The sequence below is a fragment of the Aquila chrysaetos genome, chromosome 7 (genome assembly GCF_900496995.4).
Source record: "Aquila chrysaetos chrysaetos chromosome 7, bAquChr1.4, whole genome shotgun sequence".
NCBI lineage: Eukaryota > Metazoa > Chordata > Aves > Accipitriformes > Accipitridae > Aquila > Aquila chrysaetos.
In genome coordinates this window covers 39,624,191-39,727,407 of record NC_044010.1, presented here as the reverse complement: position 1 = coordinate 39,727,407, position 103,217 = coordinate 39,624,191, and the positions used below count along the sequence as shown (strand labels likewise).

The 103,217-nt window shown below is 42.1% G+C and overlaps 3 protein-coding genes across 5 annotated transcripts; all 3 read left to right on the top strand.

Moving 5' to 3' along the window:
• Positions 1–8,304: 8,304 nt before the first annotated feature.
• Positions 8,305–47,178, top strand: LANCL3 (LanC like 3). 2 transcript variants are annotated; one of them, XR_003924199.1, is made up of 6 exons: positions 8,305–8,940; positions 35,288–35,411; positions 36,496–36,693; positions 38,703–38,910; positions 40,038–41,250; positions 43,717–47,178. XR_003924199.1 is itself a non-coding variant. In XM_030019714.1 (5 exons), the coding sequence occupies exons 1-5, from the start codon at positions 8,395–8,397 to the stop codon at positions 40,195–40,197; spliced, it is 1,236 nt and encodes a 411-aa protein (XP_029875574.1). In that variant the 5' UTR covers positions 8,305–8,394; the 3' UTR covers positions 40,198–47,178. The 2 variants fall into 2 exon arrangements, 1 of the variants encoding a protein (XP_029875574.1); XM_030019714.1 differs by having other exon boundaries at positions 40,038–47,178.
• A 1,645-nt stretch (positions 47,179–48,823) lies between these two features.
• On the top strand, positions 48,824–67,648 carry XK (X-linked Kx blood group). Its single transcript, XM_030019713.2, has 3 exons — positions 48,824–49,088; positions 57,766–58,028; positions 63,626–67,648. Exons 1-3 carry the CDS (start codon positions 48,844–48,846, stop codon positions 64,447–64,449), a joined length of 1,332 nt encoding a protein of 443 aa, XP_029875573.1. The 5' UTR covers positions 48,824–48,843; the 3' UTR covers positions 64,450–67,648.
• Positions 57,911–101,260, top strand: LOC115343583 (cytochrome b-245 heavy chain). 2 transcript variants are annotated; one of them, XM_030019712.2, is made up of 14 exons: positions 57,911–58,028; positions 78,844–79,521; positions 82,156–82,251; positions 83,701–83,811; positions 87,542–87,626; positions 88,878–89,023; positions 89,818–90,008; positions 93,221–93,350; positions 94,138–94,230; positions 95,663–95,916; positions 96,222–96,384; positions 97,227–97,373; positions 98,608–98,732; positions 99,453–101,260. In XM_030019712.2, the coding sequence occupies exons 2-14, from the start codon at positions 79,477–79,479 to the stop codon at positions 99,577–99,579; spliced, it is 1,713 nt and encodes a 570-aa protein (XP_029875572.1). In that variant the 5' UTR covers positions 57,911–58,028; positions 78,844–79,476; the 3' UTR covers positions 99,580–101,260. The 2 variants fall into 2 exon arrangements, with proteins under 2 accessions (XP_029875572.1, XP_040980699.1); XM_041124765.1 differs by lacking the exons at positions 57,911–58,028; positions 94,138–94,230 and having other exon boundaries at positions 77,841–79,521.
• The last annotated feature ends 1,957 nt before the right edge of the window (positions 101,261–103,217 follow it).

Below are 103,217 nucleotides of genomic sequence, written 5' to 3'. Positions count from 1 at the left end.
CCATGTTTGTGTGGAAAGGCAGTGGGGGTTTTTTCTGTCATTCACTAGTGTCACTTTGCAAAGTCTTAAGTGGTTTAAAATGTCCTTTAAACAGCCTTAATTCTGCCTACTTCAGAGAAATCTCAACTTACAGAAAGCTGGAAGGGGCAAATCCTGTGCCAGAGCAGTATAGGTCTGATCCACTCAAGCACGTGCTTTATATCAAGTATGTGAGCAATTCTTCTGACCCATATGGTTTACTGAATCAGAGCCTAATTTTGTAATATCCCATCCAAATTTATATCTTAGTACCTGAACATTTTGCCTTATCAACAGGGAACTAAAATGTCTCCCTGCATAATTCATGAAGCTGTGCATTATTTTTATACATCCTCCAGCTTTTTTTTTAAAAGGCATCTGCAAACTGAAGACTAGAAAAACAAAAATGCTTAATGGCATTCTGAAACAATCTTAGACCATGATCTTGCAAACAATACTTATTGAGAGCAGTGAGGGACTATTCACACATGTAAGATAAATCCCAGATGTAAACATTTCCTGGATCATGGCTTACACATTTGGGGGTGCAAAAATAACGCAAAATACTTTTGTTCCAAGTCCAATATCAATACTTCATATTATTTTAATCTATAACTTCAAACCACTAATAAAGCTTGCTCCTACTAAAAACCCCCAAACAAACAGAGTATAATGTATTTCACATTTCTGTTGCCTCTCCCTTGGATGGTGAGCATGCAAAATAGCATAAACTGCTACAGATGAATCTTCATCTAGCACAGTATAGCACAGTTTCTATGCATCCCATCAGACTAACATATAGCAATGAAATGAAGACAGACGGTGTACTAAGTGCAAGAGCTGTAAATGAATGTGAACAGAAATTGATTTTGAAATGTTCTTGGCACCTTCCCAAGAAAACATCATCACTGTATTTAAAAAAAAGTGTTCCATGCATTGCTTCAGGATTCCTAAGAATTAAAAACTCTGGCCTCCTTAGTTATTTGCTCTTCTGAGACCTATTTTCAGTTCAGCTGCAACGTCTACATAAAAAACAAACAAACTTTTATGGACTCTTAACATTTAGTAGACCAAGAATAGTACTGGAGCACTGTGTCTAGTTCTGGGCTCCCCAGTACAAGACAGATATGGAGCTACTGGAGAGAGTCCAGCAAAGGGTCTCTAAGATTAGAAAGGGACTAAAGCATCTCTCATATGAGGAAAGGCTGAGAGAACTGGGACTGCTCGGCCTGCAGAAGAGAAGGCTCCAGGAAGGATCTCATCCATGTATAGAAATACCTGAAGGAAAGGTGCAAAGAGAACGGAGCCAGGATCTTCTCAGTGGTGCCCAGTGACAGGGCAAGAGGCAAAGGGCACAAACTGAAACACAGGAGGTTCTGTCTGAAGATCAGGAGACACTTTTTCACTGTGAGGGTGACCAAGCACTGGCACAGGCTGCCCAGGGAGGTTGTGGAGTCTCCATGCTCAGATATTCAAAAGCCACCTGGACATGGTCCTGGGCAACTGGCTCCAGATGACGCTGCTTGAGCAGGGGGGTTGGACCAGATGACCTCCAGAGGTCCCTTCCAACCTCAGCCATTCTGTCATCCTGTGAATATATCGAGAATTGTACTTTAAAATGTGTCAATCAAAAAAATTTCCTGAGGAGACTGCCGTTTTCTTGAGTATCAATCTCATTCATTTTCAATGTCTTAATTTAAGCCATCTGTTTCATTTCTTGAGTGGACAATAACTATACATCCAAAGTCAGGTTATTTTATGTTTTCCTAGGTCTGCAGTTGTAAGGGATAATTCATCAGCATCCCATGGAGAGAAGTCAGTATTTTGCAGATTCATGAAAGCATCTAGACCAGGCTGCTCTCACTCGCACAAAGCTGGACCCGTGCAATTTTACATGACGCAGTGTTCCCTAACCTAGGCTACTTTACTCTTTAGGTTATGCTGAAAATAGCTGGGATAGAAAGTTCTCAGAAAAAGTCTCATATTAAAGTTTTCATTTTTGTAAACCCAGCCTTGTCTTATGGGTTTGTTAGTTTGACCAAAAAAAAAACCCACAAAATAAAACCAAACCAACAAACATCCTGGAAGAGGTTTTGTTTCTGGACAATATTGTATTTTTATGTGTATGACAGTGCATGTGTCCGTATCTTGTAACACGCAGCATATCACCTGGCACTATGAATGTCTCAAATACGTCAAGCTAAGAGATTTAGACCTGCTCAGTACGCATGGCCAAGGTGGAAATTTTAAAAAAGGTCAAATGCTGCACTAGTTTTGGTGATTCAGAACTTGGAAATCTTCCATCCACATTAGCAGGTATCTAACTTCCTAGCATATCATTAAAGTGTAACTTGTTTCTGGAGGTGCTATCTTTCCTCAAGGACATAAAAACATTATTATCATTGTCATCATTAGTTGTATTTAAGACCCCAGGACATTTTCTTATCAGACTTAGTCTTACAGCCCGAAATTCCAACAATGTGCATTATTACTCAGTGCCTGCGACTGTGCCCAGTCCCAGGGCTGCAATGGGCCCAGTCACTGTCCCCAGCTCTCTTCATCGCCTGCAGGTTCTGTGGGATGAGGCCCACTGGGTGAGGTCCTTGCCCTGGCAAGTAGAAGCACGATTCGTTAATAAAAGTCTAGTATTTCCATCACAGCAATTACTGAGACGAACCAGCGCAAAGGCAACAGCAAAATGTACAGAGAAGAAAATTCAAGTAAAACATCACAGATAAAAATGTTAGCTGCTTTCAGGTGAAAACACTACTTGATTTCAGATATTGATTTTTTTTCCTGTACTTTGAAATGCTTCCAAATTCTGGCTCCAAAAAAAAATAAAATGTTACCATTAAAATCTTGGTTATCACACTGGCATCAACTGTAGAAAAGACGCACTTAAGGAAATTTACAATTTACAATATATGTTGTACTGACAGACTAATTAGTAAGACAAAAATAACTATTTTGTTTTAATATTAAGTGGAGTGCACAGTGGGATTTTTTGCTTCCTTATTCCATTAGACAATGTCAGACACATGCAGAGAACGGCAGATGAAGTACTGCTCTCTAGGCATGTAAGAGTACTCGTGGTTCATTAGAAATCACTTTGAACATAAAAAAAATGGACATAATCTGCTGGACGAAGAAACTGTGGATTGTGACAGACATGTCTGCAGAAAAGAGCTCCACCATCCTGTTAGTTTGAGTAGGTTCAAGCCAAGGGAAGGAATGCTAGGAATAACAATGCCTACGGAAAAAGCTCAGGATAGGGTCAAGGTAATGCTATTTTGAAGTTAGATTTTTACCAATTAAGCCAAAACTCAGAATTTCAAACCTCCTGCTCTGCAGAAAGCCCTGGCATTTGTCAACAGCTGAATCACCCATCGCAAATAAGTCTACATAGAGATACTGAAAAATGTATACTCTCTTAAGAGACTTCGTAACAGCTGCGACCTAAGCTGAAACCCTTACCAAAATTAGCCCACCTCTACAAGTGGCAAATGTGATATTCTGTAAGCAGAATCAATTCTGTAAGCAATGAGCACCTCTACCCACACCTTCAGTACCTTGTTACAAGAACCTTTAAATTGTTCACTGTATTTTCTCACAAAAAAAACCCCCAAACCCGAAAACTTTCTAGCCTTGTTTCTTAAGGAAGCAAGGTTTGCATGATCATGCATGACAACCCAAGTACCTATTCAGCAGTTCCCACCATCCCCATAATTTTGCATCTGTTGGCCAATTTCAGCCAAATCTGGTAATAAAGACAGAGTCTCAAAGAAATTAAACTTCTGTTCAATTCCTAAGTTTCATGGAAATTAGCAGTGGACAGAAATTCAGTGTGCCCTTGGAGCAAAAAGTAATTCAGTGCAGCCCCTTAGCATGGGCCAATTGTAACTCAACTCCGCTCACCAGCTGCAGGCACATGCTTCCCACCAAATGGGAAGAGCGTGACTGGGATGCAGTGACCAAGGTGAGAAATGCCAACACGGGGCAGCCCTGGGAATAAGATGGTGGTAATGGAAGGCAGAAAACAAATCAGTCAGACACCAGACCTTATTAGTTCCATTGCTCATGGACCACCTTGATTAACAAAAAATACATGCAAGTCTCAGGGCGTAGGTCTGCTGCATAAAAGCACAAGAGCAGTCATTGTATACCTATTGGAATTCAAAGGAGGTAGGATAATTTAAATATGTGACATAATATTTAACATATCTCTGTGAAATAACATGCTTTATCTTCTGATGTGTAATTTTCCTTGTGATTAAATGGCAATACATGCACTAAAACTTGTATCACTTCTGTCATGCAGAAATTGTGTTTGTATTATCAACTACACACAAGTAACAGAATAAAAGGTTAACTTAGGAAAAGAGATTCCATTATGCAATGCCAAGAAGCACTTCATTTTCAGAACAGGTCCTCATATCACTGTCAATTGATCATCATGGAACAAAAAACAAAAAAGCTTTTGTGTAGCTTTGTAAGTGGAGTCCATACAGAACAGGATAGCCCAACCCGAGAAATGAAACAAATACTTATGGTAAGAAACCAGAATATACTGAGCAACCAGAGACTGCCGGGGCAATGTGGCTACTGAATGACAATGCCGTGAAATCCTTGGGGCTGCCTCCGCTGTGTGACTCCTGGTCAGACTTCTCCATATTTTGGCTATTAGCATGGTCTCTGCAGTGCACAGTGAGAATTTCCTCTTCGAGAACCCATGGCAGGGAAGGTAGAAGAAGGGCATCTGGGGAATACAAGTACTTCTTTTCTAATGCGGACATGAAACAGCTCTGCCTAATTCATTCCCTTCTGCCAAATGCCCAAGGGCCAGCTGCCTACCAAACATGAACTGATTAGAGGGCAGGGATAGAGGTGACCCTGTAAACCCCAGAGCCACTCGTTCAGGAGCGTGGATTCCCAGGACAAAGCCCAAACAGGCAGGGAGACAAGCTAGCTGCAAAGCTGACCTGCAGTGCCAAAGCTCTGTGGGGAGGGACGAGCAGTACTGGGCAGTAAGGGGTATTGATGGCTGATTTTAATAGGTAGGGTGGGAACTCATTTTGAATTTAACAGCCAGTGCACTCAAACCAGCCTGAAGACCCTCTAGCACAACCCTGCTGATGTGTTCACACCACTAAACACACTTCTGTTAACCACTAAATACACTTCTGTTACTGAAGCTCAGCCTGTGTATGGGAGTCCAGTGTTTCACCTTCAGCTCAGGAGAGATGTGGAATACTGGGTAAGAACATAACTGGCAACCATGTGGGTATCCAAAAATCCCAAAGGCACACTATATTGTTCCATCAGTAAAAAGTATAGAAGACAAATGATAGGCTAACGTGTAAGACATGTTAGGAGATGCCCCCAGTCTTTACACTACAACTGAGGACAGACTACTGTGCTCTGTTGGAAATATCAGATGGGTGGATTCCCTGAAGGAATACGTAAATAAAAAGTAGAAATGAACAAGCATACATGAACAAGTACACCAATAAGTAGTTAGCCCTACTTTGAGCGTGGGTTGGACTAGATGACCTCCTAAGGTCCCTCCCAACCTGAATTACTCCATGAGTCTACATTTTATCAATATGCAACAAGCATATGTCCAGAATACGTGTTCCATAATGATGGATTTACTAGAACAGAAGAAACAGCTTTGAGGCTCCAGCTCCCATCTCCACCGTTACCTCCACCCACCACGCCAGTATCATATCCTTTTCTTGTATAATCCGTAATTTGTTTCCTGCTCCTTGGCTTGCTGCATCAGATTTACAGAGCCAAAGAGGAGGCATGGCATGCCCAGGGAGCACAAACCAGGGAGCTGCAGCAGTGCAGAGGGGTGAGAGGGGGAAATTCACATTTTTCTCAAGCTGAAGCCATACACCAGAGGCCCACACTTACTCTGGGACCCAAGAAGAGGGCAAACCTCAAAGGGTGATCTGATGAGAGACACACGATCTACATCTGAGAATCAGCCCTACTTCTCTTCCGTTTGTATCAGGCAGGATACATACACATTGCAGAGGACTGCATCTGTGCTTGGCTGAGTGAAAAAGATACAGAACACATCCTGTCTAAAAGCATGAAACTTTTGTAAATGAAAATATGAGCAGTTTAAGACTTAATTTTTTTTCCAGCTATAAGAAGCATATGTGTCATTTTAATGTAGCTCTCCTTTTGGCTTTGGTGGTTTAATACTCTTACACAAAAGAACTACAGCAGAAACTGTCATCCTCATTTCTTGCTTGATTGCTGTATGACACCTGCTGACCCTACAGTGGCTAAGCACTCTTTACTTTGTCAAAAGACTCTCCAGAGCACGGAAGGTGCACCTCTTCAGCATGTCATTACTGACTCCTTTTTGAAAAATATTGTAGCGGTCTTATTTGACCCTCATCTAGAAAAGTGTTGCTAACCCAAGTGATTTTCTTATAAAGTCCGTATTTTTCTTAAATCCTTTGCTGCTGAAACTGGCTGAGATCCATTTTCCCCTTGACGAGGTTCTCAAAAAGAGGTGCCTGCGCCAAGGTTACTCGCTCGGTTACTTTCAGTGCAGGGAGACAAGCACCTCCAGTGAGAGGATTCCTTCACCTCAACGGGAAGACCATGTACGAGACACCTCCCACCCCAGAAGACTGCAGGAAAATACCAGCCCTTTTAATTTGAAAAAAAAGATTGAAAAGATGAAGCAAGCATCCCCAAAATGTGGAATAAATGGTGTCAGAATGAAAAATCAAACTCCCAAATTTTCATTTAAAAGAGCACTTAGGGAATACACTTCTCTACAACCAACAGAAATTGTGCCGGAAAATCCCTAGCTACACCCCGAAACCTATCAACGGGCCAGCAGAAACCAGTTTATGACAGAAAATAACATATCAATGAGGTGTCCTATCCATTGATAGGGCATTTTCACACTTTCAATGCTCTAGATTGCCAAGACCTGTGTGGTAGAAAGCACATAGGGTACAGTTGTGAGTAAGCCAGAAAATGGGGCTTTAAGGGACGCTGTACAAACAGACTAGCGGGTGGTATCTGGAATGTACATAAACATGGCAAAAAATGCACTGAAGGAAAGTGTAGAAACCAAAGAGGGTGGAAACAAGAGTCTCTGAGCAGATCCTAAACCCCCCAAAAAGGAAGGAAAGAGAAGGAACAGGTGAGTTCAAACAAAAAGTGGGTGTGGAAGTGCAACTAAGGAGCTGCACAGAGTTGAAGGTACTTTGAGGGGGACGCAGGAAGAGGGCTGAAACAAGCAGGCAGCGCGAAGCAGAGAGAAGCCAGCCACAACTCTAGAAAAGTCTTTCAACGTCCAAAGGCCAGTCCTTTGGCTCTTGCTGCTGCTGTGCCAGCTGTTGGCTACTGGCTGGAGCGTCCAGCAAGCTGCTCTTTCCACTTTCCTTGGGGGAGGCCCTCAATTATGGAGGCTGCATCTCCAGAGAAAGTACCAGAGACCACCAGGTGACCGTAAGTCGTGGATCTTTGATGATAAATTCACTTACGCTGCACAAGTTCACATCGTCAGGGGAAGATGTGACAACTGTGCGTTTGTGTCATGTAAGAGTTGCTCTCACTACCTGCTCCGAGATTTTCCTTCTTTGTTTTTTTTTCCTTGCTTTCGACTAGGGATCTACTCAGTGGCCTAAATTTTCTGTTCCTCACAAGCTCTGCCTGGCTCATGCATGAAGGGGCCAAAGATGGCCTCACGCCTTTGCCGGTCTTCACGGCACCTGCTTAGCTTTCCGTGCAAACTGGCCTCGGGCTGCCCTCCTTCCGATTCGGCTACATCCTTCGGCTCTGGCTGCTCCCCAGCCAAGCAGCGCCTTCCATGCGGGAAGGAAGAACACCCCCCCCCCCCCCACGGCAGGACGAGCCGCACACCAGAACCGAGCCGGCCGGCTTCCCGCCCCCGCCCCGGCCCGGCTCAGCGGTCTGGAACCGCGGGTCAGTCACAGCCACCTCTTCCACGGTTCACCGGCCGCTCAGGAAGCGCTCGCTGAGGCGCCGCTGGGGCGGCGGCCGCGCCGAGGGGCGCTGAGGTGGGGGGGGGGGGGGGGCAGCAGCGGCGGCCGCTCCGCCCCGGCGTGGGGCAGACCCCGGCCAGCGGCCGGTCTCGCCGCCCCCCCCCCCCCCCCCCCCCCCGGTCGGCGGTTCGGCAGCGGCCGCCTCGCCCCGCCGCCCCTCAGGGCCCGAGAGCCGCCGGGCGTCTGTGGGGGCGCCCCCTTCCCGCCTCTCCCGCTGCCTCCCGCCTCCGCCGCGCTCCCTCCTCCCCGCTCCCCCGCCTCCTCCCCCGGCAGCTCCCCGCTCGCTCCCTCCTGCCGCTCCCCGCTGCGCAGAGCGGAGCGCCGCGCCGGCGGGGGCATGGAGAGCCAGCGCTGCTTCGCCAACCGCTTCGATGACTACCCGGGCAGCCCGGCGGCGGCGCCGGACAGGGAGGCGGCGGTGCCGCTGGTGACGGCCACCATCGAGCGGATCCTGAGGGAGCTGCCGCCCCTGGGCGGCCCCCGCGGCTGCCAGGGCGGGCTGTACGGCGGCGTGGCCGGCGTGGCCTACATGCTCTACCACGTCGCGCAGTGCCCGCTCTTCGCGCCGTCGCGGGAGGCCTACCTGCGGGCGGCCCGCCGCGTCGTGGACGCCTGCCTGCGCTACCAGGAGGGCGGCGGCGAGGCCGACGCCGACACCCGCGCCGCCTTCCTGCTGGGCGGCGCCGGGGTGTACGCGGTGGCGGCCCTGGTCTACCGCGCCCTGGGGCTGCCCGACTTCGCCCGCCCGCTGGGCAAGTTCCGGGAGCTGAGCGAGGTCTGCGCCCCGCTCTCCTTCCTCGAGTGCGGCTCCGACGAGCTCTTCGTCGGCCGCGCCGGCTACCTGTGCGCCGCCCTGGTGCTGAAGCAGCGGCTGGGCATGGAGGTAAGGGGCGGGAGGCGGCGGGTCACCCCCGGGGAGGGAGGGGGGAGACCGGCCCCGCCGTCGGGGCCGTCGGCGCGTCCCCTGGGAGCTGGCGGCGGTCCCTCGGGCTGGCGCCGAGGCGGGGCAGTGCCCTCGCCTCTGCTCGGGGCTAGAGGGGGATGCGCCGGGGCTCCCACCAAAAACAAACAAACAAACAAACAAAAAAGCGCCTTTTCCAGCTTGCGCTTTGGGGGCACGCTTCGGGAAGAGGCCCCCCCGGTGTTGTGTGTGTGTGTTTTTCTCTGTTTCTCTCGTAGCCGTTTCTCCGCAGCGCTCCTCCCCTCAACTCCGAGATGCGTCTTTTGGAAGAGGGAGCGGGGGGGCACAGGGCGTGCGGGATGCGGTCCCGCCGCCGGGGCAGGGCCCCGGGAACAGGGCGCTGCATCCCGCAGCGCGTCGCTCCCCGGGCACGCCGAGAGCATCAGCTGTTGGCTGCCAGGTGGTGAATTATTTGGCAGGAGCCAGCCCGGGCTTTTCAAGAATATTTCGGTAAAATGAAGCGGGTGGGAAAAAGGAACAGTGTTGGGCAAAACAGAGCAAGGAACCTTGTAAAGATAAGTGGTGCTGTGCTAGAATTTGCAAGCAAGATTTTCAGAGGCGCTTGGTCTTGCTAACCCCAGTATACAGAAGCTGGTGGTCTTTTGGAAATCTGGCCACGAATTTTGGTGGTTTTCATGAACGGGAGCTGTTTTTTTCTGGAAGCTTGAGATGTGATGATGGTTCAGTGTGCTATGGTTTCAGTAGTCGGGACATTACCCCAGGATATTGTCATTGTCAGCGCTGACAATTCAGAGCTTCCACTGACTACAGCGTAAGAATTAATGCAACTGATTCTGTTTGCTGTGGTGTTTGTTACTAAGTGGTCAGTGGAGTGTCTGAGCAGGCATTTGTTAGATTTTTGTTCCTGTCCTCTTGTCAGGTCCAATCTGTGTTTCCTCTGTTAATCACTGATTTGCAAGTTCATATGCTTCTGGCTTTCTTTCCTCCTGCAAGAGGAAGCAACTATTACAAGTAAATAAATGATGTAAAACCAAGTGGCTCTGCCCCATCCAATACCAGTCACTGCAGTCAGAGTCCAAGGAAGTTCATTTAATGGAGGACTCGGGAGGCTCCAGGGTATCCAGAGAAGGCAACAAGAATGTTAAGTCAGTTGAATGTTTTGATTGCCTTGAACAAAAATTCTTACAGCACTAAGCATTTAAAGTAGCATACCATACGTGCTGTTTCTTCGCATAGGATTGTCTGACAATCTTACCCATAGTAATGGTTATGTTATTTGTAACCATAACATAACCAAACTTTTCATTCTGACAGCATTTTCTATGAGAGGAAAGTTTTGTAGACACATCACAGTCCTGTGCAGCAGTGCTAGGCTGAGGGGATGGTTTCTCACTAAGGAATAACCATGCCTATTAATTCAGTTTGCACTGGGCAAGTGTGTCTAGTACCCGTGTCGGTGCCTATGATGGTGTCGTGACATACCAGCTGAATGAGCCGGCACCCTGGACTCTCCTGCTTCATTTAATTCCTTCATCCATTTGTCTGACGTCCTTGAGAGCAATCGCTGAACAGTTTGGAGACTAGGTGCAATCACCTCTGACGAGCAGCGTGAGAAAGGGGAAAGCTCTCCTCTCTGTTTGCTTGCTTGCTGAAAAATTATGCCTTATGTCGCTGTAAAGAGTTAAACATCCCCACAGATGAGCACAGGTATGCAGTTATTGTGGAATCCATTTAGCAGGTGGGTTAAGTACAATCATAGAGGGATTTATTTTGCCAATAAAAGATATTCTGTGTCCCCTTGCTGATGTTTTAATCGGTAGGCTAACATGCTTCCATAGTATTATTTATTCTGTCACCACATTGTAATTTTAAATCTATAGTGCAAGAAATAAATTGAAATAATCTAAACTGTTAAGTATTAATAAAACCAACATTAATTTTAAATTTTAACAAAACCTAAAACTTTTAATTAAAATATTTTGCTCCTTGATGAGGAAAATGATAATGATTTCTAGTCTATGTGTACTCATGCTTGAGCAAAATTTGGGTCTTTTGACAAATGTTCCCATCCTAATACAGAATTACTGTAATTCGTACATTGCCAGACTAGACCCTGCATCTTTTTTACAAGTGAAGAAAGGGATGCCCAGAGAGAGTGTATGTCATCTGTTACCCAAGGTCAAACAAACGGGAAGCCAGGTACATCCCAGAATAGTAGCAATGTCTTGTGATTCGAACCACTGGAAAATGCTACCTCCTGTAATTTGATTGTGCACAGCCTTACATGGCTCATTGCAGCATATTTTCTTGTTTCCCACGTTCTTTTTTTGAGGACGCTGTACAAACATTTCCAGCACAAAGTGAAATCCATTCCTTGCATTGAAATAGAGCCGCTGCTGCCCGTATGGTTGTTTTTTCCTCTGAAGAAGTCAAATGGTGACCTATATACAAGAAGCCTTTGAAGAAAGGCTTTTTGAGCAAATTTTACAATTTATGTTTTGGGTTTGTTTTTTGTCTTTTCCAAGCAGGGAAGGAAGGAGACTGCTTTATTTCAGTAAACACCAGTTTAGCTCAGCTGCTGTGCCCTGATGCTTCAGTTTCTTGCTGAAGAGTCTCGGTGTTTTAAAGCTTCGCATATTCTTCAGAAAGTTAGTGGACAGTCCTGAAGGATCCAGTCGGTTGAACAACATTGACCTCATGTGAAGAAGGCATTTGCATTCAGCTGGTTTTCAGAGTTTTAGGCTATTGCAGCATTTTTCCCTGATGAATTAATTGAGAGTTTTTGCATGAGTAAGGATTACTTCAACAGTCAACGCTTAACAGGGTCTGACTTTCATGATGCACTGTGCATTAGAAAAGATGTTTGTTTTCATCCTTTCTTTAATTTCCATGACATTGTAGTCGCTGCTTCCCAGGCAGAGATGGGTAAAATACTGTTTTGGCAGAAACGATGTGTCATTTGTGTAAGGTACATATAAATAAGGTGTATGTGCTTTAGCTGTCCTTAACTGCTGTGTTTTCACTGTTCGGGAGAAATTTTGTTTCTGTTCTGTCTTCTTTGGCTACCTCTTTTCCTGATGCTTGTAGTGTTCGTTCATTATGTGTTCTTGGAGAAATCTGTCAGTCCTGCTTTTAATTCTCATCACTCAGTCTCTATTTGCTTGTGCAAACAGTAGTAGTAAGACACCATTAAAATGGTGGTCCCATCCCCCTGTTCAGATGGCATTTTATCCTCTCCTCATTTTTTCTCAGTGATGTTTCTGTCTCATTTCGTGGTTGATGGAGCATGGTGTGTCTCGGTAGTTGCACTTCCTTCTGGCAATGTAACCGTCAGATGACAGAGGAAAAGGTACAGAAGTTCAAGCGGCTTCTTGCATCACCATCTGCTAAGATGTTACCGCCTTTTAGCACAGCTCAGGTTTTCTTTTAATAACTGACTGAACTGATGGGCTTGACTGACTTCCACTAGTTCTGGGTTGCAGCAGAAAAGACAGCGATGGGTAGCAGTGTACCACGTAGAAGGCAGGGCAGCATTTTGCATGACTGCCTGATGCTGTGGTTTCATTAGAGGCTGTAGTTTTGAAAGACATTGGGGACACCGTAAGAGACCCTTGCCTGCTGTTGCAGTGGTGACAAGCTGAACCAGCACACTATGCCAGCAACACAGCCAAACCAGTTCCCTTGTGGGCTGAGTCAATGGGGTGAGTCTTGAGAGCCTGCAGAGACCTTAAGCTCTTTCATGCCGCTGTATGGTTAAGCTTTCTGTCTCTGTGGCAGAGGGGCATCTCAGTTTCCCTTTCCAACAAATGCGATGTCATGATTTGGTGTGTTTATGAGGTTGTTGTCCCGTCACAGGGAGGGCACAATTCTGATGTTATTCTGTTATGGGATGCCCAGAAAGGGCAATGGTCTTTCTAGCAGGACTCCGTTAAGTGTAGGGCCCTGCTAAGAACTGTACTTACCCTGGCTGCTTGTCTACCACCAGAGTCTCTTTTCTCATGGACCTCCCAAGACTGCAAATGAAGCTGACCAACTTCACCTCGTGCGTGGAAAACAAAAATAGCGCTACTGTGCGATGTTGGGGATCTGGGTGCCACAGCAAGGGAAGTGTGAGGCAGGACTGTCTTTAAAAGACAGTGGAACAGACTGATGTGCAGTGCATGGGACCCGATAGGTCCAGCCAGTGTATTTCATAATACTCTGGGAGAGAAGATACAAATGAATGAAAACTTTCTTTCAACTCCTCAGACAACTCTAGATGCTATTACTTGTTCCTTAGAGTCTTCCCTCCAGCTGGTGTTTAAAGACTATTATAAGTTACTTTGCTCCACATTTTTTGGTGGTTTTTTTTCAATCTCTTAGAAAAAAATTCAGAAAGTGTGAGAGGAAGGAGCTTCCTGAATGCTGCCTAGAACATGTTAATTTGCAACTCTTTAAAGTGGAGTGGAAATGTATTAATGCTGAACATAGTGTTTATGAAAGACACTCAATGGACTGATCTTAGAAAGGGAGATCTGCAAAATACCCACAGAAGAGATGTACCTCCAAGTGCTGTAGCGCAGAGTCCCCATGTTAAGACTTTTAATCTCACCTGCGCCTGAAAGGGAAGCGTTGTCCTTTGAGGTGAGATTTCATTCCTTCTCTGTGCCCATTGAAGTCCTTTCTCTCTGTGGAAGAATTTGCCAGCTTATCTGAAACGTTACGGTGGTTGAAATGTCAAATAGCGTGGTGCTAGCTGGAGCTGTACTGATTTCATTATTTCATTTTACACAGGCCACTACGCAGCCAGGTTGTCGTTTTTTGCCACAGAGGATTAAAATGAGATAACAGTAAAGATAAAAAGCTTTTGATCCTAGCCTGCCTCTTTTAAATGTACATTCCTCTAGCCATGATTTCCCAAACCACACACAGGGGCTAGATTTTGCATTAATTTGCTTAAATTGATGAATTTAAACCAGGAGTTGAAAATAGGAGTTTTCTGAAGTAAACAGTGAAGCAACGGGAATTATTTGCATCCAGATTTTTTTAGAAAGCATTCTGAAATAGTTTGGGTCTACATTTCAGAATTTCTCTGTTTCCCTTCAGCAGGGCAGCACGAATCTTTTTTTATTTTAAACAGCATTCAAATTCTGAGATGGTGACATCTTGAAAATGGCCACCTGGATTCAGTTCAACATAGTGGACACTGAATATCCAGTTGTAGAGTTAAAGTAGAAAATTTGGGGTTGAAAGTGTTGAATTTCAAGTGTACTATGTAACAGCCAGTAAAAAAGCACTGTGGTACAGAGGGTTTGGTGTGAATCCTGCCAGGACTGGAGCTTTGATTGACACAAGTTTAGCTACATGCATTATATATTCTGTTGCAGAAATACAGATTTCAACCGCTTATAGCTGAAGAGTGGTATTAATCTGCCATCGTCTTCTAAAAAGACAGTTTTGTACAAAAGCAGTGTCATATCTCTGTACTGCTTTGTGCTGTTGGAAGAATGTTTGCCTATGCAGCAGCATCTTTTTGCTGAAAAAGCAGCCCAAGCAGTAATACTGATGTTATAATACCAGTTTTTAACAAAAAAAAAAAAAAAAAAAAAAAAAAGAAATGTATTTATCCAGAGGCGTCTCTTGTATCCAAAATAGATCTCTACTTTCCCATCCTTCTTCTAACTCCTTTACATTTCACATACTGGAAGTTAACTCTTAAACCTTGTCAGTTCAGTCATCTTCCTCATCATCACCACAGAGCCTAGCTAGAAGCAGAGGTCTTTGTACTCTGCAGAGCAGAGTGTGCTGCCCCAGGCTTGAAGATGAGAGCTGCAGAACAAAATGCAGGAATCAGAAGGAGGGCTTTTTGTGGAAAAGGTGCTGAGCAGTTCTTTGGACCTGTGGAGCGTATCTGGTGACTGAATCTCTGCAAGCATCCGGAGCCGTCAGAGCATTTGAAGCAGAGAAGCAGGGAATCTCTCCAGCAGAGAGGCGCAGGGCTTAGATGGAAGCTACTGTTCTTCACAGCATCAGTTACTTGTGGTCAGTTTGGTGGCACAGTACAAGGAGTTTCTTAAATCTATTGCCTTAGGTTTTCAGATTTTTGTGTGTTGTATTTTATACATACATCAAAGAACTTTATTACAGTACCGTGTTTCTACAGGTAGCTATATTTGACATTTATGTTTTCCTCCATGACAAAGGCTAATAGTGATTTTTTGGCACAGTTTTCACAAAGGACCAAAAGCCACAGTTAACCGTGTTAACTCACAGTTAATACTGGTTGACATAGCAGAATGAAAGAGTGCATGTGTAGAACATGCATATATGGTGGAGTGTGTGGAGGCAGAGAAACAGGCAGGCATAGAGAAGAAAGGCATTTGGCGGAGGCTGAACAGAGAGGAGGAAGAAAGAACGAATAAAAAAGGAAAAAGAATAAGTTACCAGCAAAAATATAAAAATGGAACGCTGCAGAGGGGTAGCAGAATTCAAAGATGAAGGGAAAAAGGCAAGAAATAACTTAGACCCTGGAGCAGGGGAGATTTAAAATGAAAATCAGGTTTTCTGGCAAACTGGTGTGGATCTGATGGCTAATATTCAATTTAGAAGAAGATAAAAGTTCAACAGAAGAGTAGAGACAGGGAGAAGATGGGTTAGGGAGCGGGCAGAGGAGTAAACTACCTTTCGTTTAGGAAAATTACTATTTTTGTCTGCTTGTTTTTTGTTTGTCACTCTTCTGTCACTGTATTCTCTTCGCATAGGCTCATACACTTACAAAAATAGCTGTCACCACATTCAGTGCTTGCAAATTCAGAGCACAACATTATGTCTTATATTCCATATTTTCTTTCTCTAAGGAATAACTGAGGTAACTACTTGAGGTCTAGAAGCAAATATGGGCATTTTCATGAACATTGCTGTACTTCTTTTGACACTGATATTTTCCTATTACATGCATATAATACTATAAATTAGTATGTAACCTAAATGGTAATGCTGTTAGTAAACCTTACTTTGGAACAGGCTAAAGAAGCAAAAATGTGAAAGACTGAGCTGCTCCTGACAGGAAGAACAGAGCACGAGGCTAACAACAATTACCAATGAAAGTGTAACATCCTCAGCACTTTACAGCACTGAAATGGAGGGATAAAATTAAGCCTTAAGTTTCTCCATAGTCGTTTAATACACATCGTTAGAACATTAGACTTGGTACGTAAATCATAGCACAGCTATGCACCACAACTAGCAGGGCCCAAATATAGAAATCATCCTCCTCTTTCCTCTCTCCTCCATTAAATCAATAGACCCTACTTCTCTCTGTTAATTCAGCTGAACAGTCTTAAAATCAACCTACCACCCTATTGACAGGCTGTATAAAGACTGCAGAGCAGTTTACTCAGACAGTAAACTGCTGTCTTGAGCCTCGCCTCCAAGCAGTAGAGGTGGCTCTGTAGAGAGGATCAGGGAGGCAATTAAAATGGGTAAAAGTCCCATGGTCCTGCTCTGCTGCTGCAGGAGCATCCCATCACAGCATGGTGCAAGGCATTTGCTATAAATGGGAGTTTTGTTTGTCAGCCAACTTCTCTATTCCACCCCCTTTTTAAAAGATCAGAATTCAATATATGCAATCAGGTCACCATTTTTAATAAGACAGTGTATCAAAATGCCTCTTTGTCTGTGTCTGTCATGCAGTTCTTTGACCACTGACAAGCATGAGATTAAGCACCGAGTGATGTTGCGTAACCTTCTGTCCACTCCATTACAATAGGGCTCAATGAAAATACCCAGTCAAAAACAATTATTTCTTATCTATGTTGTAGGATTATTTTCAAGTGATAGTTAGTGAGCTGATTAATATTTCTAGGAGTAGCAAGGCAAAATAATTGAAATAGTTATTTCATTTTAGGCAAACATGATCAAGAAGTATCTAATAGCAGTCCAAGCTGTTGCTGAGTCATTTGGTGTTTCTCAGCTTGGTATATTTTGATGTCTGAGAGCAGAACCATAAATCTGTTTTTGCAGCAAATCAAATGAATTCCTCATTTTAATGGCTTAATATCTCTTGTTGAAGAACAGTGGATCATGAGTGAGATGGAATGGATGTCAGATAGCACTGAATAACCGGAGGAGGGGGAAATGCGGCAGATAAATACACCTTCTAGCTGTCCAAGGCATTTAGTTATTTTGTGTGGCTAATCTTTTTCTTCACAGAATACTTCTATGCCCTCATTGGTACAATGTTAATGTAATTGACCATTGTAAGCTGGGGATGTACTGGTCAAATGTAGATTTCATTGTCAAGGAAATGGAAGCTGCTCTTAAGTGTGGGCCTGGGGCTAGAAGCTGCACAGGACAAAGCAACTCTCCACTGGTGGGTCAGTGCAGAACTGGAAAATGGTGGGTATTGTATGTTCCATACTGGCAGTGTTCTGCAGTTTGTCCACTCAGTCCTGACAACCAGATGATATCCCTACCAGAATCAAAGAACTGGTAGGGACCTTTAGAGGTAATTCAGGCTACGGTCTAGCCCCCAGGCAGGTGTACCTGTGCCTGTGTCATCCCTGGCAGCCTCTCTCTAACCTGCTCTTCATACCACCCACTGATGGAGGATCTGCCGTCTGCCTTGGCTGTCTGAGACACTTCCCTATTAGAAAGTCTAGCCTAATGACTGATCTGAATCTTGCTGTAATTTAAGCCTGATACTCCTTGCCCTGACCATTGAGAAATAGTGAGAAATTCTGTTCCTCTTTACAGAAGCTCTTCATACGTTTCAAGACTGTTATAGTTTCTACCCTTAATCTTTTCTTGTTGTAAACAAACAATCCTAATCCTTCCAATCTTCCCATGTGTGTCATGTTTTCTACATCTCTAGTTGTTCCCATTACACTCCGCCAGACTCTCTCCAGCCTTTCCTGTACAGTGCCATAAGTTGGACACACGATTCTAGCACAGGCTTTTCTAATTGAGCAGAGAGATAACTTTGTGTTTCTTCCACGTCTTGTTTCTATTTATACAGCTCAGTAAGGTGTTTGCATCTCACACCCGTGTGACACTGACTCACATCAGCTCATGACCTGCTGTTATCCAGCAGTCTTTTAATGGGCCGCTGCTACATGGACAGGTATTCATTAGGAAAAGCCTCTGAACAAGTGAAGTAGGTAGGGGTCATACAAAGACAATCATTGAATCGCAGAAGCTGTGCTGTGGTACGCAAAATGAGAAGCTTCTTCAACTGAAGGAGCTTTGTTTCATTAATGCCAACCAGAGAATCTCCTTTCCTTTGTTCCCTGAATAAAACTGGGAATATGTTATTCTATGTTGTAACACCAGACGTGCCATTGTATATTCAGGGGACATCTGTGAAGTGATAGGGTTCCTTTGTGGAAGTACAGTTGGAACAATAGATTTGAGAGGACCATATTAAGTCAATTATTTTGTCCACATTAGAAATCAAGGAATAAGTGAAATCTGAAGAAGTGTCTGGAGGTTAAACTTAGTCTGTTCTTGTGATTTACTTTTGTTGCTAATGTAAAGATAAAGCTCAGCGTTGTCTCTCTCCCTAGTTCTGTCACCTTCAGTGAGGGCCATTTTATATATTCTTGCATTCACCAGCAGCATGAGTCAATGGAAATCTATCCTTTTATTTTTATAGAAGTTTCTTATAGCTTCATCCACCATCACCAAATGTGGGGTTTTTGGCCTACCAGAACTGTCCTAACAAAAGCAAAGATTGTCTTGCAGTAAATTAATACTACAGGCAGGGGTTGGAAGCATCAGCCTTGCCATAGATGTTCATAGGACTTTGAGCGTGCCATTTTCACTAAGGTTTTTCATCCCTTTGTAAAGCTAACTCCTGATCTCTAGATATTTCTACTTGCCATCTGTGAAATGGCTAATGTTATACTTAATTGTTTCAGTTTTCTAAGGCAAAGCCAGTGATTAATTAGTCAAAATTACGGTTATAATAGCAATGGACCCCAAGATACACATTCCACATGTAGCTGTTTAGATTTGATCAGACAGAAGTTGGTCAAATATGAACTCAGGGAAAACTCTTAGTAGTAGAACAGCAAAACAAACTTCTTCAGCTTCTTTAAATAAATATTGATTTGTTTGTTCTTGGTCTTGCAGAGCTGAATCAATCATGAGCTTTCTTATGCCAGGCTGCCGTTTTCATACATACACATTTTTTATTATGCCAGCAAAAATACCTGGGAATAATGCTTATATAACTGCTGCACATCCAGAAGACAAAATGTAGACAGAGTTATAGTATGAATACATTTGTCCTTGTCGTGGTTTAACCCCAGCCAGCAACTAAGCACCACGCAGCTGCTCACTCACTTCCCCCCCAGCCAGTGCCATGGGGGAGAGAATCAAAAGGAAGAAGGTAAAACTCGAGGGTTGAGATAAGAACAGTTTAATAGAACAGAAAGGAAGAAACTAATAATGATAATAATAACAATAATAAAATGACAATAATAATAAAAGGATTGGAATATACAAAAGAAGTGATGCACAGTGCAATTGCTCACCACTCGCTGCCGGTGCCCAGTTAGTCCCCGAGCGGCGATCCCCCCACCCCCACTCCCCCCAGTTTATATACTGGGCATGACATCCCATGGTATGGAATACTCCTTTGGCCACTTTGGGTCATCTGTCGTGGCTGTGTCCCCTCCCAACTCCTTGTGCCCCTCCAGCTTTCTCGCTGGCTGGGCATGAGAAGCTGAAACATCCTTGAGTTTACACTAAACATTACTTGGCAATAACTGAAAATATCCGTGTGTTATCAACATTCTTCTCATACTGAATCCAAGACATAACACTATACCAGCTACTAGAAAGAAAATTAACTCTATCCCAGCCAAAACTGGGACAGTCCTATTTTGATTTTGTTCTCTAAGCAGTATGGGACTGCTAGCTTATTTTGGTAAAACAAATATTGTGAGGTAAATTTTTAAAAAAACACACAGGTAAGCTGAGTCAAAATCAAGAGTTGAACCTAAAGACCTCTAGAGGAGTAAAATCCACACCATCTGTCTGAACAGTGTATCGACATACGCACTTACATTTGGATTTGGTTCAGTCATACAGTGAAAGCATGGCCACGGCTGGAAGTCACCTCTGGAGAACTTCTGGTCCAGCCCCCTGCTCAGAGCAGGGTCCACAAAAGCAGATTGCTCAGGGCTGTGTCCACTTGGTTTTGAATATCTCCACTCTATGACCTCCCTGGGCATCCTGTTCCTGTTGGGCCACCCTCACAGTAAAAAAGCTTTCTCTTTAAGTAGAATTTTCTGTCATTGGGCACTGCTGAGAAAAGCCTGGCTCCCTCTTCTCTGCTGTCTCCCATCAGGTGTTTATACAGGCTGATAATCTCCCCTGAGCCTTCTCTTCTCCAGACTGAACGATCCCCGAGTTAAGACATGAAAAGCACCCATGGAGGGCCAGAAAAATTAAATGTGACTCCCATAAATTGCAGTCGTTCCTGCTCTGTTTGCCTCTTTCCCCAAAACCGGGCCACTCTTGTAGGGCTGCAGAGAACAGTTGTGTAAAATGACAAATCCAGCAAAAGAGAGGCATGGCATTGAGTGCTCCCAGGGCAGCGACAACACAGTGTAATCTGTAGCGTGAGGTAATAGTAATCCCTGTTAGTTAATTATACAGCACTTTGAGATCTTCAAATGCAAGGTAATGGCTAAGTGTAGTGGATGTTTGTTTACTGGTGGTGGTGGTGGTATGATTTGTCTCATGATTCTTGCTCCTCTTCCTCCTTTCTGTGTGAGGTTTGAACTCTTAGAGTAATCTGAACTGCGCCTTTGGGCACAGCAGTCTCTTTTTCCCAAAGCATGCTTGGTTTATACAGTCACAACTGAGAATAAGTAGCGCAAAGGGAAGATTGATAACACTTTCCTAATTTTATTATAGTACCAAATGGCAATCTTTTCACCAGGAGAAAAGTACAGATGGTGATCCCATTATTTACCAAGTAAGCTACATTTTAAAGAGCACAGTATCCCACACTTCCTCAAATTAATCCCATGACTCTTACTCTGCCCTTGAAATGTGGCAGTATTGAATTATAAGTGACTGTCTGTAACTGAAGTATGACTTGAATTGTATTTGGAATTGTGGGCATATTTCCAGGCAATGCTAACGGCACTGTATGCCACTGGAAACTCTTTTGTTACTGTCTTCTGCTTCAGAACTGTCTTTGTTGATGTGCCTGGGAGGATCTGGGAGCCACGTACAGATGATCAGGATTTTTACTACATCAGACTGCTACCACAGTCTAAGAGTAGGGGAAAATTCAGATGACTCAGAGGACTCGATCACCTTCATCTGGTTTTCCTGCATTACGTTGTCAGCATTCTTCTCGTAGCTTAAGTTGATATTTCTATTCAGTGGCTTATTGGCATGGCACAAATTGCAGATCATCACACAAAGTAAAAGTGGCATGATGCCAGCATGGAGTTCTCCAGAATTACCTTTGCTTGAAAGCAATGCTGGTGCTACTTTAAAGTGACTAATTTATGCTTCTGTTAGCCTGTGAATGCTGCTGTTGTGCCATTTACATCATTTAACTAATTTCGTAGGTAGCCACATTGTTCCTCAGCAGCAAATATTTAGACATACTTCTAGATGTCACATGCCTCATAAATATCTGCATAACAGAACTATGCATATAAAGCAGCATGACTTAGAAGAATAAAGAAGTCTTGCGAGACAAACAAGATCACTTGTTGTAAATAACAGAATTATAAAATTAGTGGCTGATGAAAGAGCAGTAGCCAATACCCTGTTTACATTTGAATAGGGCTTTTGATGCAGTGTCAAAGATAATCTTCCTTGAAAACTTAATTCATGCTGGCTTGGATGGGGACATTGTAAATTTGGAATTGACTGAAAGACCACGAGCAAGCTAATCATAACTACTAATAAAGGACTGATATAGGAACCAGCCATATTTATTATCCTCATTAATGATCCAGAAGAGGCAGCTCACTGGATAAGACTTGCTTTGGCTTTTAAACTGAGACAAGTGCCAGATACCGTACAGAGGCAGAGGAAAAGTATGAAAACAGCTCAAGAGATTCAAAAATGAGCTAAAACAAGGTTTATTTTTAGCAGTACAAGCACATGTATCTGGGGAGAATTATCTAATAAATCTTACCCTGTATGCTGGGAAGAAACTGAGATTCAATTAAGACCAACATGACAGGGCCTGAGTTACTTGTGTACTCAGTTCACGTGAGTGTCAGCATATTGTCTGCACGTGTGCTGCATCACTGCTTGTACATCTGGATGTAACATGATAGCACATCAGAGTTGTATGCTTACTTTAATGAAAATTAAGGTTATGTTTCTTTGCATTTATTCTGCATGGGAATGAACAGCTAATATAAATGAAAAGTCATAACCAGTCCTGACAGAGGTTAACACAACGTGGTATCCAAAAGGTCAATGAAATTTTGGGCTGCCTACACAGCTGTTCCGCCCAACAGAGGTATTATGGATTCACTCTCTATGATTCTTCAGGCCTTTCCATTGCCTAAAACCCACTGTGGATGCCAAGACCCAAAAGTTTTGTCATCAAAACTTTCCCCTGCTGGTGACTAAGGTTGGATATGCCTAAATGTCCAAGGCACCTAGTTTACACCCTTGAAGTCTTCTGGGCATCTTTTGATAGACATGCAAATCCTGGGAGCGGTGTGTTGTGGGACATACAAGCCACGCCAAAATTTATAAGCCAACAGCTGCATCACTCGCCATCCATGGAGCTCTGGTACAGATTTAGAGCGCTCTCTTTTCTCCATGGTGTTTATGCAACTCCTTCCAGTTGCCTTCCCACAGTAGCAGCAGTTTGCACTCCATCTCACCTGCTGTACCTCGTCTCTACCTCCTCCAAAGGAGGCTGCAAAGCTGCAGCTGGGGAGCACGTCCCACCTAGCTCCTCTCTCCCTGTTGCAGCCTCTCCCAGATTGCTGGAGGTGCTTTTCTCGCAGAGCCCCAGGCAGGATCTGGCCTGCTGTGGAGTAAAAGCGAACTAAGCATCATGTCTTTTCCCATTAGCAGGGGCAGAATGTGTTCACCTCTCGTCACTCTTACAGGTTTTAAGACCAAATTGGGCTCTGAGCAAATCACGGTCCAAATGGGGGTCATAGTCTCTTCCTTTCTGTATGCAATAACCTTGAGATTTCATCACTAACCTGGTAATTCAAATTCACATCCCTTCTTTTTCTGGCGCAGTGCAAGAATTTAAGCTGATGCCTCTAAGCTGAGTGTGCTGATGGCTAGAGCAAGTCTCTCTTATTGCAGCTCTGATTGAAATTACTTATATAAAATACTCAAATGTTCTTCAGAGCAGAGCCTGGAGGGTGGTGCCCCAAACTCCAGGCTCCAAAGTCACTCTGTTTCTTTGTCACCCAAAGTGTAAGCACGGAAAGAAACTCTTCCTGCACAGCTGAGGCACACTAACTGCAGAACAGCTCTGAGTAACGATTTTCAAACTGTGTTACACACAGCACAACATGGACGTTGTCCAAAGTGTTGAATGCTTCCACTCTCTTGCAGTGAGGAGCACAGTAGTATACAAACAAATCTTTCTTCTTTAGGATTTGTTTCCAGTGCTCCATCTAACTAAACATCTTGTACCAGTACCAGATGACTCAGAGTAGCTGCACAAATGTCTGTGGAAGGTAATTTTGAAATGTGTTGTCTGTAACATGCCTAACCTGCTTTTTTTAAGGACTGGCTTTATGCTCTGAAGTACAAGGGTTTACCTTTCTTCCAGAATTGGTGGGCTGAGTTCTGGGAGTTGATTGTATGACTTGGCCTTGCAACATCTGTCAGGAGTAAATGTTCTTACAGTGTAATATTTGATGAGTTGAAAGGTGATAAAATATTTATTTAAAAAACACAGGCTCTGAAGAACTGTAATTTAATTCAATTGGATTGGTGGGGCACTTCTGGCAGTTAACCCAAAAATCTTTTTAAAAAATTCTCACCTTAATTATAGAGAGGTTCAGTTGGTTTGTTAAAATTCCACAGCGTGAGTGGACTCAGCTAAATTTTGCAGAAACAAATTCCCTAGCTTACTTGAGTCTTGGGTGAGCAGAGAGATATTTTGTCTTTAAACGTGCTGCTTTTCATAAGCTAGCATTTTGTTCTTACATTACAAAATCAAATAACTTTTTGTGTTCTTTACCACATTAATTACCTCCTGTCCAGAAAAGAAATGTTGCAGTCTTTTTAGCTTCACTTCTTAGGAGAATATCTTACTTGTCTCTAAAATATCTGTTTCTGCTTGATTTTTTTTTTTTTTTATTTTGATATGGGAGAACAGACCTGGAGAATTATCGGAAGAAAGAACAAAGCAATGACTGCTAAAGTAGCTTTTTAATAACCATTTCAGTATTACTCTCATGCATCCTAACACTTTTTGTTTGCTTTCCACAGTGCTCTAATATACTAAGCAGAGATTTTCACTGAGCTGTTCACAGCACTATGCAAATTTTCACATATAGTTTAGGTCCTTCCGTAAGTGTAAGATTTTGAGGTCAAGGACTCCTTTAAGGTACTGAACTGTTACAGCTGTGCATGTGTTATACAGCCACCATCAGGGCATTCCATGCATTCCTACATAGCATCTTAAGTTGTAAAACCAAGCTTTTATTGGTTTTAAATGGGGGAAAAACACACAATATTGAAAGCATTGTGGTTGGGAGCCTCTAACACTGCCAACAACGATGTTCTCTTTCTTGAACCTTAATTTGAAACAGATGAAGAAAAGAATAGTTTTTTGGTTTTCTGTGCTTCTGTAGTTCACCTCTGCAAGTTGAGGACAGTAACAAGCTGTAAAGTCTGTTATGGATAGTCTTCCAAATGCTACTTTCTGTAGCAGAATTCTTTAGCATTTGGTACTACTGATTCTGAGTTGGGAGCGAAATATTCGGCGGTTGTGTAGAAGAGCGCGAAATGGATGCTTTGCCTCAACCTCTCCTCTCAGCCCCTCTCCTCCCCCATCTTTTTTTTTTTTGGTTCTGACACTTCTGCCGTGAGGTTTTGAGGAGGCATATCTATTTTCTTATGTAGTTCATTAAGCCTGTGAATGACGTATGTTCACTTGTAGACAGGGAGGAGGTCTGAACACTCAGAAAACAAGCCTAAAGGCATTTGAAGGTAGACTGGGAATTGTTGCATGGGGAGGATAAGAGGACTGGATGATGATGAAAGATGAGGAATTCAATATCTTTAACATAAAGAGGAAAAAACCATAAGGCTGCTAATAATGTATAGAAGGAAGTCTCTCTCTTCCTGTGTTTCAAATGTACCCGGCATATTTTGTGAGTTGCAGCCATGTGAACAACGCTAAACAAAACACTGAGGGAGCCAAAAAAAGGAGGAACAAATAAGTTATGATACCCAGCAACCCACTTCATATGTATAAGTAAATGGATGTGCAATTGCTTACATTGTAATATTTGATTCATTGAAAAGTGGTGAAATATTTTTGACAGGTGTACTCCAGGGCCAAACCTGTAGTCCTGACAGAAAAAATTTCCCCCTGGAAAACAGTGGAAATTTGGCCTGTCCCCTATAATCACAGCTGCACCTGTGAACCATGACCTAGCATAACAGCTTGAAAGGCAAATGAATTCCTGTTAAACTGAATATCAAGCGAGATCAGGTTGTTCTGTCCAGTACAATTTGATGGTGGGTGTATAAATTACAATCCTTCATTTTATTGCTCTGTTTTTAGTTCCTGAAACAAGGTGTTTGCAGTAGCAAAGAAGCTTTACAGCAAGAGTGTAAAGCTCTGCCTCAACACAAAATATAAACCGTTATTTGGAATTCTAGCTGCAGGGGAGTGGTGACTCATACCTCAACTGAAATTTTTAATCCTCTTTGATTTAGATAAGGAAGATGATATACTGCCCAGCTCGTCACAGGAAACAGTCTCCTTAAGAATATTTGTTGACATGAGGCAAAATTCTTACAGGAGTTCCAGGGAGAGCTACTGCTTATAAATGCAGCTTTATTCAATAGAGGCATAGAGTGTACACAGCCTTGAATTGAAGAAAAAGTGATGAAAAAACCGAAACATTTTTATTTTGTATAAGTCACGCACTCCACATTGGTGTAGAGCAATGAGTGAGAATGCATCTGCTAGTCACTTCCCTCCAAACTGACTAAAATGAGAGTAGGATCAATCCTGGAAGAGTTAGATGTTTGCTCAGCTGTATCTGTTAAGTTTCTCTACGCAGCTTCCACAAGCAAGGTCAGCATTTTACTCTGTCAAGTAAGCCATATTTCTGTGGCTTTAAAGGCTACCACAGACAAAATTATTAGCGGTCTCAACAGACTATGAGCCAGCCCCATGGTGTGATTGGCAAGACATGGAATAACAAGAATTTACAAGAATAATTACATGGCATAGAAACCCGAGTTTGTCAACCTGGTTATTAAGTGAATTATTGGACTCCGTTCCTGGGGGTCATGAAATTACTTTATTTTTATATCTTTGTTAGATATTATGCCAACTGGTAAAACTTCCAGCATTTCTTATATAGTACTTGCCAGGAGTAACACCCCTGAAGTCAAGACCCATTCAGGTCAATGAGGACTTTGATATTAAAAGCAGTATGAATGATCTAATAGGTGAAATGACTTTGACAAATTGAAAAAACTAAATACTGCATGAGACTGAAAAGGCTCTTTTCCATCACTCTGAGTGATTAAGATGACAGTATTACTTAAGAGGAATTGAACTATGAATATCCTTAGAGATATTGTCAAGGAACTAGCAATCAATCTTTTTCTGTCCCCATCCTAGACTTTTTATTTATTGTATTATATAGTTGCTTTCAGTGTAATCTTTTAGTTTTATTCATCTTTTTTGGTGATCTCACATGAACAACATAATTACTGTTGTTGAAGCAACTGAAGCTTTAATGTTATATACAATTGCAGCATGAAAAAGGTACTTACGATAAGCTGGAAATCAATAAAAGGTTGTGCGACCATACAGGTCCTGTGCAGTAATTTGGTCAGAGAGGTGCCTCAGTAAAGGGTGCAGTAGAAAAACATTTAATCATCCAAATGTGCTGTATTCAAACTGCTGACTCTTTTCTCCAGGCCAGTACCACGCTGAATTTGGATGTAGACTGTTCTCTTCAGACACAGCTAGTTAACACAGCCTGCGGGGCCCGGGAGCTCTTTCAGTCTTTTCTCTCTCTCTCCCTCTCTCTTTACACCCTTTCCCTCTCTCCCAGGGCCAGTTACGCCAGCCCGTCTCTGTTTTGTGACACCTTTTGCAATGTAGCACCCAGCTGGCCCTTCCCAGCCCAGACGAGGAATACAAGAGCTTGCCAACCACCAAGCACGTAGCCTTTGCCGGGAGAGAGCACTACAGCAGTGAGGTTTGTTAAGCTGGGTATATGAAGTGGTTCACAGTGCTCTTGTCCCTGTATCTTTCCCAACCAAACATCAGTTTGAAGGAACTTTATCAGTTTCCTGGAGAAAACTAGACTAAGTTTCTCAGAGCTTAAATTTTGAAGATGAACCAGAGGTGTCCTTGTTTCCTCTTACCCCTTGCAACAGTGCTTTCCAGTGCCTGATTTCACTCCTGTATTTAGTGGCACCTTCAAAATTAACTATGTCTTCATGAACTTGGCAGCAGTACAATTCATAATCTTAAGAGGGCCTAGCATGAACATTTCTCTTTGCACATTTATACTCCTCACGAGTAAATACATTACATTTTATTGGATCGGTGCCCTGTCAGATGCTGAGTGCTCTCCTTTCCAGATGAAGTAAAGGAATGATGGTATGGAAGTGTCTAGCTCTTTCTGGAGACCTTCAGGACATCTTAAAATATGGTTTATCAACTTTGGTTTCTAGATACAGTTGCCATTTTCATTTGTAGAACTCTGAGCTTAGGTCAGCTTCCCTGTGAAAAATACTAGCCTTTACTGACTGAGTCAAGGTCAAGTTCTGCCCATCTCATGTTGACCTGCAGATGTGTACAAACACTAATAAATTCATTTTTCCAAGGAGCGGTCTGCCTATGTTCCTGGTAGCAAATGGTGGTGCCCAACTAAACTGGACTTGCATCATTTTTGAGTTCAGACTAAAGGCAGTGCCATGGTTACTGCAATGTTTGGGGAGGCTCTCTCATCCACATTACAAAGTTTTTATCTTTTGCAAAGGCTGTTTCATGAATCCTGTTTCCTGCTGCTCTGGAGCTGGAAGAATGGCTAGTACTTCTTATGCCTCTGCATAGGTTCCATGCATCAACCAGTTCAAACACTGGGGTAGCTTTGCTACAGCAGGAGATGTCTGTGGAACAGATGAAGGCGTGGATTCACTTCGAATGAAATCAGCAGACCCGCTGTTAAGGGGAAGTAAGCTGATCCAAAATACACAGGCAGAGCAGATGTTCCTAGCTTAATAGTGTAAAAAACGGGATGGGATCCCGAGGCAGCACAGCTACAACACACTGGGCTGCCTGTTACTCAAACCAGGGTGCAAGGTGTCCAGCTTGGAAGATGTTTATCATCATAATGCAGAATTGTCAGGGACACGTATCTAGAGTGCAGAAGGATAGATCTCCCATCAGGAAATGACAGCTCTGTGCTGCAGTTTTGGCATAAGCTAACTACAGGACTCGTATACTGATGTACTTTCTGACTGAGCCTAAACAGAGTCAAAGGATTTCCCACTGATGAAGAAGTTTTTACATGAATAATCTTCCTCCTACCTGTGTGGGGAGCACAGATGGAAGGAAAGCAGTATCCGTGCAGCACTCATCTCTGACTCATTTGCAGCTGTCATAAACTGCCCCGATGTCTGGTGGAGTAGTGGATGACACACAGGAGCTCCAAACAAGGATTTGTATCACAGAATGGTGATCACTGATACATCCATTTTGGCCAGTTCCCAGGGTGTGTGCCCCCAGAATGGCCCACCCATGCGTTACGAGGCTGGTGAATAATACAGGAAAAAAGAAGAATTTTACTTGTTTGTTGAAAAAACTTGAGGTAGAATTCTGTAATGTAGAAAAGCCTCTCCAAGCAGCGCCGGATTTGTTTATCAGTTAGTTTGCAAATCTTACATTTTTACTGTTTTTAAACATGCTTTTCAATTCATGCTCTTGAATTTGGGTGCAGTTCGAGGGGGAGATGCTTGAAATTAAATTGTTGGCTCTGTCTGCTCTGTGGTAACTCTAACCCTCTACTAGGCAGAAGAGAACATGGAGCTGGGGTGCAGGTAGCTGCCATTTGAAAGCCATCATTCCCAGGATACCTCACTTCTTCCATGATGGGACTTGTCCTGAACAATTCCCTGCTGTCTTTGCTGTTGACCAGCCACATTCAGCTGAACCGCGTCTAGGCGTTCAAGAGGCAGACTGATACCTCCTAAGTCATGTTGGTTATCTGAATTGCTCTCCTCTTAGATCTGTTCCTTGACATCCTTCCTGCTTCAGTTCTCCAGCAGCAGAGAGTGGGGAGTTGTGCTTCCCGACTTTCTTCAAGTGAAGACGGTGATGGGGACCTCTTGTTTCCTTCCAAAGACGTAGGAGAGCCGCTATGTTAGAACTAGATAGCTGTATCCAGCCAGACCCTGGCACAGCTGTATGAGAGATGTTGGGGCCTGTCATTAATTGGGGGGGAGATAGATAGGAAAGAGGAACAGAGTGTAACCGGAGAAACTCATGTTTTACCTCTCTCTTCATTGACCCAGGATGGGGGGAGCTTGAAGAAAGGCCGATTGCTGTTTTTTCCTTGAAACTCTCCAGTTTAAGTTGAGACACAATAAATAGAGGTGCTCATTGCATTTGACCAACTGTGCAGTAACACCAGCTGCTCTCAACCAGCCTCCTACTACAGTAACAGTTGTGCTCCATCCTTTCCTGCAACACTTCACTTGCAGCCGTGTCTGAAATTTTCCCCTGGAACAAGGGGACAGGTTTAAAGAAAAGGACAGGTTTAACAGCAGAATTTCATGGGTTTAGTGCTACACAGTCCTGGCAAGTGAGACCTGTGGAAATTTTGTACTCTGTTAGCAATAACAAAAGTGCTCTATTGTCTTCTCTACCGGTAATCTGATTCATCAGGAATAAACGCCCTCTGTTTCTGATTGGACTCATGATTAGTGACCCACGACAACAGGATAGGACTGACATTGCTGTTTCCACACTGCTGAGGCAAAGAGCAGGCCTCGAAAACCCCAAAATTTGCATGTTAAAAACAAGCAATACCAGTGGGATCTACAGAGAAGTCTGTTTTACTCAAGATTGCAGTCAAGTACCATTTTCCAATGAACTGACAGAATCATATTAGTAGCTGTGCTGAGTCTACACACACTGTCATGTAGTTGTATTAATATGAGAAACTTGGGAAAGTATACTCTCCAGAAAGTACTATTTATGGTGCTGTTACAGCATGAAACATACTGCATTAGCAACAGTATCAGTAGTACTTCAGGAACTAATCTGATTCCTTGAACAAAGTTTTCAGGAGATACAAAAATTATTTTATTTTTTTTTTAAAGAAGGGTGTACTCAACACTGCTTGTAAGGAAAGCAGACGGATGTGCACTTAGGGCTGGGTTTTCCACTGTGCTGCAGGAGAGGTACATCAGTCAAAGTGGAATAACACTAGGGGAAGGCAGACCCCTCTCTCTTTGTACCTGCTACTCTTCCGTGGCTTCAGGTGTTAGCACCATCTGAAACAAAAAAAAAGTGGCCATGGCATTGCACGGAAAGGTCCCTGAACAATCCCAGCCCTTGTCTTTGGTAGAAAAAGATTAAGCTTAAGGAGTGAATGTAAACATCACGTAGTGCAGTAAGGTATCATTAAATTACCAAGTTGGCTCCAGCATCTTTCTGCTTCAGTCAGCTGTCCTGCTGAACACAGACCTGTATATCTTTTTGTACAGCGTTTTTGAGTATTATAGCTAATTCACAAGCTCCCTCTGCTGGGCTTCCAGCATAGGAGCCTAATGGCAAAGCTCCTGTTAGGTTATTTGTAGACTGATCCATTTTTTTTCAGCTTATTTTGACACTTTCTACAGCATCAGAAAAAGTGTATGATCAAATTCATGTAAATGGCTTTTAGAAGTGTGACAGAGAGAGGTTTGATGTGTTAGATACATATTAAAGTTTTTTTACATGCATAGAAGAAGGCTTTTTCCACAATGATGTAAGTGTACCTGTTACCTCCTAAAAGTACTGATGCATCTATAAAAAGATAATGATACTTGGCATTCAGTAATGCCTTCTGTTACTGACATGCAGGAAAGAGCTCTAAGAAAATAAATACAGATCTTTCAAAAGAATTAAAAGCTTACAGTCCTCAAGTATACTCAATACAGTATGCAGTTTTATGTAGCGGTGGTTTTCAAAAGGCAAATCATGAGCCAAGAGGCTTGTAGCAAACATTCAGAGGAATGATGAAGTGTTGAAAGTGTTATTGTAATCAGAAGCAAAGAAGAGCTAGTCCTGCTTCTTTATGCCTAATCCTCAAGGTCAAGATTTCTGTCTACAGTTTTTGAAACACATGTCTAGGGCCTGGCATTGTCATAACCAATATATTATGAAATCTCTCTTAGTAGATTATAAGGAGTTGTGAAATTATATACTTCCCACTAAACAATCTCAGGTTGAGAAAGACTGCTAACAACAAAAAAGGATGGTGTTCTGGGATTGCTGTAGACATAGCACTTCCTTGCTGACTTTTAACAGGGATTTACTGAATAAAGTACCTGCCTTAAATAATTCACAGATTTGTGGAGTGCCTTAATGGGAGAAGGCGTATTGTCTGCAGTGGCACAGGAGAAAAATGGAGAGACGTTAGAAATAATCACAATAGCTTTTTTTACTATAAGTAGGGCTTTTAGGCACAGGCAGTAGTACAAATACTAATAGTACTGCTTAAGCATTGTGCTTAAAGTAAGAGGTATATGGGAACACAGCGGTCACCAGTGTGAGTGGAACAATTATTTAACAGCACACAGCATTACTGGGCAGTGATTTAAAACAGAAAATAAAGAACTCCACTGACCAATTGATACAGAAATTGCAGCGGAAATGTGGAATGCATGTATTCCAAACTTTGGCCTAGTGAGGAGACCAAAGTGAACACTTCTAATGTGATAGGATGGGTTGTGGTGTCTTTAAAAATACAAAAAGAGTTAGCTGAAATATTAAACCACCAGCAATGTATCTCTTAGTGTCAGTAGTCTTTTGGCTAAGTACTGACGTGATAAAGAATATTTTACCTACTGTGTAGCCAGCTCATATTAAATGACATTCAAGAAGTTTCTCAAAAAATGTAGCTATCTCAAGCATGAAATTTTTTTCTGGGTAGCATATTCTCATATTGGCTTTATTCTTCATCAAAGCGTCTGACAGCTTTCACCAGAGGATGTGATATCAATATGCAATTTATCCTTTCAAAGCCTTTGGGATGATCAGTCTATTTCTTTGCCGTCCCTAATTAAACATATTGCTTCAGTAATTCCCAGGAGCAAGGAGGCATTGCAACTACACTGAAATGAAAATGAACTTTGTAGAACCATGGCTAGACCGTCTGTGATGATGATTAATGTATTCTATGATTGTTGTTTTGGTCATAAGTTTTTATCTGTTTTATTAAAGACACTGTGAGGGAGCATACAGAGACTAGCCACAGATTTTATTTCTTATCAAAGTGAAAGAAATCTGAGGAGGTTTTAACACAGATTTGGTTGAAATAAAATGTAGCAAGCTGATGGAGATCTTAAATGTGATCTCTGATCATTCAACCTTTGGAATGCCACTAATAACAATGATAAGTGAGGGCTCCTGTTCCAGCCAGCCATCTCTTAGAATAAGGAGCAAATACAATCCTTCATATTTAACTGTTTTGGAAAAAAGAGAGGCAGCAGCCCTACAATGACTCTGGATTGAAGCACTTGGTAAGAGATATTTGGAGTCGGCACAAAAATTTTCTTGTTTACCTATTAGTTAGGACACATTTCCTATCTGCCTTAAGCGTACAGGTCAGTCCAAGTGGCCAGAGAGAAGGTTGCTTTCAAGGTATACAGGTTATTTTCTTTTCTGTTTTCTTTGGTAATGTGGAAGTGGGTCAGGATCCATTGATTTCTATCATCCATTCTAATAATGATTTTAAATAGTCATTTTTCATCTGGCTTTTCATGTGGGCTTTTTTCGCATTCTGAAAAAGAGGTGATATTCATTAGCATATTTCATTATGCCAGCCAAAAGGGTATACTATGTATACACTTAAGTAATCGTAGTGCTTTTGACTTTTTACATTTAGTTTATGCTAGAAAATCGTGAACAATGCATTTCTTGCTAGCTGATACTTCTTTATGCAGTGTTGTGCAAGGCTGGATTTGGGTCGAAGTTTAAATCCATTTAAAATACACAATCAGCATTTTAAAATAGTCATAAATTAAATTTAAAAATGAAATGTGCTGAACATAAAAATAAGCTTAGCAAAACATAGTTTGTATTGAAAGCCAGTTGATTTATTAAGTAAAGGAACCATTACTTACAGAAAATGAACAGATTATGATTTTTCTAGCCAGTGTGCCTTCCAGAATTACAACTACGAGATCTTATCCTTCACATTTCTTTTTAACTTTACTAATCCTTTTACAAAATACAGACTTTGGAGGCCTAGGTCTCAAACTGCAAGATGGTAAAATGAGAGCTCTGGAGAGAATGCAGTATGTCTCACCATGTCTCTGATGTCCTCGTTTGCTTAGGATTTAAACCATTTCTTTAAATTCAGTGAAGCTAAACCAATTAATTTAAAAATGACTGGAAATGAGTGAAGTCTCCAGATGTTAATGGCTTATTTACTTCTACTGCAGCAACATTAAAGAACACTAATCAAGATCAGAAGTAGGTTGTTCTCCAGGTCGTACGGTATCATAGTCATTTGGAGCAGCTGTAATAAAATGCCTTGTTATCAGGGAGCAAGGTAAAGTAGACAAACAAGATTTTTCAGCCATTAGTTTTCAGTTAAGTTTTAAGTGACATTAATTATCCATAGCATCTTTTACATGCCAATTGAGAGAATTTAGTTTATAACAGACTTTGCCTACATACTTAATGATAACAGTATTTTTTTAACTTGAAGAAGTAATTGTAAATCCTATGATAATACAAAATAGCAAAACCAAATGTGTTCAGAAACAGTTTAAAGACATTACCTTGATATTCCAGTTAGTTTTAGGATTACTATTTATCTTATCAAGGCTATTTCTGCAGCTCTTTTATTTTTTCTGCCTCATTTTGCCTTTTGTCTTTCTCAGTTCTCTTTTCATAAGTTGCAATATATTTTTGCAAAGTACAGCTGCCATACAGGCTTTCCCCTAAAACACTACTTCAACTAAATTATTTAGATAACCTAGGTATTGGTCAGTAATGTACAGAAGTGGCTGACACAGATGAAATTGCTGACGGTTGCAGTGAATTGCATATAATTAGAGCTGTAGTTAAAACCTGTAAAACCGATTCCTCACTGAATGCTTTAGTTCAGTCACTTGGGAAAAGTTAATGTCTGGTGAAATACATGATTTGTCAATCTTATTTACTTTTGACACCACTGAGAGTAAGGCATTAGTAATTTCTCAGGACTGCATTAAAGGCAGTGTTGACCTGTTCATGATGATAAAGTCCCCTAAACATAGCTAGCTTGTCTTCTTGGAAACCTGTCTTGCACTTCATTTTTCTTAGCATTTGCTTGAAGTAAGAAGGCATGGTTCTTTTACTAAGATGTTTCTGCACCCACATATGTAGTGTTGGTTTTCAGTAAAATTTAGTACCCTCTTCCTTGCTGCTTCTTTTTTATCTTGTCTGCAGAAAAATCTGTGTAGCTTGGTATCTCCCAGTAAAGCCTGTAACATTTACTTCTTCTCTAGGTCTGTTTTCCTCTGTCTTCTCCTAATGTCTCTTCCTCCAGTCTGGAGGCTGTTGTTCTGCAGCTTGCCTGGTGCATTTTGTCAGCTTCCATCAGACTGATGGATGTCTGGGAAGGAAAGGCAGGAGCTCTTAGTGGGCATCTTTTCATCTCATCTGTGCAGCTAAAGATTTGACATTCACTTTCCTGAGAGGGGATGAAACTCTGCTTTTGAGAAACATTATGTAAATTTACTGGTTTATGTAAGGAACTCTTCATAATGATGTACATTACAGCATGCAGATTAAAGGCAGTACTTTGTCTTGTGCACTAGCAAAAAAGCAGAGTCCTGAAAAATGTCTAAAAAATAAAATTATTGTAATAGACTTGATGTTTGGTTTGATGTTTCTGTTTAGGTGCTGACCCCAGCACAAATAAAATCAATTTGCCTGGCCATACTAGAATCAGGAAAGCAGTATGCAGTGAAGAAGAGGAAGCCGTTCCCACTCATGTATTCCTACTATGGAACAGAGTATCTTGGTGAGTAAAACACACCAACTACTTTGAAAGTGATGCTGTGTGTAGATGCTGAGCCAGTGGATGCTTCAGAAATAAAATACATAAAACCTACAGTGTGGGATTTCTCCTGACAGAGTTGGGACCATCCAGTCCCCTAAAACTACGAAGTGGGTCTGAGGAGCTGGAGGGAAGGACTGATGCTGCCTGGCGCTGGGGAACGCCAGAGGTGCCTGTGCTGCACCAGGGGAGCAGCAGGCAGCAGCTTCGTTCCCTCTTCTCCTTTCTGCCCTGGTAAATCTGCCCTTGCCAGATGGAGGCAGCGAGAGGTGTGATGCCCATGCCTGCGTGGCGAAGGTTACCAGAGGGAACTGTCAGGGGATGTTATTCGTAAGCTGCTGCTGCCACGCAGGGAGTTGCAGAGCGTTTTTGGCCATAGCAGTGCAACTCAAGCATGTGGTCAGCTCCTACCCATCGCGAGCAGCTTAGTTGGAGCTCATCTGAACAGGTCATTGAGCAGGTCCCTACTGGAGTCCTCAAGACACGATATCACACTGCAGAAAGCGTGAGATTGTTTTGCAAATGTTAGTGAGTTCTCTGGCAGGGGAGCAGAGGGAGAAGTCGCTGGTGCTATTCCACAGACCCTGGCCGGTACAGACAATTCTTGCACTGAACTTCAGGTTTTAGCTGACTGATGGTGTCAGTCAGGAACTGGGAATACCATTTATGGTCCAGTTTCAATTTGCGTTCAACAAAGACTTCAGAATAATGGTCCAGGTTGAGTAGTGTGTCAAAAAGAATAACGTCTTGAAACAGTATTCAGTTTAGGTTCAGTGTAACTTCACACACTGAGTTTCAGTCACATCAGAGTGAGAGCAGACAAAATTCTTACGTATTTTTGCTTAGCTTGGGGAACTGGAAAAGACAGAAGTAGTAACAAACCATAGCGTCATGCATCTAAAAAGCTTTATTCCAAGCACTATTGTAATATGCATAAAGAAGGTGAAAGAGGACTTGACAAGGAAATCAGTCCCAAGAGAAAGTTGTCATGAGATGGAGGTAGGACCTAAACCTACCCTCTCCTTTTGACTGTTGCTGTTCTTTACAGGTGCAGCACATGGGCTTTCATCAATCCTTCAGATGTTGCTTTCCTATTATGAGTACCTGCAGCCAGCAGATCAGGAGCTTGTGTGGCAGAGCGTTGATTTTCTTATGGACCAAGAGCAGAACAGCAACTGGCCTCCTGAGCTGGGAGAGACAATCGAGCGGGAGAATGAGCTTGTACACTGGTGTCATGGAGCTCCAGGTTCTTTTCCCATTGATGCTATGAATAGCCAGATGCAGATCACATTGCTTTTCCACATTAGGTGATTCCATGTAGAAGATATCTCAGGATAACTTTGACCGATTTTTGACATTTTATGAGAGGCAGGCAAACTATTTAGGCTTTTTCTTCCAGTTAAGAGTGTCTTATTTATTGCTGAAGCAGCTGGAAGGATAGGCGTATTTCCTGCCTTAAAAGCATAGGTGATCACAGCTGAAAGAATTCTGGTGATCCTGAACTGTCTGTTTTCTGCTCTTGCTCCCTTTCATGACAAGACCGTGAAGAATGGTACAGCTGAGTCAAAAGACAGCATATGCTGGACAGATAAATAGTATGCAGAAGAACACAGATACAGACACATCTGTGAGTTTTGGGAAGGCCTTCAGAATAGCTTTTTTCCCCCCTCACCAGAATCAAAGTTTAAGCTGCACTTATTACATGGATAATGCATAAATTTGACCAAATTATTTTCATGTGAAGGGGATTTTGTACTAGCAAGAGGCATTTTTTCTGAAAGTCAGCCATTTAAAACTGCTTTTCAGAGAGAAAGAGAATCAATCTTTAGTTTGGGTTCATAAGATAAGGCTGATGTCTGTCAGTTCAGAATCTAATCCTATACCTTTGCAATTTTGGCAAGTACTGCTGTGTATTGAAATTGCTTTTTTACGCCCAGGCAGAATTTTATTGCTAACTAGTCATATTGGCTTGGTAACATGAACCTAGAAGGTTACAGAAAAACTTACTTTTATTAAAAAATGTCCATGAGCATTGATGCATTGCTTTTAAAGGTGTTCTATTTAAATTACAGAGAGTACATTATAATTAACATCCCTTAAATGTGCTTTCTGCTGATGCATTACCTTTTTGTCGGTATGATTAAGGAACAAGCTTCTTGCTCTCGCACTCTAATGAAGTGAAAACAGCTTTTGCTTACCAGCCTTTTTTATTTTTGAGAGGAAAAAATTACTTCTACAGCATGGCTGGCCTAGTGATGAAACCTGCAGGGAAGATGCCCTCTTTGTTAAAGTATCTTGAGAGTGGCCTTTGACTTGGGTTTAACTGTTAGTGGAGACATATGCAGTGAGACTGGACCAAAGTGACAAAATCCCAAAGGGCATAAAGAAGTTACTTTAGGAGACATTTAGAGACATGCAAATTCATTAATTGCTATTGTTCTTCCCCAGAAAATCCTGTATCCCATCATTGTTCTGGGTAATAACGCACATGTAGCTTACAAGAACACTTTTCAGCTACTTGAGTGTGTATTATATTCAGTCCACAAGCAAGCTATTCTAAACATTTCCTTAGGCCCTTGGCTTAGTTATGTGTCATATGCATTCTTTTAAGGTTACCATGAACTGAGCTGTACAGTGCTCTGTTGAAGATTATGATTAATTTATTTGAATCACCTCCAAAAATAAGCCGAACAGCTGCTGCTTTTTTTTTTTTTTTTTTTGACAGAAGTTAGTATGCATAACTGTTCATAACTAGAATAAAGCAGCATGGGCCACACTGAAAAGAGGGCAAGCTTCTCTTTCTCATTCAGTAAAAAAATTTATCTGTTGCCAGTGTAAGAAATTATCTAGCCTATCCTTGTGTTTCTGTCAGTGTAAATAGGTGAGGTGAATGGGGATTTGAAACCACTAGAAGACAGTGCTAAGCGTTTACTTGTTTAAAGGCAAAAATGTGACTACTGTTTTAAATTGCTGAAGGACTGGGAATTTTAGAGATGTTTGAGTAAACCCTGGCATTCAGTAATGCAGTAAAAAGACTGAAAGTGGTGTTATCACAGGGAGTGGATAAGTACATCTTACCATATGCTTTTTAGCTTACCAGATACTCTTCCCCTCCATATGTAGCATATAGATATGTAACGTTGACATGTGTAGAACATGAGACTGCAGTTCTTTAGCGTATTAATCTTTATTTTGTCTTCTACAAAACCTTTGGCCTACTTATTATAAAAGACAATCTCACTGCTATTTTCCTAGGCATTGCATATCTGTTTGCCAAAGCTTACCTGGTTTCCAAGAAGCCTCAATATCTGGACACTTGTATCCGGTGTGGAGAGCTAACTTGGCAGAAAGGCCTGTTGAAGAAGGGACCTGGAATATGCCATGGAGTGGCTGGTAGTGCTTATGTGTTCCTGCTGCTGTATAGGCTCACTGGAAACTCAAAATACATATACAGGGCACAAAGGTTAGCATTCCTACCTTTCTGGATTCGGGGTAATACCGGAAAGTTTCAAGAACATTTATAAAGCTCCTCAGAGTCTGGGATCACCATCCTTGGATGTAGTCTGAGTGTTTAAGCCTCAGGTGCAATTCTAGCTCTGAGTTGTGGGGCAGGAGCGCTCTGCAGGGAGCCCTCCAGTCCTGCTTCCAGGCTGCTTGCAGCAGGAGAAGCATCGGGTTCTCCCGGGCTCCCTCCCTCCCTCCCTGCCCGAGAGCCTCTGCTCCTTCGGAGAGAATCGGGGTGGATGGGAGGAATGGCGCACGTCCAGGTCTCATCCTGACGTGAGGTCAGAAACCAGCCAAGTTGTGCACCCGAGTCCAGGAGCAGAGTGAAATGTGATTTGCTCTGATTTTCAGAGCATTTAACGCTCTCCCTTACTGCTAGAAGTGGAAAATAAGTATAGGACCTGCTTTGCTGTTACAGTTTTTTAATTTATCGTTCCCAGCTTTAGCCAGTTTGACATTGTGCTGTTCAGCTTAGCTAGTGGGGTCAATTCCATTTTGTCCTCATGCAAGCAGGTATGGTCCACTGAAAATTCTGTCACAGTGCTGCAATTATCTTTAATTCTATTTCCGTAATTTACTGTACATGTTTAAAAACATAGTATTCAATGTTTGTAACTGTTTTCCTTATAGCACAGAATAATGAGGGGATGCGGTGTAGTAATTAGGGTGACTTATTTTCAGCCATTTGAAGTGAGAATATTTTATTTGTGTAATTTCAGCATTACAGAATTTGTTGCATCAATGTGAAACATCGCTTGCATCATGCTGAAATAACACCCAAGATAAAAGTTATTAAAAAGTATTTGTTTAATAGTATGTCTCGTAGAAATCAGAAAAAGTTTATAGCTCTCAGAGAAGCGTAACACATGTACAGTTCGCAAAGGTTCGGCTTTTCTAGATCTCATGGACCTCAGTTTGTCATGGAAATCGGAGTGTAAAATTTCCACATAAGGTTAAATAATGAACATTCTACTTTTTTTAATGATCATTGAATGTTATTAAAATGATGCTTTCAAACAACAAGTAAGTAGACATACATGGACACCAAATAATGACACACTCTCTTTTTTTTTTCCTGTTTCTTAGGTTTGCAGAGTTCTTATTTACAGAAGAATTTAAGGCTGGTTCCCGAGCATTAGAAAGTGTATATAGTCTGTATGAAGGCTTCTCGGGAACTGTGTGTTTCCTGACTGACTTGCTGCAACCCAACCAAGCTGAGTTTCCTCTCTTCAGTGTCTTTGTCTAGAAAGTAACATTCTCCAGGGCCACATCCTAGTGGCGGTGGGAGAGGGCACTGCGGTTTCACTTATTTGTCAAGAGAGGCTATTTACAAAACAAGCCAGTGGTACCACTAATGCTAGCCTTAACTTAGCTGGGAGTCAGGTGAAAAAGAAAATACACTGGGGGTTTGGGAGGGAAGTGTGTGGTCAAAAAAAAAAATGGGTCAGTGAAAAAAAAAAGGGGGGGGGGAAGTGATTGAATCTGATGGGGTAGATATTTAGCTGTAATAAGAAGCAAAATCTAATTATTCAACTGAGAGAGAAAGGGGCATTACCAAACTTTTAATCTGGTGGTTACGCAGGAGAAAAAAAAAGGCAAGCTAGAATTAGAGCAACATGCATAGAAGAAACAGTGATGCATCCAGTAGGTTTTAAAAAGAGACCTGCAAAAACAAGTCTTCGTGCAGCGATGCACATGTCGGGGAGGGTGTTGTAGACATGTCACAACACTGCACATAGGCAAAATCTGGGATTTTCTACCTAAACCACATCTACTAGTTCTACTAACTTGTATTAGAAATACCTGTATCTTGGAGCTCCTTCATCTTCATATGCATATACTGATAGTTATGTAGAAAGCTATATATTCACAGGTTCATTTCAGCTAGTGGGATTTCGTGTGTGTAAATGAGAACTGAATTTGACCCTTCCTTTCAGAGCTCAGTCTGGGGCGAGGAGCTGGTCTCCTTACTGATTTACTGCAACTGTGTCACTTCTTGTCAATACTTTCCCTGTTACAGGGAAGATGAGTGGAGCCATGGAGAAGACTTGGATCAAAAAGTTCTATAGCAAAGATACAGCAGGCAGATGCTTTCTTCATGGTACAGCATTACTAGATAAGCATTGTTCAGTGATACAAAAGCTTCCTTTAAAAATTAATTATCTATAGCAGCATTTCTGAACAATAGCATACATATTTCAGACAACAGAAAATCTGTTTTCCTTGATGAATTGTTCACTACAAACCCTGCAAACTGAATGCAAACCTTGGATGGCATACTGATTTTAAGAAAAACCTGGTAACAAAATTAAAAAATGCTTCTTTTCCTGGTTAGCAAAATAATGTATATGCCCAAATGATTTGTAGCTATAGAAATAAATGGGTTGCTCAACACTAGTTGCACTAGCACTTAAGGTTCCAATTACATGCTGTTTTATATGTATTATATATGAGACATGGTATTTGAAAGCTAAAGAAAATGCTAACGTAGATTTGTACTAAAAAACCTATGAAATCAATATCTGTATTTAAAAGATATTTACTATTTATTTATTTTTATTTATATGGGAATAACATAATGCAATTGCCTTTGAAGACAGATTGGGAAGACCAGTATGTCAAAAATTGCAGTTAGGGTGAAAAAGCTGACCTACATGCACTGCCAAACAATGCAGTCTCTCTTCCTGCATTCTCAGCTGGAGGAGATTACAATTTCTTTATTTTTAATGCCTAACGGATTAAAGTTCCCATTTAATTTCAGTGGGCCTTGATCAGGCTGTAAGTTGGAGCCAGGTCTTGCAACCCTTCTGCATTTTAATATAGTAATCCCGTTCCTACTCTTGCCACTGTTATTTTAATGAGATGGCTTGCATCATTATGAGCTGCAGATTAGGATTTCTGCTATTTTGTCTTGCACTGTGCAGCTCTAATTAATTATTTAATCATAGAAGCCATTGGTGAATAAAGCAATGAAGTTCTGTATCAGCTTGTCAAGAATTTAGGGATTTTTTGGTGAACGGAAATGTTAAAATTCAATATACAGTTGTTACGTGTTTATTATTTGTGGGATAAAAGGTCTTTTAAGAAAGCCATTAATGTCACTTACATTGTTACTCTGAGCAGTGAGATGTGTACACATAGGAGTACGTATTTCACAGGCAGGTATACAAGTGAGGCTAAATCAAAAAGTCAATGGAGATGTGCGCGTGCCCTGCCCAGCCAGGTTGAAATGCTCCTGTTAGATCAGAGCAAAGTCAACTCTCAGTAGTGAAGATCCTAAGTCTATCAGGATTCTTCTCTAGTTGCTTCCTGTAATGCGGGTGTTTAATATATTTCATAACTGGAACCTTTTTAAACAAATGTTTAAGGAAGGTAAAACTTGGCCTATCCACTTTTTCCGTGTGGTCAATAGGTTTTCAGTCTCAATATTCATTGTAGGGTAATGTCACTCAGCTAAAACATGTAAGTAACAACATTTGTGCCATAGCATTTAGATAGCTACTGTAACTGTATTCTGTCTTATTGTAAGAGAGTGAAATAGGTTCTGCCATGATCTAGACTCAAGCTGTTGCAACCATACATTTATTGTCAATCCTTTTATTTAGAGATGCAAACATAAAACAAGAACGCTTAGTGTTTTGATAACTATGTCAAAAAAACCCAAACAACTCCAAACTTAAGCCTTAGTGAAATCTATACATACCAGAATAGTAATCATGACCTTTTGATTTTGTCCCCAGTGCCTACTTTTTAATTATCAGTGGGCCACAACATTTAATTGTTTCCAGTTAGTTATTTCTCAGGAGATGCCTGAAGAAGAAAATCTTTGCCAAAACCTCAGTAAATCTAGAGCACAATAAATGAGTATAGTAACTTAGATCCTGACCAAGTCATGAATGCTGATATTGTAACACATACCACATCTATATTAAAATTTACCATAATAGCAGTAGATAAAATCACTCTATTTTATTATGCTTAACTTCCAACGGTCATGTTTGCATTTATCTTTTAATGTGATTCTTCATAAATGGCAGGAAGTATACATTAAGAATTCAGTGTTAGTTTTCTAGTGGTTTTCCCTCTGTGTCTCTTTGTAGAATTAATTCCTTCTGATTTACATTCAGAGGAGACTCTGATCTGCTCTGTGTCGTGTTCAACAGCACCCGCAAAACAAATCTCTGTCTCTGCAACCATTCTCCGTATATGAAGCCATGTGTTTGGCTTCATTTGATACTAATTCTGTGAGAAAGAAAACAGTTACTTGAGTAGGAGTTAGTCCATTCAACAATGAGAAAACCCATGCAACCACCCAGTTTTCAAAATCTAGGTCCCAAACATCTCTCTGCAAGTCGTGCAAGTTCGGCACTGACTTCAGCCAGGGCAGCACGCAAACTTTGTTTACTGACACTCAAGATCAGTAACAGTAACGTAAACATCCAGTCTCATGGGATACATCTTATAAAATCTCGGAACATAATTATTCATCTGTTTTGTCAGACATGGCAGTTTGAGCTCATTCTTAGAGCTTCGTGGCTTTTCTTACCTGACCTAGCTGGGTTAAGGTGGCTACTAGACGTGCTGTAGTCACAGCTTCTGAACACAGTGTAAATATACCCCAGGGCTCTTCTGAAAATGCCAGTCATTAAATGAGCAGAGTTTTTTCATCTTTTTCCTCCTCTTAATTGTCTAGCTGCTTCTTTTCCTTTGTACTATATATGCTGTTACATACATGCCGTTAAAACCTTTATTTGTTGCTTTTAAGACGTTGACAGGAAAGCAACCTGAGAAGAGCCATCAGCACTTTTCAGTGTAATAAAAAAATAAGTCCTTTGTGTTCCCTTCTTACTGCTTCGAGAAATTGATCATGCAACCTTTGCTAGACATTCTCAGTGGGATGCTGTCTCCTCCTCCTCCTGACTCGGGCCCTAATAGACTGAAAAAGCATTTTCCTGAACAGATTCTGCCATGGTGCTGTGACAAAAGACTGTGTTACCAGAAACTTGAGAAGCCTCTTTCAAAGTGTAAAACATAAGTTACGACGTCATGTTTGCACATTAGTTTCTTGACTGTGTTTAGTTTCTAAAGTGTAGGCAATAGGAATTTAAGTGATATAGTATTTCTGATTATGCTGTTAAAGCAAAGAGGATGCATTGTGTGGGTATTGGTGCTTATTTGTGATGTACCTGTGTTTGTGTGGTGCTGTTTGTGAGTAAAGCTGTAGATTACAAATCTTTAAGGAGCTATATACTATTCATGACTTTTGGTAGGTCATCCATAGATTACTGTCATGGAATAATTTTGAGGGAAACTAGATCTGTAATGTCCAGATTTAGTGATTTCAGGATTCATAGAGCCAGATGCAATAAGTTTCATCAACAGTACAGTTCTAACAAATATATCTTAATTTTTTCCTGCTACTCACAAGTTCTCAGCATGATAACATATTCATTTTGTGCTACTGCTTTCAATATCTGCTTTGTTGGCATCATTGTTTCCTTCAGTTTCCCTGCCTTTCTTTCCCAACCTATGAGTAACTTAAGAAGTCTGAAGCAGCAGCCCAGCTCTTTTGTTCTTGAAAATAAGATTGATTAATTTTGCCTAAGAGGGGTGTTCCACTTATTTGCATTACATTATTTTACACTCCCAGATGGCCTCTTCTCACTGGCTCTGCCATTTCCCACCTGCTAAGGAAAAATCATTATACTGTATAACAACTGTCACTGATGTTTTACACCATTAAATAAAACAAAGAGAGACTTTCTAGGGAGCATGTTCACTTCTCTAGTATCTCAATTCTATTAAGACAATCAAAAACAAGTGAAATGGCTAAACATCCCAAAATACACATTTAAATAGTTCTGGGAAATATGCACAAACAAATGCAAGTAAAGTGGTCACCGTTTTTGCTACTCTGAAATTAAGTAATGCCACTTTGATGTTCTAATAATACTTGTATGGACATATAGAGAATATGATAAGAGTACTGATTAGTTTTTAAAGTACTGTGGAAAAACCGATACGTAGGTGTCTGATGTATTCAGAAACATACAGGTGCAATATGTGCAAATGAAAACTTTCATAAGCAATCAAATTTTTGTACTTATATCATTATCCGCATATACAGTTATAGCATCTGCCAACATATTGCATGTTTTATGCAAACAGGGACCTATTTTAGTGTATGCATGCATTTTGACAATATATCCTTGTTACTTGGACCTATAAGATCCATGGGCAGAGTGTATCTCTGAGGTCTGCCAAGTAAATCTCAGGTGCGGTAATCTTCTCCTACATACCTTGAATATTCACTGGCATGAGTGCATATTCTAATCCGTAGGAAGATCAGTATATCAGGAATAAGAATTGCCCTGTAGATTTTAAAGAGTAACCTTCCTGTGAAGAATTACACCAATGAGCAATTTCTGGCTAACAGCACAGTCTAGATTGCTCTGAGAAGACATTTCATTTTATATAAGTATGTCCTGGACTAAGTAGTAAGCAGCAGAAAGCTAAATTGAAAAGTAGTAAGAAAATGACCAAAAATCACATTGCTGAGGGAACAACATACTTCAAAGCCATAAGACAAAAATGCTCAGGGCCCACAAAACAATACAGCAATTTAGGGATGTGAATAGGTATTTTCCAAGAGAATAGCACAGTTTGCTTCATTGCAGAGACAGTGGTACAGTGTGCAGTGTACAGGTTTTAGCTGCCTTGAACAGCGCTTCATTGCCATTATAGCAAAGTCATCATATGCTGAAAAAAGTCTGCCTGTGAGGGACTTGCCTGTGGCTGAACCTACTGCCCATTCCTGTCATTTAATGGAATAGAAATGACGGACCCTATCGATGCTTAGGCAGTTTAAAAAAATAGATCCAAGAAGCCAACATGCACCAACTTTTCAACCTGCCTTTGAGTTATTAAACCTCCTGACTAATTTGTACTGTCACTGATGTCACCGTTGGTCTGGTACCCTGTATATTTAAAATTTTACATCATGCTCTGAAAGAAGTCAATTTATAAATAGCAGTCTGCTTGAAAATACATAAGGCCATATTTATTTTTAATACTTACAAGGGAGTCGCTTGACTTTGTTCACTGCATGACTCCAAGAGAAGGTGAAGGCATTTAGGTCAAGTACAGCAATGCGAACTAGAATGGCAGAAAATTAATTAAAAACTCATTTTGCCTAGTGGTATAATGATATTTGAATGAAAGATACTTTATAATGCAGTGATATTCAGCAACAGCGCTGCATGACTACACATGCATACTCCCCAGAGAATTTTATGTAGAAGTCCTGAAGTCAGTTGTATCCCACAGTGAACAGAAAACAAATCCTATTCAAACATACATTTCTACTTCATATAGAAGAGAAAGGCTGTCTGACCAGCAACTGAACTCAGCTTCCATCTTCATTACCATGACCGAAGAAAGATTTCCTCTAACAATGGTCTGATTTTGCCACTGATTTGACCTTCTGCGCTCATTTTAAGGGCCTGATACGCCACTGCTGATGTCAGTGGTGAATCTCCACTTGATTTCAGACATGCAAGGTTAGGTTCCTTCCACACATGTGAAACGGGCAAAACTGCATCATTCCGGACCCCAACCCTACAAACTTTCCTTTACACGAGTCCCATGGAATTAGTAAGGCTTGTTCGTATAGTAAGAGGAAAGCACAGGTGTTTGCATATGCAGGGCCCTATTTGATAGCAGTTTTATACCCATTTTCCCTCAATATGTCTGCAATATACATGGATGCCAACACCAGTAAAAAGTACAGGGAACTCAAATAGCATTATTTCATGTCTAGTTTGTGTTGGTTACACTTGAATATTCAATATATTCCAACATACGGTGTTCATTTCTGGAGTACATGCCACACCCTAGATTGGTTTCTCGGTGTAATAGCCATTCGCAGCCATAATATGGTACAGGCCCTTAGAATCAAGATTGATTTGATTCTTTAGAAATGCACCTTATTGTTTAAAAGCAGGACCCCTGCTCTTCTAATGTTTTAAACACTGTGATCTTTAAGAATGTGTTTATTGTATTAGTTTTGTATTGTAGATTATGATAGAAACTAGATTTTATAGCTTTTTAAAAGCAGTGGTAATACTAAGCTTCATAGTGGCAGAACAAACTCTGTATATATCGATATTATGAATATTAAAGCTGTGATTATATTTTGCCTTAAATAAAAGCCCAACGTTGAACAGTATGATTTTGCATTGGATTGCTTATTTCTGTACTTATCTTTCACAGTGCTGGCAACTTTTCCTTCCGGAGCAGTCATGACTCAGGGCTCCAAAAGCTTTTCAGTGGTACTGTGTTATCAAAAGTAAAATCATCCATCTTCCAATGAGAAAACATCCAGGCTGCACGTAGCCATTAGGTATAACTACCTCATGGGAGCTTCCCAAGAGAAGACAGGTTGCTTTTGGCCTGTAGATTAAAGTTTTCCACTTAAGTGTTTATTTTCAGCCTGCTTAAATCTCAGTACACGTGGCCTCTTCTCTTTCCAGAAAGACCCCCTCCATTCTCAGTGAAGGGCACTAGAGAATTAAATTCACTTCAGCCCACCCATAACAAGGTTTCGATCTTTGCTATCATGAGCTGAGCTCAACTAGAGGTGAGCAACAGGACTGCAGATTAGTCAGTGCAGCAGTTCAAGAAATGGCCCAAACAAAGTATTATTGGCATTTTTTGTATAAATCTGGTCACAACCTAAGTTGCATTAAAGAATAGTAGCAGACGTGCAGAAGTAGCCACTAGTGTTACCCCATTAGTAGGCTAATAGCATCTCAAACTCTGCATCTTGCCTTCTTGTGCTCCTGGTAGGTCTCAGGTCTGTAGCTAACCTCCACCTGCAGATCTGTAGTTACCTGGGAACAGGCAAAGAGAAACAAGATCTATCAGGTCAGGCATCAGAGCCAGCTGAGCACGAACAAAGTACCTGCACCAAGAGGAGAAGTGGTGGTGATTGAAGACTCCCCCAGTGCAGGATCCAGGCACCATCTGCCAACCTGGTACCTCAGGAGCTTCGTTTCTTGCCAGGCGGTCGCGTTCACGATGTTGTGGAGAGACTGCAAAGGCTTGTCTTGCCCTTGGGCTAATACCTTTTGCTGCTCGCCCACGGGGGCATCAGTGATACTGCCAGGGTGACCTTACGCATGTCCAGAATGACTCCAGAGCTCTGGCGGCAAGGGAGAGAGGCGCGGGGTGGTCTTCTGGCTGCTGCTGGGGAAGGGCCTGGGGACAGCAGGCAAACGCTGCTGGTGTCGCAGCGGGGCTTTGGGGTTTGTGGTCCTGGGAACCTTTGAAGGGAAAGGCCTGACAAGCAAGGGTAAGATCCACCTGACGAAGCGGTAAAAGGCCATCAGGGGAGGCTTACCAGGACTCACAGCTCCTTTTCTGCATTTTTTTTTTTTTTATCAGCTGCCCCTCAGCCTTTTATTGTTGCACAGGGTTATTTTCCTCCAGGTGCAGGACTTTGCCCTCGCCTCCTCCTTTCAGCCTGTTCCTCCAGCCTGCCCACAGCCCCACCTTTCCACCCACCAATCCCCCACTCCAGTCACGTATCTTACGGCCGCGATGAGGGGGCGCTCCCCACGCACCACCGGGCACCGTTCACTCCATTTACCCCCCCCCACACACCAGCCAGGACGAAGCCCCGGCACACCCTCAGCGGGGCCGCCGCCGGAGGGACCCGACCCGCGGGGCCCCTCCCGGGCCGAGGCCGCGGTGAACGCGGCGGCTGCGCCGGCGGCTCCCCCTAGCGGGCGCCTTGCCGCGCCGCGCCTCGCCTCACCTCAGCGGCGGTTGGGCGGGGGCCGGGGCGCGGCGAGAACGGGCGGGTGGTTTGGCGGTGGTGGTGAAGGAGGAGATGAAATTCCCGGGCTCCGTCCTCGTCTCCCTCGTCCTCTTCGTGGCCGAGACGGCGGCCGCGCTGTGCCTGAGCGGGGCGTACCGCGCGGCGGGGGACCGCATGTGGCAGTGGCTGACGCTGCTCTTCGCCCTCCTGCCCTGCGCGCTGGTGCAGCTCAGCCTGGTCTTCATCCACCGCGACGTGAGCCGCGACCGCCCGCTGGTGCTGCTGCTGCACCTCCTGCAGCTGGGGCCCCTCGTCAGGTCGGTGAGTCCCGCCTCGCCCCGCCGCCCTTTCCCACCTCAGCGGGCCGGGGTAGGGGGGGGGGGATCGCCCCGGCCTTTGTGGCGGGCGGGCGGGCGGCTGCTGCTCTGCCCCGGTGCTAGCCGCCATCAGATCCTTCCCGGTCTTATTTCTGAAGCTGCGGGAGGAATAATTTCCTTTGCAGATGTCCTGAGGCAAAAACGCGGCGAGGGGCGTGGTGGTTTCTGCCCTTCAGTAAGCACCTGCCGGGGGGGGGGGGGGGGGGGGGTCGGGCTGCGGCCCTGCGGAGAGCCGGGCAGGGCCCGCTCCCTCCTTCTGGAGGCGTTTTCTGCCCTTATTTCCCCCCCGCCTGGCTTTTTGCAAACGGCGGTGGCTGTTGGCTGCCGGTTTATCCCTACCGCTTTACCCTGAGGTTGCTTCCCAGGGAGAAAGGAAGACTTACCCCGTTGCTGGCTTAAAACAGTGAGAGTACCCATCCCGTCTGTGCACCTTGGAAATACTAGTTACGCTGTGGGCTGTCTCTTCTTTCCGAAAGTGAGCTGCTTGCCCCAAACTGCTTTGGAGGTTTTTCAACTCCAGTTCAACTTCTGACTGAAAATGTCCTTGGGGGGGGGGGAGAACCCAAGACAACAGATAGGTGAAAAGTTGCAGAGGTGGTGCAATCCCATGGCAAAATGTTTGCTGGAGGCTTTCGTTTTAAATTCACGTTCAAATCCCTTCTTTAAAAAGAAAGGGAATTAAATACGGTACCTCTGTAGTACAGGCTAGAAGTACCCCCAACTTTTTGAAATTCCTGGACAGTGTGGGAAAGGAGGATTTGTTCACACTGATAAGGGTGAACAGTTTGGATGTTACAAAACATCTTGCACGTCAAAAACATTGAATTCCTTTTAACCATTGCTGGATTTTTTGTTTGTTTGTTTGTTTTCTTAATATTTTAAAGAGACTTAAGTTATGGCTTAACAGTTAAGTTCTTGAAGAGCTCTGATTTTCTACAAGCTAAGAACAAAATTCTTTGGAAAGTAAGAGTGGAACCAAAGAGAAAGCAACTATCAAAATAAAAATGATGTTCATTACTTTTGTCATTCTAAATCGATTTCTTGAGGTCAGACAAGGAAAGAATGTCATGTCAAGCTGCAAGATGTAAAGAGGCAAACAAAGGATGAAAGCAACAACAACAAATTAGAGGATTTTCTTTCTAATTATCTGGAAGAGACATAGGCTTCTGCTTTGACCTTAACAACCAAGCATGATTTCACTTTCTCTTTCTTTCTCAGCATCAAGTTTATCTGTTTACAACACGAGTCTCATCTTGTGCAGAACACACTTTCTGCTGTGTTGGCGAGCTCCCAGCTGCAGTCGCAGCTGTAAAACTAGTGGGCATACGGAAGCCCTCCCTCTCCCCTCGATGCTGCAGTGTATGAGTGTGTCGCTAGCTCTGCACTTCTGCCTTTCTCAAAGATTGAAGAACTTGGTGTTTCCAGGTTTGAAGATGTTCTGGAACCGTTGCAGCACGCCTGTGCCACAGTGCCCTTGGCATCATTTAGGCAGTACTAAGTGATGCATGTTAATGTCTCTCTGGGCTCAGGATAACTGGAATTATAATTACTAATAAAAAGAGGGTAGTACATTCGTGCCACCTGAAAAAACTTATGTCCTGCTAAAGGCTGGAGGGACTCTACAAATTAAGAGGGAAAGCTTCATAGATGACAACCTCTTTTTAAATTTGGGGAAATGTGTCTATTTGTAGGACACAGTACAGAAGTGTGGGAAGGCAAAGTGATCAGTCTGAGACAGACATTAAAGGTCTTTTTTTTTCTCTTCCTTGTGTTCCTATCCACTGCCACTAAACATTGTTGTATCTGTCAAGAGGAACCCGATTGCTTCCCATCGGGTGTAGATCTGCGCTGTAAAAGTTGAACTGTTTTCAGCATGTGAAATACCTTACCTTTCCCTACTTTGCACAGGAGGCTTTCTATCCTGTGTGGACTGGAATACATACAAGTCGGAGGTGACAGCTCGAAGGCAAAATATTTTTTGGCTGTATCATCACTTCACTGTGGCTTTAACCATTGTGAGCTGAAAAGGACCATTGTCCCTGGAGCCATTTTGTCCTATCCTTTTAGGCAAACCTCTGCTCCTTTGCACCAGAGAGTCCTGCTGCTGTTAGTCATCTGCTTCCCCAGTATGAAGCTTCACTCCATCCCCTGTATTCGGTCTCTCTTAGATCTCACTGGCACAGCCCAGGGCCTTTTAGGGTGAGCTGGGTCAAATTAGGTCAAATAGGACATATAGACAGTAGAGCCACCCCAGCTTTGTCCACTTGCTGCATCAGAATGAAATGTTAAAGACCCGTTAGGCTGTGTGAGATGGCATGCTTCAACAGAGGGCAGTCTGCTTCGGCTGGCTTTAAAAAAAGCTAACACTAACTTTTTAACCATCTCTACTGGGTTTGTGACATGATACAGGATAGTTAGTATTTCTCTGTTCAGACTCAAATACTCAAATATCAGTGCACTGCTTTACAGACAGCCCATGTATGTTGTGTGAGTCGTCTTCATCATCTTAAAAGCTAGACATTTTTCTCCCCTTCTTTTTTGCCTTAAAAAGTTAAGTTTGAATCTTAGGGAATGGTATGGAAGTATCTTGGCAGGGAAGGAGGGTATTTATCTTTGCAAGCCAAGTGATCCAGCCTATTTTGAATCCTCCGTGTGACAGGGAAAAAAGTACATTCTCTTATAAAACCTTCTTGCATACCACCACCTTCCCCAAACACCCACGCTCCACCTGTTCAGGAGGCACTTGCTGTCCTGCTGCTGCCACTGGAAGCACTAAAATTAGGAAGCATCCCTCTTCCTGGAGAGGACTTTCGCTGTACTGGGAGAGTACTGTTAATGCACCCTTTTTTAATTCCTTCTGCCATTCCCTAAGAGTTTCTCTATAAATTTGGAGCGATTTGTAGGGTAAAATTCCTACACCCCTTGGTGGCCTGGCTCTGATCCTTAGGATGTAGGCATGCTGGAGACTAAGCAGAGAGTTGGCTGGAACAAAGTAACTGCAGGTTTCTGAGCACTGTGGGGGATTCCTGCAGCATTTCAGGTCAGTGCCACTCCTTGTGAGCACATTAATTTGTCTGGATAGTTAGAAAATATATTTGGATACTTCCTCTTTTTTTTTTCTTTTGTAAAAGGAGATTCTTTTACGACATAAGTCAATTTTTGTGGAATAAATTACTTTAAAACAATAGCCAATGTCAATGAGAGATTTAATACATTTTTCTCTTCTTTAGAGAAGACTGTGATGAGCTTTTTGGCTTATTATTGACTGCTCCTAAGCCAAGAACTGTCTCTTTGTTCCCTGTTCATTTGGACAGCACCTGTAGCACCAACAGTGTCTTGAGGTTTTAAGTGCTGCTATAATTCCAATAAATAATAATTGGATGTATTTTTGCAAGTGTACTGCTCTGCACTTAGGGATTTGTTCAAAATGCAACTAGCTCTTCATAAAGAGTGCCAGAGAAACCCCTCTTAACTTGCTTGCCCCTTTTCTATTCTGCAAGCAATGAATAGCTCAGGAGCTGAAGCGAGGAGTGCAGATTTCCAACAAACCAACTTGAACAGTCGGGGCTTACAGTAATGAGCGGGGGGTGTTGGTGGTATTGTACTGTACGTCTGCTGGATGTGGTGGTTCCTTACTATCTGATTTACTGAACACAGTACTGAAGTGGCATATCCAGAAGGGACTGGTGTGAACTTGGCAGTGGTTCCTTCTGATACCAACTTCATGGAGAGGAAAGCTAAGTGACTGCTGGTGTCTTTGAAACTACCGTCCCTAGTGCTCTGTTAGCTGAATGTGGGCCTACAGGTTCTTCCTAATGAGGAACATGCAATCAGGAGATTGCTCTGTCTGCAGGATGATGAACTTCTCTTATGAAAAAAAATTGAAAGCCAGTATAACAGGCCCTGATATAGAACACTAATAAGTGTTTTCCTCAGATTTTAATGGGACAAGAATGTAAACAATAGACTTTTTTTTTTTTTTTAATGGGATCAGGCTTTGTTTCTCAAGGCATAAGGAGAAACAATTACATGTGTCTATGTACCGTGTAGACTGCAGCAAAACAGATGCAGTAGGAAGTTTGCATCAAACTGCCAGAGGATTTGCTGTTACGGCCAAAGTTAGATTCTGTGAGCTGCAGGAAGTAAAAAAAAAAAAAAAAAACCCCCCCCCCCTCCTCCCCCCCCCCCAAACCCAACCAACAACCAAAAAAAACCCCCAAACCCAAAATAAAACTCCTATAGGCTGAAATTATCGGAGTCATTAATGTTTTGGGCACCTAATTCTGCAGTTTGGTATCTAATAAGCTATAACGGTGCAGATAATGTTTCAGTCACATTGTGCAGAAGCATTGTCTCTTGTGGATAGTCTCTCTTTCCTAGTGACCTGCTTCATAGTTCAGAATAGCACAGGTCTAAAAACCTCTCTTACTTGTAGGACTTCCATTGGCAGACCTTACTGTAGGAGATTCTGCGAGCTCTAAACTTTACAACTGTTGATGCATCTCCCTCTCTTCCAGATGGGAAGAATATGCCTAGACTCTCTTCAGGCTTTTCTTTTTTCTTTATTCTTGAGCAGATGTGTTAGGTGTCCAAGGTGCGATGAACAGAAAGTCAGTGCAGATGGAAGGTAGAACAATGAGTGAGGAACAAATCTTTGTCTGACACAGGTAAGTAAATCTGCAGGACTGATAAGTCTTTTGCACACTTCCCTAAAGAAAAGAAATTACTAAAAATTGAGTCATTAGAGAAATCTGCTTTTATGTTTGCACTGAGTGTGTGTGGATAGGTCTCTCAAATAGACGTTTGCTCTTGGAGCGCTTGTTGGCTGTGGGAAGGTCCCTGTTTTCATTGCCTGCTCCCTCTTCACACCACCGTTATTTTGCCTATATTTAAATCCCACACATCCATGATTAAAAGAGGGAATGAGGTGCTTGCTCTCAGCAGGCATATAAGGATAGGATTATTCCTCCTACTGACTGTGTAGAAGACAAATGTGTTGCTGCTGAATCACTCTTTGTAGGCACCATCAGGATCCTTGAAAAAGTATAGCTCTTCTCTCTGCCAAGATTTGGCAGCGGAGGAGAATGCAGCACCATCTTTTTCTTACCCTTTAACTTTCACTGTAGAGAGTAGATCTGACTTTTTTTTTTTCTTCAGAGTAATTTTAGTTCCTTCAGAGCCTGTACTGCAACTGTCGTTGCTTTACATGCAGCAAAACTGGCCGGGTGCATGCTTTCTGCTGTTGATACCATGTGTGGATCTGTTGAAAGGGCCCTAAACATCACTGCATTGCAGGAGATGGATTGTACAGAAGTTGGGATCTCCCATTCCTGTTCCTCCAGAGCAGAGCAGCAACGAGCAGTGAGCAACTGGGCCTTCTGGGGAATTCCTTGTTCTGTAGTGGAGTTTGTAACTGTGGAGGAAAACTGGCTTGAAGCAATTGCCTTCTTGCATTGTCTTTTAGTTGTGTTTCATACTAAAAACGAACAAGCCAGTTCATTTAAGGACAACCTTTCTGAATGGACTTCATAGTCAAAGTGGTAACATGGCACAGGTACGTGATCTGAACTGATTCTTCATCGCTGTTCTGAACCCTTCTCACCTGGATGGTTCTTCAAGTGCGTTTGCCCCTCTTACACTTTATTACTTAAACATTTAGATTGGTGCTATTTCTTTCTAGTGTATCAGCTGCCAGTCTGCTCTTGTTTGAAGCAGTTTCTTGGGCAGTGGCACCAGCTAGAGTCTTGAGTACATTTGTTATTGGCCCCAGAAGGCATGACCTCCAGAGACACTCTGGCATGGGATGGGCAGGGCTCAGAAGCAGATGGGCATCATTACTGATGTAATCTGAGTGCTTGCACATACCATTTTTATTACTCTGTTGTACTGGTAAAAGTCCCCTTTGGCCCTAAGGTTTGCTCATCAGACCATTCATTTCACATTGTGTTTGCTTTTCTATATGGACATAAAATATCCCATCACAAACAATATACTGCTACTTAATACCTAGCTAATAAATAAAAATCAAATGTTTGCTCCAAACCCCAACATTTTGTTGATTATGATATTTGCTATAGTCAGTCATCTTATGAATTTTATCATCTCTTTTATGGGATTACTGTGTACTTGTTAGATGGGTCCCTAGACTATATCTGCTTCCGATCACACATGGCAAGAGTTCAGAGGCTGATGCTGGCTGAGATCTCATTTTTCATAATAACTTCAGACTTGCCCTCAGCTCAGGATGAGTAGATGGCTGTGAATACTAAGCAAGACAAAAATGTTCTGGGATCTTTCTTTTGGAATAAAATCAATTTGTTGGCTTCATAAGCTGTTGTGCTTTATTAATTTTGCACGCTTTATTTTTGGCTGTGTGGATTATTTCACATGGAACAAGATTGGCAGGGACTGAAAAGATTAACAAGGGGAAAATAGGAAGTCACCACCGTGAATGGAGCCTCCAGCGCACGAGGCGCTTCAAATAGCTTTAGCGATAATAGTAGCTGAAGCCCAGTGAATCAAGGATAGTACTACAGGATGCTAAAACTGCTCTCCATCTAGAGCAGGTCAAACTTGCTAGTGGTCCAGTTAGGGGAAAAAATGAAATCAAGTTTATTGAAACAAAAATTAATATGCTTTTATTTGAATTTCTATCAGTGCTGCTTTAGAGTTCAGTCTGTGAGCTTTCCCCTAAAAGGCTGTGTTAGACTCTGACTTGGCAATTGTTGAAAAAAATCAAGCTGAGAAGGAAATGGGAATTCAAAGTCTCAGACAAGTATAGCTCCGTGCTTTGTGTTTGTGAGATACTTTTAAATTGAAGATAAGCCTTATTTGTACATTATAAAAACTCACTGGCCAAATCTGACCTGTCAGAGACTTGGAGATGCTGCATTCCAGCAAGTATTACCTACAGAGGCAACCAGGTGGAGGAGATGCCTTCCCAGCAGGCACTATGGAAGGAAAGAAGACAGCTCAGTCCTCATCAGGATGATGCCTACACAAGAAGATACCATGCGTGTTGGGCCATGGGAGGAGACGCGACCAGAGCTGGTGCCACAAGTTGCCCTCACAGTGGGGGTTTCTCTCCCCTGAGCTTCCCTCTGGGCTGGAAGCCAGCCCTCACCAGTCCTGTTGCTCACATTATGATTGTTTTTCTTCTTGAAGCCCATACCAGTATTAGGCATAAAAGAGAAAACAGGTTGTGTCTGCACTGGGTTTGGGCTTTTGGGAGTTTTATTTTTCAGTAGTCAATGCCATTTATCCTTTATGATCCTGCTGTACATGGACTCCTCCACAGAAGGCCCTATATTTTTAGGACCCTATGCTATGTGACAGAAATAGTGTTTCTTTCCTCTCCCTTTCCCCTCAGCTTGTGACTTCATCTGTACCTCAGTAGATCCTTGCTTGTTATTACTTCCCAGACAAGGTTGACTGTTGCCCTTTGTGTTTTGGGTCCTGCTTGATGCCCAAGCCCACCTTTGACGCCTTCATACCCAAGCAACTCTCTTAGAATAGTTTTTCTAAAGTTTTTGCCAAACTAAAAATAGGCATTGAAAGGAAGTTTCAGAAGCTTTCCTTTCTTAAATGAGTGTGAGGATGTATTATCTTCTTTAATACTCAAGGAGCCAACTTGTCCTCGTTGCTACAGCATTTGCTGCTGCCAACCCCTTTAGCCCTTTTCCATTCCCTCCCAAATGTATGGATTATTCTCTGTGCGTGGGTAGAGGCAGCATGTGTTACAACAATATGTAATTTATGAATAGGAATGTATGTGCTGGCACCACTTTTTTCTTTGGAAGTTAGTCTGTGGTAAGTTAGATCTACATAAATAAGAGGGTTTGGTTCACCTGTGTTTACAGTACAAAGAGCTGTGGCAGCTGAAAACGCTGCGTGTTCTTATTTAGAATACTTTTGCAAGATTGTGTTTAATATTCCTTAAACAGTGCAGTAAATGTAAGCAAATGTAAGGTGTAAAGCTGCTCTTTCTGTGTCTTTAAAAAAAATGTTAATATCCAGAGTTGTGAGGCTCTAAACTGTTTGTTCTTGTTATTGCTGCCATGAATTGTTACTTACGTTTTGGAACCATTGCTTGGTAAAGCAAGGACTAGACTCCAACTGTTTGAGGTGTGTGCACCCACTCATACCCTGAGCTTCTCTCCAATGTCTTGAAATTGTTTAAGGCAAAGGTATGAGAAGCGGGTTTGCTATTTCACGGGTGTATGGATAACACCAAGAGAAAGACATGAGAATCTGAAGAAACACTTCCAACTTGGGTCCTGGGTTGGGAGCCTATGAACGTTGTAGTGGATCAGTAGTTTAAGGACTTAAATAGGACAGTAGAGAACAAGGGCAGCTTATAGGAAACAACTGCCTTCTGTGTCTCAGTACTACAAGCAGCTCAAAGAGCATTGCCAGATTCTTGCCCTCCAGCCACATGTATTTCATGTTTTAAAGGGTGAAATCTGTCATATTCCAAATTTGCCAAGAAGAGAAAACGTACATGCTTTGCTCTGTGAACAAATTACTTGGTATCTGATGGCTTAAAATATTAAAGAGTGGGAAGACCTATGTTTTCTTTCATTTTTTCCTGTTACTCTATTTACTGATTTGCTTGTAGGTGTGTGGAAGTCTTTTACATTTACTTCCATGCTGGCAGAGTTGAAGAGCCCTATGTCAGCATCACGAAGAAGAGGCAGATGCCCAAGGATGGGTACTCGGAAGAAATTGAGAAGGAAGTGGGCCAGGCTGAAGGCAAGCTGTGTACACACAGGTCTGCGTTCAGTAGGGCATCTGTGATCCAGGCGTTCCTCGGCTCGGCGCCCCAGCTCACGCTCCAGCTTTACATCTGTGTCCTGCAGCAGGAGATCACGGCTGCCAGAAGTAGGTAGAACTGCTGTTATCACTTCCATATTTTGGTGGGAGGGAGAGGAGAAGGGTCAGCAGTCAGGTGTAGCTGCCCTGGGCAAGAACCACACATATTGCAATGGGTTTCATCTCCCTGACAGCTTTTGATGGTGATGTTGCTTTCAAGTTTATCTATACCATCATGTTTTAGACTAAATGAAGAACCTACTCCAGTTGGTCGTAGGACAACCAGCTTTTTGGTGTAAGAAAGGGCTTTGGCACCTGTGTGAACTGGAGGTGTGTTTCCACCAAAATACAAAATAGCTCTTGTTATATCTCTGAGGCCCTGAGAGGCCAGGGATCTTTACCAGCTTCACAGCTAGGGAGGCTGAGGCTAGGGTGACACGTTGTGAATCTGATTGCTTTCTTCAGTTCCGGTACCTTGGTTGGCAGTGTACCAAGGTAAGGAACTAAGATTTTTTGGAGAAGCTTTTATAATAACGTCAGGGTTCTCCCCTCAACTTGGGAAATGGAAGACTTTAGTATACCAAAGGGCGAGTCAGCACATAAGGATATTACAACAGGTTAAGGTCTTTATACAAAAGTACTTCTTTAAGGTCGTAGCAGTAGTTACTTGAAAGACATTGCTCCTGATGGTTTCTGAGTACTTCACAGCTAAGGTGGGCTCTTCAAATAACCATGGCATCTGTGACATGGGATGAGAACAAAGCAGCTGAATTCTTTGCTGAGCAGTGCAATTAGCTAAATTTCCAATCACTTCAGTGCAGATGGCATTTGCTTGAGAAAGGTCACCTTTTTATTGTATTTCTTCTGTTACTGGTGTTGCCCTTACTGGTCATGACTGCCAAGGAGAAGTGCTGTTTTCCAGATGATTAGAGAATTGCATATTTAATAATAATTTGTAATGCCCTATTACTTCTGACTTTTATCAGTCACTGCTGAGATAAATTCTGAATCACAGACTGGTAGGTGACCCTCTGTGGGTGAAGTAAAGTTAAACAACCAGAGATAAGCTGGCTCGCCAGGGAGTTCAGCGAACACACCAGCAAATGCAGTAGTCATCTCATGTCTCCCAGAAACCATCTCCATAGCAGGTGTAATTCTAAAATATAGAAATGAAAAGGAAAAAAAAAAGTGTTGTTTTTCCTTAATCAGTGATTTAGGAACAATGGCAATGTCTATTAGACCTCATTCATCAGAAAAACAAGAGTCCTAACCACATTCTTCTTGTGTGTATTTTACCTTCTGAAATATTGAAACTTTCTGCAATCTCTTTAGCCAGCTTATTTCTGCAGTAGTACCTTTTGTCCACCAGTAGTATTCAGCCTCCAGAGCAAATGGGAATGATGCATAGCACAGTTTCAGCTTGTTGTTTGTTATGTGTATACGGGGATTCTCGTGTATAGGGACATGACTTCAACCTTTTGATCTTGCAGCATCATCAAAGTAATGTAACAGCCCGTCCAGCTCTTCTTCCACACTTCAGATGTCTTCAACTTCCCTGTTCTTTGACACTGGTCCTCCAAAGTGCATGCTCTTTTCCATTTGTCTCTGTTATAATTATGACTCTCTTCTTGTTGCATTTTGATTTCCACATTTTTTTGTCTTGTCTCCTCATCAGTCTCTTATTTTTCTGGATTCCTACACTACCCTGACTGTCATTATGTGTAAATTCTGCTTGGTCAGTGGTAATGAGGTCAGTATCACCTGTGAACCTAAAGCTGTTTACCATCATGCTACATAGCATGGTTTGTCCCTTTCAGATCTGTTTAAAACTCATTATTGCTTCCAGTATTAAATTGAACAGTTCTGAAAAGAGCATGCATCCTTGCCTAGCCCTTTGTCAACCAGAGCCATGCTGCATCTTTCTTGTGTATTTCATGGCATTCATTAATTTCTCTGGATGTTTTCTTCTGGATGATCAGATTCTTGCCAGTGTCTGGCATTCTCCAGATTGTCATTTCACTGTCTGCCAGGAATGTAACATCAAGAGAACTAAAGAGAGTTGCAAAAGCAGGACAAAGCCTCTAGGTTAGCGATGAAAGACATAACACTTCGGTGACTGTTTAGCACAAAATGCATAGAAATGTTGTATGAAATGCAACATTGGAAACCCACATGTAATAGCCTAATCTGAGTCCTAGTTCTAGACATTCAGCTCTTTCTTTGGTTACAGCATAAGTGGGAAGAAGTTCCTAACTTGTTACTGTATGAAATGCCCAGTCTGACTTTGTAATTGCCACAGAACAGACGCCAAAGTCTCTCTTGTACATTTGGGCTTCACCCTGTACTAAATGCTTCAACGTCTGTCAGTATCATGCATTGCCTGAGAGCCAGCTATGACCTTGCTTCGAAGAGGTGGCTGACATCAGGCTCAGGTCCACTTACACACTGTTGGGCAGCTATCCAGACCTCTTCACTTAGGTAGTACCACCTGGAGAAGTGCAAGGCCAGGAGGTGCCAGAAAGACCTGAGTTAGCGTTAATTACAAAAATAGCTAGCTTGAGGTGGGGGATGTGTGACTTGGCCTCTTACCCTTGAAAAAGGGCCAGTTCTCAGTCTGCAGTATTGAATGCGGACGATCTGCTTCCGTTAAGAGCAATCTTTTTGTAAGTGTAAAGGGTTTTTTTGCCATTAACACCAGTTATCTTTTTCAAGTGTTGCTTACAGTGATAAAATAATCTCAAAAGACGGATTTCCTACCATTTAAAAATAAAATTATTCTGCTGAAAAAGGTAGGTTGGTTTGTCTGGGTTTTTTTAATGAAAATTTGTAGCATTGACTGCCATCTTCAAGAATAGAAGTTTTGGGTTTATTTTTTTTTCAACTTACTAGTGTTTGCAGTGTCACTTTCCTAATGTTCATGTCTGGGCTTTGTAGGTGGTCTTCCTAGATATCTTAAGATGCTTCTACAGTTGCTTTTTCTCAACTCATTAAGTTCTGACCTCAGAATACTTTCCTCATTGTTTGAACAACATACTTTGGGTATTAATAGTTGTTTCTAAGCGTTGGAATTATATCTTAAGGCAAAAAAAAATAAGTGCCCTTATTTTTCAAGGTTTCTGATTATCGGTTTAGAAAACTATAATATATATAATAGATAATTTATGATTCTTCATCTGAATGTAAGATTTTAGTAATAGGTATTTGTGATGCAGCTCATCTAGAGCAGAATTCACTCTCTTAGCAATTTCTGAAGTGGGAAGGACCAGGTCTTGAAAAGACTTAAGACATAATTAAAAAAACCAACAAAGTAAAACTGTGCCTCCCCGAATGACTCTCTGAGTGTGTACCTCTGATTTGTAAAAGTACAGCCTTCTGGGAGTAGGAAGGAAGAAGACAAATGCCATCCTTATAAGGACTTTTAGGGGATTTGGGACTGTTCCAGGGGAAAATACTTTTCCTTTTAAATTTTCACTTCTTTGCCTGCTCAGGATGAGTAAAAGCAACAATAATGTCACCCTCCCACATTTCCCTTTGTGGTTGCTTCAAACCATCTTTCTCACAGACTTAAAAGTGATGTTTGAACAGAAGGTTTGGTGACAGTACGGAGCTTTTGGGAAAGGAGCAGGACTGGACTACTGTATTAAACCAGAGTCGGCATGACCTGGTTTCTATCAATGGAGAAATGCCTCTTTCGAAGGCTTGAGTTTTTAAGACAAGTTTGAGATTAACATAGAATCCCTATGAAATTGGGTAATAAAATGAATGTCTCAGCTTATCACAGCAGAAAGTAAGCAGAGTTCCAGGACAGCAGCACCCTGTCCCCAGTGCATAGACTTTTTTGTTTCTTGAACTCTGAGAAGATTCTTTTGCTTCCTTAGCTGCTGGAAGTTATTTGTTCTTTCACAGTTCTACAGCCAGCTCAAAACTACAGGAAAGGTTTTGTAAAGAGCCACAGGATATCGAGTGGTATTCTTGACTGCACTTACTTGCTCTTCTGCTTTCAGCCAATGTTTTTCTAAGACTTAATGTTTAAAAATTCTCAGATCAAGTACAGTGCTGTAAGGAAGATGTTTAAAAACACTATTAAAAATTTAAGTGTTAAACAAGCAAATATATAACCATTTTCAGAGAATATATGCACCACCAAACTGGCATGTACAAAATTACCATATAAAATGGCAAATGTTTTTCAGCTTACTGATTGCTCTTGGAACATTAGATATAAAGGATTAATTAATTTTTTTCCAAAATAATTCAGAGGTGTTTGAGGATCAGGGTGGGAGAGAGGTTAGCTAAAATGATAGAGAAAATCCTGTTAGAAAGTTGTTAGAGATCCTAAAATACTTGTTTCTTTCAAAGTCATGCTTAGAAATTAATAACTTTAATTAGAAAAAAAACTGATAGTCATGGCTATATAGCTATAGCAAAGCAGGGAATCCAGTTCATTTGTAGAATATTGACACATAAACTAATTGAAGGCTGCAGAAAGCATTGGTTGCAAAGCATTGCAAAAGTAATTGACATAATCAAGAATTCCCAACTCTGATTATTTTATTTTATCTGATGCAATATAATGCCCTGTAGCATGACCAGTTAGGTTGGTTAGTTTCATTAAAACTCTAAAAGAGACAACTGAATCAATTTTACTGTGCTTAACTCATTTGCATTTGAAGTGTTCCTTGTGTGGACAAAATGCTAAGATTGCCTAAAATTAGTCCTGTAAATCAGCTGTTCAGCATGTGGGTAAAAATTGTGAAGAAATTATGCAAATGCTAACAAAACTGTGGGCAGTTAGCACTTCTGGACATCAAGGTACTTCTCAATGAATGTTCGTTCTATGCATCCAGGGTTCTTGTACATTTGTACCTACTTAATGTGGCAAGAGAAGACTCCCTCCTGCAGTGCCAGAAAGCTTTTCCTCTATTGCATCTGGAAGGGAAGCCAGGTAACAAAACAACTGGCCTCTGCCTTCACTTTCTGCAGAATTTAAATGCTGTGAAACCTTCACTTGAGGGATTCTGGGTAAATGGGAGATACTGAAAGTTGATCTAAATTTAAAGACATTTTTTAAAGGAGTGTTGTTTTTAAATGCATGATACAGATAGGTGTATAAAGAAAACAGATATATAGGAAAACACAGTGTACACAGGTGAGCAAATCTCTGTCTACACAGGCAGAGAAAGTGCAGGTGGTTCTGCGTTTAAATTGCTTTGGCTTTCAATTTTGAGCTCCGTCACAGAGCTTTTCTGTGATCTTAGACAGTTTACTTTGACATAGAACTTCACAAGCACTGAGGTATCTGCATGCTCAAGTTAATCCAAAATTTCGGCTTCTGTTTTGCTGGTTTTCATCTGTACGGAGAGCGCGTAGCGCTCCTGTGCCTTGTGGAGTACTATGAGACTTTGAGAGCAAGTTGGTTATTCTTACAGTTGTGACTGCTAAGTGCCTTTTTTTTCTTTCTAGCTACTTGGAAAAGTAACAAATGGGGACCAAAATAGCAGGTAGGGTTAGAGTAAGAAGTGTATACAAGGAATGGCTGTTTTGGCGTTACACCCTGCTGGGAATCCCCGGGAGTGCTGCAAAGACAACTACATCTGCGCTACTCTGATGCAATGTCTTTAACTTCTGCTAAGCTGAAGGTCCTGATCTGTCTTTTCTCTTTGTAGGTGTTTTTATGGTCCTTTCTCTCCTGTCAATTGTATATGGCGCCTTACGCTGTAACATCCTGGCTATTAAGATTAAGTATGATGATTATGATGTCAGCGTGAAACCAGCCGCCTACCTCTGCATATTCATGTGGAGAAGCTTTGAGATTGCTACACGTGTTACGGTGTTGGTCCTTTTCAGTTCAGTCCTTCAAATCTGGACTCTCCCCGTTGTGCTAGTGAATTTCTTTGGTTTTTTCTTCTACCCATGGATTCTCTTCTGGCAAAGCAAGTCCCCATTTCCCGAGAACATAGAGAAGGCATTGAGCAGGGTCGGCACTACCATCGTCTTGTGCCTTCTCACCTTCCTGTATGCTGGCATTAACATGTTCTGCTGGTCGGCAGTGCAAGTGAAGCTCAATGATCCTGACTTAATTAACAAATCCCAAAATTGGTACCGACTGACTGTGTATTACATGCTGCGATTCATCGAGAATGCATTCCTCCTGCTGATGTGGTACATCTATAAAACCGATATCTACCTGTATGTCTGCGCCCCACTGTTGGTCTTGCAGCTCCTGATAGGTTACTGCATGGCTGTCCTCTTCATGTTGGTGTTCTACCAGTTCTGCCACCCATGCAAAAAGCTTTTCTCATCCAGCATTTCCGAAGGTTTGCTGTCCTGTTTCAAGTTCCTCTGCTTTATTTGCAAGCCTCCCAAATCCACCATACTGACAGACAAGGCAGAGGTGAAATCTGAAAATACTGATGAAGCATGGAGCAGTAGCAAGACAATAGATTCTCAAAAGGGGAATCCTCATCAAAGTGTTTCTTCCAATGCCTAGTACAACTGGAAGCAAGTAGGTGCCTTTGGAAGGTGGCAGATCACCTGCTGGGAATGTTGTGTATCTTGGACATTGTGTCTTGTGGATGGGATTTTTTTCTTGCAGGCGTAGCACTGCATGACAACTGACAAGCCTACCTTTCTGGAAAACTTCGTGTATGAGTATGTGTATCTGTGTGTGTTTGTGTATGGAGAGCAATCATTGTTTGTAGACTTCTGTTTCAGAATTTTTTGCACATAGGTTTATTATCACATGCTTATTTTGAAATCATTATAGGAGACATCCTTCAAAAACTGGCCTGATGCCCACCTTACTCAGGAAATCTGAGGATGGAAGGAAATGCATTTTATTTCAGATAGGATGTCATTATGGCATGCCACCCTAGCATGGAAACAGAGCTTAGGCCTTGACTATATATGGACTGTAGCTGTGGTCTGCTTTGATCAAATTGCAGACTTTTTTACACTCTAATCAGTGTAATAAGATAATACTTCTCTCTGTGGTTTAAGAATTGGACTTCTACAATGCACTGTAGTCTAAGTTGCCAAGAAACAGCCAATTAGCCAGCACTAATACTGAAATGTGACCGTTACTGAGAACGGACAGAGGGGTTATTGGCTTTGCACTGTTTTACCTTTCATATTTGCTGCTTGTTAGTAAGGGAATTAAATTTAACACACTAATTGTGATGTTCTGGAATAGCTTATTTTTCTGACCTTATCATTTATCTAATACTTTGTTTGTGATGTTCTGGTATTAGGGTGGTGTTCACTTTATATAACTTTAAATATCTAGAAGTTGGGCAGATAGTGTGAACTGGTGTCATGTAGGTGCTCTCCAGAGCACATCTCCAGGGAGTAATTTAACCCATCTTAAAATGTCCTTTAAGGCAGGTGATATGGATCATTCTCTGGAGACCTGTTACTCAGTGTTAACCAGATGCCTTGACAATTACTTTTGATTCTCCGTCTCCCTTTTAGATGGCTGAAGTTAAGAGATGAGCACTACCCTGATTGTCAGGGGGTTGGTAGTACAGCAAGCAGGCAACTCAGTGACTTGTTATGTGGCGATAAAAGACACCGAGTCCTTCTTTTTGAGGCTGTAATATGTTATGGTTAGCTAATATCAGCAGTTCAAAACCCTCTGACTTCTTTACCTCAGAAGTATCACAGGCTTGAAATCTGAAAGAGGAAATGAAAGTCATCAACTTTTTCTTCTGTGCACTATATCACCACAAATAAAAGTGTTTCTGTATTTTGCAAGTTGCTGAGAAAGCTTTAGCAGATGAATGGCCAAGAATTTGGTGGGAATACACAAACACAACTGTATGTTCAAAAATTAAGTGAAAGCTTTTTGCACTTTGTTTATTTAGTACCTTGCATTTCTTCTGAGTATTACACATTATGGCTGCTAGTGGAAACAAATAATTCATGACCCAAAGCATCTCCTAGTGTCCTAAGCTTAGCCTCTATCCTATTGTCGTGGAGGATGTGAAGTTCTTCAGTAGGGATGAAATCAGCATCATTGTATTAGAAGTGTCTCAAGTTTGGTGTCTGAGGTCATTTATAATGAAATATGTCACATGCAATGCTGCAAAGAGTGAAGCTGGTTTTATTTTTTTCTTTACTGCACTGTAAATGAATGTCTTCATACTTGAGTTTTATAATGGAGTTATGTTTTTTATTTTGCTTAATATGTGTCTGTGTGTGGTATGTGTATGTAGATCTCATGAAATTATCGGTGGGTGGTAATGGGAATTTTTGGCCTGAGCTTGCTGTGGGAATGTACGTCACATATCTGGGGAAGACACCAAACATCCCAGCTCTAATTTCTTTCTCTGAGAAGCATAGAATAGTGAAGTGACTCCTTGAAGACACTACAGCATTCCTCTGTACTTCTGTATGTCAAAGTACAGTATAGTATTTCTCTGGACTTTTCTAGATGTAGAAGAGTATTTCAGATTTTTTTTGTTCAGTAGCTCGTTAAGGGAGCAAGTGAAAATGTAACCCTTGCTTCCAAACCTGCAGAGTTCAGCACACAGAGCCAAATTTTCAGGTGTTCTTAACTAAAACTGAGTATCTGACTTTATCGTTGGATATCCATCAATAATCAGGGAATTATGGTTGTTGCCTATCTACAGATGTACCTGGGTCTGAAACGTTAGGCTTTGAAAAAAAAAGTGGCTTCATATGTAGAAGTACTTCATCTCTAAAGAGAGAGGTCCCAAACTCTTAAAGCAGACTTTGGACACGGTAAGTGATGGTGCTGTTGTGATTTTGCCATTTGAAAACAGTGGAAGCTCACAAACCTCAGCCAGTGAAATGCTTGTGCTACAGTGAAGTCAACAGTAGGAGAGTTACACAGCCAGGAGTCCAGTATGTATACATAGTGAGTACCATTTCACTTCACATACCAATGATGAAGACTACTGTATATGGATATTTTTAGAGTGTGCCATATTACTTCCTATTTTTGTACCAAGTTCCTGAAGTGCATGCATAGGGAACGGAATATTTAAATCACTGTTACAAGTGGGGGAAAAAAAAATTGTATGGGTTATATTACTGTCATATGACTTTGCCTTAGTTGTGCAGGCTAACCAAATACAGTTTAAACACTCCATGAACGTGAGGGCCGTTGCTTTTGCCATCCCTCATATCACCACAGCATGGAGTGCAGATTAACTAACAGTATTGCTGCTCTGTTTATGTTTGGATCTAGCTGTGCTGCCATTGCTGGTGGAAAGAGGGTATGGGAGGGAGTCACAGAGACAAAGATACTTTGCTAAGACCAGTGTTTTGAAGGACAAGCTTATTTTTCTAAAGTATGCTATAATGCTAGGAGAGGCAATCTTTCTCAGGCTAATGACAGTCCTAGACAGCGTTGTTATCAGTACACCCCATGGCTGCGCTGAGAGGATAGTATTAGCTACGAAGGATGTATGTGTATGAATGAGTGATCTCTTGCTGCAAGTTTACTGCACTTTTACTCTCCTCTATGAATGTTAGAGGCGTATGTGTTCAGTGGAAGGGTATAGGGCTACTGTTAAAAACTGTACTCACTTGAGTACTCCTGAGTCGCACAAAGGATTGCTCAGTAAGGATTATTCATGTGTATAAGAGTATGCAAGATCTGATAAATAGGTTTTCTTTTATACTTGTAAAACAACACAAATTAAAATGTTGAAACACTCCCTTAAGTTGTGTTGGTATCAGTTCTTAGTCCGCTCCTTTAAGAAATCCAAGGTAAAGGTTATATAGCACACTGTCATTTGTTACCATGCAGTACAAGAAATGTTTTCAAGCAGACCTGACAGAAGAATAATCTGTGATTGATCTGGGAGTTCCTTACCTCCAACCAGCGGTGCTTCCAGTGCTGTTTAGCTGGTTGGGGTCTCAGCAGAAAATTTTGTAGGAGGCAGGCAGTTCAAGAGACCAGTGTTACACAAAACAAGATGAGAATAGGTTATTTATTGTTGGGATGAGAATATTTAGTTGGCTTACATTGGGAATCAGAAAGAAATCATTACCTTATAAAGGATCTTGTAACTTTTTCCGGCACGCTTGTTTCATGCTCATCTGGATTTACCATGTGCTTGTCTGTGACCTCAGGAATAGCCAGCAAAATCCACGCTGAGGAAGGACTGCTGTGGAGGCACACAAATGCATAAAGAACTTTGTAACATGTTTAAGTGTTTGTAAATTTATATATATAATATGTATGTATTTAAAAATACAGATGTAAATAGCTACATTGTAACAAGTTGTAATGCATGCACATCACTTAAAAGAGGAACAGCCAGAAAGGATTTTAGAAGTCCTGGTGGCGATGGACACAGCTATCGGCTAGTGAGAGCTGTGCTCCCTGAAACATAGAAAGTAATTAATCCTTTCTTACAGACATCATTTTTAGTCTCAAGGGATGATTTTTAAATGAGTATCCAGCATATATTTTTTAATCAAATGTAGATTAAAACTTCAATGAAAAATTTCAGATTTAGGCACAATGTTGATAACTTCTGTTTTCAACATGGTTTCTTAAAGAAAAGCTTGTGTGACCACACTCTTTCTCTGTCAGCCCTGTTCTCCCCAGTACATATCAAGCTTATTGGACACATTAAAACTAAATTTTTCTGAGGGCAGATATCTGAGAAAATAAACCAGGTTTATACAAGCTTTGTGAAGACTATCATCTTCCAGGAGGAAAAGATGGGAACTGATAAAATGATCCTACTGGTAAAAAAGGTTTCAGCATGACCTTCTTGCTTAACAAGCCAGGCAAACGGCATGCTTTAGGTGTTATAAACCTGTGTATCACTCAGCAATCCACGTACCTGCTCCTTCTTCTCCTGAGCGTGACAGGGAACTAGAAGTTGTGGGGATGAAGAGATACAGAGGGAAAGAGGAGGACATCGTAAAGTCATGGGAGGTAATGGGAGTCACTTCAGTTTAAATGTTGCAGTACAGGCTCTACAGGACATTATACTTTCTGTACTGTTGCATTGATTGCAGGACAACTTATTTCAAGTAAGTTCCTAACTATTTAATAAAAGACAGGGGTTTGTTAGACTTGAAAAGTGCATGACAACTAAAATGAACCCCTTTTTTAAAATGATTGATTATTTGCAAGCCAATCTGGTGACATTTGCAGGCTGGCTCAGACATGGTGAATACTTGGGGTTGGTAAACTGTAATCTAATTTAATAAAAAAAAAAAAAATAAAGATCAGGGGATTTTTTTTTGTTTCCCCAGTATTTCTGTATGTTTTCCCACAGCAGCTGATAATATCTCTTCTAAAACAATAAACCATTTTCTGTTACTTCCTGCCTATTTGAAGGGCTTATGTACCAAAGAAAACGTGATTTTGAACTGAGATATTTGCAAGCCAAACATCATAGTGGGTATTTTTAATCCTGTATTTTAAAATGCAATTGAGGTGACTGCCTCTAGTCACTCGGGAATCATGACAGAAGCATGAATATATTTAGTAATTTGGCAGAGATGGTGAGTTTGATTCACCAGAGACAGAAGAGTTGAAAAGTAAGAGGTGTTAAGGCTTATGTAATTTCTTACTGACCAAGAAAAATAAGTATAATAAAACTGTTACATCTCGGGTTCACCCCAAAACTAAAGTCAAAATGAAAGGTAAGTGCTTCAAAATGACAACATGAAAGTTTACTGAATCTCTCCCTTGAATGAACAACAACTTCATATCCTGGAAAAAAGGAACAGTTTTATCCTTTTTTGCATTTCTCACAGTCATAAGGAAAATCTCTTGCCACTGAAATTAAGTTTTACAGAGGTGATGAGTGTCTGTATTCAGGTACAAAAATTTCACCTTTCAGGTGTGAAATTCAGATGTGAATGCTTGTGTGTACAGGCTTCTAATCACAGACTGGCATTAATGGTTAAATGCATCTAAGCAGGGGATGGATGCTAATTAGTTGGAAGGTGCTTACTGCGACCCTTCTGGAACAATGTCACAGCTGTAACTTTTTGGCCCTGAAGGTGAGACCTGATTTAATGAAATAGAAACAGCCTGTCTTAAACACATGTTCTGTACCTTCGTGTTCATAACTGCTTAAGTTTGACAGAGCAAACAAAGTGGCAGGGAATAAATGTTACATATTTTAACTTCTGAAATTTCTTTCATCAGTTAGTCTTTTCATCTGATTAATGTGCCCTGTCGGTACAGAGCTTTAATCAGCCACAGATACTTTCAGGAAAACGATCCGGGATGGATTCAGATGGAAAACGATGCCAGCGGTAGTCAAGGTGAAGATTAATTCATATCTAGCTTCTAGAGTGGGAACTAAATATCAAAACAGTAGCACAGCACCTTAAAGATGAGGCACCAGTGTTGCATTTGTTGTCTTTATGCATGGATTTGCAGTCTTGTAAGTCTGTGTTGTAGTAAGATGTGTGCTAAACTCAGCAGCTAACAGAAAAGAGAAGTGCTTGCCATTGCTTTAGTTTTGCAGCTGATGGCCCTCATAACACCAGTTATGTTCTCTAGAATATGTGTCCTATATATTCCTCCTTCCTCTCTGCTGCTTCATGGTGGTCATTTTAAATAAAAATGGAGAAACAAGGCACAGTGAAACACTCAGCTGCATTTGTCAGTAGGGCTGCTCTTCAGAGCCAAAGTTGCACAGCTGTTAAAAGGCCTGAACTCATGGAGTGCGTCAATTCTTTATTGCCACACTGAGAAATTTAATTATAGTGGGCAGTACAGTAACTCAAAAGCATGCAGGTGTCATTTCAAAAAAAATTAGAATGGAAAGGAAATTTTCAAAAAGGAGTAGCATCAACTTTGGAACTACAAGGAAAGCAAGGGAGCCTTACAACTGCAGAGTAATTAGGTGTTCCTTAAATATTTTTCTTCATTGTGTTTGTGGATTCCTCCCCCCCACCCCGCCTTTCATATTCTTTAAGCAACAAGGAGGAAAAAAGACCAAACATGAGAAAAAGGAATACTTCATGAAAAAAATAAAATGTTACTGCAAACCTACAGAAACATGTGAGGCTGTGAGAGACTGAAAGAGTGAATGTCTCAAACATTGTGGCGGGGTAAGTTCTGCTTAAGGACGAACTCTGCATAACGAGGAACGCCGCAGAGCGAGGAACGCCAGGAGAGAAGCAGCCGGCGAGCCGGCGGGGAGGCCGAGCCGCACGCAGCACATCTCCCTGCTCTGGTGACGCCGCCCTGATGCGCTGAGCAGGGCAGCTCACCCTGCGCGGCCAGAGATCACGGCCGCTGGGAAGGGGAAGTTACTCCCCAAAAGACCCCCCAAGCCCACCGACCCATTTCCCAAAGGCTCACGAACCGCTCAGGGCACCTAATTAGTCTCATGGGTTCGAGTGCTCACCCGAAGGAGGGGCACGGATGATAAAAGGGCGCGAACCGAAGCCCCACGCGTGCACGCCCACTGGAACGGGACCCCCCGGCTGACTGGAGCAACGCTGGACCCCGGACCGGTGACATCTTTCTCTTTTCCTTTCTCTCTGTCTTGTTCTCTCTTTTTCCCTTTTCCGTAATCCCCACACCTCATCCCTTTAGACACGAACCGCTGACTAAGTCTGGGACTCGGAGCGGATCCAGCCGCCCCCGGGCTCCTCTCTGAGGAGGAGTCCGGAAAGCAAGGGGGTCCGCTCTGAACCCCCTGACCCAACGGGAGGGATCTCCCCATTCCCTGAACCGATGTAGGTGGTCACGGCGGGTTCCACGGGTCGCTGAGGTAACTCCATGCCAATTCCTGTTGTGAGAAACCCCGCTACCTGCTGTCGTGCCTCCCAAGTTCAGTTTGTTTCTGCCGCGAATAAAATGTTTAACTGATCGTTTGGTGTCGTTTCACCTTCATTTAGCCTGAGGGAATTCTGAACTCAACTCCCTGGTCTGTCCAGCCCAGGTCGTGACAGGGGCAACTCAGAAACACCTTGCATCGAGGGTGAGCCCAGACTGATCCACTGCTGCTCTCCCAGTTGTACGCCCCAGTACAGAGTCCAGGTACAGGCAGGCAGCGTACCCGGCCTCAGAAACTAAGAAGGTCTACCTGACCTAGACAGAGCCTCAATTTTTTTAAAAAAATTATCTTTCTCTGTTCTTTGTCTGGTTGAATACCAGCATAGTCTTAATTATATACATTGTGTTGCAGTACACACGTTAGTTTTGATTCTGCATCTCGGCACAAATAGGTAATTTCCATGCTAATGGTCAGAACAGAAATATTACCACTGACATAATACGTGCAGTTTGCTTAGCTGATTCCACCTTCCATATGCATGTAAAGAAAAACAATGACCTGTGCAATATATTGGAGAGTTTTTAACACCATGTGGTAGCTGGCTGGTTCCTGCTTGGATCATGTTTTCTTCAGCAGCTTACAAGATGTGATGCCCTGAAAAATCAGTGTCTGTTGTTTACAGAAAGATCAAATGTAATCGAATGGAGAAGCCTAAGACATGGCACATGCTAAGTCTTATTTATGGTGATTTGGCTGTGTACATCAGAAACGAACCAAACTACTTCAGAGTAAGAGGAAAGTGAAAACATTGCAGGGGAGACAGGTTATCAGGTGGGAGCAGGCAAGGAATGTAAGAAGGAGTGAAAAATTACATCTGCCTTGCCATGAAATATGGACCTCAGTAGCGATGCTGATGATGTGCCAAAAAGATTGATAGTGAGGCAAATTCAGGGAAAGGTGAAGAGTGCTGTACCACTAGCTTATCAAATGACTCAACTGTCAATTACACCTGACTCTTCAGCATAATTCACCGTTGGTACAAAATGAAGTGGAAGCCCCCAAGGGCCCCAAGCAGGAATCCATTAGGAAACAACTATAAATCACCTGTCCTATAGCAATCAAGGGCTTATGTGTTTGAGCTGCTATCTTAATAAACCATACATCACTGTTCTTTCGAGGGTACAACAGCAAATGAGCAGTTGTCTCTTCAAGTAAGAAAAGAAAAAAAATTGGCAAGGGCAAGGGAAAATTTACTAATGGGAGATCTAAAATTAAAATACACAAACTGCCTGTGGTCTTAAGCTTATCAGTCATTCACAGGAAGTTCCAGTGTACTAGAAAACTAAATGCAATTTTAATGTGTGTAAGAGCATACTTGTATGGAAAAAAATATTGGCAAAGGATTGGAGTATGATTTGGCAGACCCTCCCTGCCAGGTAACAAAGGTCTCAGCGAGGTGGGGTTGTGTCCCAGAGTACAAAAGAAAGTGTTGTAGGTCACTGTAATTAGCAGTCAAAAGCTCTGATTTTGATTCCAGGTGGACACAGCTCCCTTAGCTTTGACAGAAAACTACCCAAGAGCAGGATCTGTAAATCCAACTGAGAAACAACTGAGGCATCTCCCGCCTATTGCTACTCCCATGAAAGCCTGAGCAATGAAAATAGCAGAGTATCATTAAACCATCAAACCTTTAAAAGACCATAAAAGCAAGAAAGAGAACAAATAAATAATATTGCAGAAATTGTATTCCCCAAACTAATCCACTCATTTTAATTTCATTTTTAATAGTGGTTTCTCTGGAAGTGCTAAAAATGTATTACGGGAGGGAGGTATGTGTGTCTGCATAAAGTGCTGTGAACAGTCTTGCAACAGGAGGCTTCAGTAGCTATTAATCCAATGGTAATTCAGCCTGGAAGAAAGTAATCGCTGTTCAAAGCCCAGGTTGTGCATCATTTGTGTCTTCATTAAGTTTCCAAAGAGATGGATGGATGCCTCCAAGCTTCTCCTGGGTGTAACTTAAGCCAGGTAGGGCTTTGCAAGCTACTCTCAGACAAGTGTCCAAGTTTTCATGGCATATCCAGAAGTAAAAAAACTTTACCATGACAAATAAGTGGAGGGAAACATAAAAATCCAGTGACTGTGTGGCTGGAGCAGTGTAATTCTGTATTAAGAGGCAGTTTAAGTATGATTTAGCAGCACATAGGCTTCATGCTGAGTCTTGGCACAGGAATGAACCATGTTTTAGGAATCATAGAATCATAGAATGGTTTGGGTTGGAAGGGGCCTTAAAGATCATCTAATTCCAACCCCCCTGCCAGGGGCAGGGACACCTTCCACTAGACCAGGTTGCTCCAAGCCCCATCCAACCTGGCCTTGAACACTGCCAGGGATGGGGCATCCACAGCCTCTCTGGGCAACCTGTTCCAGTGCCAGGTGCAGGATAATTTTTAAGCACAATCTTGTTCCTAGGTTCCACAGTTCATTGTATCATGTTATCTTGCTTAGACACGTCCATTAAAAATGACATCATTCCTCAGTGTTTCGCCTATTGATATTACTGAAAACTAAAAGTCATCGGTACAAACAGGACTGAGCCAGAGGCTGTATCTGTCAGGTGTCTGGTCATGGACCGGCATCTGCTAACTGACCTGGGTCACCCTGTCAGCCCCATACTGAGGACTGGGAGAGAGCAAGATCAGTAAAAAGCTATCACAGCACTCATTTGTATTTTATAAGACAAACTGCAGCAATGTAAAGTAATATAATATAGACCTGTGTAGTTAGGGTGTAGGCACTAAGGTGTTCACCCCTGGGGAGCTGCTCCTGGGCATGAAGGGGGATACTGGAATATTTCTATGGCCCTTTAGTTATATTGAAGCCATTCTTCCATTGCTGTAACATAGACAGACAGGCAATGGATAAAGCTGTATCGGGGCATGGTGCAGGTTTAGTTTAGACCTGGGATTACAGACCCTTCTGTGAAGTGATGGCTTTTGGGTGCCTGTGGATGCTCCCAGGCTGTCTCCCTCTATAATATCCTAACATGCTGACAGTCAAGTCATGGATCCAACTCTAGCCACTGTGCAAATCCAGTAAAAAGACACTCTTTTTTCAAAACCTGTTTTTCAAAATCAAAGATGAGAGACAGGTGATAGATGTGGAGCAATAGGGAAATCCCAGCCCGAGGCAGCTTGCCTCTCTCTAACGCCAGAAGGCTTGTGATGAGTCAAGTCTGCTAGATTTTCAGATCCATCAGGGAGCGTATAGCTGCAGCATTCAGCAGTGGGCCCTGTGAGTGGGAGCTGGGATCCTGAGGGAAACAGTGAGGAAGCGGCATTTTGAGTTAAAAGAGGAAAAACTAAAAGCCGCTGCCTGGAGACTGTAGGCTGTGGTGGCCGGCGAACCGACACTGTGCGGATACTTTATATGTTTCACACCAGCGACTTTCATTCTTGTTTCTGATTTCTTAATCCCTAAAATATTTCCCCGCGGAAGCGCTGATCCCTGAATGGCAAATTAACAAATTGAGTACAAAAGATGAACTCATGGTTTGGTGGCAGGCTGGGCCGGCCGGTGCTGCCCAGCGGGTGGCATTGCCGAGCCACCGGCCGCAGCAGGCAGCCCCAGGGCGGCTGGACAACCAGTGGCTTCCCTCCAGCTCCTGCTCCTGCCCTGAAACTTCACCTGGTTGAGTCTGGGCTGAAAGTCTTCTAGGGGAAGAGCATAAGGAGAAAACCGCCCTCCCTCTCGCATCTTTCGAGATGTTTTCTTGAGTGGGAAATCGCTGGTCAACAGCTTCTGGTGAAGTCCTCTCCAGGCAGAGAGGAGTTACCCCGGGCTATCGCAGGCGTGTGTAAAGGTAGTAGGTGTGAAGCCATGGGAGGAGAAGCCTGGCTACACAGGGAGAAGCAAATCGATGATAGCTGCGTCCCAGTCCCAGAGCCAGACTAGCAGATCGTAAAGCCCAGTACCCCGCCGAAAGGCTGCAAGCTGGGCTCCCGCTCCCTCAGTCCCACGTGAAGCCAGGTTATTTTGGCCTCTGCCTTTACTCATGGGAGATTACGCTATCCTAACTTTACTCCAGCTCTACCTGGAAACCAGCTTAATGTGATAAAATTTCTATCTGTACTTAGACAGGGTACATTGCTGGAGGTGGCTCTTCCTTCCAGTAACGTAGCAGTGAGCAGCCGTTCTGACCTGTTTTGTGATAGTGCTGTTTGACTTCGAGCCAAGACTGATACGGTAAATAGTGTCTGGGTCATACATGGGGTTTTTTGAATACAGCACGTGGGTCTCATGATCGTTGCAAAAGGCAGTGTGAGGAAGTACCGGAGCAGGGAACTACGCTGAGGCATAGAAGGATCTGCCGGTCCTTACTGGAGTCTCACTGACATTTTCTTCCTGGCTTACAGCTATCTGCTTTTCTGCCCTCATCTCAACATGGAAGCATTTATTTTGTAAACAAAACAGAAAGAGCAGAAGTTTCAGACTATGTCATTCCCTTGAGCGACGTCAAGTGCATACAGTGACAGCTTCAGGCTGCACGTGAAGGCAGTCCCTTCAGGAAAGACAGCTTGACAAGTCTCTTGGCCGCTTCTTCCTCTTTGGTGTAGAATCGAGGGAAAACTGGTAAACAAGGATTGCACAGCATGCAAAATAAAGACTTCAGCCTACAAAAATAAAAGAGGCTAATCGAGGCCTCTCCTTGGTCTTCCTCCTGCTACATGGGAAGGAGCTCAGCAACCTCAGCTCAGCAACATCCTCAGCAGTGCAGAAGCTGGGTCTCTTTCACTCTGTTCTTCATATCACTCTCTCTTTTGGGTTTTATAGATGCAGAATTTTACATTGTCCCCTTTAGGAGGCAGGCGTGAAACACCTAGGCCTATTGCAAGTGTCTGGCATTAAATTTGTGCAGGAACATACAGAACACTACTGCACAGAGCAGGAGAGGAACTATAGTAATTCCTAAGCAAGGGAGTAAAATTACTGCAAGGCAATGAAGAACCCTGAGACATGAATACTTTTGAAAAACTGTCATGCTGCAAAAGGGTCACTGTTCTCTGAACTTTTCAGTGCGAAGCAGCATGAAAATTGCTGTGCGTAATCAGCTAGCTTGAAAGAAATTTTAGAAACAGAATGAGGTAGTGTTTAATTTTTTCCATACTCCAGTTTTACACACTCCTACGTAATTAACATACAGCTGCTGATGTTGCCTTTTCTTGTACAGGATGCATTTTTCAAATTAGACCAAAGTACAAAACATGCAAGTCTTTGTAATATTATAACAAAGAGGTTTCACTCATTCAGAAGGTGCAAGCACCAGAACTAAATCAGGGGTGACGCGTGGGTGGGTTTGATACCGGTTCTACTCACACCTGTCACTTGCAGCAACCTGGCAAAGTTTGCTGTGTGTTGTCCCGTCACCTTTGAAATTAATAGGAAAACTCACAAACATCAGGGAGCACCAGAACTCACCAGCTGTGGAAGGGTCCAGCACCTCGACCCTTTCTTTCGAGTTCAGGCAGTGAGATCGGCTATGCGCATTTGATAACTGCTAGGCTGGGAGCAGCTGAAATACATTCTGATTCATGGCCTGTATTCAGGCTGTTAAGAGGACGTCAGATTGTGCGACTGCTGTGACTGAGCTAAGATCAGCCCCTGCTGGGTTTGCCGCCTGCCAGAAACCTCCTGAGCCAGTAAATCCGTGTTTCAGTGGCCCTGGTGCCTGAGGAGCTGCCAGGCAAGGCAGGGCTGCCAAAGCTCGGGGCATCCTGGATGCCCACACTTGCTCACCCCAGAGAAGCCGTAAGAAACTTAGCTTAAACTAAGGGGAAGAAAAAGGCAGCGAGAGCGCTGCCGTTTCTAGGCAGGGAGAACGGGTTAGTCTTCACAGCAAGAATGGACATCCACAGATCAGAACTGCCCCCCTCCTTTCCTTCCCCAACCACTCTAGCTGTTTCGCTCCCAAAGATTTCCTCCACAAACAGAAATATGGGGGACCAGACCCTCTGCTGACATCCATTTGGGACAACCATCAAAGCGACTGATACCACGTGAGAGCCTGGCCCACCGCAGAGCCTGTCAAATGAGGCTGCTGCAAACCCCGTTTAACAGGTTTCGAAGACTTCATTTGGGGTTTCAGTTACTGAAGCTTGGGAGGCTTCTGTGGAGGAAGATGATTCAAACTCTGCCTGTCCTGCCTGCATGAGGAGGTGAAGGACTGCTGCTCGTCCCTGGGCTACGTTTGAGCCGTTACTTCTATACATCCCAAGAAGGAATAACAACGCAGAAGTCACCGGTATCATACAGATAGCTGTGGTTTAGAAAAACGTAGAAATGTAAGACTTTTCTTCTGTAATGGATCTTTGTTCAAGTCCCAGTTATGACACCTTATGGAGGCCGTATTCCAGGAGAAATTTAATGAAGGTAGTGGTATGTTGGAAGTGGAGGGAGGAAGAGAGCCGCTAGCCAGAGCCCAGGTATTTGCCCTGGCTCCTCTCATCCTCAGTTTTACATCGTGACCAAATGTCTCATCGCTGCCAGAATCAGGCCCTAAGAAAGCTAGTTTCTAAGTGAGTCCGGAGTAAGGTAGGCTTAGCGTCATTTTTCTGACGCTTTCAGAGCCGTGAAATTCTGCAGGGTCCAACAAGGTGTCGCAGCTCTGGCAGAGAGACACCACCGCTCAAACTGCCCTTCTGTGACTTTCTAAAGCCTAAAAAGATCTTTAAAGAACACCATATGTACATGCACTTCACCTCTCTGGAAAGAAGACAGGCTTGTGTCGGTCATTTTGGGAGGAGATCTGTATTCTGTGGGATAGACGGGCAAGCGAGCCGGCGGGAGGCAGGTCCGGACGCCTTGCTCCTTCCTAGGGCCTGGACCTCGCCAAAGGATGGTCCTTCTTAATCCCAGTGCTTCCCCCAAACTACCATTCTGCAGTCTTTATTGCAGGTTTGGAAATTTTGATACCACAGAGGCCAAACATTCAGAAATCATTACACTCCCTTAATTTTTTTTTTTTTTTTCAAACAAATACACTTAGGGTTAATATCCTCTGGCTTGTAAGCTCTAAAATACATTTGGGCAATTTCCCATATTTTTCTCTCTAATCACAAAAGCAAAATGCTTGCCTTAATTTTTTTCTTACACAGTGACGTGGTTCCTGGGGCTGGGGACTCCGTGAGAGTGCAAAATACGACAAATAGTCTATATCTAGTGACACGTCCTCAGTTTTGGCCCGAGCAGAGACAAAGCAGCAACACTTGCATGTACCAGACAAAAGGAGTGTTAGATTACATTTGGAAGCTTCTGTGGACATTGAATTACTGGAAGAGAAATGATTCTAGTGATTATTTATCAGAGGATCAGCAGAAACGGCAACTCAGACCTGAGGTGATAAAAAAAGACAAGGCTGGGAAGAGATAACTCTTCTGTGCATTCTGTATTACATTTCAGCATTGAAAGTTATATAAAGTGGCAATACACTTTTTTCTAGCAGAAAACCTGACCAGTTATGTTATTTATGTTATCCTCTGTATTGCAAGGAAAAAATAGTCTATTTTAATTGTTTATATATATTTGAGTTATGGAAAGTTATAAGTAAAGATGGTAGAAACATGTTTGAAACAGAAGTATGGACATGATTCAATGGTTAACTTATTTCCTAAATGAATGAGAAAGGAAACAGGTTGCTGCAAGCTTCTACTCTCACTTCCTTATGAGAGAAGACATAGAGGCTGTCTGAGAAAGAACGGGGCCATTGTGCGTGCTCGTCTCGGGCAATCATGGGTAACTGGGTAGAGAATGAAGGACTGTCCATCTTCGTCGTTGTAAGTACAATTTTTATTGCGATTTAAGTCTGGTAAAAAGTTCTACAGAAAGCTGTACTAAGCAGTTCTCCCTATGCCAGTGAACGATGCATATGATTATGCTGAAACTAGGGCAGCAAGTGCAGTGAAACGCTTCAAGAGAATAATTTTTAAGGAGCTCTGTCTGGTATCTCAGTTGCTGTAGGCTTCATTGTCAACTGAGAAATGATCATATGTTAACTTTCATTTGCTTTGTTAGAAATATTTAAGTATCTGGGGTTTTTGGATGCAACAGTGACTTAAGGAAAACAAATAACATTACATCTCACTTAACTATGTGTGCTTCAACAGAGAAAACAATTACAAACCCCACCCTTTCTTGCACTTTTATAAACAAAAGTGGGTGTAACTGAAAGCACAGTGTCTTGATGGTATAAAATTTGTATTAGAGTCAGATTCCAGAATTTAGAGAAGAGATTCATAAATCCTTCATTAAGACACCTAGTATTTGAATTAGGTTTGAATGCAGCTTGCATAGAGTGGCTGTGAAAGAAGATTAAATTGATTCTCAGCAAGATTTTAAAGTACTGAAAATCCCAGTCGCATTTAAAAGTGCTAAAGAGTAAATTAGGGCAATCCTCCCTGGAGAAAACTTAGACAGAAGTTAGTATTTCAGTGTGTTCTTTTTTTCACTTCACAGTGTGATACAATAGGTACAGAATTATATATATATATATATATATATATAAACATATACAACACCAAAATGTAGTACTAGTTAAGGTATTGTTGCCAAGTGTGGTTAGTAGAGGTAAATACTGAGAGGAAGAAAAAGAAGACATAGGCCTTATGTATTTGTGGTGACTGAAATGTGAACATCTTTATTCAAAAAGGTATTTCTGACACTATGAACCATCCATACTTATATATTACATTGTAGATGTGTAGCTCTAGTTTAGGAACATAACCCTGGAACTTCAGTGCTTTGAAAAGGAGTAACTGTGTTTGCTGTCACCTTCAGTGACTTGAGGAAGGTGAAACTGCCAAGAGGTGAATTCTGGCATGTTGGGGTTTTTTTTTTTTCCACCAGAAATGAAATATTAGCAGAATTAAGTAAGAGGCCCATACTTTGTTCAAATAAGGAATTTGTTTTTAGAGTCTGAAAGCTGTAACAAGGTCCTCTAATAGGGAAGGAAATCAACAAAGTCACTGATAAAGAAACCAGCTAAAAGGACAATTCGCTGAAGCCTTACCAAAGTGTTCTGCATTGTCCTGTACAGTTCTACTGCACACTGACTAGGTACAGGGTTGTCCAATGCTTGACACAAACAGGACAGACACAATTTCTATTGATTTATCACCACAAAACAGAAGCATGACAGCCTAAACCCCAGCCAATGCTGCCTTCACTGGTCCTAGCTAAAGAGCATGGACGGCTTCTAACTGCAACTCAACCCAAGCCGCCAGAGGTGCCACAGTGTTTTTCAGAGTCCATGTTCCCTGTGGGTCAACACCAAGAAGAACTGTGAGACACCATCAAGGATCATGCCAAACGTCTTGGTCTTCTGGGCATGCTGTCAGGCTAGCATACATGGGAGTGGCACACTCTCACTTTAAATACATATCCTGAGCATTTAATCCTCAGATGAGCTTAGGTTTTTAATGAGGATTTGGGGATTTCCCATATACTACCTTACCCAGATGGAAATCCCTTCATTTCCCTGTATTTATGCCACAAGGGTAAGACGTTTTCAAGCTCTAAACTGATCCCAAGTTTTTTACTGTGTCAGCTGGGCCAAAGAACTAGCAAAAAGTATGGGTTAGGAGGAGTGAGGGACTGTAATGTCGCAATTTCTGAGGGTGCACTGATACAGGTTGGTTTCACTATGGGATGTGAAATCAGCCAACCACCTCCAGAAGGGCAAACGGCCAGATTCGCTATGATCTCTGTGGCCAGAGGAGCTTGTAGCTGCCTTAGATAGCTTTGAGAAGGGCTAATAACTTCTCTTTTCCAAAAGAAACCTGCAGAGTAGGATGTGCAAGTCTGAGACAATACTTTACTACAGCTATGAAGCAGCCCAGTTTTGGGTGTCTAAACACTACCAAAGTGCTTGTGTTGAATATTTCCTGCAGGCTGATTTCAGACCTCTAGAGTCTCCTACTCAATAGAAAACATTAGGCCTTAGGTGTAATTTAGGCCATCTATATTTAGATCTCAAGCTTCTTTGTCCTTTGGCCTGGCTCCTAAGTCTTCCTCTTACATAGGTTAATATGTCTGAGGAACTGCCATTTGAAAGAGCTCCTAACCTTTAATGATGTTGGGAGATGCAACCAGACTCGCAGACTTAGCTAGACACCTGTAATATGATGGTCTTTATATAATCATGTCGAAACCCCTTGAGCTATGCAAAAGTTTCAGCTACCCATTGCTGTATTTTGGTTTAAAGCCACTCCTGTACTCCTGTGTGCATACATCAGAGCCCACTTCCACCAGAAAAATTTCTATCGCCCCTGCTGAACCCTTCATACCCTGCAGTATGCGTCTCTGTGCAAACAGGAGCACAATTAACTAATTGACCATTATCTGAACTGTGTAATTCAGACGTATGATTTCTAACAACAAACTGTAAAGTTTCCTGTTCGTTTCTCTTTCAGCTTGTGTGGCTGGGCTTAAATGTCTTCCTCTTTTGGTGGTACTACCTTGCATATGATATCCCACCAAAATTCTTCTACACCAGAATACTCCTTGGCGTAAGTACAAAACATGTATTATCTTGGCATAGACTGAGCACATAGCATTTTTTGCCTAGTTTTATTTGATTGAAACGGGATCAAGTGGCTGGAGCAGCAGGTTCCCGTAGGAGTTAAAAGTCACGTGCAAACAGATAACAGAATGCAGGTAGATGTCCACTCCTTCTGAATAGAAAGCTGGTAAGCAAAATAGAGAGATCCCATTCTAAAGATGTTTTCAGGTAACTGTTATGCTCCTGGTAATTAAAGTAAATGTGCATTGTGGCTGCTTTATTAAGCAAAAGATGAATAAAATATTGCTGCTGAACTATTGTGCAATCATTTCCCCATGCAATTATTTTTCACAGCTTGAATAGTTTACAAAGCTATTAGCTCTGAAGAGTAATCATCATTCACATATTCATCAAGCGTGTGAATAGTTGTCAAGTAGTCAAGTGATCCTGGACCCTGGGCTATTCAATATAACCCAATGGTTAATGCAGCATTATGTATCCTACTACAAACTTGCTTCCAAAGCTACCACAGGTCATGACCAATTGACAGAGAAAATTAATTTGTTCACATATTTTAAAAGCCTGATCACAGACATAAAAGTCAGTCTAAGCTTCAAATTACAGAACACAGCACTTTGTAAAAGGTTTGCAAAGCCATGGTTTAATTCAACAAAGCATGAAATCCCCTTCTGCATACAGCTTCAGATCTATGGATCAAATTCTGCCCTTTGCAATCATGCTGCAGTTGCCTTTGAAGTCACAGAGACCTGTGCTTGGATAACTAGAGCTCAGTGTAACCCCAAGTAACTAACTGTGATTTGAAACCTGAAAGGGTCCCAATAGATTTAAGGAGAGTAAACATTACCTTTTCCTTCCCTTCATTGTGTTTGGATTAATAGGGTCATTATTCCCTCCCTTCAAACAGTATTTGTTCAAAAATCTGAAATCATTCAGGATGTGAAAAACAACATTAAAGGAACATATTCCTAAAAGATGAGGCAACAAATTTCCCTAGACTCCCTTTGCTGACAACAGAGAACATAAAACCGCTTCCCTCATAAGCTGTTCCTTCTGTCCACCATAACCTCCCAGCCAACTAAAACCACAGCAGCGGGACTTTCTTTACAGCCTTGGGACAGAAAATTCTACTAATGGCTTAGACTTGCATCTGTGCTTGGCCATTGATTGTCAGACATGACAGGGAGGTTTTCGTACAACCATATTATTTCAAAACTGGAAATAGAAGGTGTCTATCTGGAGGAATGTGTTTTGCCTGCATATGTGTCTCTGACTTGGCCAGAGCATGACTACTCTGAAATGTGAACATTCTTAATTAACTCTAGATCTCACACTCATGAAAACTTGTGATATAATACATAAATGAAATCTGTGCCTGTCCACGTCCTGGATAACGTCTTAGGTAATGCACTTAATAACAGCATCTCTTCAATTACAGCGTGCTTTGGCACTGGCAAGGGCCCCTGCAGCTTGTCTGAATTTCAACTGCATGCTGATTCTGCTGCCAGTATGTCGAAACTTGCTCTCCTTCCTCAGAGGATCAAGTGCGGTAAGATGAAGAAAGAATTTCAAAATTTATGAAAGATAATAAGCCAAGCAGCCTTGCAAATATACCAAGCAATTCCGTCCAAGTTCCCCAAATATACCGTACTTTGGGGATGTCCTCTTTTAAGAAGTAGATAAACGTGGAGTTTTGCTATGAGCAAGGCTGAGGTCTGTATGCCAATGGTGTGTCTAGAGCTCTGTTGAGAGGTTTAGCCTTGAATTAGCCTCCTTCGAGTCTTCCCTTTTCTCTTGCCTCCTGGGCATCATGCTGCCCTGGATGAAAAGTCCCTCTTCTGTCTGGCAGCAGCTGTGGGTGATGCTTACACACATTTGCCCTGTTTGTCACCGATGCAACACCCATTTATAGGGGGAGGTATAGCCCACGTATTCTGTCTTTGCATGTCCAGTTCTTAAAGTAAAAGTAGTCCTTCACAGACTTTCAGCATGGGACTTTTTTCAGCTGGTTCATAAATTACATTCTTTCTTGTCTGAGCGGCATTTCCATCGCAGGATGAAATAGTTCGCAGGCCATTTGACCATTTCTAGCTCCCAAATGCAAATGTTATATACAGCATTGAGGAACCACCACTAAGAAAGGGACAACTGATTCTAAGTGACAGCTGGAGAGGCCTCCTATGATAGTACTGACTGAATCACACTGCTGAAATCTAGATCTCTGGCTATTACAGCAGCAATAATGCAGACAATGCATGCCATGGTGCAGTGAAAAAGCAATATTCTCTTCAACATCATGAAATGTCCTTCCAAATATATAACGATTCCTCCTTTCTTTCTAGCCTCTTTAATATACACATGGTCAACAAAACTAGTTCACAGGAGCTGGTTTTCATCTGTAAATCTAGCACAAATGCTTTCATGCAAATGAGATGGCCTGCGGGGGCTGAAAAAGCCGAGCAAAAGAGGAAGCAATAAAATAGATGCAGTCTTTCAACAGTCCTTCATCGGGGAAGAGAGTGGGATCCAAAGTAATGAGAAAATAATCAGAGGCAACACAGGCTGTACCTGCATGTAGTACATATATCCTGATAGTCTGTGTGGCTGAATAAATGAGACCTGTCTGCCACATTAAGCTCCTAAATTACATTTAGGAGTAAGGCCAGTGCCCTGGCCTTTTTAAGGCATAACACTTAGGAATATAAAGTTGGAACCACACAGACCAGGCTCTCAGTCTTGTGCTATACCCCTTCAGATGCTGGGATGCTACAGAAGCAGAGAGCCATACCCGCCATGTACAAAGGAAAAAGAATAGTAAGTAAAACTGTAGGGTTAAAGCTGTTCTTCCCCTGCCCTGAGAAAGATCAGCTAGTATCTGCCAAAACATAGAGCTGACTCCCCAGGCTGCAGAAGTCAATAATGAATGCTAATTTAGTAAGAATTAATGTTGCTATTGGATGAATGCAACTGGAAAATATCGATGAGCTCTTGATCATACAAGGCCTTCATGAGGTCTGAAATAGATTCCACAGCGGTCGAGCTGAAAGCAGGTTGGGCAAACGTCTTCTGAGGTCAGAGCAATGAAAGAGCTGAAGACACTTTTGGAGATGGTACTGGAAGGCTAAAGACTGATTCCAAGGAATCAAAGAGCTGTATTCCAGCCAGGACTTTATGCTACTTGTCCTGAATTGCTCATCTCCTATCATCTATCACTTGACTTTTCTAACCAGGATCCCGACAAGGCTTTCCCGCTTATCTTAGTATTCAAGCTACAGAGTAAATCCTTCTGCCTCGGGCACTGGGATACAGTCTCGCTCAGGCTACACCCAATCTGCAAGTGAGAACCATGCAGAGATCTACAGCTCCATTTCTGCTGCCTGCCTGCAGCTCGCTCTCGTGCTAATGGTGCTGTACGAGGAAGCGAAGGGCTCTGAGGGTGAGCGAGGAGGGAAGGGAAGGGCATAAAACAGGACTGTTAGATGGAGTGTGTTTAACTTCAGCTGCTTTTTGCAATAAAAAAAAATACTTGTGCTTGTTCTGCTGTTGTCTCTAATTAGCTATGCTCTGCAAGTAACACCTGTTGGGATCTCTTAAGAAAAATGAGGATTTAAAAATGTCACATAACTTACTGAAAGGGTAGTGACCTTTCCAACAGCAATGTCATTGGGGTTAAGTAGAGGGGAGAATTGTTCAACCCCACTGTTCAATAGGAATGTGCTGGCAACTCTTGCCCTTTACCTCCTGCCACCCAGAAATCATATGTTACAAAGTTATTTGTTATTAATTGAAAAAACAGCTGTATTGTCTTTGCATGCCCTTTATTGCTGTATTCATCGCTGTTGTTAATGAGCCTCACTACTGAATCTAGCTACAGCATTTTGCCATTGCTTGGCCTTCTGCTTCTTAAAAAGAAAGATCAAGGCAGTCAAGCCAAGTTGCCACTTCCTCACTATGCTACAGTTTATTCTACAATCTTTTTAATTGTGTCTCAAGACACATGATACAGAGAAAGCCAAATTTCTCCTGGGTGTTGTTATAGTCTACTGAGGTCATTGCAATAGCCCCAGAGTGTTAGACTTTGCCCTTTAATCAGTGTCACAGCTGGAGAATAACCAAAGGAGAGAACTGTTCCCTGTTCATCTATTTTATCTGTACAGTTAATACTCATGGGATATTTAGAAATGGAATGGTATGGACGAGTAAGGCCACTGCTGGTATATCTCCACTAAGCAAAGAACAAATCAGAAATTAAATTGGTCTGGTGTTTCATCATCCCCTCTTCTGTTTCACTCCTGGACAGTTGGGATGATCAGCTCCACCCTATTAGCTGGGACGACACGTTACCTTACCCTGCCATCTACAAAGTTAATGTCCGGCACACAGTTGGGAGAATATTTTGGTCTCTCTTAATTTGTTGTGTGAAACATCTACATGGTTCTTATGAGGAAATGTTTGTGTTAGTTTGCATGGTGTTTTCTTCCTTTTGCCAGTCAGTAAAAGCAATATAAAGATACAATACAGGATAATCATGCTTTCTACTGTGTGGAGACAGCAACCGCTAGCTTTACAGGAACTTGAAGTTATAGGAAAACTCCCACTGACTGCAGCACAATTTAGATGGGGCCTGTTAGGAACCTGTCATCATTCTTAATGAAAATATCATTCTGTTTTTCTTAAGAACCAACTTCTTCAGTTTATATCAGCAGAGATTTTTTCTTTCTGTTTCTCTTTGGGTAACTCCAGCAACAAGTTGTAAGTGAATCCCTGGCAAGTACAGCCAGTATTCTGGGGAGGGAATCACTTCATATTACCGAGCGTAACGGACTAGTACATTTGGGGTGGGAGCTCCCTGAGACAGTTATACCCAAATTTTACAGTCCATTTCTACAGTGTGAACCACACCAGGATCCTGATGCTAGGTGGCAACTTGAGACTCTACCAAGGCAGTCACCCTGCCATGGCAGACTGTGATCCCTCCTTCTGTTTAGAATGTGTAATTTCACACAGATAAGATACATACTTTTGTCATACTGGATGTTAAGTTTTTTCTCATTATCAAATACTTCATTTCAATGGGACATGTTAAAACATAATCTGTTATTCCCGTATTCTGAAGTATGGGGGGAAATGTTTTTTGTCTATATTTAGGAATTCCAGATTTTTACTAGCAATGCCACCAATTGTTGTGCTCAGGGCCTCTCTTTTTGCTCCTGCATTTAAATAAGTATGCAGAGACATCACAAATAGTCTTAAAATACTTTTTTTCTTCAAACCCAAAGTGTTGCTCTACCCGCGTCAGACGACAGCTGGACAGGAACCTCACCTTTCACAAAATGGTGGCATGGATGATCGCCCTTCATACTGGTTGGTACTCGAATGTTTCTTTATTTATTGCTTTCTTGTGCATTTTGCACAGAATCCAGGTGGGATTCAAGTACTTAAGGATATGGACAGAGACCTGATTTCATTAACCTAAAGGAGTCAGCATGTTCCAAGGCTTAAATCAGTTTCCAAATACTATTCTGCAACTGGCAAAGAGCAAAAGATAAATAAGAACAAATACTTTTCTCTTGAACTGTCAGCACCATTTATGCCACTGGTTAATAAAGGGTGTTTGGCAATGCCCTGAGAACCAGATACCCTGGCTTTAATTCTTGTTTAGACTTACTTCTTAGCTGGCATGTCTGAAACAAATAATAGAAATGATGGAGGAAAAGGGTATAAAAAGCTTGGACATGGAAATGTTTTCATCTTTTATCTCTCATTTCCTAAACTAAGGGGTTTATATCTTTTCTTTTCATCAAATTTGTCACTTCTCAATGCAAGTACCTTACAAATCATATATCCTAGAACAGTCTTCATATCAGTAGATTACTTGAGCTGAGCAGGTTCCCTTTCTGAGCTGTGGCTGAAATCTCATCACCACTTCATAGAAAAGGAGCAGGACAATGCAGTTAATTAATGTGAGGCCACAGAGGAGGTCTGCAGCAGAGATGGATTGTTTGGGGGTGTTAGGTCTGTACCCATCAGGCCCTGTTTTGAAGGTGAATAAGTATTTGGTGATACAAAAGGGGAAAAATTTTGCAAAGTGTTGTACGGCTTACCCCTGCAATAATGTGTAGTGGAAATAGTGTGAAGCACCTCAGCTGTACTGGGTTTGTGGGACACGTCCAGCTCAGCAAGAACATTATCAGTGATTATTAGCTATACAGCAGAGCAAAGCAGTGCTAGCAAATGTGACACCAAAGAGATCCAGATTCACTTCTTGGCTCTTCTACAGAATTTCTGGATGATCCTGACAAATAATTTAAGCCATCTCATGCTTCAGTTTCCCAGGCATAAAATTAGGGTACTGCTCTTCCACTTGAATTGCTGAAAGCTGGAAACTTCTTCCCTTTACTTCTTTCCTTCCCCCACTCAAAAAGATGTAAACTTCAGATGGTAAAGCTTTAATGGTAAAACATGTCGGTGATCTGAAATTGTGACGAAGAGGGTGAGAGTGGCAAAGGTCTTAAACTGCAGCTGCCAAATGTTACAAACTTTAAAATGATAGCCAAAACCACTGAGTACCTTTATTGTGCTTAACCCTGATTATTTCTTTCCTGTCATTCCTAGCAATTCACACCATCGCACACTTATTCAATGTAGAGTGGAGTGTGCAAGCCCGTGTTGAAGAGAAAGGAACTCTGGCAGCTGTGCTTTCTAGCCTTGGTGATAACCCAAATGAAAGCTATATCAACTTTTATAGAAAAACTATTGGGGTAAGTGACATCAGGCTGTGAAGAATCAGTATTACACTTGGTTAGATGACCATATAAAACAATCTGAGCAGAGTGCCTATTTCTGGTGTGCACAGTCTGGGTTTGGACCATCTTGCAGCAAAACTCTGCACAATTCATTCTTCTATATTTGTGAGCAATATTGTTGCTGAATTTTGGTAGTATAAACTTTTTCACCTCAGGATTTCAAAGTAGTTTTAAAACATTACATAAAAACAAATACCTTGCAAAAAAGTCTTCTGACTAAGGTAGATGTGGCATACAGAAAGGCACACCGATATCAAGGCAAAAGTTTTGAACGTGGGCTCCTTAACTCTGGTTAAAAAAAAATAAATACCAAAATAAGGAACTTCCCCATTCCTCAGAAGCACCGAGCATCTGATCTCTATATGAGTTATGAGACCCACAGCTGCACAACGCCACTGAAAAGGAGCACTTTCATTTAGCTCCCTAAATATGGATGTAACAACAGAGCTGTGCAGAAGTGTTCACTTTCCCCAAGCCCGTACTGCTGAGCAGTGGCAGAGTGAGAAACAGTGTTTGGTGTGTGAATTGGTGGAAAACCCTTTCTACTTCCACTTACTTTAGTACAAGTAAATCTGCAGTGCAACAACAGTGGAGTGGGATTGGGGCATTGTTGGCATGCAAATTCATGGAAGGTGACTTAAAACCTATAACAAGGTACAGGATTTGGTGAGTGAGACAGACTGATGGTGCAGCTGGCTCTGCTTTGATGCAACCCCTTCCTTAGACCAACGTGTGCAATTCTTTCACAGAATCCTGTGGGGGGCCTGTATGTGGCTTTCACGTATTTGGCTGGTCTCACTGGCGTTATCATCACACTGGCCCTCATACTAATCATCACGTCATCCACCAAAACCATCCGAAGGTCGTATTTTGAAGTATTTTGGTACACCCACCATCTCTTTGTCATCTTCTTCATTGGCCTTGTCATCCATGGTGCTGGGTGAGTATTCGCACTTATCACACAATACACAATAACTACTGTATCTTAATGTAAAGCCCTCTACACACCTAAGTATAGGGACTTAAGTCACTAAGCAGCAGTTATTTTTTATGGTAATGATGGGCCAATAGAGGCTCTGAGAGCCAAGAGGCTCTCACTGATACATGCAACAAGCTATTCATAGGCATGAGGCTTTATGGGACTTGCATACTTAAGCTCACTCAACTTCTTCTGGTATTTTAATGGGAAAGCTCTTTTCTAAGGTTCCTGTTTCTAATTGTTAATTTATCTTTCTCTCCTAAAAGGAATTGCATCACACACATGCATGTAAGGATGACATAGGGCCCAGGATTTTGTTGGGTAAATGAAAAACTATAATAACACAGACTTATCTTTCAGACTTGGATGAACTTTTAATATCAGCAACATTTCAGAACAGATTTTTAGCTGTTGCAGCTCAAATAAAGGCAACTGTAAGTTTTTGTAACTTCCAAATGCCAAACAACTTTTTCCACTGTTGGCTCATTCCATACCTTCTTCTGAAATAGCTGAAAAGCCTAATGAAACAACTTTAGCACTACACAAACACAATTTTAGCACTTAGAAAAATGAAATTTAGTTCCATTTTATAAAACCATAGAACTGATGCATAAAGAAAAAGAAAGGGCTAAATTATCCAAGCCACATTTCATAGTTCATAATTATACTGTATTGTCCATTTTAAAGGAAATTCTAGGTGCACTAGAAAGTGTGCTTTAAAAATGCCCAGCAAAAATGACTACTCAAAAACACTTCCTCTCAGTCCAGTAATGCTAGAAAAAAGACAGAAATGAGACTACAACAGGAAGAACAAAAATAGAAGGCAGATAAGAATCACCACCAGCATATTTGTCCATTCCAACTTCCAAAAAAAGGAGAAGGTTTGAGTAAAACCTGTTGAAGGAAAAGAACAAGTGGTTCATGTTTTCTGCGGCAAATATTGTATAGTTACTGGCAAAAGGTCCAAATTTGCCAGTAGTTACGACACAATGCTATCAGAAAGCAAGCGTTGCTCTTCCTAGAGGTCAGTGAGGAGCATATGTTTCATAAAAGTTGACTTTTTATTTACTTGGATGTTCAGTATACTTCCACCATTTTAATTGCACTGTACTGAAAAGACAAGAGTTTAGGCAGCAGTGGGGTTGAACTTGGTTGTCAGAGAAGTTCAGCTATCCTTTGGAAGGAGATAAACACAGGAATATTATTATTTGTAGAGGGAAGGATGCTTTCTGGGTGTGAACTCAGTGGCCTCGCTTATTTGGCCTTAAAGGCAAGAACGACATTTTCAGTTTAGAGAAAATACTAATACATTGAAAAATATTGGACAGGCTTTTTGCACTCAAGGAAGGCATCTTAGGTGGATGTTATGGAGTAAGTATGGCCTGACAGTCTCAAAGTAACAGAGAGAGGCATAGATGTCAGTTTATCTCAGGAGACAGAAGGCCGTGTGTCAAATATACATATATATACGTACATATATGTATATACTGAAAACTGAACCAAAGATAATAGAATCGAAGGGGCAAATTCTTATCCGTTACAAGCTGTTACAGCACTTTTGTAGCACTGATGTTTTTTGTGCATGAGCTATGTGTCACAGACAGATGTCCCGAACTTCCCATCCCAGTAAATGTAGAGTACAGAGATGCAGACCAACCTGCTTTGGAAGCTAAAGTAACACTTTCAGCCAAAAAAAGAAGTAATTATAAGGCTATACTACTGAAAGCTTAATTGCAGTACTGGAAGAGCTTCTACACTGAGTAATAAGGGAAAACAAGTCTTTTCTTTCTCTTGTACAGGGTACCAGCATTGTCAAACCTTGAATGGAGCATAGGGCAAGGCAAAAACCCTCAGGCCCACTTTCCCTTAAGCAATGGGGTGAGGAGTGGCAGGAAATGGGCTCCTCCTGTTCCCGTAACTCATCCCAGCAGGCGGCTCAGCTGAACCCACTGTCACTGGTGGGGAAGTAAACTGCAACTGGTGATGTTCCTGCAAACTGCAACTCGTGATGCTCCTGGGACAGTGTCATTCCTTCCCTTTATTTTTCAGGCAGGATGTTAATCAAACCTTTAATGAGGAAGAGGTTCATTAGTAATATTTATGAGCAATACAATCATTTAACTTTCAAGACTGTGAACAGGCTTTCTAATGATCTGTCACTTAAAGCTAGGCATACATATGACTTTGATACCATGTTTTTTTGAAACATCAGAAACATAGTCTAGTTAACGGAAACTGAGCTAGAAAAGCAGAAAGAGAAGTCATGGGAAGAAGATATCAACCGAATCATATTGGCAGATAACTGAACAGCCTGATCAGAATCAGACTGTTTCTAGGGAAAGGGAGCAGATCTCAATCTGAATTTCTCTACTATGACCCTCAGCCTAATAATTACCATCATTTTGGGGATTCTCACTCACCCCTGAGGTTGGCAGAACTCCAGACAGAGGAAAGAAATAGTGAACAAGGTCAGAATATATTTTTCCCCCTCAAAACTGAAACTGTCTTTCAGCACTAGCTCTGCCACTGGAAATACAGCTGAACTGGAGCAATCAGGCTTCTCTATAATACAACAAAAACCAACAACAAAACCCCCTAACCAAGCAAGAATATAGAGGCCAGATCATCAGCTGACGCAAGCTGGTATAGCTGGCATAGCTGCTTTGCGTCAGAAGCGTTTGTGTTCATTCACACCAACTGAACAGCTACTCCACAGCTTTAGAGGAGAGGAAGGTCAAAGGAAGGATGTATGTTGGAAAGGGCTCTCCAAGTTTCTAAGATAAACAACAGAAATAATTTCTGTACCTGTCCCTAGGAAATTGATTACTTTGCCCACTCCAGGTTTTGTTTTCACTGAAGAAAAAAGTAGGGTAACTCTGAAAAGAATGAAGCTTTCCTATTGTGACCGTATCCTGGAAATGGTAATGGACATAATTCTCAGTTCTTCACCTAATCTTCTAGTCAGTATTTTCCCCCACAAACTTTTGTCCCCATTTTTATCACTTTAATAGCAATTTTATGGGTTGATTAGAGCAGTAAAGCTGTATCAAAGCTGTAGCACTGCAGAAGTCCACAACTGTACATAAATAGAGTAGTACATAAATGGAATAACAATAAGGGACAGATACCTTCATTTTCATTTCATTGCCTTAATGATTTTTATTTCTTTCCAGGCGTATTGTACGGGGCCAGACAGCTGCAAGTCTGGCTGAACATAATCCAGAGATTTGCTACAAGAACTTCACTCACTGGGGGAAGAAGGGCGCTTGCCCAATCCCCCAGTTTTCAGGGAATCCTCCTATGGTAAGAACAGTTGTCTTGAGTGTAAATCCAATTTACAATGTTTACACTGTACTCTTTTTGCTAAATAATATATGCACTTGCTATGTAACCCCCAGTGCTCTTCAGTGGCAGCTTTCTCTACATAAAGCAACAGATTTTGACACAATGGATTAAAAGCAGAAATGGACTACAGACAGACAGACAACCCACTTCCACTGTGCTGTAAAATGAGCACAATTAACAGGCAAAGCAATGAGAAAATCGTACCTGAGAACTGTTTACCCAAAATGTATTTTGTGGCTTGTGGGGATTTCTAGAAAGTGCTATAATCCACATAATAAATCGCTTCACATTATTAATGGACTAATGATCATTAAAAGAAAATTAATGCCTCTGGAAATGTGACATTGAAACTTCAGCTTTTATTGACTAACCAGGCTGGTTGTTCATTCACATTTCAGACTGATCTGTTAACAGAAACTACATCTTTTCCTGCAGTAATACAGACCTGAGTCAATAATACATTCAGAGCTTTACTCCACATTTCATGTAGTTACCTTAATTTTTAGACAGAGACAAAAATCACTCTTTGCTGTCACTCTAGTAGCAACTAAAAAGCCAGCTGCAACTGGCAACAGAGAAAGAAATTCCCTGTCTGACCAGAAGTAATTTTGAAGGTGACATATCTCTTAAAGCTTCCCTACTCTAGATCACCTGAATTTCACGTCAGCTCATAGCATTTCCAGGACTTGATTTAATCTAAATTGCCATCTTCATCATCCGGCTTCTCATTTTATTCTGCTTACAGACATGGAAGTGGGTAGTAGGTCCCATGTTTTTGTACCTGTGTGAGAGGTTGGTGCGGTTTTGGAGGTCACAGCAGAAGGTTGTTATCACAAAGGTATGTGTTGACGTTACATTTAACACCGGGCAAAACATTACCAATTTTTCCAAATGGTACAGCAAAGCCAGTGGCTCCTACGCAGCAGACAATGTTATCAGTGAAAGGAATGTTCCGGCTGCTGTCATGGTGTTAACCTCTAACTTCTAAATGCAGCCTGCCTCTAAAACAGAGCAAGAAGAGGAAGGTAGCTAAGGCACAGGAACGACTTTTAGGAAAGAAAAATTAATTTTCTTTGTATTGAGTGAAAAATTCCACAATGTAGAAATTCCACAGCCTTAAGAGTAATTTAAGATACCAAATCTTTGTTTTCAAAACTACGCAGATGTTTAGGAATTCTGATTCTTCAGCAGAACAAATGACTCTTGAAAAGGAGAGTTCGGGGTGCCTATTTTGTGCAGCCAAAGCTAATGTTGAGCTTCCATTCCCCATGGTGTGTTGCAGAGATATTAACGCTGGTTCTGAAGGTCTGACAGACAAATTAGCATGGCACTAAGCTCAAACAAATAAAAACTACCCTGGCCTTTCCCAGTGTAATTTCCTCACATGGCACTGTGCTGCATCTTGTGGACATACCCTGTTCAAATCATAGCAGGGCTTGGGGGATGACATTAGATGTCTCTACTGTGCGCTGGCACGATGCTGACATGTAGGAAGGCTCCTATATGCTAGTGTGCTTTTTGGTAATTTTACCAAAATATCTCTGAGCCATTTCTACAGCATATGTCTGTGGCACCTGCTTAGTGCCCTGTTGGCAGAAAATTAGCCACTATTATTAATACCTACATTAATAGATAGAGAAACTTGATTCTCCCTCTTGCATATCTCTTCTGAAAAATGAAAATATCCTTGGCAGACATCTTTAGGATTAAAAAATCATAGTGACAGAAATATTAGCCTTGCTTCTAGAATATTGCTTCTATTTTTTCTTGGCTAAAGACAGGCAGAACGCAAATGCCCTTATTATAGGTCCCACCCAGCTATAACACAAAACCATCAGTTTCCAGTGGTACTATCTATTCAATTCCCCATCTGTATGACAGCCCTATATTTTTGTCCCTATATATACAGTCAGATCCCTTAACACTGTGGTCTGTGCCACTGTGTAAGGTGCATCTGGAATTAACAATGTGCATACATAGATCTGGTGATGTGTTACAAGACGTTCCAGTCTGACCTGTCCCTTTTGGAGTGACTGCAAGCATGGTGTCAAAAAATACTTCAACCAAAAATTCAGCATCTTCTGCAGTCTTTCATCTGGCTGTCAGGTGCTGTTCCTCACTCCCAGTTCTGCTGGGAACAAAGTTTCACCTGCTTTCCTTGCTCTCATAGCAGAGGATGATGTTAGTGATGGAGGATGTAGATACATCCAGTGAACAGTGAAGACAGCCTTTTTCTTTTCCCTTTCTTCCCCTTGTCTCTCTCACCGTAGGTGGTCATTCATCCCTTCAAGACAATTGAGCTCCAGATGATGAAGAAGGGCTTCAAGATGGAGGTCGGGCAATACATTTTTGTCAAATGTCCAGCAGTGTCTAAACTGGAATGGCATCCATTTACATTAACCTCTGCTCCAGAAGAGGATTACTTCAGCATTCACATCCGTATTGTAGGAGACTGGACAGAGGGCTTGTTCAATGCCTGCGGATGTGATAAGCAAGAATTCCAGGAGGCATGGAAATTGCCCAAGTACGTACAAAGAGTCTCCAACCTTTACCAACCTTGATAAAGACAACCAACACCTACAACAGCTTCAATTTTGCTCAACCAGTTTGGTGGCACCTGTGATATAATCCTTAACTACTTCCATCATGGATGTGGGCCTTAAATGGCTCTTTACAGTTTCTTCCTATCAACCCTACCTCTTCTTTTGCTGACTAGTATTCAGCCCAAATGTGCATGGTAGCAGACAAACACCTTACCTTTTTATTGTTATTTTAAATGGTGCTAATAAATATTCACTATTGATTTATTAAGTGTACTTTCAATTTCAGAATAGCCGTGGACGGCCCCTTTGGAACAGCGAGTGAGGATGTATTCAGTTATGAAACTGTTATGCTTGTTGGAGCTGGAATAGGGGTCACCCCCTTTGCATCTGTACTCAAGTCTGTCTGGTACAAATACTGCCACGATGCGACCAACCTAAAACTCAAGAAGGTACGTGTCCTCTTTCCCAGAACCCACGTAATTGTTCAAGGGCCGACAGCCCAAATCAAAACAGGCCCAGCAAAGGTGATCTGGCTCCAGACATGCATGAGTCCTACGAGAAGAGTCCAGTTACCTCACAAGACTAGCAGGCAGGGAAGCAGGAGGGTCAAAAGCAAAAACATAATAAAAGGAGAAATAGCCTATGAGCAAAATGTCACATGCAAATCCTGACTGTGGCCTTGGGGACTTCCACGTGCAGTGGAGATGCTGTTCAATCTGCATGAGAAACATAAAGTCCAAGGCACTAATACAGCCCGTGCAAATATTGCATTCCTTCCCTAAGCACAGAGAAAGCACAACTTTACGTCAGTGGAAGAGCACTGCTACCATCCTCCTCTCCCCTCCTGCCCCTGGAAACTCCCTGGGCAGAGGTGCATGGTCACACTCTGCAGTTATAGTCATATTCACAGAACAGAACTGGTTTTGTTACCTGCTTTAATTTACCTTGCCTGCCAGCAGACAGGGAGATAGAGTCTACCTCTAAATCATTAATTTATGTCCTAACAAACTGTTTTACAAGGATATAAGTGGGGAAACATCATGAACTAATAATGTAACCTGCTGGTGGAAGAGAAATAGAAAGATGTTTCCTTGTTCTTGCAGTCACTCATTCTGCTTCACAACCCTCCCAGCGTCAAAACTCCTGAATACCCTCGATACCAGCCTACCCATCTACTGAAGTGGTCAGGGCAATTTCTACAAGAACTCTACAATCCTCATTCTGCCAGCAGACATAAACCAGAAACCATAAGTGCCTATGTCCCCTGACAGCTCACTCTTGTCTCTTCCAGATTTATTTTTACTGGCTTTGCAGGGACACTCATGCTTTTGAATGGTTTGCTGACCTCTTGCAGTCTCTGGAGGCTCAAATGCAGGAGAGGAATAACGCAGACTTTCTCAGCTATAACATCTACCTTACAGGCTGGGATGAATCTCAGGTAACAACACAGAGGAAAACATCACTTCCATATGCACTGGGGCTGATGTTAGCAAGTCTGTTATGTTTTGATAAATGTTCAAATGGTCTTTATCCCGGGCCTCCATCTGGCTCTCAGAAATTTCAAATGTAGACAGGTATTACCCATCAGAAGTTACATGGGATCAGCTGCTAATGTGCATTCTGAATTCCTTTCTGGTTTACTCTGGCTGTGCACTCTGGGAAGCAGTCTTTCCTCACAGCAGCAACCTCAGATGACCATGCAAGTATCTCTAAGACAGCTAATACTGCTTAAAGCATAATTAATGGCATTTGGGACTGAAGAAGCTAATGCACAAAGTTTGAGCGATGGCAGCGTATTTGTTTCAGGACTCTTGTGAGTTCTCTATCTGGTCCCATGCATGGAGGTCGCTGTGGAGATACAAAGGAGCAGCTCCTCCATGAGCCACTTGGGAATGCGTGATTGAGTCAGGAAAGGTGCTCACTCTGTTACTTTTAGGGATGGTTTATTTTACTTACATCTCACCATTGTAAAATTCACCATGTGACTAAAGTGCTGTAGCTCAGCTAGACAGACAGGGAGGGGTAGGAGCAAGGTAGGAAGTTACCACACATGCAATGGAAAAAAAAAAAAAAAAAAAACAGGAAGGAAAGAAGAAAAGTCACACAATTTCTCCTTGGGGAGAAAGTTACCTGTAACTTTTTTCTCATCTAAAAGTGCTGCAGAACTCTGCAAGGCCTGAACTTATGCCCTTAACCACATCTTCTCCTCCTGGCTTTACTTAGCTTAGCTGGTCTAGGTGAAAGTCACACAGGGAGGGTGAACAAGACGTCCTCATATGGATCAAAACTTCCAGAGATCAAACTGGCAGAACTTCATTAAGGTCAAGGGAGTTGTGTTATTGCACCTGAAGTGAAAGTTTTAATTCATAGCTTTATTTTACAGTTCTTAGACTAAACCAGTTCATTGCAAAAGAAATGTAATTAATTGCTGTGTTCAGTACTTCAGAGCTTTAACTCTTGAGATCGCCCAATCTGGGGAAAAGGAGGAAATGATAGGCACTGATAGTCAGGACTTTACCAATGTTAGCTTTCCTCGCTAAACACCATAAATTCCATATTCTCGGTTTGGAAATAATTCAGTGTGTATCGATATTATTATTTTTTTAACAGGACATAATGCTGCCATATCTAACTCTGTCTTTACGCTGTCCTTTCTGTTTCATTTCCCACAGGCCACTCACTTCGTAATGCATCACGAAGAAGAGAAAGATGTGATTACAGGCCTTAAACAGAAAACCTTGTATGGAAGACCTAACTGGGAAAATGAGTTCAAAACTATTGCGGGGAAGCATCCTGGGTAAACCTGTACAAATCAATAGTGTCTATGGACATCCTCTATCTAAATGCCATAATAGCACAATCTATCTTGTTCTTTTGGCTGATAAAGTTAGAGGAGCATTTTTTTTCTAACAATCTCCAGGTATTTTCTATTCTTGTTTCAGCCATGGACATGATCTATGGTCTTGACCAAATTGTTTTAACCTACAATTTTAAAAAAATCATCCCTTTTTGGTGAGGTACTTCATGGAGTGTCTAATTACTAGCAGAAGTTTTAGAAAAAACATACCCCATCATGCCAGCTCAAGTAGACAGGAATATCAGGTGACGTCTAAATACCTCCAAAAATACTTTCTACCTCAAAAACCAAAACCTGAATATGGATGACCTTTAGCTGAGCACCCAAAATTAGTAGGAAAAAAAGCAGAAGAGTTCCTTTCAAGAATTTGTGCCATAAGCTCTTTGAAGCTCTATTTCCTTGATCCCACTGAGTTCAATAAACCTGTCTCCACTGACTTCTCCTGAGCTGAGATTTAGCCCACCATTTGTTTTAGAAGCAGCAGTAAGTGCCTTGCAAGTTCTAAGGGGTTATTCGTTTCAGAGATAGACATCCCTTTCTACTTTAGTTCCTGTAACTGAGAAAAAAAACTTGCACCTACAGAACATAAGATTGATTTACATGAAGAACATCCAGCTGTTCCATACCTAGCTCCTGACCATATTTTCATTTTCTTGACAGCTCCAGAATAGGTGTTTTTCTCTGTGGACCTGAGGGCCTAGCTGACACACTCAACAAGCAGAGCATCAGCAACTCAGAAGCTGACCCGCGAGGAGTACACTTCATTTTTAACAAGGAAAATTTCTAACTCCCAAGCATGTGGGAGTCATTCTATACAAAGTCTAAAGACTGGATCTCTTTTTCTGTTTGGAGTCTGGGAAGGACAGCCCAGCTTCTAATCTCAGCTACACTAACACAAATCCCTTTGCTGCTTGGGAATTATTTTGGCTCTGTGGTAGAGTAAAAGAGTCAAGTTTTACCTTAGGGAAGTTTGCACTGCCCTCCGCGTCCTGGCAATTTAGTAGAAATCTATTTTCTTTGTCTGTGTGAGGAGATTTCCCCTCAATTAACTGCCTTTATCCTCCTATTATTCATAATGACTGCTGAAGGGTCTAGGCAGCCATATGCATTTGGGAGACAATTCACGCTGATAAAGCTTAATGCTATTAAACAATAAAGCATTCTAGCATAATGCTTGCTATTAGGAGACAGCTTATCCTGGCTGCAGCCAGTCCCTGGAACTAGGGGGGTTTGGGGAAGGGTGACTGGGAAAGATTGTTCCTTGCAAGAGGAAATCTCCTTTGCGCACCAGCATCTTTCAGGCTTCCGAATACAAGCCTAAACGTCTTGTCCAAGAGGTAACGCAGGCAGCTGAAGAGCAGCCGTTCCTCTTTAGGAAAGCAGAGAACTGGAAAGGAACCACCTGGATTTCTGAGTCCCACCCCCACCCCAGCTGTGGGGGGATGACGACAACAGAATCAAACCAAGTCCCGCACCCGGCACGTGAACCATCGCTTGGCTGCTTCGAACGCTCTCGGTTTCACATCTTCAAATTCACGGTACAGGGATCCAGACAAGAAGAGATTTTGTGTTTTCAAGACTGCCATTTCTGATTTTCAAGGCTGAAGAAACTTGTTGCTAAATGATTTAATAGGTATTTTCTGAAGCATTCTTAAATGCATACAGTGCTTTTGGCCCTGTTGTTCAGCTGTTCCTCTTTGATAGTGAACCAGCTTTGAGAAAGCAATGATCATGTGGGCAGTAGCTGGAATAGCTATGAATAAAGTTTCTGATGTGTATAAGACACCCATACACAGCACAGTACTTCTGTATGTACAGTACAGGTAACAGGTTCTTAAAAAAAAAAAAAAGGAACCAAAACTTTTAATACCAGCAGCAGATAAAAAAAGCATTAAAACCAGCAGCACAGAAAAAATGAAAAAAGAAGTGCAAAAAGCCTTGAAAAAAGCCACAGTTTAGTATACCATGGGTCTCCTGTTCAGCTCAGTCACCTGCTTAGTGACTTTTAAACTCTGCAGTCAAGCCCTGCAATAGCTCTTACACAGCACAAGACCTTTCTGACAGGTTCTTACTGTCACAGAAGAAAGTGGTGGTCTGCTTCTGCAATTTCAAGCAAGTTTGTGTAGCCATCTGGTTGCATGTATCATATTTTACACCTCAACTTGCCAGACAGGATGTGTTCTCCCTTTATACCATTTTTAAATGTTATCCAAGCACTCCATGCTACTTCAGAAGGACAGCTTACCCATTCCTATTTATTAATATCAGTTTCTGGCAAGTGCTGGCAAAGATCAACTCTTGGTGGGGAATTTTTCAGTTCTTTCCCTCAGAACGGCCACATTTAAATCCACATAATTCTGTTTGAAACACAACTATTAAATCAGAATAGAACATAAGCAAAATTAAAGAAACTTCTTCTGTGGAATAAAAAATATTGCTACTGAAACATAATAAGGCTCTCGTCCCATCCAGAGAGCACTGAAATATTTGCCTTTGATTTTAATGGAAACGTGATCAGCCTTTATACTGTTAGAAAGTGGGCAAAGAGGAACTGCAAGGTGTCTAATGGAGACAGCACATTTATTATGTGAAGAGTCTTGGAGGGCTGTATTTTAATTCACCCATTACTTTTCTAAACATTGTCATGTTTGTTCTTAAAACTCCAGGGATCTTCCCTTACTCAGCCAGTTGTAATGACACTGCCTGACCTGCTGCAGGGGTTGTTTGTCACCTCAAACTCAGAAAAAGGAATTCTGTGCTTATTAATAAATCATTGTCTTCCTAAAACATATAAAAGAATAAGAAGGTGAGAGCTTCTCAGTTTCTTTCAAAGGTTTGTTCTATTAAATACTGCTAAAATAGCAAGCCATGCATTATCAGTCATCATCTGAAGTTTTTTTAAAATCTCGGATACATGAGTGAAACGGATAGCACTGAAATAATACAAACATAAGAAACAAACTAGCTTGAGTCCTCCCTACTCTTCAGCAAAGCACAGAGGGATGTTAGTGGTACTGTTTTAAGTCAATGCTGCTGTCTTCTTGGGTGGTAAGGGAGTAAAGCCCTTCCTCCAAATGCTTGCCTGCTCTACAGAAGTTCCCCAAATCAGTGGTTTAACTGGTGAGCCACCTTAGACACAGACCTTTTCTTAATAAAACATCTTTTACAACACTTACATTAGAAATAAAGCCCATGCCAGTGTTAAATTCTTAGACAGCTGTGGCTGCGACAGCACCACCACTTCCCAGGCAGGACATACAGTGCTCCTCATTCACCCGGAGGAGAAGGCTAGGACAGCAGGCTACAGGTGAGCTTAAAGAACAGTCCTCTTTTGTGGCCCAGTGCCACTGCTTGGAATCTGACCATTGCTATCGGCTGGGCCTCTCGCTGAAAATTTCCTCCTTCCGTGTGTTTGGGGATTTTCTCTCTTGGGGGTGGGGGAAGGGATCATTTTCACAATAAACTGATTCTTTTGCTGTCAAATTGCCTGCCCTGGAAACAAAGGGTGGCTTCTCACCTTTGTTTGAGAAACTGCACATGGTACTCAGCAGTTTAGGCAACCAGCGGCAGCGGCATCTGCAAGGTTTTCTGAAAGGCAGGGACTTCCCAAGGTTGCTTCTGCAGACAGTGGAGGGGAGCCACAGGAGGAGGATGGCAGTGAATGGTTGAAGGCAGGGCTTGAGGGAGTTCCATGTTTCATTGATGAGAGTCAATTGCCACCACAGAACTCTTCCTCCCATCTGTACTAAGCTTCTGATTTGCTGGGTGCCAAAGTAAATGAGCTATTGTGCTTGCTCAGGCAGAGCTCTGCCACTGCCCACACTCGCCAGGGTCTCCGGGCACCCTTCAGAATCGTCCCTGCTTCCAGTGGGATCTGAACACTATAAGCAGTTTTCCCATTAAGGCTGTCCTTCAACAGTAACCTTTGGTCCTAGCTATGCCTCATCTGCAGCGATGACTCTAAAAGAGGTAAGAGCCTCTTAGCACTCCTGACACCATCAGTAGAGACAGGAGCGCGGTCTGTGTGGCACGCACTGTTGAACTCGTGCTGTACCTGAGTTTACAAAGCAGACCGATGTTTGATCTGTCCTTCCATCCAGTTCCACAAATTCCCTGTTCAAATGAAAAATGCTCTGCTGATGGCAAGAAAAGCCAGTTGTTGGATTATTAAAAAAACTCTTTCAACTAATGGAAGCAACTAGGAGTTCAATTCAGAGTGACTGAAGAGGAAAGTTGGTCTCACTTATGGCCTCAGCTCAGCATGTTTTCCTTCCCTGCTTACATAATATTTTCCTCTGTCTTCCCATACGTAGTCATCTGAAATAAGCAGTTAATTCAATAGCCTTGATCTCCCGTTCACTGTAGTTAGTCTTACAGTTAAAGACCCTCCAGGGTGCCGTGCAGCTCTGGTTTCCATTGGCCTCA

Bases quoted from the DNA above. Each gene is read 5' to 3' on its own strand.
- LANCL3 (XM_030019714.1), top strand. From the start codon at position 8,395: ATGGAGAGCCAGCGCTGCTTCGCCAACCGCTTCGATGACTACCCGGGC. The intron at 8,941-35,287 runs GTAAGGGGCGGG...GTTTCTGTTTAG, and splicing joins AGCAGCGGCTGGGCATGGAG to GTGCTGACCCCAGCACAAAT. The intron at 38,911-40,037 runs GTTAGCATTCCT...CCTGTTTCTTAG, and splicing joins TACATATACAGGGCACAAAG to GTTTGCAGAGTTCTTATTTA.
- XK (XM_030019713.2), top strand. From the start codon at position 48,844: ATGAAATTCCCGGGCTCCGTCCTCGTCTCCCTCGTCCTCTTCGTGGCC. The intron at 49,089-57,765 runs GTCGGTGAGTCC...ATTTGCTTGTAG, and splicing joins CAGCTGGGGCCCCTCGTCAG to GTGTGTGGAAGTCTTTTACA. The intron at 58,029-63,625 runs GTAGGTAGAACT...TTCTCTTTGTAG, and splicing joins GGAGATCACGGCTGCCAGAA to GTGTTTTTATGGTCCTTTCT.
- LOC115343583 (XM_030019712.2), top strand. From the start codon at position 79,477: ATGGGTAACTGGGTAGAGAATGAAGGACTGTCCATCTTCGTCGTT. The intron at 90,009-93,220 runs GTGAGTATTCGC...ATTTCTTTCCAG, and splicing joins CTTGTCATCCATGGTGCTGG to GCGTATTGTACGGGGCCAGA. The intron at 96,385-97,226 runs GTACGTGTCCTC...TGTCTCTTCCAG, and splicing joins CCAACCTAAAACTCAAGAAG to ATTTATTTTTACTGGCTTTG.